The sequence below is a fragment of the Rhamphochromis sp. 'chilingali' genome (genome assembly GCF_963969265.1).
Source record: "Rhamphochromis sp. 'chilingali' genome assembly, chromosome: 4".
Classification (NCBI taxonomy): domain Eukaryota; kingdom Metazoa; phylum Chordata; class Actinopteri; order Cichliformes; family Cichlidae; genus Rhamphochromis; species Rhamphochromis sp. 'chilingali'.
Window position 1 is genome coordinate 31,197,361 of NC_137948.1, and position 107,456 is coordinate 31,304,816.

Genomic DNA, 107,456 nt, shown 5'->3' on the forward strand with positions numbered 1-107,456 from the left:
TGATGTCATTAGACCACACCCCTTCTCATTACAGAGATGCACATCACCTAATATGCTTAATTGGTAGTAGGCTTTCGAGCCTATACAGCTTGGAGTAAGACAACATGCATGAAGAGGATGATGTGGACAAAATACTCATTTGCCTAATAATTCTGCACTCCCTGTATGTGTTTCAACATCCACTGACCCTGCTCTTTGATGTCATGCTGTTCTACTCCTACCACTTAGTGGCTGAGTTGCTGTCGTCCACCACAATCGATACCACTTTGTTACACTACTACTAACAGTTGGCTTTGGAATATTTAGTAGTGAGGAAATTTCCTGACTGGACTTGCACAGGTGGCATCCTATTATGGTACCACAATGGAATTCACTGAGCTCCTGAGAGAAAACCATTCTTTCACAAATGTTTGTACAAGCAGCATCCCTAGGTGCTTGATTTTATACACCTGTGGCCATAAAAGTTATTAGAACACCTGAATTCAGTGATTTGGATGACTGAGTGACTTTTGGCAATATAGTTAGTTTCTGTTAAAATAATTGTCTAATTAGTCTCTTTGTGTCTAGTTTGCGTTTAGCAAACAGACCACTTCTTAGCCCGGAGTTCAAGAGGGATGTGGACAATCTGCCAAGTCACTACAATTCCTCCACCAGCTATCAGTATGATAAACTGATACATACCTATGGCACGCACTACATCCACAAGGTTAAAACACACAAACACACACATACACACGCACGCGCACACACACACACACACACACACACACACACAAACACATTTTTAAAATAACAATATTGTGTTAATTGCAGGTTTTCCTTGGGGGCCGACTAAGGAGAATCGCAGCCACACGAACCTGTTTGTCCACACTGAGCAGGCTCAACTCAGATGAGGTACTGTATATTGTTTTCAATGCACACTAAAAACAATACAAGTGTAATAATAATATATTTTAGTTCTACATATAAATGTTATTTGTCTTCAGTAACCTTATTTTAAAAAATTCTTATTCTAAATAAAGTATAAGTAGATCAATTAGACTTGCAGTTAGATCATCTTTCAAAACAAAATATATTGCATTCTGTCATATAACATGCTGAGTATGATGAAGGAAAAAACATCTTCTTGCACTATTTAACAAGATAAACTGGATCAGATCAAAACATCGATGTCTTCAGCTTTCTGACTGAAGAATTGTAAAAGGAATGTGTCTGTAGTTAAATATCTACTGTATTACCAAAAATCTTCTACTAGCAGTAAATGGTGTAGCACCACATGGAAACAAGGTGATGGTGGACTTTTTCAAACCATTATTTTAGGAAAAGCAGCAATAAAACACTATGAAAACACCAAACTGCCATTTAGTGTGTAGCTATTGAATATACACTGTTTCCCCTTTCTCTCTTCCAGGTTCACTCCTGTATATCACATGGATTTTCTCTCAGCTTGGGGAAGGAGATATCATCCAGTCTCCGACAATCTTGCATGAAGGTCCTACAAAACCAGGATTCCACCACTATGTACCGCGCTGGTCTCCATTATGGGCTCAAAATGTGGTCATAAATATTTTGTACTTGTAAAAAAGATTTGTATGTGTAAAAAAGATTTGTGTGTGCGTAAAAAAGATTTGTATGTGTAAAAAGAATTTTCGTGTGCGTAAAAAAGATTTGTATGTGTAAAAAGGATTTGTATGTGTAAAAAGGATTTGTATGTGTAAAAAAGATTTGTGTGTGCGTAAAAAAAGATTTGTATGTGTAAAAAAGATTTGTGTGTGGACTTAGAAAAAAAACCCCCTGCAAGTTACAAGTACGGATTTTTGACCCTATTTTTCTTCCCTTCATCTGATTGGTCAATGTCATGTCAATCACAAATGTAACAATCCAATCAGAGAACAGATGGGTTTGGCTGTCGGAGGGGCGCTTTTTTTGAACTGCAGGTCTTTGAAGGGAATAAATGCCCTTTTACATGCCAACCCAGCGTTTTCCTTCATCACCACGAAGGAAAACAGTCTGTGGTCGTCCGAGTTTGGTGATTTTTATGTCACAGGTCTACGTGTTTAATACAGGGACTTCCACAGCCTTTTCAACAGCGCTGCGGACCGCGGGGTGGGGGCGGGCAGTGTTTTGGAAATGACAGTCTTCATTACAAAGCTTTCTTCGTTATGAATTAGCATACATGTTTTTATTGAACATTTGAAGAACTAGCAAAAAAAACAAACTCTTGTAGAGGACATAAAGTCAGAGATAGAAAAGACAAGGAGCAGGTGCATCTAGTACAGGTAGAGCTGCTGCAAAAACCCATAGAGCCCAGCAGCCAGCGTAACAAATTCTGGATCCTTTGCTTTTAGTTAGCAGTTAGCATTAGCAGCGTATCCTGCATCCGATGTGAAAGGACTTTTATGCTGCGCACTGTGACTCACAGCAATGGTCCTGGGTCAGCCCTGACTTTGTGTTAAACTAATCCTAAAGTAATAATGTTATTTCTAACCACTGATATACCACAACTTTTTCCTTTCAACAGCTACTGAAAGTTAGGGGACCTAGCTGCTATCGGATATTTATATAGCGATCCTCCAGCTTCAAACTGTATCACCCTTCAAGGACCTGCAGTTCAAAAAAGCGCCCCTCCGACAGCCAAACCCATCTGTTCTCTGATTGGATTGTTACATTTGTGATTGACATGACATTGACCCAGATGAAGGGTAGAAAAATAGGGTCAAAAATCCGTACTTGTAACTTGCAGGGGTTTTTTTTCTAAGTCCACACACAAATCTTTTTTACACATACAAATCTTTTTTACGCACACACAAATCTTTTTTACACACACACAAATCTTTTTTACACACACAAATCTTTTTTACGCACACACAAATCTTTTTTACACATACAAATCTTTTTTAAGCACACACAAATTCTTTTTACACATACAAATCTTTTTTACGCACACACAAATCTTTTTTACACATACAAATCTTTTTTAAGCACACACAAATTCTTTTTACACATACAAATCTTTTTTACGCACACACAAATCTTTTTTACAAGTACAAAATATTTATGACCACATTTTGAGCCCATACCTCCATCAACACCACACTGAAGTGATAGGAGGCAATGATTGGTCAGGGGACTTTGCCCTCGATGTTGATGACTCTGTGGGCTTCAGAAATTGGCTGAACAGCTTGAAAGATTTCCCAGATACAGTTTCGTACTCCCTTCTGGCACTGTATGAGCTGATGCCAACTGAGGCAAAAAAGGAGGGGGTAAAGACAGCCATAGAGAAGTACTGATCTGATAACATCATAGGTTCCTCATACAAAGAGAAATTTTGTCAGCACCCCGATAACCTCGCTTCCAACTGCTGTCCTATACAAGCCAGGAGGGGGCTACTGAATGTGACCAAAATTCAAGCCTGGGATCTGTCAGGAGATACTTGGGGTCCGTCTGACAGGTGAGTAAGCTGAGGTCAGGACCTGCAAGTTGACAGTATGTTTTTAAATTCTCAGAATACCAGGACATCTTGAGTTGTTTCCTGAGTCCAAAAGTGATATAAGTCTTAAATCAATTGACACCAAAATGCAGATAGTTTGGTGAGGGTTAATCGAGCCCCAGCTTGTTTCGATGTGGTTCTACAACATGTACAGATCACAGCCTCTTTGAAACCAGGTTAATCAATTTCACCGTTTTTTTCCCCTCATATTTTTAAATCAGATATTATGTCTGTACATGTGACATTATGTTTTTTAATATTTGGAAACCTGCTGCAAAACAAACTGAGGTAGACTAACTGTGTTATTCACAGACTGCATGGAAACATTCTGCAGATTTATCCAGGATAAACAGGTTAGTTTGCTGTAGTGTGATGGGTTTAAGGTAAAGAACGGTGTGACTGCTGCACATTGGCTGGTCAGAGTTAAATTACATAAATTATATCATAAATGAATTTGAACTTAAGCTGATGATACTACGTTTCATTCACTGAGTTACAACTTTAGAGTGTCTAATATAAAGACAGTATAAAAAGTCTACTGTTAGTGCAGAGGATGGAAATCAGTCCGGACAAATCCTGAAACATATGCTGACATCTGGTTGAATTCAGTTGTGTAGATCCACAAAAAGCAGCAGGTCAGCTGATCACAGCCAGTAAACTAAGAAAATCTACTGAAGCTCTCAGTAGAAATCATTGTGAGTTATGATTCTTTTCCCTACTCTGAGCCACTACAATTGATTTTAGCTTTCCCCCACCTGCTGAATCCCACTTTAACACTTTTTTAACACACTGTGTGCACAAATCCAGCTAGATGCAGTTAATTTGATTGACATAAACAAAACATACAGCCAAAGCAACCCAGGAGTTTATTAAAGCAAAGAAGTGGAATATTATTGAATGGCCAAGTCAGTCACCTGATCTTAACCCGACTGAGCATTTCACTTGATGAAGACTAAACTTCAGACAGAACGGCCCACAGAAAAACAACAACTAAAACCTGCTGCAGTAAAGGCCTGGCAGAGCATTAAAAAGGAGGAAACCCAGCATCTAGTGATGTTCATGAGTTCACGGCTGCAAAGGATTTTCAATTAAATTTCAAATTTAATTCACTTAACCCCACTAAGTGCATGTCTTTAGACTGTGGGAGGAAGCCGGAGTATCTGGTATTTCCTTTCATTTTTATCCATGTAGCTTTGTACAAGGATTTTGAGAACTCCAAGAGTTAATACAAAAGCGTACACTGAGGAAAGACGGGCTCCTCAGCAGCGCAGCATCCGCAGGCCACAGCCAGGCTCCACCATCAGCCAGCAGGCCACAGCCAGGCTCCACCATCAGCCAGCAGGCCCAGCCAGCAGGCCCAGCCAGGCTCCACCATCAGCCAGCAGGTCCAGCCAGGCTCCACCATCAGCCAGCAGGCCCAGTCAGCAGGCCCAGCCAGGCTCCACCATCAGCCAGCAGGTCCAGCCAGGCTCCACCATCAGCCAGCAGGCCCAACACCAGCAGGCCACAGCCAGGTTCCACCATCAGCCAGCAGGCCCAGCCAGGCTCCACCATCAGCCAGCAAGCCCAGCCAGGCTCCACCATTAGCCAGCAGGTCCAGCCAGGCTCCACCATCAGCCAGCAGGCCCAGCCAGCAGGCCACAGCTTGGCTCCACCATCAGCCAGCAGGCCACAGCCAGGCTCCACCATCAGCCAGCAGGCCACAGCCAGGCTCCACCATCAGCCAGCAGGCCACAGCCAGGCTCTACCATCAGCCAGCAGGCCCAGCCAGGCTCCACCATCAGCCAGCAGGCCCAGCCAGGCTCCACCATCAGCCAGCAGGCCACAGCCAGGCTCCACCATCAGCCAGCAGGCCCAGCCAGCAGGCCACAGCCAGGCTCCTCCATCAGCCAGCAGGCCCAACCAGCAGGCCACAGCCAGGCTCCACCATCAGCCAGCAGGCCCAGCCAGCAGGCCACAGCCAGGCTCCACCATCAGCCAGCAGGCCCAGCCAGCAGGCCACAGCCAGGCTCCACCATCAGCCAGCAGGCCCAGCCAGCAGGCCACAGCCAGGCTCCTCCATCAGCCAGCAGGCCACAGCCAGGTGCCATCATCAGAAATTCCGCTTCCGGGTCCCTCGTGGTGGCCGCCTCGTGCTCTCACTTCAGTATGCCACCCAAGAAAGGCCCAACACCAGAGGAGGTTGAGGACATTAAAACCTCCCTCGAAGCGCTGTGCAGAGACATGGCAGCAGTCAGGGCGCAGCAGGAGCTGCTTCTGGGGCTACTGGAGGAGGTAAAACAGCTACGCCTCCAAAATGCCGAAAAGGACAGACGGATCATGGATCTCGAGCGGCGGGTGGATGAGCTGGAGCAGTACACCCGTACGAACGACGTGGTCATCAGCGGTATTAAAATCAAGCCGTGCTCGTACGCGCACGCAGTGGCCGGGAACGTCGGGGAGCCCAGCGACGAGGAGACCCGCTCAGTGGAGCAACAGGTGGCGTCCTTCCTCCAAAGCAAGGGGATAGAGATGGACCTGGAGCACATAGAAGCATGTCACTCACTGCCCAGGAGGAGTGACAGACCGCCGGCCGTCGTTATGAGATTTGTCAATCGGAAGAACAAGGTCGCACTGCTGAAACAAGGACGCAAACTGAAAGGCACGGATGTTTTCATTAATGAGCATCTGACACGAAAAAACGCAGACATCGCGAGGAAGGCAAGGCAACTGAAGAAGAACGGTAAAATACAACATACATGGGTAACAAACTGTAAGATTTTCATTAAGCTAAACGGGACACCAGAAGAGGCAAAAGTACTGATAGTGAGGAACATGGAGGATCTGGACAAGTACAACTGACACTAATGTGTCGAGGTAATATATAACTCTAATGACAATCAAATGATAAATACACCAACATCTCTAATTACACCAGGAAATGACATGGACATGTTGAAATTAATTCTTCAACAGAAAGTAATTGATTTAGATTGTGAATATAAGGAGCATAATATAATAGATCCAGAAATAGATTCTGGAAGTAACTTTCTCTCTACTTTTGTTAAAAATTGTAATTATTTCACTCAGGAACAATATGAAAAAGAAATTAACCTAGACGGGAAGCTCTCATTAATTCACTTTAACAGCAGAAGTATGTACTCTAATTTTGATTTCATTAAGGACTATTTGCAACAATTTTCTCGCCCCTTTAGTATTATAGCCATCACTGAAACTTGGTTCAATGTCGATAAAGGAATAGATTTTTGTTTGAATGGATATGATTTAAAATACATGAATAGATTAAATAAGGCGGGCGGCGGGGTTGCTATATATGTTCATAACTCTATAAAATATAATGTTGTAACAACTATGTCTATGGCTATTGATGGAATTTTGGAATGTTTGACTATTGAGATCATGAATGAAAAAAAGAGAAATGTTATAATAAGTTGCATATATCAGACACCCAGTTCAAGTATTGACACTTTTAATGAATGGATAGAAAAAACGTTTGCTTCGGTGAACCAAAAATTACTATTTATCTGTGGTGACTTTAATATTGATTTGCTAAACCCAACAAGGTTAAAAGCCATTGATGACTTTACTGACACGATGTACAGCTTATCACTATATCCAACAATAACAAAGCCAAGCAGAATAACATCACATAGCGCCACTATTATTGACAATATTTTTACTAATGTCATGGATTTCCAAATTAATAGTGGCCTGCTTGTCTGTGATATAACTGACCACTTACCAGTTTTTACTTTGTGTGACTGTGATTTTAAAAAAATAGATACCAAGATCATGATAGCAAAGCGAACAATAAATGAAGAAGCAATTCATGCCTTCAATTTCGATTTAGCACAACAAGATTGGAGTTCGGTGTATGAAGAGTCAGATGTGGACAAGGCTTATGACAATTTCCTAGATATTTTTACTATGTGGTACAATAAACATTGTCCTGTAAACGAACACATGACAAAGAAAAAAAAGATAAAAAGTCCTTGGCTCACAAAAGGAATTATTAATGCTTGCAAAAAGAAAAACAATCTGTATAAACAGTTTATCAAAGTAAAAACAAAAGAAGTGGAACAAAGATATAAAGCATATAGAAATAAATTGACTGATATTATAAGAACGAGCAAACAACTTTATTATAGAAGAAGATTATATGAAAATAAAAACAATATAAAAGGAACTTGGGATGTGTTATGACGCACGCCACGCCGCGAGTCTGCACGTGCCTGTTGTGACCAATCCTATTCGCGAGGCACTATTATATGCCTTCCGGGTTGTCGCCTCGAAACGACGCGGGGGAGAGGCGTTAGCGGATGGAAGCAACAGGTACGTGGGGTGAGCGCTTTTCGCTGTTTACTATCTTGACTTGTTTTTGAATTAATTGTGGATTGCGTTCAACAGTATTTTGATACCGCCGCGGGTAGATGCGTGGGGCTCGTATGTGACATCGCACGTAGTGAATGGTGAGTTGAGCCTGAATGTTTGTTTGTATTTGTAACCTGTATCAGTATGCCAGTGCTATTAGCTGATGGGATAGCTAAGGGTGAGGCCTACTACATTACTACTACTCTCACTTTACGTGGCTGTAGTTTTGTTATTAGAGATTGTTATTTATTTTAATTTATTACAATGGTTGGATATGTATTTGTTGTATATTGGTATTTTCTCATGAACTTTATTGTGTACACTGGAACTAAAGCTAGCTTGGGAAATTTAGATGAATTTTGCTAATAGAGGTCCTGTGATTATAGTGCAGGCTAGTGGTGCCCTGGAGAGACCACAGCGACACCACTACTTTGGATGGCGAGCTAGGCCCAACGAGCCAGAACCCCAGCTACAACTTCCTGCGGTCTGGTAGGAGGCTGCTGCGGCCTACACTCTCCCCCCCTGGTTTTCAGTCCCCCAAATCTCACTTTCGAGATCTCAGTCTTGGAATCTCAGTTCTGATCATCACACTTCCAATTTCAACCTGTTACAGACTGTCATACGCGTTGGATTTATATCAATCATGAAATAGCAACTTTATGGACATTGTCTGCCGGGGGTTGGAGGAGGTTGCTGCACCACTGTGCAGCGGATACTTTACAAGCTTGAATTATGTTTTATCTTTTCCTGTCTGCAGATTTGTAAATATTGGTATTTGGTAATTGCACTTTATTTTCACTATAAATAATAACTGTAATCACAATATCTGTGGTTGTATGTTTATTGTACTTCACTCACCTCCTAGAGCCGAATCTGATATCTTCTGAATTAGCCCAACTACTCATAACCAACTTAAATTTTTTTAGCTTATGTACTTGCTACATAAGACAAATTAGTGGCGAACCAGCCAGGAGGTTGTGTCAAGTATAATATTGTTGTGTACATTCAGTCTCACTATCTCACCATATTACTATGAACATGGACTTGTTGGAGTCATTAGGTGTTAAAATACCAAACGCGGTATTGGTCAGTGGCGTCCCCGCATATGAGGTTGAGGAGGTTGAAGATTTTCTTCTCCAGTATGGTGCTATTGAACGCTCCGTGCCAATAAACTCACCCGGTTCTGAGTTTAATAATATGCTCGTCGTTGAGTTTAAAACAGGGTCTGCTTTTGATTTATTGGGTCCGATTCCGCCATATACATTTAAGCCCTTAAATAATGAATATCATATAAAAAGCTTGTCTAAAATCTATGCGGCTACTGTCGGGTGCACAAAGACTAAGACTTATTTAGCTGACTTAAAACAAGTAGCAAAATTGTCTGGTCAGGATTTTGCTGAAGTTCTTCAAGAACTAATGACCCAAATAAATGGAGCTGTTTCAGAACTGCACCCAGGAAAACCAGAAGGGCTCAAGCAGGAATGCACTGCCGCATCTGAACACAAAACGGCTGCCACTCCGGATCAACAAACCCACAACATGGCTATTCCTGTCACTTCTTCAGCTGCCCTACATCCTACAACAACAGAAGGACATTCTATCAGTATGTCTGCAGCTGAGTTAAATCCACCTGAAGTACAGAAGTATGTTGTGGAGCATATAGTAAAGAGCGAAGATGTAAACATACGTTCATCCCATAGGCTGCGCAGGTTTTCTGGGAGACTGCCACACCCACAGCATGAGGTGGACTATGATACATGGCGCTCTGGGGTGGATCTCATCTTAAAGGATCCAGCCATTTCAGAACTGCGAAGATCCAGACACATCCTTGATAGTCTTTTACCACCTGCAGCGGACATAATCAAGCACCTTAACCCCGACCTACCAGCAGAGACTTATATTCAACATCTTGATTCTGCTTATGGAATTGTACAGGACGGGGAAGAACTTTATGCGAAGTTCATGGACACACTGCAAGACTCGGGTGAGAAACCATCCGGCTACCTACAGCGACTTCAGGTGGCCCTGAGTTTAGCTGTCAAGCGGAGAGGAGTCAAGCAGGGTGAAGTGAACAGGCACCTGCTCAGCCAATTCTGTTGGGGATGTTGGGATAGTAACCTTATCTCTGAGCTCCAGCTGAAGCAGAGAAAATCCAACCCACCTTCTTTTGCAGAACTGTTACTCCTATTAAGAACTGAAGAAGACAGAGAAGCTAGCAAAACTCTGAGGATGAAGCAACATCTGGGAACACCAAGACACAGAGTTGCAGCTCAAGCTCAGTTCGCAGTAGAAGAAGAAAGGGGGGTCTGTGCTGCATTGTCCACTCTCACCCAGCAGATGGCGGAGATACAAAAGCAACTTGCCGCCTTAACTGCCTCCCAGTCTCACCAGTCCTGTACTCCTGTTCCAAAGCAGCACCAGAAGCAAAGAACGGATACACAGGGGACTATATCACCTAACCCCAAGCCTGGTTTCTGTTTCAGGTGTGGGGAAGATGGACACATTAGACCACAGTGCGAGAACAGACCCATTTCTGCATTGGTCAATGCAAAACGCAAACAGTTCAGTGAAAGGAAACCAAAATGGCAGAAGCGGAATTCATCAACTGGACATTTAAACTAGATACAGTTCCTGTAATGGGACGTACAGGAACTGTGCAGGACCCACATTGTCCCGCAAAGGAGGAAAGGAACAAGGAGGAAATTGTTCACTGTGTAGACCTACACACTTGTCCGAAGGCAACCACAATGTTACCTCATGGGTTAGTTGGGTCAAGATGCACAACAGAGGTGACCCTAGCAGGCCATCCACAGAAATGCCTGCTTGATACAGGATCACAGGTTACTACAATACCTGTATCCTTTTACAACAATCATCTTCATGAACAACAAATTCAACCACTCCATGATCTTTTCCAGGTGGAAGGTGGAAACCATTCCATATCTTGGATACATTGAGATTTCCGTCAAGTTCCCCAGAGATCTTGTTGGTGAAGAATATGAAGTAACAACATTGGCTCTAGTTGTTCCGGACGTACACCCTGACGTCCCCGCCACTGTGCTAATTGGGATGAACACCCTGGAACCCCTGTATGAACAGCATCTTAACCAGCATCCGAGCTATCAGCCTAGCACTCATGGGTACAGAGCGGTGTTGAAAACACCCCACTGTTTAGCCAGAGTGTTCTCCTACAGCATCCTGCTTCCACCTTACCTGGGGGTTTGTGCGTCAGCAGTTGTCTCATCAACTTCCCTGTTCTTTCTCCATACAAGGTTCCCGTGGTTATTATAAATGAGTCGGAGCAAGATACCTTCATTCCACCTCACAGTGTCATTGCGGATTTGGAAACCTACCACTCCATCTTGTCTGAACATCGCGTGACCCATCTTCCAGTCAGGAACACTATCACCAGCCTGAATTTTGATTTTGGTGATTCCCCACTGTCACCTGAATGGAGGACGCGAGTCATAGGCAAGCTGAATGACATCTCGGAGGTCTTTTCGCATCATGACTTGGATTTTGGATGTACATCACCTGTCAAACATCATATTCCACTCCATGACAATACACCGTTCAAGCAACGTGCCCGGCCAATCCATCCACAAGATTTTGAAGCTGTCCGCCGTCACCTGCGTGAGCTTCTGGAAGCCGGCATTATAAGGGAATCATCGTCTCCTTTTGCTTCGCCTATCGTGGTGGTCAGGAAGAAGAACGGTGAGGTCCGGCTGTGCATAGACTACCGGAAACTAAACCTTCAAACCATCAAGGATGCATACCCCTTACCTAATTTGGAGGAATCCTTTTCAGCACTCACTGGTTCTAAGTGGTTTTCAGTACTCGACCTGAAGTCCGGTTACTACCAGATCCAGATGGAGGAGGAAGACAAGGCAAAGACTGCTTTTGTGACTCCTCTTGGGTTCTGGGAGTTTAACCAAATGCCTCAAGTTGTCACCAACGCCCCAAGCACATTTCAGCGCTTGATGGAGCGATGCATGGGGCACCTCCACCTAAAGGAAGTGCTCGTTTTCCTTGATGACTTAATCATCTATTCAGACACTCTTGAGGAACACGAACGAAGGCTGCTGAGAGTCCTGAACCGGTTGAAGGAATATGGGCTGAAACTGGCACTGGAGAAATGTCGATTCTTCAAAAAGTCTGTAAAGTACTTGGGTCATATTGTCTCTGAGGAAGGAGTTCAAACAGACCCCGAGAAGATAGAGACCATCAAGACATGGCCGGTTCCACAGACTTTGAAACAATTGAGGTCTTTTCTGGGCTTTGCTGGCTATTACCGCGGTTTATAAAAGACTATTCCGTCATTGCCAAACCACTCAATGACCTGACTCGTGGATATCCTCCGGTTCAAAGATCAAAGACCCTGAAAGCTCGCAAGACATCCACCTACGGGCCAAATCAACCCTTTGGTGAGAGGTGGAATACCAACTGTCAAGTTGCATTTGAGACCCTGATTGAGAAGCTTACAACTGCCCCGGTCCTTGGGTTTGCAGACCCGTCTCGTTCATACATTCTGCACACCGATGCGAGTGTGACCGGACTTGGAGCTGTGTTGTATCAAGAGCAAGAGGAGAAACTCCTGGTCATAGCTTATGCTAGCCGCGGATTGTCGCAGAGTGAGAGCCGTTATGCAGCCCACAAGTTGGAATTCCTCGCCCTTAAGTGGAGTGTGACAGAGAAATTCCAAGATTACCTGTACGGGGCAGATTTTACAGTGGTGACGGACAGTAATCCACTGACCTACGTTTTGACAACAGCTAAACTGGACGCTACTGGACACCGTTGGTTGGCTGCATTGTCAACGTACTCCTTTAAACTTCTGTACAGAGCTGGCAAACAGAATTGTGACGCTGATGCGCTCTCGCGACGACCTTACTCCTGCTCCAATGATGAAGTTTCTAATGACCATGAACTCATTCGTCAGTTCATTTCTCAACACACAGCTGATTCTGATGTCCTCTCAGAAGAGACTGTGAGAGCAATCTGCCAAAGTCATTTGGTCAGAGCCACACGGCCGGGTGACTGCGGTGAGGTTGGCTTCACACTTGTCGAGTCTTTGTCAGTTCAAATGGATACTATCCCTGACAGTTACTGTTCCGAGGACTGTCATCAGCTGCCTGTCGTTTCTACTCTTAACATCAAAGAGAAACAACACTCAGATCCCTGCATTCGGGAGCTTATTCACCAGCTTGAGACGGGGGAGAGGGTTCCACCACGAGCTAGAGCTGAGCTCCCTGAACTTCCGTCCCTGCTCAGAGAATGGTCCAGGTTGGAGCTGGTGGATGGAGTCCTGTACAGGAGGAGACGGGACAATGGAGACCTTTCATACCAGCTTGTCCTTCCAGGGGAGTTGCGACCATCAGTCCTGAAAATTCTCCATGAGGATATGGGCCATATGGGGATTGAACGTACACTTGACCTTGTCCGTACGAGATTCTACTGGCCCAAAATGGCAAAGGATGTTGAGCAGAAGATTAAGACTTGTGGCCGCTGTGTGCGCCGAAAAGCCCTGCCGGAAAAAGCTGCTCCACTTGTCAGCATAAAAACATCTCGACCCCTTGAGCTTTTGTGTATGGATTTTCTTGCTCTTGAGCCTGACACTAGTGGCACTCGTGATATCTTAGTCCTGACTGACCATTTCACTAAATTCGCTGTTGCCATTCCAACACCCAATCAAAATGCAAGAACTGTGGCCACTAATTTGTCTTATGTAGCAAGTACATAAGCTAAAAAAATTTAAGTTGGTTATGAGTAGTTGGGCTAATTCAGAAGATATCAGATTCGGCTCTAGGAGGTGAGTGAAGTGCAATAAACATACAACCACAGATATTGTGATTACAGTTATTATTTATAGTGAAAATAAAGTGCAATTACCAAATACCAATATTTACAAATCTGCAGACAGGAAAAGATAAAACATAATTCAAGCTTGTAAAGTATCCGCTGCACAGTGGTGCAGCAACCTCCTCCAACCCCCGGCAGACAATGTCCATAAAGTTGCTATTTCATGATTGATATAAATCCAACGCGTATGACAGTCTGTAACAGGTTGAAATTGGAAGTGTGATGATCAGAACTGAGATTCCAAGACTGAGATCTCGAAAGTGAGATTTGGGGGACTGAAAACCAGGGGGGGAGAGTGTAGGCCGCAGCAGCCTCCTACCAGACCGCAGGAAGTTGTAGCTGGGGTTCTGGCTCGTTGGGCCTAGCTCGCCATCCAAAGTAGTGGTGTCGCTGTGGTCTCTCCAGGGCACCACTAGCCTGCACATTCACTACGTGCGATGTCACATACGAGCCCCACGCATCTACCCGCGGCGGTATCAAAATACTGTTGCTTCCATCCGCTAACGCCTCTCCCCCGCGTCGTTTCGAGGCGACAACCCGGAAGGCATATAATAGTGCCTCGCGAATAGGATTGGTCACAACAGGCACGTGCAGACTCGCGGCGTGGCGTGCGTCGGGCTCGTATGTGACATCGCACGTAGTGAATGTGCAGGCTAGTGGGCCTGCACATTCGCAAGACCAAACAGATTTTTCTGTTTTTTACTGAAAAAAAAAAAGAAAGAACTTTGCAAAGGGATCAATTCAGCATGATGACAACATCTCCCTTTATAACCGTCATGTGGATAAAATCTTTGTCTATTTAGTCCCTTGAGCAAAGCATTCAGCTGTTTTTCTGTCTGTTACATATCAAAAGTACACAGAGGTTAGATGAGGTGAAGCACAAATTTTCCATCACAACATGTACCATGTTCTTTGTGTTCAGTTTAGTTAGTATTTATAAGCAGGGGTGCACATAAGTGGTCCACAGGTGCGCAGGTGTTGTCAAAATAAAAGACGCGCGTTTGCGTACACAAGATTTTCTGCAGGAGGACAGACATTTGTTTAGAACTCTTAAAGATGTCGAAGAAGCAAGCTCCTTTAAGCAATTACTTTGGTGTTCCTCCACCTCCAAAGAAATGTCAGAAGGAGTCCGAACCACAAAAGAAGTGCGTATTCCCGGAAAAGTGGTTGCAGGAGGTGAGCTTGTCATGGTCCTGGGTCAAGCGACCCAGTGTTTGAGTTTATGTATTTTTTTGTACTTCTGTTGTGCCTTAGCTTAGTGCACCTAGTTAATTTCTAGATTGCTGTTTAGTCTTGTTCCTTAGTTGTTTATGTCATCTTCCCCTGTACTAAGTCTCCCTGGTTCATGTGTCACGTCTGCGTGGTTATGTTTAGTTCATGTCATGTCTAATCTCCATGTTTCCTGTTTTACTTTGAAAGTCTGTATTCAATGTCAGTGTATTCAGTTTCACCTCTCCTGTCCTGTCGTTATGGTTCATGTGTCAGCTGTGCTCCCATGTGTGACCACTTCCCCTGATCATCCCTCATGTGTATTTAGTCTCTGTGTTTCATGTAGTCTGTGTCGCGTCATCTGTGTTCCCACCCCCTGTGTTCCGTATCTCCAGCCATAGCCTTTCCATAGTTTATGTCCAGTTTAGGTTTCTGTTGAGTTATACTCTTATGCTGTCCTCACTCTGGTTTGTTCCTTTTCATCAGCCATAATAAAAGGCTCGCTTTTGTTTAATCCACTCCTGTATCTTTGCTTGTGTTCGCACCTGGGTCCACCACACACATTTCCGCACGGTCTGCCTCCGCAGATCATGACAGAGCTGGCTTCAAATAAATGATGAACGCACAGAGATGTAGTGCAGAATATGCCGTGAAAATCCCACTCTAGCGGACAAAAACAGTGCCTTTTATATGTACGCAAACGCGCGTTGCAACTTCTTATCTGGTGCGCGTCTTTTATTTTGACAGCGAATGCGCACCTGCGGACCACTTATGTGCACCCCTGTTTATGATGTCATTAGTGTGCGCCACTGCCCTCTCTGTGAATTATGGGAACAAAGTGTGAGACAAAGACAAAGGCACGCAGGCTTGACACTGTGATGGGGGAGAAAGAGACATGGGGACATAATGGACTGGGGAGACAGAGAAGGAACACGGATCACGGAGACAAGAGTAACTAAATGTGGATCGCAGGGAAGGCACAGTAACAGAAAACTAAAGACTAGAAACTGAAAATAATATATGCAGAAAACAACTAAAAGAACCAAAACTATGAATAATGTGAGCATGTAAGAGTTGTGGAAGGTCTTTCATCTGTGTGTGTATAAAAGAGATCAGGGCGACGGCCATTGTTAGAGACCACTCCATATTGCAACATGTTATTAACCCCACTACGAAAAGACGCTCACCAGGTGTTTGCAGTTCATTTAAAATTTCCATGACACCCTACAATTGCCCTGGGATACTGTATGTGAAAAAATAACATTCATTGTTTAAAAACATTTAAATAGTAGTGTTAGTTACTTGGATACTACAGCTACTGAATCTCTGTCCTTGTTGTTAATTGCTGACTTTGTATAACTGAGTGCTCTAATCATTTCTGTTCTTGGATCACTATACCTCTTATAGGAATAGCTACATTATGAGACCCTTACTGATAGTACCAAATGTTTTTGCAGGTGTTGTCACATTATTTTTCACTTTTGAATGTAACTAAAGTTTAGCAGGACACAAGTTGCTGTTAAACTTGGACTTTTGGTTTAAAGCAAGAAGTTTTGTCTATGTTATTACTTGAGAAAATAACTAAAAAGGGGGATAATGTGATATTCACAAGAGTTGTTGTATCTTGTGTGAAAAACTACCCTACCTAGTGGACACAATAGGAACAGAAGAATAGAAAAGAATCTACAGAGAGGCACTGTAATGATCACATGTACAGTATCTGTGCTGCAGTCAGCAATAAAGTTTGTTATGTTGTCACCATGGTCGTCTTCTGATAAACACCAGAAACACTACAACTGTTAAAGACAGCAATCTGTGACTGTAGGCATCGATATGATGAGTATCAGCAAAATTCTGTTGTGTTAACATTTGTGTTTCTCACAATGAGTTTTTAAAGTAAAACATACAGAGAAAAGAATGCAGTGTTTACTGTAATAACCACACAGGTTAAGAGCTGTTTTACAGCCCAGTCAGATTTGTATTTTGCTAACAGCCCTGACACTTCCTATGTGTTTGGTTGACTTTTAAGTTTTCTGGCAGTTTGTGTCAGGAGATTTGTTCCACACACTGTTAAGCAAAGCTAAAAACTGGCATAGCGTTAAAAATATATATTTAAATGAAAAGACTACATGTGTTTTCCTTCTTTATTAAAAGTTAACATTAATCACATTTTCATGGGGTAATTTTGACCAATTGTAACAGTTCATTTCTGGCATATCTTTAAATCATCCTCTACTGAACCATGAAAAAACTTTTCCTGAACTTTATCTTGTAACACTGGAATAATGTTTTACTCTAACTGTACAGATTGGTGTACATCAGTTCAACGCTGGGCTGTGCTACAATAGTCAGAAGGTCAGAAGGAGAGACTGACATCCAGGGAGAAGATTGTAAGAGACGTGGTTTATAAGATAAGATAAGATAACCTTTATTAGTCCCACACGTGGGAAATTTGTTTTGTCACAGCAGGAAGTGGACAGTGCAAAAGTTATGAGGCAAAAATTAGAATACAATAAGAATAAATACAGTACACAACTGTACAGAATAGAATAAAATAAAATACTATATACAGTAGAATAAAATAAAATAAATATACAATAAGATAAAAATAGAACACAAATACTATATACAACTGAGTAAAAATACAACGATGACAGAAAGGATTATTGCACTTAGTATTATTGCATATGTATGGATGTGTGTGCTTGATCAGTTAAAGTCTTTATTATGGAGTCTGACAGCAGTGGGGAGGAAAGACCTGCGAAATCTCTCCGTCCCACACCGTGGGTGCCGCAGTCTCCGACTGAAGGAGCTGCTCAGTGCTGTCACAGTCTGCTGCATGGGGTGGGAGATGTTGTCCAACAGGGATGACAGCTTAGCCGCCGTTCTCCTGTCACTCACCACCTCCACTGGGTCCAGAGGGCATCCTAGAACAGAGCTGGCCCTTCGGATCACCCTGTTCAGTCTCTTCCTGTCCCCAGCAGAGATGCTGCCGCCCCAGCAGACCACACCATAAAAGATAGCAGAAGCCACAACAGAGTCATAGAAGGTCTTCAGGAGTGGGCCCTCCACTCCAAACGACCTGAGTCTCCGCAGCAGGTACAGCCTGCTCTGCCCTTTCCTGTAGAGGGCGTCTGAGTTATGAGTCCAGTCCAGTCTATTGTTCAGATGAACACCAAGGTACCTGTAGCTGTCCACAGCCTCAATGTCCATACCTTGGATGTTCAGTGGTTGCAGTGGAGAATGCTTGTGCCTGCGGAAGTCTACCACCAGTTCCTTGGTTTTACTGGCGTTGATCTGGAGGTAGTTCAGCTGGCACCAGTCCACAAAGTCTTGGGTCAGACCTCTGTACTCCTTGTCGTCCCCATCAGTGATGAGGCCGACTATTGCAGAGTCATCAGAGAACTTCTGCAGGAAGCACTGGGTGGAATTGTGGGAGAAGTCTGCAGTGTAGATGGTGAAGAGGAACGGAGCCAGAACCGTTCCCTGTGGGGCCCCCGTACTGCAGACGACCCTGTCCGACACACAGCCCTGAGTCCTCACATACTGTGGTCGGTCGATGAGGTAGTCCAGGATCCAGGTAGTGAGGTGATGGTCCACTCCAGAGTTCACCAGCTTGTCCTTTAGAACCGAGGGAAGAATGGTGTTGAAGGCACTGGAGAAATCAAAGAACATGATTCTCACAGTGCTTCCAGCGGTCTCCAGGTGAGCGAGGGAACGATGTAGGAGGTGAATGACGGCATCATCCGCTCCAATGCCAGGCTGGTAGGCAAACTGAAGTGGGTCCAGTGATGAGCTTATTAGGCGCCGAAGCTGAGCCAGGACCAACCGCTCCAGGGTCTTCATCAGGTGGGATGTCAGAGCCACCGGCCTGTAGCTGTTGAGGTCCTTGGGGCGTGAAGTCTTTGGCACTGGTACAACACAGGAGGTTTTCCAGAGCTGTGGGACTCTTCCCAACCTCAGGCTCAGGTTGAAGAGGTGCTCCATCACCCCACACAGTTGGTCCGCGCAGGACCTGACGACCCTCGAGCTGATGCCATCTGGACCCGCTGCCTTCTTGCCATTAATCCTCCTCAGTTCCCTCCTAACCTGGGTGGTTGAGAGAGACAGGCTGGAGCCTTGTGTTGAGTGTGTATTGGATGCTGCAGTTGGGGGTGGGGGGGAGTGAGCAGGGTGAATAGAGGAGGTGTACATGTACATTCAGAATGATGTACAAGCAGGTATGGCATAGTGTAGGAGGATGTGATCTGGTGTTGTTTCTGTGATCAAGAACAGCAAACACATTACAACTTGAATACAGATTAAGGGGTAATATAGCTGACATTAAATTCCTTCACTACAAACCTGCTAAGGCAGTGGTTCCCAAACTTTTTTTTACTAGGCCCCCCTTGGTTGTACACAAAAATCTTGGCGCACCAACACATCCTCCAACCACACACATCCATATTTTGTTTTCAAACTCAATTGCAGTTTATTTCACACCTCTAACCTTTTGTAAACAAATAAACAAAAGTAAACTGCAATAAATTACAGGTTACAATAATATAAACTACTAACTCTTTTAAATAACCAAAAAAAAAGCATCTTTATGGTGTAATTATTTTAAGTGTAGTTGTTTTTTTTTTTACTGTGTAATAATATTCAATTATTACCCACCCTATTTAGACGGGTGGGTAATAATTAAGCAAATAATGCACAAAACATTTTATCATGGTGGAAGGAAAACAGCAAAAGTAAGAGGGAATTAATGACGATGTAGTTTTGATCTTCTTTTGCTGCTGTTAGGTGAGGGCTGTGTGCGGACAGGGATAGGACCCAAGGTGCAGACTCCAGAGACAGATGTGAACTCAAAACCGCTTTAATGTTAAACTCAAAACAAAACCAAACAAGGAGCCAGAAACAAAAAAAAGAACAAACAATGGAGCCCGGAAAGCAACAGAACAAAACACAGGAACAAAGTCCAAAACAACAGCACCAAGGCCCAGGCATAGTCCAAAAGCAAACAAACAAAAGAGCTCACGAAAGGCGCAGAGGCCCCGGCAACAGTCTCGAAAAAGTTCAGGGGGCCGGCCCGGAGGCTGACGGCACAACAGTCCAAACCCGGGCAGGTCAGGGGGGCGGCCCGGAGGCTGATGGTCCAAGAGCCCAGAAAACAGGTCAGGAGGCCGGCCGGGCGGGAGGCACCGGCGGCGACGTAGTTCAGGGGGCCGTCCATGACGGCGGCGTCGGTCAAGGAGCCGGCCATGACGGCAACGACGTCCAGTCATCGGCTGGACCGGACGTGCAGGACGAGCAGGCCGGACAGGACGTGCAGGACGAGCAGGCCGGACAGGACGTGCAGGCCCAGACGGCATGGGGACCCCAGGCGCAGACGAAGCTGAACACTCCAGCAGAACCAGTTTGCAGAACAGATGAAGTGGGTATGATGTCCGAATGTCCAGAGTCAGAATGCTCAACAGTTCTGTTGTGGCGGCGGCCAGAACGCCGTTTCCTTCGGGATGAGGAAACAGGAACCGGTGGAGAAAAAGAGACCCCCTCCTCATCCTCTGACCACATAGCTGCCAGAAAAAAGGCAGGTGAATGAGAACCCAGCTGGTGTGGGGAGGGAGAGGAAGTCCGTGGCAATGTTGAGACAGAAGGAGAGTATGTGTTGTCCTGGGGTAACGGTGGGGAAGATGTAGAGAGTGAGAGAGCAAGCTCACCAGCCTTTACTTGCTCTCTCCAGGCAGTAATGGTGTCGTCCAACTTAGTGTCCTTAGCAAACTGAGACAGCTGAGGGTTATGGCGAATGATGGTATCCACTGCATTCAGCCCGACTGCCATAGTCCGTAGATCCCGTGACTGGGCAATGCGGTCGAGCAGACTCACCATCTGCCTCATCTCGCCGTTGAACTCCGAGGAAAAGGAGTCTGCAGGGTCCATGTTCTGGTCGCGATCTTCTGTTAGGTGAGGGCTGTGTGCGGACAGGGATAGGACCCAAGGTGCAGACTCCAGAGAACTCAAAACCGCTTTAATGTTAAACTCAAATATAACATAACTGGAAACAATCAAAATAAACTAACACCAGAGGACTGACAGAACACACAGCTTGGTAAACGGTAGATCGCGACACAAACACAGAGAAACACAGGGCTTAAATACACAGAAGGAGCAATCAGGGAATGAATAACAGGAGGAAAACACAGCTGGGACAAATCAGAACTGACGAGACCAAAGAAGCGTAACCTGAACACACTTGAATAAGACAGAGACCTTCGATGTAAAACAGGAAACACATAACACAGACTCACATGCAGGCACTACAGAGGGAACAGAGACGTGGGACCAGGGCAGACACAAACACTGACTGAACACGGGGATATAGGAACTAAGGATACACAGAGACGCAAACTAGACAAGGGGATACAGGTGATAGGGGAGACAGAGCAACTAAAGAAGATAGAGACATAAACCATAAGACAGAACTCAAAGAAACCAAAGACTAGAAAGTATAAATAATATAATAAACTCAAAAACCCTGGGTCAACGACCCAGGCATCCTAACAGCTGCTGGTTCAGTGAATTTTGGTCGCAGTGACAAAACCTGCTGCTTCAGAGTCTGTGAGCCGTCGGCTTTCAGCACCTGCGAGAAAGCCCACATCTCGCAGATTCTGATGCTCCCCACTTTAGGAACCACTGAGTTAGGATGTGTACAGGGCCTCTCTATCTTAAAAAAGTTATTTTATCTTAAAATAAAGCATTATGCAGAGCAGTGGTTTCTTTGTATCTATAAAGTGCTTTAAGGAGTGGAATCCGTTTACCTGCTCTCATTTACTATTTTGGCTCTTTGGTGGTTTTGAAATAGTTTTGTGAGCTTCAACCTGAGATCCTGGCGTTTCTGGCAAAATACATGTATATTTATAAAATCGATCAGGATGGGAGTTGCGTGATGGAGCGTTTGGGACTGGCTCCGCCATAGAGAGTCTCTGACCCCCGTCAACCTTACATTAGTTTTAAAAAAGTTAGATGTTCCCAAATAATGCATTTCCAGACTGTGGTGGCTAGATCAGCATCCTTGAATTTATTGAGAGACATGGCCACAGAAACGAAGAAGAGCGTGCAAACTCGAATCTCCACAATGGCGGTGGGGGGAAATAATGCTAGCAGTACTAATTTTAGCCCTGCTAGCCAAGAAGAAGGACCAAAGATGGATATAAGCGGCTTGTTTGCCGAAATGACTAAGCTTGGAGCTATCCTAACCGGTGTTGCAGCCGATATATCTCACATCAAGTCTGACATGGTAAAATTTAAAAACGCTATAAGTGGAATCCAAATACGGATGACTGAAGCTGAGGGCCACAATTAAGATGTGGAAAACAAAATGAGGAGCATAACAGAAGATAATGGCAAAAATATCAAAAAAGCTTGAACAACTATGGGCCCGAGTAGATGACCAGGAAAACAGAAACCGCAGAAAGAATATTTGGCTTATTGGTCTGGAAGAGGGTCTGAAGGTGGCAACACAAATGATTATGTGATGAAGATACTTGCTGATGGCCTGGGTCTACGAGGGGAGGAATATGAGCTGGAAAGATGCCACAGAGGTACAAGACCACGCCCGGGACCTGGTCAACCACCTTGAACCATGCTAGTGAGATTTCTGTGTTACACTGCATGACAAAAAGTTCTCATAAGCGCTATGCAGAAGAAAGGCATAATGTGGGAGAACTGCCGCTTGTCATTCTATGAAGATATGACCGCAGAGCGAGTGGCGCAGAGGCAGCTTTTGTACCCAGTGATGAAGAAGCTATGGCAGCATCAGATAAAGCACACCCTGGCACATACAGCAAAACTTAAATTAACATGGAAAGCAAGGGCATAGATTTGGTTTTGGCATTGGTGGGGACGAATTACTCAACCACCGAACCCTGTCGTTTCTTTTTTTTTTTCCTTTTTGTCTTTGCTTCTTGATAAAAAAAAAAAGGAGAAATATACTTGCCTACATATGCTATTCTACATGTTTTTAAACCATTTAAAATTACAATTCATAGTTTTATATGTGAATTATATAATGTTAAATTACAAAAAACATGTAGTCACACATGTGCACCACCAAGTCATCATCCAATTTCACCTGTGATCTTGTATCTCCATTTTTCTCTGAACTTTGTGTTGGTTCTTCTGTCACCTGACAAATAGGACATACATGACAATAAGAATAAAATGTGTAGCTGCTTCAGTGTTTCTGTCAATTTGTGCAGATCTTGACTCATCAGTAATGTTTGTGTGAGTGCATTTTTAAAACAATTTGTGCAAACTGCACTACAAGGTGGAATATTTGCAAAATCATGACTACCTCATGATATTTTGTCTCAAAAATTAACCCTATGAATATGTCAGTGCCATTAGGATGAAATTATTGTGTCACCAACATTTTAACATTAAACATATAATTTTAACAGCCTCTGTAAACTAATATCCTGGCTTGCTCAAAGCTGCCGTTTTCTCTGACCGTTTCAATCAAAATTAGAAATGCTACTCTGGGAGACTGAGATAACTAGTAGTGCTGCCTGTTGTGCAGTTAGTTTCTAAAACACGTTATTCATGGTTACATACAATTTTAGATTGATGTGGGCCAAAGCCATAGCCTGTAACGTTATTATGACGGACACATTTTATGAGTGAACTTGACTTTATGTGACTTACAGGTTTCTTTAAAAAATACTTTCTTATATCCAGTTGTCAGAACCATACTGAATTTCGCCAGAGACACACACACACATATGAAGAGAGAGAGAGTATGCATTGTATGCAAATGGCTACCAAACAGCCATCATAATTGGTCATACAATGAGAACAGGACAAATCAACAATTGACAATGACTAATTAATATTAAAATCTGTAACATAATGTATTGTTTGGAGTTTAGTCGTTTACTGTTACTATTTTTACCATTTCTTCTTGGAGCAACTGTTACTCACATTATTTCCTTAGGGATTAATAAAGTATTCTGATTCTGATTGTTTCAGGATGACCTGCCATTGTCCAATGACACATCTGCTTACCTGTATCTTTTGCTCGTTTCTCCTCCTCTTCTTTTCTCTTTTTTGTAAACTGAGCACCTGATGGCTTTGAACTTTTCTTGTCCATCTTCCATTGGTTTTAATTTTGGACTCCAGTATGAACACCCCTCGCCCAACTCGAGGATCACCACAACATAACCTAATAGACCTACACCTTCACAGATTCACTTTGTCGAAGGTGTATTTCTGGGATTTCACACAACCCAGGATTCAAATCTTCAAATCAGTAATACATAATGGGCTTGGATTTACATAATTATGAATGAAATGTGCTCTATTTGGAAGCAGCCACCCACCCCATGTATATATATATATGTGTATATATATGTATATATATGTGTGTGTGTGTATATATATATATATATATGTATATGTATATATGTATATATATATATATACATATAGCACTTTCAGCTGGATAGCGTAGAGGTTAGACTACACGCCTTTGGAACAGAGGATCGCAAGTTCGATTCCTGCCTGGGGCGTCTGTATCCAGTAAGGGTCCTAAGGCTAGACCCCCTATGCTAAGCAAGCCTACCGCAGACATGAGCGCGACAGATAAATATGAAGGCATGCCGGCTCGGACGTCGCCCGGATCAACAAGGTCCGCGTCAGGTGTTGAGGAACCAGGGCACCCTGACGAAAAGTGGGCTACTGGAACAAGAAGGCATCGGTGGGCAAGAGACAAAAACAGGGCGTTGTTGGAATGCTACTACGCAAGTAACCCCGGCGGAAGGGGCTACATGAATAGGATGAGGGACCTATGGATTCTTCGATACCCAACATCCACAATGACGGCGAAACAACTAGTAGCTCAGTGTTCCAACATTCGAAAGAAGGGACTGCTCTCACAGCTAGAGATTGACGAGGTACAACACAAATGCTACGGCAAGGAGGAGTCAGGAGGTCAGGGGGGAGATATCATCACCCCCACCCGAGATTGGGTACATAGCCCCAAGTGCAATAGGAGAAGGATCGTTGAGTGCGAGAGGAACTGACCTGAAAAATAGGATCATGGCCAAGCTTGAACCCTGGATCCCCCGTAGCCGGTTACCAAGATTACGTGAAGTACCCTCAGAAGGTCTGCTAGATGATGTTAATGCAGCACTACGGGCAATACCTACAACCACGATTACCGACACTAACAAGCTGATCTACAATACGGCAACAGTGATCAGTGAGATGCTTGGCTACAAGTTGAACAGCCACAAGGGGCAGTACCCTCCATGGAGAAGGAGGCTAGAGGGCAAGATCAAAGTAGCACGGAGGGAGGTTAGCCAACTAACGGAGTTGCAGAAAGGTGCGACAAATAAGGTGCCTAAGAAATACAGCAAGCTGTCCATACCTGGGGCCTTGGAAACTGCCAAGCAAAGACTCACAGCCTTGGCCAGCCGCTTGAGGAGGTACACCAGAGAGATAGAAGGCAGGAGAATAAACCAGCTGTTCTCCACAGAACCAGCAAAGGTGTACTCTCAGTGGCAAGGGAACAATAAGAGAACAGCACCACCAAGGCTGGAGACGGAGCAATACTGGAAGAGCATATGGGAGAAGGATGCAACCCATAACGGCAATGCTCAGTGGCTAGAGGATCTGAGGGCTGACCACAGCGACCTCCCTGAACAGGGTCCAGTAACCATCACAGTAGCAGATATCCAAGAAAGAGTCTCCAGTATGAAGAGTTGGACAGCACCAGGGCCCGACATGGTTCACGCCTACTGGCTGAAGAAGCTGACTGCACTCCACGAGCGTCTGGCAGCACAAATGAACCAGCTGCTAGTTAACGAGAGACACCCGGAATGGCTAACCGAAGGCCGGACGGTCCTGATCCCCAAGGACCCCAAGAAGGGACCGGTCCCCTCCAACTACCGACCAATAACCTGCCTCAGTACTACATGGAAGCTCCTGTCAGGCATCATATCGGCTAAGATGAACAGGCACATGGGTCAATACATGAGCGGGACACAGAAAGGAATTGGCAAGAATACCAGAGGCACAAAACACCAGCTACTGGTAGACAGAACAGTCAGCCGAGACTGCAAGACCAGACTGACCAACCTGTGCACTGCCTGGATTGATTACAAGAAGGCCTATGACTCAATGCCCCACAGCTGGATACTGGAATGCCTAGAATTGTACAAGATCAATGGGACCCTAAGAGCCTTCATCAGGAACTCAATGGGGATGTGGCGTACAACACTAGAGGCCAACTCCAAGCCCATAGCACAAGTCACCATCAAGGGCGGGATCTACCAAGGAGATGCTCTGTCCCCACTGCTGTTCTGCATAGGCCTGAACCCCCTCAGTGAGATCATTAACAAGACTGGCTACGGATACCGACTACGGAACGGAGCAGTTGTCAGCCACCTCCTGTACATGGATGACATCAAGCTGTATGCCAAGAGTGAACGAGACATCGATTCACTGATCCACACTACCAGGCTATACAGCAATGACATTGGAATGTCGTTCGGACTGGAGAAGTGTAGTCGGATGGTAACAAAGAGAGGGAAGGTAGTCAGAACTGAGGGGATTGAACTACCAGAAGGCAACATTGCAGACATAGAGGACAGTTACAAGTACCTGGGGATCCCACAGGCGAATGGGAACCATGAAGAGGCCGCTAGAAAAGCTGCAACCACCAAGTACCTGCAGAGGGTCAGGCAAGTCCTGAGGAGTCAGCTGAATGGTAAGAATAAGATCCGGGCCATCAACACGTATGCCCTGCCCGTGATCAGGTACCCTGCTGGGGTAATAGGCTGGCCAAAGGAGGAGATAGAAGCCACTGACATAAAGACAAGAAAGCTCCTTACCATGCATGGAGGGTTTCACCCCAAATCCAGCACCCTGAGGCTGTACGCTAAGCGGAAAGAAGGGGGCCGGGGACTGGTGAGTGTCAGCACCACAGTCCAGGATGAGACAACGAACATCCAAGAATACATTGGGAAGATGGCCCCAACTGACCGAGTGCTCAGTGAATACCTCAGGCAGCAGAAACCCAAGAAAGAGGAGGGAGACGAGGAACCATCATGGAAGGACAGGCCCCTGCACGGTATGTACCACCGGCAGATAGAGGAGGTGGCTGATATCCAGAAATCCTACCAGTGGCTGGACAAAGCTGGACTGAAAGACAGCACAGAGGCACTAATCATGGCAGCACAAGAACAAGCTCTGAGCACAAGATCCATAGAGGCTGGGGTCTATCACACCAGGCAAGACCCCAGGTGCAGGCTGTGTAAAGATGCCCCAGAGACAATCCAGCACATAACAGCAGGGTGCAAGATGCTAGCAGGCAAGGCATACATGGAACACCATAACCGAGTGGCCGGCATAGTGTACAGGAACATCTGTGCCAAGTATAACCTGGAAGTCCCGAGGTCAAAATGGGAGATGCCCCCAAGGGTGGTGGAGAATGACCGAGCTAAGATCCTGTGGGACTTCCAGATACAGACGGACAAAATGGTGGTGTCTAACCAACCGGACATAGTGGTGGTAGACAAACAGAAGAAGACGGCCGTAGTGATCGATGTAGCGGTTCCGAATGACAGCAATATCAGGAAGAAGGAACACGAGAAGCTGGAGAAATACCAAGGGCTCAGAGAAGAGCTCGAGAGGATGTGGAGGGTGAAGTTAACAGTGGTCCCCGTGGTAATCGGAGCACTAGGTGCGGTGACTCCCAAGCTAGGCGAGTGGCTCCAGCAGATCCCGGGAACAACATCGGAGATCTCTGTCCAGAAGAGCGCAGTCCTGGGAACAGCTAAGATACTGCGCAGGACCCTCAAGCTCCCAGGCCTCTGGTAGAGGACCCGAGCTTGAAGGATAAACCGCCCGCAGGGGCGTGCTGGGTGTTAGTTTATATATATATATGTATATATATATATGTATATATGTATATACATATATATATATATACACACACACACATATATATACATATATATACAGATATATTAGGGGTGCAACAATACACAAAATTCACGGTTCGGTTCGGTTCGATACTTTGGTGTCACGGTTCGATATTTTTTCGATACAAAAAAAATGTTCATGCCTTTTTAATTTGTCATTTATTAAATTTTCACGGCACATTCCGCACCACATCTCTGTGCGTTCATCATTTGTTTGAAGCCAGCTCACCTCCTGCAACTACTTTTCCGAGAATACGTGCTTCTTTTGTGGTTCGGACTCCTTCTGACATTTCTTTGGAGGTGGAGGAACATCACAGTAATTGCTTAAAGGAGCTTGCTTCTTCGACATCTTTAAGAGTTCTAAACAAATGTCTGTCCTCCTCCTGAAAATCTTATGTATGCAAACACGCGTTGCAACTTCTTATCTTGTGCCCGTTTTTTATTTTGACAGCGAATGCGCACCTGCGGACCACTTATGTGCAGCCCTGGTTATTTCGCTTGTCATATTGCAGCCACAGAAATTCTTTTGTCCATGAAGCCATAAAGCTGCACTTTCTTTTTGCCTTATAGTCTGATTTGTCATAACTTTTCCGTTTTGTGGTAAGTTTTTCTTTGGCTGTCACTTCTTCACCCTGACCTGTCTTATTTGGCTCAGCAGAACTAAAATATTGTGGCGAGCTCAGACAAGGAGGAGACGGAGGTATCGTTTGGTCTTGCTTCCCGTGAGCTAGCCAGGGAGCACAGCCGTTTATTGACATCTGCAGAAGAACACTGCCGCTAGCTAACTGCTCAGCGCGGCAACAGCACAGCAACAACAACAACAACAACAACAACAACACCACCACACAGGGCGCCCTCTGACCTCGGAAGGACACACCGTCGCAGCGAGAGGGCGTCACCCGTCACTATGGCAACATAAACAAAACATAACTGTACAAACAGAACCCTGAACAGCCCTGACCCGCTACATAGCCCCCACCTAAGGGGTCAGTCGTCCCCGACGACCCCATTACCCCACACAAAGTCCTGCAAATGTCCAGGTGCCTTCTTTTGGCGCACCGGCCGGTCACGACCGGCGGGGTAAAAGTCACTCGGGTCAGAACATGGGGTGCCACCATCATCCCGCTTCTGACACCAATGTGGCGAGCTCAGACAAGGAGGAGACGGAGGTATCTTTTGGTCTTGCTTCCCGTGAGCTAGCCAGAGAGCACAGCCGTTTATTGACATCTGCAGAAGAACACTGCCGCTAGCTAACTGCTCAGCGCGGTAACAGCACAGCAACAACAACACCACCACACAGGGCGCCCTCTGACCCCGGAAGGACACACCGTCGCAGCGAGAGGGCATCACCCGTCACTATGGCAACATAAACAAAACATAACTGTACAAACAGAACCCCGAACAGCCCTGGGGCCCGTTCTTCGTACGTCGCTCACTACATCCAAGATCAAATGACACATCCAAGACCAAACCATCGCGCTAACCGTGAGCTCGCTAATCTGGTTCCCCGAACACACCTGCTGTTGACGATTAGTACAGCTGGACGCAGTAATGTGACATCACTGGGTGTCGTAAAAGGGGCTACGCATCGATAGTGGAAACATTGATCGGCAACCCTCTGATTGGTCGGCGAAAATGTCGACGGAGTGCGCTCGGTATTTTTCGGCAGCAGAGCAAGAACTCTTGAGTGAGGGATTTCAGGAGTTTCAGAGTTTAATCAGAACGCAAGGGAACACTGCAAAGGCTGCAAAAGCAAGGAGAGAGGGCTGGCAGAAAGTTGCTGACAAATTAAACTCGTAAGTAATTTAATAATAATAATAATAATAATAATAATAATAATGGATTGGATTGATATAGCGCTTTTCAAGGCACCCAAAGCGCTTTACAATGCCACTATTCAGTCACTCTCACATTCACACACTGGTGGAGGCAGCTACAGTTGTAGCCACAGCTGCCCTGGGGCAGACTGACAGAAGCCAGGCTGCCATATCGCGCCATCGGCCCCTCTGGCCAACACCAGTAGGCGGTAGGGTAGATTTATTATATTACACTATATTATCCAATATTATATTACATTATATTATAATATGTTATATTATATCCCCTTTCACATTAGAGCCACAACAGGACCCACTAGAACATGGGAACAGGTAAAAGTGAAATACAAGAATATTCTACAGAATGGTAATATTTATCACTTATATTGCTTTTCGTCTCTTGGAAAGAGACCCTGAAATAATCTGTTTGTTTATAACAGCAACCAAGAAAAGGGCAGAGCAAAAAAAAGACAGGTGGTGGTCCTGCACCCCCTCGTCAACAAGTTGGTTAAGTAAATAATATCCTCACGGGAAAATCGATATCTCTCTATGAGCACACTGTCGCGCTGAGCTAAAGGATCCTGTCTGTCCCGCAATATACGCTGAATTCTGAAAACTCTCCTTATCAATCTTGCACCTTCCGCAATGGGTGTCTCGCGTATACGGACAGGACATGGCTGCGACAGGCTTCCCAAATCCACCTTCGCTTTTATAGCCGTGGTCTCTCATCTTGATTACACAAAGTAATTTGCAATTGCTACTCTGAAATATGAATTACATCAGTAATAATCACATACATGTAATAGAATGTTAATAGTAGATTTCCCTTTTTTAGGAAATGACCTGTATGTATCTGTGTGAAATCAATAAATGGATCAGGTGCTGCATTGTCTTTAGTTACATTGATGTTATTTGTTTATGGTGAAACAGTGGTGGAATATCGCTGTTGCTTTCGTATAAATGAAGCGGACATACCTGCGTGGCCGCGATCTAATCCTGTTTACATAAAGTAAACCTGCTCCCGAGCAGGTTTACGCTTACGGCTCTGTTGCTATGACAGCAAGTCCCGGATGAGCTTCGGGGAACCGAACGATCCAAGATCACGCGAAATCGTCAACAATCAAATCCAGCTAACCTACTTAGCGAGGTACGAAGAACGGGCCCCTGATCCGCTACAATATATATCCTGCTGCTTTTACACACGCACTCACATAATGCTCAGCGATTCTCTGCACGATCAACCTCACATGTTTAAGCTTGCTGCGGGAGTTTTTACTTGTCATGTTTGCATAGTAAGCTAACGATTGATAAGACAACGTCAGAGGAATTGGTGCGCAAATTATCATCACTCACCAATCAGTGCTGTTGCTCTCTATACACAGTTCGCGCGATTGCAAAGTGAAAGCAAAAAAACAAGCGCAAATTCAAACGCGATTTCAATATGTCACATATTAGCAGTGGCTCACCGATGTCAATGACATAATTACCCAGCTACATTTCCGAAAGAATGCAAAAGCATTGACATAGATTTTTCCTTCCTACAATAGCCCGACGGGCAGGGTAGCCCGTCTGAAAAAAATCGCTAGCCCCAGGACGTCGGGCTAGCGATTTTGCAAGCCCTGTATCTGATTGAGGAATCACTCATCTTTGGAAAAGAGAGTTTATTACAGAGAAATGCCTCTTTCCAAAATAAAAGCTATACTATCCGCTTCTTCTGGGCTATATTCTCAGCAGCATAAGGAGAATCATGTGCTAACAGCTGTCTAAATGACTCGGCTAAAGTTAGTAGCATGCTTGTTGTTTTTGTCTTTGCACTAGGATGATGTAAATGTGCAGTCATATTCGTTGTGTTCCCACTAGTGCTTTCAGGTTAATCTCGTTGAAATGACCTTAACGCCACAACACGGCAAATCTCCGTTAACGAGCTACCGCCGATCGCCCTGTGCATGGGGCTAGACGGCCAACACGTTAACAAGCTAACTGCGCTAACACACTAGTTCCCACCTATGTAATTGAGCATTGCATGGCACATCCAACATACTGTTTTACTTTAGTCCATGACTCGCTTACCTTCAGGGTCATACGTCACATGAAAACCAAAATAATTCCAAACGCCAGATCTGAATGAGGGGGGGGGAGGGGGGGGGGTCCATGTTGCAAGGAGAGCTTAACTTCTGTCTTGCTAGCTTGCCCTGCGCTCTTCCTTCTGACTATGCTGTCTGTGTTGAGCGCTCAGTGGATCTGCGCTCGACAGTGCAGCCTAGGCGGAGTAGTCGAACGCAGATTCACTGAGCGCTCAACACAGACAGCATAGTCAGAAGGAAAGTTGATAAAAAAAATTACAAATGTTGTATTGTTCGATACATATGCGTACCGAACCGAAAGCACTGTATCGAACGGTTCAATATCGATACGAATATCGTTGCACCCCTAACATATATATATACATGGGGTGGGTGGCTGCTTCCAAATAGAGCACATTTCATTCATAATTATGTAAATCCAAGCCCATTATGTATATATGGTATATAGATGGCCAAGCTTGAAACCTGGATCCCCCGTAGCCGGTTACCAAGATTACGTGAAGTACCCTCAGAAGGTCTGCTAGATGATGTTAATGCAGCACTACGGGCAATACCTACAGCCACGATTACCGACACTAACAAGCTGATCTACAATACGGCAACAGTGATCAGTGAGATGCTTGGCTACAAGTTGAACAGCCACAAGGGGCAGTACCCTCCATGGAGAAGGAGGCTAGAGGGCAAGATCAAAGTAGCACGGAGGGAGGTTAGCCAACTAACGGAGTTGCAGAAAGGTGCGACAAATAAGGTGCCTAACGGTGTGTTCACACCGAACGCGATGGACGCGAATAAAACGCCCCAAACGCCCCTAATTTGACGCGTGTACATTCGCGTCTCAACGCGTGTCCAAGAAAAATCCATCGCGCGTCAAAATATGATATTTTGACGCGCGTGAACCGGAAATGTGGGAGGAATGTGGGAGGGAGTTGTGCCAGACCTGGTTTTGCAAGATGGCAGCTATCGAGCTAGCGCTTGAAGAGAGAGTCTCCCTTCTCTATGTACTGTGGAGAGCAGAGCAGCAGCGTAAAAGACGTTCTCGCCATACCTGGGTCCATCAGGTCCTCCAGAGGCATGAGCAGTTTGGTGAGTTTCACCACTTGCTCCAGGAGCTGCGCCTGGATGACGGCCGATTCCAGCGCTATCACCGTCGGCCAGTTTGAGGACCTGCTTTCCCTCGTCGGTCCCAGCATTGCCCGCCTAGACACCAACTACAGACGCTCAATCCCACCTGCAGAGCGCCTGTCCGTCTGCCTGAGGTTAGTAAAACTATTTAATACGGTAGTCCTTTATTGATATCTGTGCTAATATGCTAATCCATCCAGTTATACACTGCTAACATGGATGTGCTATGCTAACAGTGAATGCTGTCGGTGTTTACTGAAAGCAAACTGTGGTACAGAGACGACTCTTTATAATATTTCTAGTGATACTCAGAAGCTCTCATCAAGTCCCGATTTAATTCGATTTATGCTGTTATCAGTGTTTGCAATGATAGCATGGCTGTGGTGTCACATCAATGTATGCGCTCGGTGTTTGCTGATATCAAACTGTAGCATTAGGACCACTGAGTTAACCTTTGTAGTGATACTCACTCCTTTTTATTTAGACCTGGTTTAATTCTGGGATAGTTGAATATTTGTATATAATCCCTGCAGCTGTCAGACTCTATAGCAGGGGTCACAGCCTTTATTAAAACAGAGTTAGATAAAACTGTGAACAGTTTGGTTCATCTCTAGTTACATGGTTCTATCTTGATAAGCTGTCTTATCACAGATTAATTTTTCAAAAATATGAATGATTTAAGCAAGGAAAGGGCTACATGTCAACACACAACTCTTTATTTCTATTAATGTCTTACTTCATTCCTACCTGATTGACATGTTTAGGAATTGTGAGTGATTGGCTCACTGTAGTTGTGAAAGTTGCTACCAATCAAATTATGATATGTTAAAGTTAAAACAAAACACAACTGTTTTAGATATTATCTAATATACATTTTGTAATTATCCTTATAATTACAAAAGGTTTTATGTAAGATTCATGTTTTGTGATTTAAATCTGACATCACAAAAGTATTTTGGAATTTGAATAATGTATTTTGTAACTGCAGCACACATAATACTAATTTTGAACAATTTTGTCCAGGTTCCTTGTCACCGGGGACTCCTTCAGGACCATCGCGTTCAGTTTCAGAGTCGGTGTGTCCACGGTGAGCCAGATCACCCCCCAGGCAGCGACGTCCATCTGGGACTGTCTAGTGGACGACTTCATGGCTGTGCCTTCACCTGGAGACTGGCGGTCCATCACAGAGGGATTCCAGGAGCGCTGGAACTTTCCTCTGTGCTGTGCAGCTCTGGATGGGAAGCACATCCAGACAAAGGCACCCCATATATCATATAGGAGACACACACATTGATATACACTAAATATTCATTTCATTTCTTTTTTGTGGTGCCCAAATTGATGCACCTGCTTGATTTTGTTTAAACAATTATTGCACACTTTCTGTAAATCCAGTGAACTTCTTTTCACTTCTCAAATATCACTGTGTGTGTCTCCTGTATGATATTTAACTGACATTTTTTATTGTAACAACCAACGATTTATACAGGAAAATAATGGCTATTAACAAGGTTGCCCAAACTTTTGCATCCCACTGTATCAGTATATTTTGTCATTAGTATAATATGAAATAAAGTCTACATGTGTCAAGTCGTGTGCCAACATTTGCTGTGTAGTAGAACTGAGACATTAGTCATTATAAACATTTATTTAAAATAATATTAAAAGTCTCAAACAGAAAAACATTAAACATAAATATATAAAATATAAGAATTTACAGAGAGACAGGAATAAAAAGGACCAGCTGCTCTCCAGAGCAGGAACAAGGCTGAGGAGGAAATGCTCCATTGGAGACTGGTGTGGCCTCTTCAGGGACTCCAGGATGGCCAGCTCCACCGCCGATGGACCGTCCTGGGACCCGTCCCTCATCTGCCTCGGAGCCGTCCTCCTCTGTGGGCCTGTAAAACAGCACAAAACACAAAGAAATGAGAAGGCTGCTACTAGATTTTAATTTCAACATTGAAAAAAAAAAAAACAATAACAGGATATAATCAGATTGGTTGTAGATATTTAGTAAAGGTGATCACAAGGGAATCCCACCGACTAAAAAGGTATCAGTGCTTGCTGTACATATCTGTGGGTGCAGCAGCAGGAGCTCAGGGACTGGGGATGCTCTGCTGCAGAATCAGTTGGTTCTATCAATACAGTATTAAATGTTAACAGGTTGGATATAATAATCGTAGAGTAGACAGTGGTCCCTCATTTATTGCAGCAGGGGTTCTCAGAATAACTAGCCCCTGGTCACAGTTCTCACAATTGATTCTCAAAGTGCAAACCTTTGTAGATTGCAAAACGTAAAAGTATTATTATGCCGCGGTTTGTCTTCATCTGCCCGCCACTTTCGTGCGCCTTTTTCCCTCACGGTGCAGGTGTCTATTTCCGAATGAGGCTCATAGTTATGGGTGTTTTTGTGCTGTTTTTTCTATTGGACGCGATGGTTATCAAAACCAAACGTGATAAATTTGGCAAGCGCAGGAGATTTGTCAATCAGGCTGCAGAATGCAATGCTGTACTGTGCAATAAAAAATCAGCGAAAAAGCAAAGCAGTGACGGATGAACAGCGGGACCACTGTGTGCTGTTTATTAATAAACAATAAAATATATTCCTAAATGATAACATGCATAAAAGCAGAACGGTATTTGTACGTCAGTGGGAAAATAGCGGTGGCTTGCTAGCTTTTGTGCGGCTTCCCCGGGTCAGTGAAAACTTTCAAAAGAGAAATGAATGAACTTACCAGGTTGCCCGATCTCTTCACATATCTTCCTCCAAGCTCGGTCCTTTTTATTCCTGTCTCGGTACTGAAAGCAGCTGGTGTCGTACAGCTCCGAGTTGTTTGCTACCGCATTGATTAGCCTTCCCCTCCATTGAAGTATGAAAGGCTTTGGCTGGATCTGCCCCTTTGACCTAGGTAACAGCCACGTCACCAGGCTCCTGATTGGTTGTCGCGGCGCGATTTGACGCTGGAGTTCAGATTTTTCCAACTCGAGCGGTAGACGCGAAACGCGCGTATGCACAAAGTGCAACACAAAAACTCACGCGCGTGGTTTTATTCGCGCGTCAAACGCGCCAGACGCGCTACACTGACGCGCGTTTCACGCGTTTTGGCGTTTTCGCGACGCAAATCTGCTTCCGAATTTTCGCGGGACCCGCAATCGCGCGTCATCGCGCCTTTCCATTGACTTTACATGTAAACCTGACGCTCTATTCGCGTCCATCGCGTTCGGTGTGAACACACCGTAAGAAATACAGCAAGCTGTCCATACCTGAGGCCTTGGAAACTGCCAAGCAAAGACTCACAGCCTTGGCCAGCCGCTTGAGGAGGTACACCAGAGAGATCGAAGGCAGGAGAATAAACCAGCTGTTCTCCACAGAACCAGCAAAGGTGTACTCTCAGTGGCAAGGGAACAATAATAATAAGAGAACAGCACCACCAAGGCTGGAGACGGAGCAATACTGGAAGAGCATATGGGAGAAGGACGCAACCCATAACGGCAATGCTCAGTGGCTAGTGGATCTGAGGGAAGACCACAGCGACCTCCCTGAACAGGGTCCAGTAACCATCACAGTGGCAGATATCCAAGAAAGGGTCTCCAGTATGAAGAGTTGGACAGCACCAGGGCCCGACATGGTTCACGCCTACTGGCTAAAGAAGCTGACTGCACTCCACGAGCGTCTGGCAGCACAAATGAACCAGCTGCTAGTTAACGAGGGACACCCGGAATGGCTAACCGAAGGTCGGACGGTCCTGATCCCCAAGGACCCCAAGAAGGTACCGGTCCCCTCCAACTACCGACCAATAACTTGCCTCAGTACTACATGGAAGCTCCTGTCAGGCATCATATCGGCTAAGATGAACAGGCACATGGGTCAATACATGAGCGGGACACAGAAAGGAATTGGCAAGAATACCAGAGGCGCAAAACACCAGCTACTGGTAGACAGAACAGTCAGCCGAGACTGCAAGACCAGACTGACCAACCTGTGCACTGCCTGGATTGATTACAAGAAGGCCTATGACTCAATGCCCCACAGCTGGATACTGGAATGCCTAGAATTGTACAAGATCAATGGGACCCTAAGAGCCTTCATCAGGAACTCAATGGGGATGTGGCGCACAACACTAGAGGCCAACTCCAAGCCCATAGCACAAGTCACCATCAAGGGCGGGATCTACCAAGGAGATGCTCTGTCCCCACTGCTGTTCTGCATAGGCCTGAACCCCCTCAGTGAGATCATTAACAAGACTGGCTACGGATACCGACTACGGAACGGAGCAGTTGTCAGCCACCTCCTGTACATGGATGACATCAAGCTGTATGCCAAGAGTGAACGAGACATCGATTCACTGATCCACACTACCAGGCTATACAGCAATGACATTGGAATGTCGTTCGGACTGGAGAAGTGTAGTCGGATGGTAACAAAGAGAGGGAAGGTAGTCAGAACTGAGGGGATTGAACTACCAGAAGGCAACATTGCAGACATAGAGGACAGTTACAAGTACCTGGGGATCCCGCAGGCGAATGGGAACCATGAAGAGGCCGCTAGAAAAGCTGCAACCACCAAGTACCTGCAGAGGGTCAGGCAAGTCCTGAGGAGTCAGCTGAATGGTAAGAACAAGATCCGGGCCATCAACACGTACGCCCTGCCCGTGATCAGGTACCCTGCTGGGGTAATAGGCTGGCCAAAGGAGGAGATAGAAGCCACTGACATAAAGACAAGAAAGCTCCTTACCATGCATGGAGGGTTTCACCCCAAGTCCAGCACCCTGAGGCTGTACGCTAAGCGGAAGGAAGGGGGCCGGGGACTGGTGAGTGTCAGCACCACAGTCCAGGATGAGACAACGAACATCCAAGAATACATTGGGAAGATGGCCCCAACTGACCAAGTGCTCAGTGAATACCTCAGGCAGCAGAAACCCAAGAAAGAGGAGGGAGACGAGGAACCATCATGGAAGGACAGGCCCCTGCACGGTATGTACCACCGGCAGATAGAGGAGGTGGCTGATATCCAGAAATCCTACCAGTGGCTGGACAAAGCTGGACTGAAAGACAGCACAGAGGCACTAATCATGGCAGCACAAGAACAAGCTCTGAGTACAAGATCCATAGAGGCTGGGGTCTATCACACCAGGCAAGACCCCAGGTGCAGGCTGTGTAAAGATGCTCCAGAAACAATCCAGCACATAACAGCAGGGTGCAAGATGCTAGCAGGCAAGGCATACATGGAACGCCATAACCAAGTGGCCGGCATAGTGTACAGGAACATCTGTGCCGAGTATAACCTGGAAGTCCCGAGGTCAAAATGGGAGATGCCCCCAAGGGTGGTGGAGAATGACCGAGCTAAGATCCTGTGGGACTTCCAGATACAGACGGACAAAATGGTGGTGTCTAACCAACCGGACATAGTGGTGGTAGACAAACAGAAGAAGACGGCCGTAGTGATCGATGTAGCGGTTCCGAATGACAGCAACATCAGGAAGAAGGAACACGAGAAGCTGGAGAAATACCAAGGGCTCAGAGAAGAGCTCGAGAGGATGTGGAGGGTGAAGGTAACGGTGGTCCCCGTGGTAATCGGAGCACTAGGTGCGGTGACTCCCAAGCTAGGTGAGTGGCTCCAGCAGATCCCGGGAACAACATCGGAGATCTCTGTCCAGAAGAGCGCAGTCCTGGGAACAGCTAAGATACTGCGCAGGACCCTCAAGCTCCCAGGCCTCTGGTAGAGGACCCGAGCTTGAAGGATAAAACCGCCCGCAGGGGCGTGCTGGGTGTTTTTTTTTTTTATATATATAATGTATGTATGTATGTGTATCTTTTTACACCATTTATTTTAATTCTTTTTTTGACTGCATTTTCCCTCTGTTCAGCACTTAAGCCGACACTTGATGTCTTGTAAGTGTGGTGTACAAATAAAGCTGACTTAAGTGTCCAAATATATATGGACCTAACTGTATCTTTGGCCCTCATATTGAGAGTTCCTGTGGAAAACTGCAGAATACATATGCAACACTTGGAGTCAATTAAAAATGGTTTACATTCTTAATTGTAATTGCTGTTAATCATAGAATGATGATGATGAACCAGGTCTTATGTAGTAATAGAAGGTCTTGAAATTGTTTCTCAATCAATAGCCCAATTATATTTGTATCTCTGAACTAATGGACTATAAACAAAAGTGGCTGTAATTCCAAAAGCAATTTATGCAATTCTTTTGTTAGAGTTTGGGCCTGCATTCACCCTGTGGTGTTGGGGAATTATGAACACATAAAATGATCATCATTGATTCAGGAGTCATGGAATAGCATCTGGAAAGTGTCTGATAAGCCATTGCTTTATTTTTTAGAATGAGAATTAAAATATCCTCAGGTACCCCGAAACCCCAGAAACAGCCCAAACCTAAATATGCAATCTGTTTCAGTCTTATATACTATATTTTTATGTATGTTTGCACATTTCAGTAAATTACTTCATTTATATGAAAAAAAATATTATATAAATGATGGATGGTTTCTTTTCTAGATATGTGTGTTCACAGACCTATATTTAAAATTAACATGTTGAAATTTAGAAAGTGCTTTTTTTATTTCAACTATATGTAATGCTAGTCAGTGAATGACTATAATCATGATTTATTTGATCAATGAATAACTAAGTGATAAAAATATACATTACATGAAGTAAACCTGAATCATATCATATCCCAGTGCTAAGAGATCAAGTACATACACTCATCTGTAAATAAACTCATGTGATCCTTTACGTTGTAAGTTCAACAGATCTGATACAGATATTAGTTACAGCATTTGTAACTATGGTGAAGGTTTATAGCGCTCACACTTCTCTCCTGTCAGATGAGGGTCGCAGATCAGAGTATAATGAAGCGCAAAGCGACCTCCACTGGATGGGCATCTAAATGTGTTGCTCCCCGCCCACAGGTCTTTCTGACATGATACTAAAAGATCATCATAGGATGGGTCCTCGTCCCAAATCTGGACCTCCAAAAGTGACTCTGTGTTTACCTTGATAAGAAAAAAAAATTAAAACAAGATGTGATTTACTCATACTTTAAATATTCAGCTGAGATTTGGGGGTTATAGAAATGGTGAGAAGAGCAGACCTAAAGGGCAAAATATTTAATCACACTGATTCTTGAAAGCATACTCTTTGCACAATTACACATGAATGCTCTCATACACACCCCAAATTAGAAGGTCTGTTTGATGAATTGTGATACCAAAATATAGCTGTCCCATTGTAAAGTAAAACCTTGTGCAGTACAGCAAACAAATAGGTAATACAGATACAGAGACAAAGCTGCTCTGAGCACAGAATTGCATTGTACCATATTATCTGTGGATCTGTCTATGGTGCTGGATGCAGTGGATCATTAATTGCTGCTGAATAAACGTATTAATGCTTGTGTTCATTCTAAGGCTGCTATTTGGTTCAGAATTTTCCCTATGAATACAATTCAGTGTGCCGATGTCATAAAAAAGACCATTTATCTGATTTCTTAAGCTCCCACGGGATTGCACAGTGCATGCTTGGAAATAAACAAATATGGCAAATCATTTTAAACTGATTTTGTTCTTTATGTTTATAAATTATTTGGGTATGGGCATCCCCAAAAAACTAGTCTATGATGACAATACTGCTGTTTTTACACTTGATTCCTCAGTGGTGCAGGAAGTGCAAGAACTTCAGACTGTATTTCACACCCTGCTCTCCTGTATTTAAAGCCATTTTTGTAATGTTCCCAAAACAGTTTACAGTTTTTTCTGAATGCTTAAACCCTAACTGTGATTCCTGTAGCACAATCTCTAAAACTATTCAGACTTATAGCAAAACCACTCACTGAGTTTGCAAAACTAAAAGCACAAAAACTGCTTTGCACTCAGTTTGCAATTTTGTAACACACACTTTGCAAAACTGTAGGCACAATCCACTGCACAACACTCAATTACCAAATTTCCAGCACACTCCTAGCAAAAGTATACACATGTATGGCTATCATTAACACTAATTTGCCAACTGTCTGGCACACTTTCACATGTGAAAACTTTTTTAGATAATTAGTTCACTTTGCAATCAGCCTAAGCACTATAATACAGGTAAGCTGTGTGTGCGGAGTACAATGGAGGGAGCAGAAAGAGTGAGAAGTAGAGGAGGCCGAGGAAGAGGACGTGGAGGTGAAGAAGTAGGATGAAGAGGACGACAAGGACAAGGAGGAGCAAGAGGAAGATGAGGAGGGGGGAGAGGAAGGGTAGGAAGAGTAAGAAATAGAATTGCTGATGACATCAGAGCTACAATAGTGGACCATGTAATCAACCGTGGAATGACCCTGAGGGTAGCTGGCCAACGGGTCCAGCCTAACTCGAGCCGCTACACTGTAGCAAGCACCATAAGGACATCTTGAAATGAGAATCGGTTAGTACAGTCACTTCGCACAAAGATTTGTAGCACTGCCATATGCCAATGAGAAACACACCAATACCATTGATGTAAAAATACTGAAATTGTTACTTTACAGAATTGCTAGATGACCAGATGCTGGGGGCAGAGGAAGCATGTTCACTGCAGACCAAGTAACCCATATAGTCATTATGGCTGTTTGATACGGAAACACCATTTTTACGAAGGTGTGAAGAGTTAATCTAGCTGTGTTTGCTTTTGCAAGAGAACTACAATGTTTTGATTATTGGGTGACAGGTTTTCTTACTTGTGTGAAGAGTTTTGCAAAATTAGCCAATAGTTACAAAAAATGTGCTTAAGCAATCAGAAAAAACTGTAAGACTCAAAAGCTCACTTCACACTGAACACAGGAAGAGTGACTGTCAAAAAAAAACAGGAGTCTGTTGGTTGAGAAAAAGACATTTCACAGATTCTGATGTGTCGCGTCCAAGCTTTGTGTTTACATCTTTGTGCAGAATCCGTTTACCTGGGCCCTATTTCAGGAAGCCGGTTTAGAAAACAGAGTGAAAAACGATACTCAGGGTTGAATAACCCCGAACTGTCCAACTCGGAATATTCGGTTTCAGAAAGGCTGATAACAATTAGTTCAATCAACGCGGAGTTGCTTTAACCCCAAGTTAAGCGCACGCACGAGGATACATAAAGCCCTGATTAGTGGAGCACAGATTAAGCGAGTCACCATGGAGACGGAGGGAAAGAAGGCGCGGTCAATGTATTTTACAGCGCTTGAGGCCGAAATTCTGATGGCAGTATAGGGCTTTGGAGCGTGATGTCACGGGGGTGGGCGATAACATGCAAATTTTGCGGAAAAAAAGTAACACAGCCTCAGCTGCAAAAGAAAGGGAGCATGCATGGCAAAACATGGCCGACAGAGTCAATGCATGAGTGTTAATTTAAACATTGATCTAGGGATTTCCACCCATTTAACACGTTATTTTATTATATTTTATTTTATTTTTTATTTCATACATTTTATTTTGTGATGTGATGTGAGCGCAGGTGCAACCCAACAGGCCCCAAACGTTCCTGGCAGCAAGTAAAAATGAAATATAAAAATATAGTCCAAACAGGTAAGGTGTAATTGTATTATGAGCCATAGTGCTTGGTCTGTTTGTCCTATATAAATCAATTGCAGTTAGAGGCTACATTAATTTTCTTTCTGTAAGCACTTATTGAAATTATCTGAGCACATTACAAGTACATATTTGCTTACTCTGTATGCTCAAATGTGACCCGTTATAGCCAACAGAAAAAAAGTGGAGGCCTGAAAAACAGGTGGGGGTCCTCCACCACCACCACTCACAGAGGCTGAGCAGTTGGCTTCCACATTTGTGATAATGTTGGCAGCATCACATATGATCTTCACAGTGCAGAGAACACAAATTAGCATCCATTACTATAATGAAATAATTTGTTAGTTTGAAATGCTACAGGGAACTATGTACCTGTACATTAATGCTGTGGAAAGACTTCCTGTTCACATAGTCTCCTTCATTTACTGAAGGAGCAATGATTGGAATGTGAGTGCCATCTATACAGCCAATCACGCCTGGGAACCGTGAGAATAAATGTAAAATTTAAGTAGTAGTTCAAGTATCACCACATCATGAATTAAGTTTTGTTCATCCTGATACCTGCAATTTTGTGGCATCCCTCTTTGATAAATCTTGTGGGTCTATGACCGGGGAACACCACAAACGAGTACAGGAGACGTTTCAGTGCAACTGTAACATTCCTGACTGCCCGACAGACGGTAGCCTTGGAAACGTGCTCAGCGTCACCAATATTATACAGAAAGCTCCCGTTTGCAAAATACCGAAGTGCAATACAAATAATATGTACAGAACTGAGACAATGTCCGCGATGTGTCACATGAGCAATATTAGGCCTGAGGATGTTATCCAAATAAATTATAGATTGTGCTGAAAAACGGTAACGTTCACACAGGAAATCATCAGGAAATGATAAAATGTCCAAACGCGCTCTAATCACTCTCTCCCGGCGGAGAGCTCTGCGGAGAATTTGGGCTTCAACATCTACTGGCTCTTCAAGGAAGAGACACGCCATGTCTGACACTTCCTACAGTCAGGTTTCCGACAAAGAGGCGGAGAAAGTTAGGGTTAGTTGAAGTAAACCTGCTAGGGGGCAGGTTAGCTTCACGGAGTGTGTTGTCATAGTAACTCGCTCAGAATTAATCTAAACTCGCTTTGTGAAACCGAAAACCCAGAGTTTTCGTTAACTCAGGGTATACTTACTCAGATTTTGCTCTAAACCGGCTTCCTGAAATAGGGCCCTGCTCTCACTGTTTTAGCTGTTTGGTGGTTGTTGAAATAGTTTTGTGAGTTTTAACCTGAGATTCTGGCATTTCTGGCAAAATACATTTAGATTTAAAAATTGATTCAGGATTTAATGAATATTGTGTTATTTAAGCTAAAAATTGATTTTAATTGGAAAATCCCAAACTGAGAGTGAGAAAGTGAGAGACCTGAACACACACACAGAGGAAGACGTAAAGACAGATGACATGACAGACTCTCATGAGAGACAAAGACACAAAAGGGGCCTAGTTGACAAGAACAAAATAAACCAGAATATGAATATAAACTTGGAGACACAACAAGAAGTAAACTCAAGACTAAAATGTATAAAACTTAAATCATTAAAACCCAAAGAACGAATCAAATAGAAAATAAGCTAAAATATCTGGGTCATAGACCCAGACATCTGACAATAAGATATTTTTGACAATTAAATATACAGAAAGAAATAATTATAGGATAAAAAGACACAAATATGAAAAACAGCTTTAATCTTCCTTAAAAAAGTTTACTGACCGTGCCGAGCAAATAGTCACCAGTCCAAGTAGGGTAGTTTGACTCGATCATTTCAGTCCTGCCTCTGACGGAATCAATCTTTAATACAACATAGCTGTGAAGAAGTAAAGAAACAAAGAGGACAAGTTGATTAAATATTACTGCTTGAAGGAAATGCTTTTAGCATTGTGAAGCATCCTGTGCAAGAAGTTCACAGGCATGAAGAGGGCAGAGTAGAACAGGCGATAAAGAAAAGAGAAAGCTAACAAACCATTTGGGTTAAAAAAAATTTAAATCTGCCAAAGCAATCAAGAAGCAGCTAAGCAGCAAGGTAACAAGGTACAGTTAGATCCATAAATATTTAGAAAAAGACAGCTTTTTTCCATTTTTGGTTACCACGTTACCACAATAAACTTTAAATGAAACAACTGAGATGCAGTATCTGAATAAAAAGATTGCAGAAAATGTGAGAAACTAAAGCATGTTGTTAACACAATCCCTTCATTTCAGGGGCTCAAAAGTAAGTGGACAAATTAAATAACTCAAGATAAAATATTTGTTTCTAATACTTGGTTGACATCACCAGATACAGGATTTCCTTCTTTTTAATGCTCTTCCAGGCCTTTACAGCAGCAGATTTCAGTTGCTGTTTGTTTGTGGGTCTTTGTGTCCAAAGTTTAGTCTGTCTGAAGTGAAATGCTCACTTAGGTTGAGATTACTTGACCGACTTAGCCGTTCAAGAATATTCCACTTTTTCGCTTTAATAAACTGCTGGGTTGCTTTGGCTGTAGGGTTTGAGCCATTATTCATCTGCATTATGACACGTAGAATAGGGTGAACAAGTGGGTCTTTAACTTAGCTTTGAAAAAAGAAAAAGCATGGTCCCAACAGTTTTTCTCCTGGCTTTAGGAAACTTTAGAAGGCCAGAGTATTGAGATTGGAGAGCATGGGAAGGAACATAGAGGTGCCAAGTTCAGAGAGATATGAGGGTGCCAAACCATTTAAACCCTTGTAGGTGAGCAACAGCACCTTAAAATCTTCTTAAACCTGACAAGGCACCCAGTAAGAGATTTCAGTACCGGAGTAATGTGCTCATATTTCCCAGTTTTGGTTAAAATGTGAGCAGCTGCATTTTGTACCATCTGTAAACGTCAAAAACTTTTCTTTGGTAGCCCAGAAAGGACAGCGTTACAATAATTAATGCGTGAAGACACAAATGCACGGACAAGAACCTCTGGAGTGTCAAGTTATGAAACTCGTATGATTTTAGCGATGCTTCTTAGGTGATAAAAGGCAGTCCTTGAATACCCGTCCATCTGAAACATGTTTTGGACACCACTGTAAAAATGGTTAACTTTGTGAAAGCCAGGCTCCAATGCAACAAATAAGCAGGGAACATGAGACTTTATTACTGCACAGAGAGGTTCACTGGCTATCAAGAAAGTGCTGACCCATTTCTTTGAGCTGAGGGATGAACTTAAAGTTTTCTTCTGTAACTATCCCTCTGAGCTGCCTGAACATTTGCATAATGAAGAGTACCTTACGTGCCTGGCTTATCTGTGGCTTACACATTTTCTTGTCTGAACAAGCTCTGTCTCGGATTACAAGGTGTTTCTGCAACCATATTCAATGTTCAGAATAAAGTTGAGGCCCTGATAAAGGAGTTAAACCTTTGGAAGAACTCCATGGACACAAACAACACAGAAGTCTTTCCCGTGCTGCATGATTTTCTGTGCTTAAATTATCTCACACTCACACAGTGTGAAGCACAACTGTAACATGCACCTTGAGGAGCTGGTGGCACAGTTATGCCAATACTTTCCAGAAACGGAAGGGTCAAATGACTGGATGTGTCACGTATTCAAGGCCATGCCTACTTTATTATCAGTGGCTGACCAGGATAGCCTGATTGAGATCGCCTGAGATAGGTTTCTAAAAGTTGAATGTGCTCAAAAGACCCTGGCAGATTTCTGGATAGTACTGTGCACTGAAAACCCTGCGTTGGCTAAGCGTGCTGTCAAGACTGATGCCTTTGGCCACCACATACTTATGCAAAAGTGGGTTTTCTGCTTTAACAAACATGAAAACAAAATACAGAAGAAGACTTTCTGTGGAAAACAATTTAAGACCTTTCCCAAATTGAGCCAAACATTTAAGAGCTGTGTGCCTGTGCTCAAGAACATCCATCACATTAAATAAAGTTCTGTATAATGAAAGTTCACATCTTGTCTGTATGCTCTCGATTCTAATAAATCTTTTGATACACAGCTAGTATTAAGTAGGAAAGTCATTATCTTTAGGTGGGCGATAGAACACTGTAATTAGAATCACATCATATAAGGCTTATGTGATTTACTCATGAAAGTGGCCACTTTCATATATTGTTCTAGTAAGTATACAAGTTTCATTTATATGATTTTTTTAAGGGATCTTATGTCTGTTTTCACTCTTGTATGCTTTTCATACAAGTTTCACACAAGACAGATATAAACTTTAGAAGATTTATATACATCTTTTCCATTTGGGTTTGCATGTGGCGATAGAAGCTTTGGTGCAGACAATGATGAGTGGGTAAGATGACCAAATCAATACCTAAGACTGAATCACCTTGAATGGGGAACCTCAACATCACTGGGTAAAATGCCATTTTGATACACCAACAGAAAACGTATAGTTCAGGTAACCTGCATGCCTTTGCACTTTAAAGACACTGGCGTACTTGAAGGACACATGAACACATACAGCGATCCACAGCTAAGACTTGTGCACAGAAATCTGCAGTGACTGTACATGTAAACATTTTTAATTGCTTCATTCAACAACCTGACTTTACATGAACGGCTGACAAAATGAAAGTTATCTCTTTCCAGACTGGAAGAGGAAAGTGGTAGCACACAGTGTGCATTGACTTTCCTTGTGCAGGTACATGACAAACAGCAACAGTCACCTACTTTCTTAAATCCACTCACTCTCACAAGCTCAGTCATAGTGGCTCTGTTGCTTACTAATCACTGTCTAACCACTGTAAATTCACTGTAACTGCCATCTCCTCATAAAATGTTTGTTAAACTGACCAAGCTTACATAGACTGGATATAACTACCAATTCAAGCTGTGTAGATCATTTATCTATTTTAGCCCCAAATGTTCCTAACAAACAGTACAGGATTGTCCCTGGTGACTATAGTTACACAAATGTAATCTACAATCTCAGTACATATATATATTACAGATGATTTTAACAATGATTCAAGTAGCTGAATTCTTGAAACTGAACCAAAATGATGCTCCTTGTACTTTCCTATATTTATTAGGGCATATTATTAGGGCAAAGCATCGTGCCAAAGCAGTGGGTAGCACATGAGATGTGAGCCCACTGAGGTGGGATACAGGCCAGTCCTTCTGCAGGGACACAAACTGTGAATTTAATTATCCTGGTTTTGGATAAGGAAACAACTCAAGATGTCCTGGTATTCTGAGAATTTAAAAACATTCTATCAACTTTCAGGTCCTGACCTCAGCTTACTCACCTGTCAGACGTACCCCAAGTGTCTCCCGACAGATCCCAGGCTTGAATTTTGTTCACAACCAGTACTCCCCTCTTATGCTTTATAGGACAGCACTTTGTATCCAGGTTATCAAGGTCCTGACAAGTTGGGTTTTTTTCTAAGGAAAGCGCGATGTTATCAAATAAGTACTCATTCAAGGCAGTCTTTACCCCTTCCTTTTTTGCCTCAGTTGGCATCAGCTCATACAGTGCCAGAAGGGAGTACGAAAGAGTATCTGGGAGATTCTTCAAGCTGTTCAGCCAGTTTCTGAAGCCCACGGAGTCATCAACATTGAGGGCAAAATCCCCTGACCAATCATTGCCTCCTATCACCTCAGTGTGGTGTTGATGGAGACCAGCACCATACCTAGTAGTGTAATCCTGGTTTTGTAGGACCTTCATACAAGACTGTTCAACACTATATACTTTTTCCTTCCCCAAGCCAACCGAAAATCCCTTCGATAAACAGGCGTGAACCTGAAAGAGAGAAACACAAATGCCATGTATTTAATAGCTATATTTCGGTATTTTATTGCTGCTTTTCCTAAAATAATGGTTTTCTCCACCACTTATCATTGGCAGCTAGAAGAAGATTTTTGGTAAAATAGTAGATATTTAACTATAGACATAATAAAATTTTACAATTCTTCAGTCAGGAAGCAATGCAGAAAATTAAAGACATTTATGTTTTGATCTGATCCAGTTTATCTTGTTTTATAGCAGAAGATGTTTTTTCCTTCATCATACTCAGCATGTTATATGACAGAATACATTAGATTTTGTCTGGAAAAGATCATCTAACTGAAGGTCTAACTGATCTGCGTATACTTTATTTAGAATAAGATTTTTTAATAAGGTTACTGAGGGCAAAGAACAATTACATACAGAACTAAAATCATTATTGAGCTTGCATTGTTTTCAATGTGCACCACTATTCATAGTTGGATTTGTTGGATGTGAAATTCCACAATGATTGAATGTAATTTAAACAATTTAGTTTAATCATCGACTAGACACAGACTAGACACAGACGACTGCCATCACTGTAAATCTGTGCGCACCGGGTCTTTCATGGCAGTGGTAACGTAATGTGTGTAAATGAAGTGTGTGCAGTCTGTGGGCAGGCACATCTGCTTCATGTACATGTACCTCATGTGAGTTGAACTTGTTCAGGGTGGACAAACAGGTTCGTGCAGCTGTGATTCTTCTTAGTTGGCCCCCAAGGAAAACCTGCAATTTGGTATATTGTTATCTTTTTAAAAAAGTGTGTGTGTGTGTGTGTGCGTGCGTGCGTGCGTGCGTGCGTGCGTGCGTGCGTGCGTGCGCACGTGCGTGTGTGTCTTAACCTTGTGGATGTAGTGCGTGCCATAGGTTTTTATCAGTCTGTCATACTGATCACTGGTGGAGGAATTGTAGTGACTTGGCAGATTGTCCACATCCCTCTTGAACTCTGGGCTTAAAGGTGGTCTGCTTGCTACACGGAAACTAGACACAAAGAGACTAATTAGGTAATTATCTTAACTGAAACAAACTAACTGACAGGAACTTATTTTCAGAGCCTACCTATAATATTTGCAGGTGATGCCATGTACACTGAAGGTGTACCGATCCTCTTCAGCCCTGGCTACAGCAAATTTAAATGCTTCGGAACGTGTTCCTCCCACAAACAAGCGATCACCCAGAACTATATTCAAATTTAGGCCATCGTGATCAAGCACAGCCTGCATTACATACATTATAAGTTACATCAATTAGGGGAACGTAACATAATCACTTCTTTTTTTTCTAGGTTCCTTTGTTCAGATGCTGTATCTCATTTGTCATGGATTCCTGATCACATTATTAAAAGAAAATTATATTTTTCATTTAACAACAGATACGTTTTAGCATTGGGTGAAATTAAATATGTTGAGATATGAAATATTTAAGATTTCATGTTTTCTTTAGTGCCATGCTGGAGATTAAAAAAAATCAGCAAGCAGTGTTTTATTATTTAATTGACTAAAGTATTAATTGTATGTCAATAATAGGTGTAATATGTTTCATACCGTCATCAGTGAGCTGTGGATACAATGCAAAGGAAGGGATCTCTGTTAAATTTCACTACTGATTTCTTCAAACAGTTTATCAAATTTTCTGTTCATAAATCAACAGAGGATGTTAATGGGACATTTAGCTTTTACACTTTATTAAAGATATTAAAGACAAATTAGGATCCAGAAGAATATTGTTACATTATTTTATTTGTCCATGGCAAATTTGATGCTAGCTTTTATGGTGAGGCACAAGTCTGTGTTACATAAAAGACATGAAGGCTGTTAGTCTTTTAGTAATTATAACATGTTATAATACTATACCCAACATTGTCGTGTACACTGCTGTCAACCGGAGTGCTGCACTGGCTGAATGCACGCCAGTCCACTACAGAGACTGGCACCTGAAAATAGAAGACAGAATACCATGATTAATAAGTACAAGCTATGTGTAAGCCATGTTTAACTCACTGCACAGAATTATTTATTTTACTTTCTGCAGCCTGTTGCCTTGAAGGGGGTTGGTACAGAGAGTACAGTGGCCGTTTGGAGTCATGTAGGTCCTCACATCAACCACATAGGCTGATGTTCGCCTCAGGGTGACCAAGTCGAATCCCTCCCCCACCAGGTTGTGACCTGGTACAAAGGGAGCAGACTCGCACTCGCTGTTGTTCCCAGTTTGACAGGAGAGAACAGGGGAGATGTATGACAGAAGGAGGATCAGGCAGAGAGGAGGTGGGGTTGAAAAGAAGAGCATGGCTTCAGTCACAGACTGAAAGGTGGGAGAGAGAAGGATTTTCATTTAGCTCCATATTTTCTTTTAGACAGCAACACATATTTCGTAACTTTAGTTTTGTACCCAAAAATGCATATCTATGAAATATACTAAAGTTGAAATTTGTGGGATTATTTTTCTGATAAAACATCTTTGGGTTGAATTAGAGCAGATACTGCAAGTCAGTGTCTGACAAATGCATTTCCGGAAGATTGGATATAAATTACCATAAAAGCATTCCGAACCTGGTGGAAAGTCTTCCTAGAAGAGTTGAAGCTGTTATAGATGAAAAAGGGTGTGCTGAAACCAAACTAAGCTTAAGCTCAATTTAAACATATTATCCTGTATATGAAAAAATCTTTTAATCTTTTCACTGTATTTGTAACAATAGTTCAAATTCATTTCCAAAACAGCTGGGAAGCTGTGTACAATTTAATGAAAGCAGAGTGAATACCATTTAAACTCTATGCTTAACTGAAAATAGTAAATGTACCATATTTAAAAGACTGAGACATGTTTTATGTAAAAAAATATAAAATTTACTTTCATGCCAGAAACACGTGTTAAAAAATTATGGACAGCACATGCAGCATGTGTTGCATCACCTCATCTTTCAATAGCACTCTTTGTTTTTGGGTTTTGAAATCCAAATATTTTTTGTTCACTAGTTGGTTTTGTCATATTTTCTGAAAGGGTTTCTGCTGCCAGATAGTTTGGCATCTCCTCAGTCATTTTTTGCATTGCTTTGGGTGATAAGTCTGGACTCCTGGCAGGTCCATTTGAAACCCTGAGTCTTTCACTAAGAGTCACGCTGTTGTAATCGGTTCAGACTGTTCTCAGCTAAAGCTACAGATAACAAAATTTTATCTGTTGTGAGCCTAACATTGCATGCCAGAACAAAAACACTTGGCCCAAAGACATGGAGCCAGGTCAGGCCAAGTTGGCTTATGATTGGCTGAGAGGTAAATTTGCAATTTGCAGTGCTGGCCGACAGATCAAGTGTAGTAGACTCGGCTGAGTGTGGAGCGAAGGATTTGCCTGAGGAGTGATCCACTGGACTACTGGCAGTGGATCCAACAACCCACCACCAAACCTGAAACGCACCCAAATTCCAGATCCAGCTCGTTAGCAGTTCTACTGGAAGGCAAAATCCCTTTATTTTGTTAATATCCTTCCACTTGCCAGAGAACCACTCAGAATGAGGTTATGTGTGCTAATAGATAACTTAAATAAATGTAATTAGTACTCACGTTCTCATGAACTGGCAAGCTGTTATGAAAAACGCATCCAAATGCAAAGTGAAATTCTGTTCGTGAACTGCAGCAGCGGCAGAATTTAAAGTCTGCCACAGGTGTTAAAGTCCAACAGCAGCATTCAAATTAACGCTTGCGTCACTCAGGATATTTACATTCATTGAATTTTTTTAAAGTGATTTTTGCTGTCTCAAAGTTGTTTCCTCTCAGATACTTCAATTTAAAGAAAAAGTGAATTGCAGGTCAATGAACACTGAACATCTTAAGACTAAAAAAGTCCTTGCAGTGTGTGTGTGTGTGTGTGTGTGTGTGTGTGTGTGTGTGTGTGTGTGTGTGTGTGTGTGTGTGTGTGTGTGTGCGCGCGTGTCACACTGGCTCTTTCATTTGCACTAGTTAATTGGTCTTTCATTTAAGTTTTCTTTTCAAAATGGCCACCAGTAATCATAATAATGATTTTTTTTAATGTGAATAAACTTGTAATGTGAAAAAACATATTAATTAACTAAAATAAAAATAAGAACTAGACTAGACTTTTGACATTTCTGAAAATGTAATTAACTGAAACAATTTTGTAAGATTGGAGAACTAAAAAAGCAAAATAAAATAAAAAATAAATATAGGGAATATTCTTAGTTTTACCATCTGTTAGTTTGGTAAGGATTTAATCACAACTTGCCTAATGAGGCTTTAAATGTGTTCATTGAGACTTTAGCTAAAAGACTGCAGTCAACTGTTTTCAAGACGTAATGGCTGTACTGAACTCTTCATCCAATAATAAAACTAATAATAAATAATAAATGATAAAGAACAAAATAAACACAGAAACTAATAAAGTAAAACAAAAACATTTCAAACAATAAAAACTAAACTGAAACAAGAAAATCCACTTTGGAAACAACCTAAAACTAAACTGACTTAAAGCAGAGTTAAGTCAGAATGACGTTTTACACAATCTAATTAGTAAATACAAAACTTTTTAACTCTGTATTTAACATTTCCAAGGAATTCCGTTACAATAGTTGATACAATATTTTGCATTATTGATACAATTTATAATCCTATTTACCTTTTAATACCCACCCAGTCTCTGACAACATATTTAGGGTAGAGTGACCGTATTGTATCAATTTATTATCACGCATGAACCATTGTGTGATCCAGTTTATATTACAGTGCTATGAATCAAAAGTAAGGAGAAATGACTCAACTTTCATCAGCTGTGATGTAACAGTTGATAGTTGCTAAACTGAGATGCTTGTGACTTTTTCAGTGTAAAAACCAGGATGAGTTTCACAGCACTGGTTTATTTATTGACCTGTTTCCCTAACATCACTGTGATGATGGTACTGGAGAAAATAGTCTCAGCCTGCTGAAGACCACAGGTGAAACATCTGTGCAATTCACAGACATGCCAAATCTGAAAGTGGATGACTGGACCATTTACATGCATTTACATCCCCCTCTATTTATATTTATATTCTAACTCTGTAACATGGAACTTCTCTCGATATTCTGCAACTGGAAACTGAATTTCCTGGAGGAACCCATCCGAGGGATTAATAAAGTTCTATAGAATCTAATCTAATCTAATCTAATCTAATCTAATCTAATCTAATCTAGAGGCCTTAATTCCCCCTTGATAGCAATACCTACACATTAAGGATCACTTTCTTTGATTTCTCAAGTGTATTTAACACAATTCAATTCAATTCAATTTTATTTATATAGCGCCAAATCACAACAGCAGTCACCTCAAAACGCTTTATATTGTGCAGTAGATCGTACAATAATAGATACAGAGAAAAACCCAACGATCATGTGACCCCCTATGAGCAAGCAATTCAGCTTCTGCTTGTCAGAGAGAAGCTACAGAAAATGTGTAGGAAAAATGTAAACCCTCCACCTACATGCAGAGGACAAAAACAAAAAAATGCAGATTTAGGACATTTTCAGTGGTTTCATGTTTCAGACCTGAAATCCATGTCCATCTTTTATATACAGTCTGATAAAACAAACCAAATCAGCCTCTAAACTGTTTCGCCTGTATAGAATAGTTTTTGATGGCCAAATTAGTTAGAAAAATACTATCTTTGGACCTTACCTTGGATTTTATGCTATGCTAATTAAAAGTAGTAAAGAAGATAACACTTTGTAATGCATACTTAACCCTGGAGAACCCATGGGGTCAAATTTGACCCCATGGTTTCCCTAGTAAACCAGTGGGGTCGGCTCTGACCCCATGGGTTCTCCAGGGTTAAACATGTAAAAGAAACAGTTATATTTTGTTATTTTCACTGCAGGAAACAGCTCGTGAAAGAGGTCAGGCCTGTTCACAAACAGCTGATTCTGAGAATGGGAAACATATAAAGGCAACTGGGAGGAATCCAAGTACACTGCGTACGAGAAGTGACAGGAGATGGGGTGAAACAAGGGGAAACAAACAGGGCAAAGATAGCAATGGTAAAAACATCTGCCTTTGGAGAACACAGACTTTAGATTAAATATTTACAAACTGCCGAACCAACAGTAAATATTTGTGGGTAAATAAACACACACACACACATTTGAAGAGTCAACCCACAGGTAACATTTAAATCTTTCTGGAGTTTGAGTAGAGAATACTATGAGACCTAACATGACAGACAAAATATAAAAAACAAACATTATATTGTACTGAAGGAGACTTTAAACTAGTAATTGAGACACATCAACAATAAGGTTCCTTACCGTGGTCACTATTCTAAGTCACTATACTAGGTCACTAGGTCACTATACTAAGTGCAATAATCCTTTCTGTCATCGTTGTATTTTTACTCAGTTGTATATAGTATTTGTATTTGTATTCTATTTTTATCTTATTGTATATTTATTTTATTTTATTCTACTGTATATAGTATTTTATTTTATTCTATTCTGTACAGTTGTGTACTGTATTTATTCTTATTGTATTCTAATTTTTGCCTCATAACTTTTGCACTGTCCACTTCCTGCTGTGACAAAACAAATTTCCCACGTGTGGGACTAATAAAGGTTATCTTATCTTATCTTATCTTATCTTATCTTATTCAAGTGGTCATTTTCTCATAGATTTCCATAAAGTCAGGATTCATATTTAATCTAGAGCATCCTCTTTATAGCACGAGGCTGTGACCACTGAAAGCCTTTCATCTGTCCTTTACCATCCATTTCATTTTGTACAATCCACTCTTCCAAGTTTGTGTGGTTTATCCATCTGACCAGGTGAATCTTCGTGCACAATCTTTTTAATTTATCACCACACTGTGTTTATGTGCTGAAAGAGAAATTATTTCCTTATTAAAACCGATTCTGAAATACGATTTCACTAATAACTGTGGCAGTTTGTCTTGAAAGAACAAGTGTAATCTCCACATTTTGACTTTTATGTCAAAATTTTGAGTCTATTTTCAAAATGGTCAATAATATTTTTTTTCTTAAATTGTACCCTGAGCTGAATTTGTGGTTATATTAACAAAATTTCTGGGTGGTGTAGAGGTTTGTGCTTTATTTTGGGGAAATACTTATATTGTTATACATCTTAGTGTCATATTAGTCTAATCTTTAGCACTAAATAGCTTTTATGTGTGCCTGTTGCACTGACACCGTTTATGAAGACAGCTTGTGAATCAAGGTAACTAGAATGAGCTGCTAAATTAGCACTCCATCATGTTGTCCAAGTATGTAAACTTCTGGCTCCAAAACACTAACATGACCAAAACGACACAAGCTTATGCTTCAAACTGCATAGCATGAATCAAATTAGTGTTTTGTTGGAACTGATTTCTTTTACTCTATTTGTGCATTGTGCAGGGTGTGCAGCAGAATACACACTCGTGTGCAGACTGGAGTCAGGATGCCCTGGAAAAGTACTGGAGGCTGTAAATTCTGGTGTGTGTGTGTAGGGAGGAGTTTTCTCTCCATCTCTCCACAGGGAGATGCCCACTGCTGGAGATGTATGATGAGCGAGAGCCAGACCAAATCCCAAATAAGGGAAAAGCCAAGTATAAACCACAGCTACACCCCAACTTTTTAACCAATCATATTAATATTCTGTTTGTGTGACTCATGATAAAAGTGTTTACTGCTTGGATGCAGTGACCTTTGTCCGTTCGGCTCACTAAACAGAGGAAGAGGCACAGCAGCCATCTTAATTTGAACCTTTACCCGCCTAATAAAACTTATACTTTGACTTTACTCATCTTCTCTCAAAATAAAAGGACCCCACAGTTTTCTCTGTGGTTACTTACATATATTCTTTTATAACGTGATCTACAGGAGTTTTTCTCTGCTGGCCTTTAGAAAGAACACGGCAGTCGATAGTATCAATACCAATGCAGGTATTGGTATCGGATCAATAATAGCAACGTACGATCAATACTTTATTTCTATCCTCCAAGTTCAGTCTGTAGCCCACTGAATGAAAACACACTATGAAAACTGTCTGAACCTTTTTGTGTTGACTGTCACATGTTAATAGTCTTTTGCACATTTAAACAACAGAAATGGGTCAATTTCTGACTTTCAGGCATATTTACACGCCAGATCTCCAAAAAGCTGTGTTTTATGTCGTGTTAACTAATTTAAGTGCAATGTAAAAATCCCAGTGAGTTAGGGATCATTAAAATATGTTCAGAATAATGATGATTAATAAGTCATGACACACTCCATAATCTCCCCAACAAAGCTGCCCTTCTTATGTTAAAAGTATGTGTATATGTGCACATGTGTATTGGCATCAGCAGTCCTGGGACTGTATTTGATATCAGATCAATACCAAAACTTGCTGTATCTCACAGCACTATAATGCATATGGTTTGAGGAACTTCCACACAGCCTTTATAACATTTTCTATAAGAGAAACGTTTTTTGTCCAGATGTGATGGTGTCAAATGGCCCAATCATGATTAGCATGATTATTTATAAAAATTCAGATTAAAGATTTAGACGTTAATTTTATGTACATGCCTCGTAGTGAAGTTGACACGCATGCTTAAGCAATAATTGACCAATAAAAACTTGTGATTTGTTATTTTCACTGCAGAAAACAGCTTGTGAAAGAGGTCAGGTGTGTTTACAAACAGAGCTGATTCTGAGAATGGGAAACACATAAAAGCATTGGGAGGAATCCAAAACAACTTACGTATGAAAAGTGAAAGGAGATAGTGGTGAAATGTTGAAAACATTTGCCAAGGGAGAACCAGGGCTTTACAGTCAAGACGTCTAGAGACTACAGAACCACCAGTACATGTCTGTGGGTACATTAAAAAGATACATTTAAAGATATGACTAAATTGCAACACTAAGGTTTATGTAGAACAGACTTGGGCACTGAACGAGGTCAAACATATGTGTGGTGTTAACCACTACACCAATCAATGGTTGACACCAAACAGTTTTTCATTTCTATAAATCAACTTGAAAACAAACCTAACATCCCAGAAATTAATGTCTATTATTGTGCTTTATGACAGCCTAAATATGAGTATTTGACAGCAGCTTTTACAGATTTTAATTACATCAGTTTTATGCGGTTTGTTTCCATTTGTCCTTTAATATTTTTCATTTGGAACCTTTTTTCCCCTATAGATGTCCTTTGTTGGGATGAGAAGCAAGAAGTAGTTTTCCTTTAATGCGCTGCATTGCTCACATGTTTGAAAGGTCTTTATTTTTATAGGCTATGAAAAAGAAAAGCCTCGCATACAAAAACTAAGGATCTATACACACCTGTTTTGAAGACCCAACACATAACACCAGATCAGAGGTTTAAAACCGATATACAATCTACACTTTAGTCACTTCCTGTCTCTTCCTAAAGAGTTTCTAAACTGGAAACGCTTGAAGGTGGTTAAATCATGGAAATAACAAAAACCAGACTTACAAAAGGAGATTTTATTTTTGCCTCAATGACACAACAGTGTTAACAGTTCATCTGAACATTGATGGTTTTAAAAGCTGTGGAGATTATTGTTAAAACCTGCAAGCTTTCAGCGGTGCCATCAAGGCATATCCAAAGGCCAGAAATCATGCGTTTTCAGAGTGGATTGTGTAAAGAAATAATTCCATTTTTTGAATAATGGAAAACACAAAGATTAACTCTAGTAAACTCAGAACAACAGTGCTTTCTCCATCTGCAGGGATGCTGCTAATATTAGAAAGTATTTGAACCTATTTTCCAAAACAGTTAAGGAACTGCTTTGGCACACATACAGTGGAAATGGGAAATCTTATAGGGAAACATACAGTAAGTGGTCCTTTAGAAGTCATGCACATACTAAGTAGACTTTAAATAATCCTCACTCATATGAAAGTTTCCATAGGGCGGTCACTTCAACAGGCACTGTCATCGTTAATAAAAGATCTTAAAGAATAATAGTTTAATGGTGCTTGGAACAAACGGATCCTGCCTCAAATGATGCGATGCAGGCTTTAAGCTTTGTTTACTGGGGTGCTATGTGCCATTAAAATAATCTGCAGGATTGACTGGGTTAGACTTTGTATGTGTGCTTGATGATGGAAGAGGAAAGTACAACGTGTGGAGTCTTCTTGTCAACCAGTGCGTAAGATGATGTGGACTCCAGAGTCAGTAAAAACAGGGCCGCTCATGTCTCCCACTTTGAGAGCAAAGGAGGCGTCTTCAAAAGGCTTCTGCATCTGACCTAAAGCAGAAACACACACTGAGCCATTATCCAAATAAAAACTCATACAACATGATGCACATCAGCACGTGCATCTATAGGTAATCATTCATTTGTATGACTATTTCATATTAATGACATATTAGCTAATTTACAAGATTAATTACATTAATTTCTTTTATTCAGTTCTACAGAGTTTGTGCAGCTAGATAACAGGCTTGTACAGGCTAAGCCTACACTTGAAGCCACTTAGGTGTTCGATAGCGGGGGTGACGCGGTGCCACTCTTATGAATGAAACTTGAGAAAATCCAATAAATCCAGCTGTGCTTATCTTGCCCATTTAACACCTTTAATGCTTTCAATTGGTTGCATTTGTTGTTCAACAGTTCTCTTAGTTTCCAGCGTGTCACAAACCGTTTGCTCCTTCCGAACAACAACACCCTCTGATAATTACCTGTGCATACCTTAAGTAAGACACCATAAACATTCAAAAAGTGACCCCTAGTGGCACACATAGGTAACAACACAAAAACAGCTCCTACAAGCCTAACGTACAGTTTCAGGTCAAACAAATACTAATAAATGCCAATAATCTTTTTCACTTCGCTGTGGACAAATTTGGGCCAACTCTTCTTTGCAAAAGGTTTTAATTCAGCCACATTGGAGGGTTTTCATGAACCAATGGCCAGATCAGCTCAACACAAAGCTACATTCAGAGGTGGACTTGCTGGTGTTTCAGATGATCATAATAAATGAGGTCATCACTTAAAATAACTGGCAGTCACCAGTGCTACCCCTAAAGCCTTAAAGCCTCGTGGCTGATGCTCCTATGGTATAAATTTGAAAATTGAGACTTCCTTCTTTATCGCATTCACAAGATTTTTCAGAAAACTTCACCTCTAATATTGACATTTAGGTAGGGCTGCTCAATTAATCGAATTTTAATCACGATTACGATCTGGGCTTTCAACGATCATTAAAAATGACTGAGCCGATTATTAGCCCCTCCCTCGTGCTTTACTCTCGCGCTGCTCCGTGTGGCAAATCGAGCGCACCTCTCTGCATTTCGAACTCGCGTCACAACAATTAAGAGGACCCGAGGGAAGCTCGGAAAGCTAAGCAGAAGTTATTTGGAGAGGAGAGTGACTGCCGCTGGTTGAAAAGAGAGGTTAAAAACAAAACAAAACAAAACAAAAAACCATTATGGGTTCGCAGAGTCAGATGTGGATCAAGTAGACATAGTGTGTAAACTCTGCTACAGTGTGGTAGCTGCACCACAGGCCAACACTGCAAAGTTCACTAAACATAGATGTTTACATTTTTCATTTATTTTTTATATTGCAAACATTTGCACTGTTATCAGTATTTGCACACTATTTTATATTATTTTTTAAAGTCATTATTCAATACATTGTTATTGTTAAATAAATATCGTCAAATAATCGAGATCTTGATTTCAGTGAAAATAATCGTGATTATCATTTTTGCCATAATCGAGCAGCCCTACATTTAGGTTGAGGTTAATGAAATTTGAACTTGCCCAAGATTCTTAGGAGATACACCTATAGTGTGAACTTTGCTTTGAGTTATCGCATTCACAAACTTGTGCATTCATGCCACCCATGCATCAGGCGGAGTGACGACAATACCACATCGGCTTTTTACGGCCGAGGGGTAAAAACTGCAACTTCTGTATTTACTCTGGTTATCCTTGTCTCATATTGAAAATCAGAATCAGAATACTTTATTAATCCCGAGGGAAATTAGGGATTGATGTTTGAAACGTGTGACAAATATGGAATTAAACTGTGCTCACAAACTGCTGGTTTAACTTGTCACTACTATCAGTTATTCATGCACTGAATGTTTGATCACTTGATGGAGAGCTATGTGCAGGATTTCGTTTTATTCAGAAAGACAGATGAAGGAGATGCTGAATGAGAGACTGCACTGAACAGAGAATGACATCACGCCGTGCATACCTCTACCAAACAGTCCCAGATCTCCACCATTCTTAGCGGAGCTGCAGTCGCTAAACTGAGATGCCAGGGACTCAAACTTCTCCTGTCCAGACTTGATCTGTTCTATGTACTCTGCACAGAAGACAGAAGATATTAAATGCATTCATCAGACTTCGTAAAATCTCCTCTCCATGCTGCCTTACTTACTCTGAATCAAATCCAAGGCCTCATCTTTAGATCGTATAATGTTTTGTTCCCTCCAGGAAGATGGACGACGCGACTGATTATGCTTCACCAAGAGATGAGAGCAGCGTACCTGAATTTTAAAAAATATATACATATACAAATATATCAGTATTTGTGTGTTAACACTCCAGATGTTGGAGTATCAGAACCACTTTACAATTTGGATGGCAGAATTTCAACTTTACAGCAAGTCATGCAGCCCTACAACTACATTTGACTGGTTCTTCCTTTGACCTTCCACCAGATGTCATGAACATACAAGAACACCAATCAACATTACATAAGTCGCAAGTGTAAAAGAAAAAAAAAAAAAACAACTAAATTGCTTAGTCCTAGAATAATAAAATTAATTACTGTTTCAGTCCACCAGGTGGTGCTGTTGATGGTTTTTTCCCCCCGTCTGCTTCATAACTAAGTATTGTGATAAGATAAGATACATACTGATCAGCAATGACGATAACCATTAGCTAAGTAAAAGCACACAGTTGTCCATCAGTCTTTATTAATAATCATGTGAAATATTAAATACTGTTAATGACTGGATTCCATTTCTCTGCACCGTTCCTCCTATCACTATTTAAATGCATACGTGTCATATTGCAGGCAGCTCCCTGATGTCTTACAGGAACATTTCAAATGTTATCCTGGAGAACGCTATCCCCCGGCCAAAATGATTTTTCACAATAGTTGTCGAATCATAAATAATTTGCAGGCATTACCAGTACCCTAGCTGGAATCTGAACATGCCGTGTAAAACGTGTTTCAGTACCTCTTTAGGGAAAGTAGCACTGACTCATCACGTGCATAAAAAAACAAACAAAAAAAACTAAACTAAACATTACACACAACCTTATCTGGCTCGCCACGTCCGTCTCCCACTGGACGTTCCCACTGGCTGGCATTAGTGATGTGGTTGAAGTAGTACACTTTGCCTGTTGAAGTAATGACAGAGAACCAGTAAATTCATTAAGCTTTATTAAGATCTTTTTAAACACATGTAAACACAACACGGACTCTGCAGCTACCCATTCACCCAGTACAGGATACTGTGCTACAGCAACTGGCCTCACTTCACACGAAAATGTCTAAGACTTGAGTTTTACACAGGGATGGCCGACGCTGAACCTAACAAGTTATCCTGGAGTACACCTGAGAGTTAGGCTACGTTCACACTGCAGGTCTTAATGCTCAATTCCGATTTTTTGATCAAATCCAATTTTTTTGTCTGCGTGTTCACACTACAAATAAAATGCGACAGCAAACGCGCTCTAGTGTGAACGCTCAAAGCGGCCCGCATGCGCAAAAGAAGACGTCACACACAACGCGCTCTGTTTAGACCCAGAGCAACAGTATTGTTTGACTGATGGCCCTTAATATAAAGACTTCGGACTTTATTTTGTTATTTACATAATAATGTAGATAACTTAATAATGATCCTTATTGCTGTTTTAGAGAGGAGCGGTGCTTCAAAGGATAGCTGCAGATTTCTGTCAGAATCTGCAGATTATACAGTACAAATAAAATAATCACATTTCTCCAACGTTGTCTTCCCAACAGTTTCACTGACATCTACACGGGATGGCCAGGAAGCGTTCGCGATGTCTTATTGGGCGCTTCTCCGGCGCTGATAATTGGCGTCTGTCTTGTGTCGGTGACGTAAAAGACGGATTTAATGCGACATGACCATTCAAACAGCAGTCGCTTTCTAAAACATCAGATATGTATCAGATTCAGTACCACATACGAAAGTGACCCAGATCGGATTTGCGCCGTTCACACTGTCATAGCATGATCGGATATGGGTCGCACAGGGTCAGAAAAATCGGATTTGATGCACTTTCGCCTGCAGTGTGAACGTAGCCTTAGAGCCATCATTTAAGCTGCTAAATGTCCACCTTTCTTTGACAGCTGATCACTGATGATGTGTGTAAGCCACTGTTGTGAGCTGCTAAAAAGAAAAAAACAAAAAACAAAAAAAAACAACCAAACTGCTTCCTGCCATGACTGTAAATAAAGGTAATGAGAGAAAAGCATCAGAGATGCTATCAAAAAGCCACAATAACCAAACTGACTAAAAAAAGCTTATTGTGTGAGTTTACAACTATGAGCAAAGCCTTTTATATTAGACATTAAAGGCCATCTGCACAGGAGAAAATAAATATCGCAGGATGTCTTCATAGAAGAACCACCTTTGAATCCTTCACGGCCTTTCAGCAAAAAGGTGTAAAAGGAAAAAAAATGCTGCTGAGGCCGTACACTTTTAAAAGAAGCACCTTTCTCTAGTTTAGGATTCGATTGTACTTAAACACTGAGTCAACTATACAGTTTCTTCTGTTTTAAAAGTAATTCTTATTTTAAGACTGTTTTCACGGACCACTGATTCATTTATTAGGCCAAATGTGACCTTAAAGCTGCAGTCCAACATCATGAAACCCGACTGTTTTTATCTTTGCAAATAAAGACTTCCAGGTAAACTGCTAAATGGTATACGCTCTGACACACAACCCTGCTACCGCTAATGTTCACTGATCGGCTCTTTTGCAGTGCTAACATTTTCATGTGTGGTTTCATAAGACCAAGATGGTGAAAGCCCAACTGCCACACTGCAAGTTTCAAAGCTGGTGCCCACAAACCACGGGGTGACATTAAAGTGGCTCTGCCCAGCTTTTATATGCTTTGGGTGCTTTCCATGACTCAAGCATGCCTCCTTTCTTCCTCTGGTCAGGCTCCATCTTCATATAAAGCAATTAGCTTGTTGTCCAGTACTAGTTGGCAACTAGTTGCTAGCACTGTCACTAGGAGACGGCTCTTCCTAGCCATCTCAGAGAGTGTCGATGGAGGAGCTGCTGTTGCTAAATGAGAACTTTGTGGTTTTATCGTCAGTGTAGAGTGAGTCACGGTGCACAGCTGGGCCACCTGTCCAACTCACAGACTCCCACACAAGCCCTCACTTAAGAACGATTTCAAAGCTTAAAGCAGCTTCTCCTTCACAGTCTGAAAGTCATTCAAATCTCTAACAGGCCAATTTAAAAAAAAAAAAAAAAAAAAATCTCTCGAGCCATCTTTAGATATGCTAAAAAAAACAAAAACAAAATATTAGTATTTTTTATTTTATATCTTCCAAATATTTACCTTTGATTTATTTACTTGCGTTATTGCTACTTCCTTACTTATCTTTATTAGTCGTTGATATAACAGGCTACAAGGTAACAAGACAGGCAGCACTGTAACATATCACTGTACTAATTTCAGCAACTGCATTACATCATTTCACTATTTGCATTGAAAAGGTTCTTCAATTATCTCAGCAATGGGCAGATTGAACGAAAAGAGAGGAAAAAAAATCAAACCAGCAGTTTTCTTCCTGTGCTGCTGTCAGCTGAGTTCAGATTTTTGCAGGGAGGAGGAAAATGGTGGAGCAGTTTACAACATTTGAGAAGTGGTGATGTTGCCATTTCATTGAATGAAAGGATGAGATCACGAAGCGCAAACTGCATCCAGAGCAGAAACTGCTGCAGTATACTGTTAATGCAACATCTTTTTACAAACATCTTCACGGTGAAGAACCCAGAGTCGGTGTATCCTGACCCTTAGTCAGCAGCCAGAGCCCAACAGGTAATAAAGGAAGTGATGAGCCATCAGGCTCAGCCTCCATTTCTACCTGTACATGTTTCAACAGTAGAATCAGTGTGTGTCTGAAGGCTCCTTGAGTTGGTTTTCAACTTTGCCACGTGTTATCACTACAAAAAAAAAAAAAAAAAAAAAAAAATCTTACAGCCTCCGTTATGATAGGGGTTTGTGTCACTGTGTGGGATGTAGCCTAAGGCTTATAATGCATCACAACATGCTGTCAGTCATGTTGCGGTGGAGTAGCGCAAAGTATAACGAGAAATTACTTTCTCCAAGGAGTAACTAGGTAATGCAAAATTAAACAAAAACAAATTAAATAAAAGTGTTTTAAGACTTTGAGCAACGACCCCAGCAATTTTCACCTCACAGTAACTGTTTTGTTTTTCTTTCTTTTTTAAGTAATTAGCTTCCTTGAGGGATGCTAAAATATTTAGGTTAACTGTATATTAAATATTACAGTGTTTCTCCGTGTAACTGTGCTGTATTAGAATTTACTGGTCCTTACAAAACACCACGGCACGAGAGCTATGACGATAAACTGTGTCACGTGAGGAGGGAGGAGAGAGGATGCATAAGTTTAGCATTCTGAAAAGCGTCCTACTGCTGGGACTCGTTCAGTCTGCAGGTGAGGTGCTGGGGCGGGCTGACGTCATGCAGGGCCCTGCCGCAGCCAGGTTGAATGAATCAGCTTTGGCGCGATAATGAAGCTAAAGTGCCTAAAACAAGCTGAGAAAACGCCACAATTAAATAAAGACAATGACAGCAGCGACTAACCCCTCGCTGCTTTTAGACTGCAATGATTAAACACGTCACTCCAACCTCGTTTCAGCACTAATGCACGATGCTGAGGTTGCTAGCTACTGAGCTAAGTTCACTATACACTGCAGTTTAGCTCACTATTTAGGACACTTAGCTTCTTTTGGCTCGTGTTTTATCACCTGAACTGCGGCTCATTCTTTTCTCCCATCCGGGCGGTAGGTTCTCCTCGTCTGCCATGTTGCTTTCTGCAGCAGCGTTTTCAAATTTGATTTCAATCTAGAAGCCGTGTGACGAACCAAGCTGCAGCTAGGCAGATTACGACAGTTGGCCTGACGTTTATGGTAAAAGTTGTTTCCAGTATTAGGTCCGCCATTGGTGGGGGTTTTTGTTCTCTGATAGGTCTAGTGAGAGCGCCAATCATCGTAGTCCTCATTTGATTGGTAGGAAGGCGAATTCGCAACTAAACCAGCTTTACGGTAAGCAGGACCGAGAGGTTTCCAGAAAATATCAGCGAAGGAAATAATTGTTTTTTCTGCTGCACGTTTCAAGGTAAGGATGACAGCTTCAACGTGCGGTTTTTATACGGTATCATAATGTTTCGAATTTTGAACACATAAAGCTGCCCATGAGTGTATTTAAATATAAGTCCCGTTTGTTACATTAACGTGGTGTTGTGAGCAACAGCTAACGTTAGCTAAACAAAACAACCTGGATGATTTCAGTAGATTTCTGTGCCTGTGACTTCCAGCGCGTCTTCTATAAAACAAACTCACTATGGTTATCACCTACTTTATCATCTAATACCTTCATTTGTCTAACGTTGTCTCATCTCTTCCTTTTTTCTGCAGACGTAAAGATGATCGAAGTGGTTTGCAACGACCGTCTAGGCAAGAAAGTCCGGGTCAAGTGCAAGTATCCTTTGCTGAAACTCTGAAAATGATGCTGAATATTGTCTCTCAACATACACGTCAAAATAATGTTTTAGGTGCAGACATCTGGGATGTCTTGAGATGAGTTAACATAAGTCAGGATTTTTAACAGTACAGCATTCATCTGCATCTGCTTTCAACGCACCCCTGCTCTGAAAGTATGGACTTACTTTTAAGACGCAAGCAAAGCTCATTTATATTATAGAATGGTGTGGAGAATAGTTTTACAATGAATCTATTAACATATGAGTTTCTAGAGTATGTTATAAGACTAAAATTCAGTGTCACTGTTTATCTTGGCATTTCTTATGACTTATTTCATTCCGTTAATACAGAATCCCACAATTGCAAGTCTGTGGGTGATTATAATAGTCATATTTGAGATTTCAGCTTGTAAGTGAACTTTATTTAAAACGTCAGTGTCTTACATTTTGGTCTTTCATGTTCTTTTACCTTTTAATATATGACGCTATTTATGTTTATTATCATCAAATGATGCTTAAAAATGGTGCTTGCCCCCACTTGCCAACTCTTGACAGCAGATATAATACCACTTGAATGAACGCCACTTGACAATCAGCTAAAAGTCTGATGATTTTCAGTAACTTCTAGGTGTCGCAGCTTGAAGGGATCTTGTTTGATCAAGTGTTAGATGTGTTTTGCCTATAATGGGTTCAGGAGCAGTCTGTCACGGGGCTACAGAGAGAGTTGGACCAGTTTAGCTAGAACACTTTAGCCATCCTGCGTGTGTTTTGATTGAGGAAAGCAGAGCGTCCAAAGCTGCTGCGCCGTCCATCTGCAGATCAAAAGAAACAAAATGATATTAGCAGACAACGCTCAGATTTTTTTAACCACGCATTTGTTAACACTCTGGATGTTTTCCAAGCTGTTACACTGCCCTTCCTTAACTTTGGTGTTTCAGCTCTGAGGATACCATCGGAGATCTGAAGAAGCTCATAGCTGCCCAGACAGGAACACGGCATGATAAGATCGTGTTAAAGAAATGGTGAGCTGCTCAAATGGGATTTGATGTGCTTGATGACAAAAGCTCATCTATTTGGACCTAAATGTTGTCCTTTGTTTTCCACAGGTACACCATATTCAAGGACCACGTGTCTCTGGGTGACTGTATCCTTTAAAGGTTTTTTTTCCTGTAGTTATACTTATGTGGTTTTAGTTAGATTACCTTTAATTTAATAATGATAATGACCATGACATTATTACACCCTCACAGAACAACTGCAGTTCTTTTTATTGCACTCACAATGATCCATAACATAAATGTATCCATAAATTGTTTAAATCGGTTAAAAAATATATTTTTTTTTCTTGATTTAAAGATCAAGATTATTTTTGTTGTACTTAACCAAAAACTCTCCAGATGAAATCCACGATGGGATGAACCTTGAGCTGTACTACCAGTAAGCAAGAGGGGAACTACGAGTCAGATGTACAGATGTAAAGATGTTTCTTGCTACAAACACAAACACACATGCGCCGCTGGAATTGAAGGTCTCACACAACATGATGGAGCGAGAGCGACTCTCACACAGCAACAAGTTTTAATTTTTCCTCTCAAATTACTTTGTGAAAGAGACGTTGAGGTTTTTTTTGTTTTGTTTTTTGATATTTTGGAAATAAAACTGATATTTACCTGACTGTGAGAGTGAGTGCTGGTCTTTGTTGTCCATTAATTATTTTCTCATACTGGGTGAGACTGGGAAACCTTATGTATCGCTAACTCTTCTCCAAATTACTCTTTGCTTTCCAGCTTGCTGGATGAAGGTAAAGTGTTGGGCAAAAGCATGTAAAAAAACATGGAGTTAGTTGCTTTTGATGTTGGTGGTAGAAAGTAGAAGGGATTAATTGGTGCCAATGGGACTTACAAACTTCTCAGTGGATCTTGGCAATGATATTTGCCTATGGCTGTGCATCCAACACCATTCACGTGGGGATGTATATGAATAATTTCAGTGGAGGCAAATAGAGACCATCAGGTTTTCTAGGGGCCTTCTGCTCCAACTCCTCCACAAACTTTTAATTAGTCGTAGCTTTACCTCTGTACATAAGACCAGTATAGCTAATGAGTTTATCGCATATATGCGTTGCAGAAGCTCGATTTACACAAATGCTGTTTTCAACAACAAAAAAAGTCCTTTGACTTAAAAAAGTGATACTAACTGATTAATCAGCTTTGGCAGCAGTTCTCAGACTGTGAGCTGGGGTTGGCAACCAGGGGGAATTGGTATGAGCGCTAAAACTCCCTGTACACTATATGTTTAACCTCGATATGTTAAACCATTCTTTACCACATTACTCTGGTACTGGACCACATTTCAGAGGAAATTATAAGACCTTTGTGCATCTAACATGTACTTTTATTTTAGAAACCTTTCTGTAGTGTACTGATCAGATAAGACAGCTATAGTACAAAAACCACCTGCTTGTATTCACTGCATCAGCGTGAATTCATAAAAGGTCTATTGTGTAAACTATTTTTGCAGTTCTACATGTCAGGAAGCCCGTGGCATTGATACTTTGACCTTTGTTGCAGCTAAATAAATGCTGCTACTACAAAGAAGTGCCATGGCCTGCAACTCTGTTTTAGATTTTAGATTTAGCATTACAACACAGATGTGGGCACAAAACCAGGCCCATAATCAAACATTTTCCTAGTTTGGTGTGTAAGAACATGTCTGCACTGAACAAAGCCATCCAACATGTTTGAAGTGGAAGCAGCACTTTTGGCAAAGTGAGAGCGAAGTCCTGCTGCCATGGAGACCTAAATCACTTACTTATAGACTCAGTCTTATTGGACATGGATAATATTGTCTGTCCCAACACTTCAGAGCTTTAGCCAACAGTCATTCTAGGTTAACTGACATTTCTGGCAATTGATGTAAACCTTTTACTAAAACTGCATCAAAGAAGGAAAAGAATGAGAGGACAGTCGTGCACAGCTGTGGAAAGACAAACAACAACTGCTGAATAAGGGAAGACGTCAAATGTGATAATTAGAATCCCTATATACTAGTATCATTTCCAAATTGTTGCCAATACAAGAATTTGAATCATTTTTAAAAATAAAAGGCAAGTTTTACCTTATTTGACATTGAAGAAGAGATCCAAGTAACGTCCAAAGTAATGTGATAATTAGAATCCCCATTTATCATTCTCCATATGCTGTCAATACAAACAATAGCAGTAAGAAGGTTTACAATAGCTCTTCATAGTATTATTATCACTTTGACCTTCACATGTATCTATTGAAGTTGAGGGAGAGGTCAGACGTGACACAATATTCTAAATCTTTATGCATTACTTTCTAACAATACACACTATATACAGCAAACCAAGCCTAAAATACTCTGTTGTAATACTATTACTACTAATACTACTACTAATAATTAATAATAACACAGCAGTTAGTTACATGCATGCACTGTAAAGAAAGAGTAAGGGCACTTGTTCACACATACTGTTCTTCACCTTTTCCCTACAATGGCAGAAACAAATCATCATGTACTTGTTTCTCTTGTAGTGGTTTTAGTGTCAGTCCTCCACACTGGCTAAACCTTTTAACCACTAAACACCTACTTTGCAACCCCCAACCTCCCACTATGTTTCTCTGTGTTTGGTGGTCTACTGATGTTCTTGGTCTCCTGGTTTCTTACGGGTTGCAGACTGCAGTCCAAATAAAGAAAACTGTCTTGTTCACGGCCTCTTTTTAAAACCTTTTTATTTGTTGTTGTTGCTCCCTGAGCCTGGTTCTGCTGGAGGTTTCTTCCTGTTAAAAATGAGTTTTGCCTTCTCACTGTCTCACTGTTATTTTTGGGTCTTTGCTTTGCATTATACAGCGCCTCGAGGCAAATGTTGGAACTTTATAAATAAAATCGAGCTGAACTGAATTGTCAGTTAGCTTTAGGTTTAGCTTTAACTTTAAGACTGCACCACATGAAGTCACATTTGCTGCTTTGGTAATCGGAAATCCGCTGCATACACGATGTACATTAAACACCCTTTTTTCAGTTTTTAATTTAATTTCACATGAGATCACACAAACACTTAAACGTGAGCTTAAAAACAACACAGAGGTGGTGTTGTAAACTGTAAATTTCGAGTAGATATAATGATATGGTTAAAATCCATACATGAACCAGACATCATCAAGCTGGCTGAACAGAGATTTTATTCACATCACTAGACACTCATCACATAATCACAAGTAGCTACTGGCATTCTCGTTCATACACACAGCCACACTCCTGCATGTTGGTTAATGCAGTCCCTCACACAGACCCCTACACATCGAGAACGAGTCTACATATCACATCCATAGGAACATCAGCAGTAGTCAGAGTAATCCTCCTCCACATAGTTGGCTGGAAAGAACCCCACCTGGAAACACAGGAGCAGTGCAGGTCAGACAAGAAAACAGCAAATAAAAAATAAATTTTTTTTTTACATTTTTTCCGTGCTCTCACCCGGCCGTACACCTCTCCTTTCCACCAGCCACTGTGACCCTTCTTGGAAAGGATCTTGATGGTGTCTCCTTCCCGCAGCGAGAGCTCGGAGCGGTCCCTGGCCGAGAAGTCATACCTGGCCCTTGCGACGCCAAAGCTCCTCATGCTGCCCCCTGTGAGACAGAGCCCACATTGCAGCATGGAACAGCTTAAAGGAATAGTTTTGGGGAAACAGTCTTACCCCATTCCTCGCAGAGGAGTTTTCATGAGCGTTATCATCACCACTCATGTTAAACAGAGTTAAAGCAGATTTTAACTTACAATAAAGACTGGAGATGGCAAAAAGAACTCATGCGGCTATCATAAAGTCATTTCTATACTCTTGCTTTTGTTCAAAATAAAGAAACGTGATAAAAATGAATATGAGAGCTCCATGATCTGTAGTGATCTGCACTTCCAAAACTAGGAGGTGGGTTGCTCTGTCATTTTGCACAGACATTTGCAAGTCACAGAGGACGACTTTGGTGATCACAGTGAGGACTGTAGGAGGTGATGGAGATCTTCTGTACCTGGTGTGAAATTGGGCATGTTGTCAGACAGGTTGCTTTGCTCCGGTTGTTTGAAAGGTATACAAAGTGTGGTGTCCAGGTCCTTAAAGTACTCCTTCAATGAGGTCTGCTGGTAATACTGAATCATCTCCTAATATGGGAGGGGGGCGGGAGGAGAAAAGAAGCGTGAGAAACGTAAGAGAGATGTTAGTTGTGGTTAGAGAGGACGAGCTGAGGTCAGCAATCCAGCACTAAAGATAATGTTCAGCGGTAGGTTTGGTTTCTCTTGCTCTGAGGCAGTGCTTCAGCTTTATGACTGTGTATGACTTACTACTAGCTCCTTGAAGGCCTTCTTGTCGTTGATGCGGTAGAGGCCTTCACTAGAGGTGATCTTAATGTGTCTGATGTCCATGTTGAACCTGAGGGAGGAGAGAGGTGAATATTAAAAGCCACAGTCTGGGAACTCAGTCCACGTGGAGGCTGAACGGCAAACATAGCGATGGCTCTCCAACGACAGAATCGAGAATTTTTCACTTCTGCAAAGATGAATGGATTTTGTTGGCTCATGAATTATAAACAGATCATGCATTAAATGCTTTGTCAGTCTGGATTGTTTCCCTTGGTTTTGAGAGGAAGTGATACTTCGTTTACTGCACATTTACGCATTACACGTGTTTGGTGAAACATCTCCAAATTTCCAAACCGTTTTTTGGATGGGGAACTTTTTAAAGAGGAGGTTTATTTTACAAGAGGATGACAATGCAGTATATTTCCTGATGACGTTTTGTATGATTTTATTAAGTTAAATGCTCCTTTGATGCAAAAAGATGTTCATCCTTCCATCCATTTTCTTCCGCTTATCCGGGGGCCAGGTCGCGAGGGCAGCAGCCAAAGCAGAGTAGCCCAGACCTCCCTCTCCCCAGCCACCTCCTCTAGCTTGGCCAGTCGAGATATATAATCTCTCCAGCGTGTGCAAAAAAAAAGTGCTCTTTCTTATTGTTTTAGGGCAGATATGCAGCTTATCCTTTAACAATTAAGGTTTGAAATGCAATCGGACCAATAATAGAATATTTAAAAAAATTGCTTGTAATTTGGCCATCTTCAAATCAACAGATAGATAATCAAACAGTACTTTAACTGATATATGTCTTACTTAATGCTGATAGCATACTCTCCTCCATCTTTCTGCCGCACGAGGAAGGTACCATCAGAGCGGGACATTAATAGGTTTTTGGCGGCCGTGCGGTCCATGTTTCCCGCAAACCTTCAATCACACAGAGAGAACGAGAGCGTCAGTTTATTTTGAGTGAATACTGTAGCCTCTGCAACATTAATTCACACAGTTATTTTTTGACAACAGTCACAAGACCAATCAAGTTACACTGCTATCAAACACACACTTTGTCACTACAGCATTACTTGGCCTTCTTTGACAGTTATAGACGTGAGAGCAGACAATGATTCAAATATGAGTGTCATTACAAAGAAACAATCATTTCACAAACAGCACCAAAGTGTTAAAAATTTAGGATCCAGACAAATGTGAAAAATGGTCAGTATGGCAAGCTTTGAGCCAAATTTGAAGAAATCCCCTGAAGACATTTGTGAGATATTTCATTAAAGTGGGTAGCCCTAAAACAAAACCCCTCTGGCTTCGCTCTTCGCTGACAGCTAGTGAAAGAAGCTTTGCCTTTAGGGGTTTTTACCAGAAAGACTGTATAAAGAAAAATAGTAGGCTACACTTAGTCCAATGCTTTAGTTGAAAGCCCATCAGTTCACACCTTAACCACATCTTAAAAAGCTATCAAATTAAATGTATCGGTTGCATTTCCCTGCACAAGCGTACATAATTCTGAAAAATACTTTCAAACGAGCTTTAAGCTGATGTTGTTCTCTACAAACTCTGATCCATTATTTTGATAATGGAAAGCTCTGTTTATAAGAAAAATTATGTTGTCTGACTGTACATGATCAGTCGTGTTCACTTTCCTGTCCTTAATGTCATACTTTTCATTACCACCAGGTGTCGCCAAACTGACACATTTTCTAACACGCTGTCCTTCAGGAGGGCAATGGTGTGATTAAAAAGCTGTTTATAATCACTACTTTGAGGGCTCAGAATGCCGTCGTCATCGTCATCAACACGAGCCTGGGGGCGAATCACATATCACCACAGTGTACGGTACATCCCATCAGTTTGAGCGTTACAGAGTGTTCCAAACGCTGCCATTAAAACGCCTGTAATTTTCAGTATCGGGTTCTGCTTTTGCGTCTGTTAACTAGTACTACTCTATGTGTTGGCTCTGTGGTGTTTCCCACTGAGTTTTGCAAACACTGCAGCACTGTAAAAAAAAATCAGACCATGGTTAACCAAGGTAAGCAGAAGCTCGGCGAGCGAGCAATTCTGCCCCGTTCCTGTCAATACTCACCAGTTGAAGCCAGATAGGTCTTGGGGTGGCCTCTGGAAAGTAGTGAGATCACAGAAAAGTCACATATAAAAAGGCTGATAACAAGTTTTCATTTCCTTCTGCTTAATGTTTGTTTTCTTTACAGGAATATGCAAGCTGACAAAAACCACTTGGCTGTGCTAAATTTAGTCAGTTATTTGTTTGCTGTTCTGAGCTTATGCCTTTCTGGGAAATTAAATCTATTTGAAAATGTTGTTTTGTTTTCAAAATGGAAAAAGGTAGGGTGCTTACTGGCTGCTGGATTGTACTCACAGTGAGGTAGGGCTGAACCTTTTGGCAAGGGAACCATCCCATTAGACCACTGGTTAGATTTCTTCCCTATGTCACATAATAGAAAATAACATGATCAGACTGAGTCAACCGATCAGTCACTGAAGGGTAAATCAAGCAATCGACCCCAATTGTAAAAATATTTACTCATATACAAAAGATAGCAATCTGAGGTAAGTCACACATCAAAAATCTGTAAGCAGAGGTTTAATGAGGAAGTACTGTGAAGCATGAAAGAGCTGGCTGACACCTGATTTGTGAATCAATTTTTTTTGGTTAACTATTAACAAAATGTTAAAAACTATTTCACTACGACATGTTTTAAAGTCCTGATGGATAAAATCACAGACACTGTGTTGAGCCCATTTATGCAGCGCTGACAGTGAGACGGTTCAAACGCATGAAGGTTTTTCACTCTTCTCAGCGCATGCTTTCTTTCTCATGAATGAAACTTTCAGTAAACTGTGCCACAGTGAGCCAGCGGGAACAAAAAGCACGGCCGCGAAACCTGAGCGGCTCTGTGGATTTCTGCCGTCAGATTACGCTTATTTTCCAAATCAAAACTGTCACACAGCATCGCGACTGCATGCAGATACAAGTGCAGGTTTGGCACGAGGGAGGAAGTGGAAGACTGAGACGCAGAGAGGAAAATGTCAAAAGAGACTGAAAAAAGACAAAAGCCTCTCACACCTACACGGTAACCACAGGAAACGAGCCTTGAAAAGTCTAAAAAATAATGCATGACCCCCCCTCACCCCTCCCCTTCTTCAGTTTACTGAATGCAGAATGGAGTGCATGTATATGGCTATGTTTTTTAGGCCTACCTCCCACCAGGGCAGCTCTGCGTCAGCGCGGGTCAGCTCAATGACGTCCCCTCTGGAGAGATGAAGCGCTTGGCCGAAGCCCACAGGAGGCGGCGGCATGCCATAATACTCCTGATTTACCTCCATCTTAGGATATCCTGACAGCAGAAAGAGGAAAAAGGAGAGGTTGTGATATTTGGAAGAGCTGCAATAAGGCAAGTACTCCTGGAAAAACGAATCAAACTGGATCAAACTATTCTCTGCATATTTTTAAAAACTTTTAATTTCAGATAGACAAAGTTTACCAAAAACATCCCCTATCCCCGCCTACCATGATGCTCCGTTTAGATAAATTAAACTGGGCTACCATTAACCACACACGAGTGGGGTTCCCATCAACATGCATAAATTGGTTGAAAATAGTCCACAAACTAGTTAATGGTTGTCGCTCTGATATTTTCTACCTTAAAAGAGGGCTCAGAAAAGAAGACTGTGAGAACATCTCATTCGCTGCAAGTACTGAACTCACGGCTCAATCGGTAAGAATAAAAAAACGAAGGGAATGAGGGGAAAGCACTTTCATTCAGACGTAAGCGAACCATCCTCATTTATTTACCAGCCCTGTTATGCAACTTGAATAAATCGGGTTGGGGGTATAGTACACTGATATGTTTGACAGGTGAAGCTAAATCACTTGCTGTGATGTTTCTGGGCAGAACTGGAGGGAGATAAACCAAGATATTGACCTCAGGACTCTGATTGACAAAACAAAAAGAGTAAGAATGAAAATATTTACAAGAGTGTTGCTTTTATTCCAGTCATTACAACCAGTGAGTCACAGTTCAGTCATGACTTTTGAAATATTACATAAAATGAAACCTAAAAATCCGTTGGTCACTCCGTGGGCTTTCGTAAATTCCTAAAGTTGAGACATCGCATTACAAACATAAATCTCTTTGAGGTTGCGTCAGAAAGAAAAAATCTTCAGAATCAAAAAGGTGGAGCTATCTGCCATGCTTATGCCTTCTTAGTAAGGGAAATAATCTTCTTCTGGTCAAGAGGCAAAAAGATAAGGTATTAAAACGTGCATCTAGCGATAAGATTATCAGCGTCAAAGAAAATGAATCAGACAGGCTGCAAAGTTTAGTTCCGTCGCATTTCCAGAAGACCAGCTGATTTCTATGCCAGCTCACAACAACAGATGACTCAGCAGGCAAACCTCATAAAGTGGGGTTATTTAATCCTGCAGCTGCAGCAAGCCACTCTGCAACCCACCTCCACCCCACTCTTTTTCATTCTGTGTCTGACGATCTCTACTCTGTTCTGTGCTGAGCTTTTGTTGCTGTTCTTCCTGCTTTATGCTTTACTCTTATGCACATGTAAGAACAGAGACAGCCATACCCTCTAATATAAATCAGTGCTGATGTAAACAATAAGACCCCGTGCACACAGACACACTACAGTAAAAAAATACCTTCTTTTGATGAGGAAAAAAATCAGGTTGCTCGGTCAACAGCCGCAAGCAGTTGGGGTGACCAGAGATTAAGTGTGCAACACTCTCAACCTTAACTGAATTAACCAGCCACCTGATGGCTCTCAAAAAAGTCACAGTCAAACTTATACTGACTGCAATCAGTCAGACAGATTAGTTACAGATTGTTAACACGCTGCGATCTATTTTAGTCAGCATGGTTGCCAAGCGCCTATGTCACTTTGCACTTAGTGTCTTATAGAAAATAGATCACCGTTAAACACATCACAATAAAATACAACCATACAGGCAGGAAAAGCAGACTGGGAATACTTGCTGATAATGTGATATATAACTATCTGAATTATTTATGGTGAACTCTGCTGCTAATAGAGGAGAAAATGATAATTGCCCTGCTGAAGTTCTAGCTGTCCGACATAATAGGGTATGGGTCTTTATCAGAGAAGATCACAGAGAGATTAAAGCTGATGGCAGAGAGGCTTTTAAAAATGGTCACTATATATAGATTTGGTTATAACTTTACAAACAAAGAAAGCACTTTTATGATAACACAACTCACAAGATATATGAATTGTATGTAGGTTATAACTAGGGAAGACACATCGCTACAGCTTTATATTTGAGTGTTGAACAAAAACATAACCTCAGAACCTGAAAGTCTTGTGCTGTATGCTTTCAACATGCTGGTAGAAGTAGGCTTTATAAGCTGATATATCATGAATTGCTTACCAATGCTGGAATGACCAGAGGACCTTTGAGCTTTATTCTGCAGGAGCAAAAGAAAGAAACGGTGAAGCAAAGTTTTGCGCAAGTCCCAAAGAACATCCATCCATTAAAACTGGCACGTACAATAGTGGGAATAAAAAGCCCAAAGAGGCTTTATCCACCAGCTGAGCTGGAAGTTTACAGTATGAAATATATGTAGACATACCTTTTTTGCAGAAACAGAATGATCTGTAATTTTAAAAGCAGAATTGATCATTAGACTAATTAGTAGCGGTGTTTAAACACATACATATGCATGTGTGCACGTATACAGACCTGAGTTTCGTCCACAGGCGGGTACTCTGCCTAAACATTCTTTATGTGCTGCCATCTTACAGCGAGTGCAGCGATAGCCCTGAAAAAATATCCCCCTGCAGACACATTGAGAAATTTTACCTTTAGAGGAGATTCCTTTTCTTTTTTTTGTTAACTTGTTAATACAGTTCCACAGGAGCTAACTTGTTAACTAGTTGGAGGAATAATAGAATAACAGAAGTACCTTAACAACATTGAGCAAGCTTTACAGGAGGTGGTTTCCTCAAAGCAGTGCATCTGGAAGTCATGGTTATTTGCTGTGGAGTTCTCAGGACTCATATTTGACCTGTAAGCATAAAGCGAAACTGTTTTGACCTCAGCTGGGGGGAAGTAGGCATTCAAACAGCTGCTTTTCAGTGCCAGATACTTTGGTACTTTCACTCTGGTAAAAGTACAAATCATAAGGTATCCGTTTAGAGAGACTGGCGATGAAAAAGCAGTCAAAGCCAGTGCAGTGAGACTGCAAATAATGTAACAAATAGCAGGTTGATGCGTTAAATCAACAACAGAAATCCATAAAACTAAACGTTTCCATGTCCAACCTTTTTCAGATCCGCTTCTTATTTTGTATGTTCGACAACACAAAAGTCCGTCATTACATAAATGTAATATTTTGGAGGAAAAAACAATTAACAACCTAAAACCTGCAGTAACTTATCCCAGCTCTGGTTTGCTGACATATTGAGGTGTTTTGAAAGAGCTCACTGTTTTTTTTTAGTCTATAAGTCTGAGTATAGTTTCTGGAACTTTAGCTGCTAAATATTCTTCATAGTTCTCCGATTGCTGTTTTTAGTGCTCAGCTGTACGTCCACATTTAATACTCACAGAGCCATCTCAAACTGTTCCAGCCATTTTTTCTTCAGTTCTCTGGTTTTGAAGAATAAATCATAGCCAGACCTTCCGTAGCAATCCAGCAAGAGGAACAAATAGGACCACTGTTCACATACAAAAACACACACACACAGTCAGTCCTATTGAGATGCCTTATGCCGATCTTGTTTTGTGTGTAACAGGTGTCTCAGTGCAGATTTGGAGACCTTTTTATTGTCCTTCTCTCCTGTGGTTTCATCTCGTATCTGGTAGCTGTGTAGTTCAATGATCTCTTTCAGCTCAAAAGTTTCTCCACTCTTTTTCTTACAAATAAACACGGCTTTATCAAAGAGGAACGCGTACCTGACAAACAGCAGAGCGCACACAAACGCAACGTCAAAAAACAGCTTGTAACATATCAGATGAGACGTGCGTCAGCCACACACGCACCTGTCCTGTTTCGATCTTTTCTCTGAGCTGCAAATCTTTAGTTCTCCATCGATTTTGGGACGACCGTAGAGAGCTAGAGACTGAGTCTGAGGAAGGAGGACGAGAGGGAGGATGAGCAGAAAGGAAATACAAACAACAACCAAAGAGAGACTCATTAAAAATGAAATAGTGTAACCGCACCATGTTTTCTATGGAAAGCTGAAATGTGGTGATTTGCTTGATGATCTCATTGTCTCGTTTCACCTCATTAACACTCTGCGCCAGATCCTGGAAACACACACACATGCATGCACGAGGATTAAGTATCATACTTTCAGGTTACATACAAGTAGAAATACACAAATACACACACTTACTCTCATGGCATCTAGAGCTGTTCGCAGGTTCTCCTTCTCTGTTGAGTCAGTGGTGTGTTTTACCAGCTCCTGCAGACACAAGCAAGCCACGGCAAATTAAAGCTGCTGGATAAAACCAACTGGAAACTGAAGATACAGTAAGTACCATGTATGAAGTATAAACACATGCCTGTAATAGCAGGTGGTATTTGAGGACTCTCTGCATGGGGACCATGAGTAAATCTCGTAGAGAAAAACGTCCACTGTTTGCTCTCTTTGAACACTCCTGAGAGAGAGACAGACAGAGCGAACTAGTATTAAACAACAAGAAATGATGATCAAATAAATTTGCATGAAGTTATTTAAATATGTCTAAAATGGAGCGTGTGTTTCCTCCTCACCTCCAGTTTCATCCTGATATCCTCCCTCGCATTTGAAAGCTTGTCAAGGTGTTTTGTTGCCGCCTCCACCTGACTGCAGTAACGACCGTACAGTAACAGCCTGGCGAGAGATGGGATACATAAACATATTTTTCATACATTTGTTTGTAAGATAAACAAGTGGATCTGTGTGTGTGTCTCTGCACGAGCGATATACCTCTCCTTGTAGTTCACAAACACCTGGAACAGATTCCTGGCTCCATTATTTAGGATAGAGTTCTGAACTTCTTCTAGCAATTCAGAATGGGTCTTATTCAAATCCTACACACACACACACACACACACACACACACACACACACACACACACACACACACTATGTAAACAAAGGTTTTCCATGAAGTGGGTATATCATGCAGGTGTAGAGGTAAACACCTTCTTTACCTGTACGTTGATGAAGATACTTTCAATGTCTTGTGGCTGGAGAAACCTTTGAAGAGGCTTCATAAAGTGCTGCACAGAAGAGCGAGTATGAGTGTTATTTTTAATTTTTTTTGTGCATGAGTTCTCTATACTTGTGTGCTTGTGATGTATGATGAAGGATTGAAAGAGGTGTGGAACAGGTGTATAAAAAGTGATGTTGTTACTTACGTAAAAATGTTTTTTGCAAATTTGTGATTTTAATTTCACAGAAATTCAGATTTCTTTTTTTTTTTTTTTAATGTGTGAGCTTTGAATTTCAGAAATATTAAAACATTTTTGTGTTAAGTTTAAAAGATCTCAGAAATTCACATTTTTTCTCCCCCAGCTCCTTTATGTTTTTTAAGATGGGCTCTGTCATCGTCATTATGAGTCGTTTTTTTTATTGCCATATGAATGCACCGATCTTCTTTGATCAGACTGTGGGTGTGTGCACACCTGTAGTATAGATTGCAGTGTTTCTGAGTATTTCTCTTCCGTCTGTCTGATCTCCTGCAGGCAGCACTCTCTCTTGTCCACACCAGTTTTCTGCTGCTAAAGGGCACAAAAAAAAGTCAAATGAGGGTTTTTTTGCTTTTGTTTGTACTTGCCTTATACAAAAGAAATGGGTTATGGTGTTTAAGTAGCAGTAGTTATTTAAACATTAACAGAGAAGTTTAAACAACCCCTATCAAAGTCAAACAGAAAACTTTGGCACATAGGCTCTGAGGCACTGCGGTTCCTTGACCCACAAAGACTTTCAAAAACCAAAGGAGGTTTTAAGAACATTAATAAGATTGGAAAGACAAAGAAAAATTATTATTCCTGCTACACAAAATTGTATTTAATATTTCAAACTGTCCTTCTTGCTCTTTTCTTACTGAATAATTCTGACTAAAAGGTTTCTAAAAAATCTAAAATAACATGCTTCGGGTGAAGGTGTATATATTAGACATCTGCAAGTAAAACTCTAATCTGATTAAGAGTCTTTGATATGCGGACTACTCTGCCTACCGAGTCATAGCCTCACATGAGGTGATAAGAAACACAGTGAAACCCAGATTTTAGTGCAGAAGTACTTTGTTGGAAGACCTGCAAAGTTTGCAGGTTGCAAGTGAAGGCTACACCCTCCTTTTTGTTGCAGGTTACAGGTCACATGGGAACCACTCACAGTTTCAGGCGGTTCATCTGTCCTCATCAAGTCTTCATAGATCTCATCTCCTTCGTTCTCCTCATCCTCCACAAAGTCGTACAAGTCATCATCTTCATCCACTGTATCACTAATACACAAAACACATGCAAAGTACTTACTGTTATCACCTTTGGCTTTTTTTCTTAAATATATCTGTGCTGTATACGGAGCGTCACTAACCTGTACACCACCTGTACACCACCTGTATAGCTGGTGGAATATAACATTTCTCCACTTGCAATAAACCATCACATCTCCCAGTTTGATTCAATTAAAATTCAAAATGTCCTGACAAGACTCTTAAATTTAATTCTTAAAAGTAAAATAATGCAGAATTTTTGCTGGTAGTTTTCTGTTTGAGTATTTTGAACTTTTCTACAGGTCAAAATGTGGCATTATGAAAGCATTTCCTTGTGAAGATGTTAAAGTTTTATAGGAAAATCCTCAAATCATACAGCCACACAACAAAACGAGAGAGAGAAAAATTGGCAGCTATTTAAAACAATCTCTCTCCCTCCATTTAGACATTATAGAGAAAAAGGCTTACTCTATCTGGTCAGACAGGCCGCTGTAGATCTCCTCATCAAGAGTGCATCCCTCTAAAGGAAAAGGCCTGTTGAAGGGAAGGTGAGTGTGTTAAAGCAACAAAAAAAGAGAGTGAAAATTACAACTGAATAAAGGTTAATATAATATTAGTAATTAAGCATGAATTTAGGTTCCAGGCTGAAGGACAAAACCCCATTACTGTGGTGCTGACTTCCTGATGAGCCGGCGTATTTAATGGTAATGGAAAGGATTTAAATTTTTAAGTGCCCAGAAATCTAACAAAAACCTGTTGTGCTCAAAATATAAAGATTAAATGCCACTTAAATTAATGAGTTACAAAACTTGAAACTTTCGGGAACGTTCTGTCAAGTTAAGAAACAACAGTCTTATCTGGCACTGAGGAAGTGCTGTTATCTGCTACACCAACTTTCAGCCTAAGAAAAAAAACAGCCACAAGTCTCTGGTCCATATAACCAATTTCAGTTGTATAAAAATTATATTCTCGCTTTTAGGGTGGCATGGCCACAGACCAACAAAAAAGTAATCCCAAGTAAGCACTTTCACATCCACGTGGTAGGATAAGGGTATAATTTCATGTTGTGCAATAAACCATTTGAGACTAGTTATTTAAAACTCCATAATTTCCACATTTCTACAGAAAACAGTTATGATTAGGACATTTATTATAAAAAAAAAAGTTGACCATCTTAAACAAGTTACTTCTCCCTTCTCTGCCAACGCATCTGTTTTCTTTCTGCCAGCAACGAAATCGTCTGTGTGATTTCTATAAACCCCAAATATTTCAAGGAAGCAAACAGACAAATAATAAATGCTTCACACTAACAGATAACACACACATCAGATAATTAATAAAATACTACAAATTTAAAAATGCAGATAAAGCTTTTTACAATTGCATTTAAAGGCATTTGTTGCTACGTTTGGCTCTGGATGATGTCAGTGAGATCGCATTAAAGGTAGGTCGATCCAAATATCGGCACCAACAATAGTAGTGGTATCAAATCGATAGTAGCATGATAGAGCATAGAAACAATGTATCGATTCTAAGTCCAGTATGTAATCGACTGCTTTAAATTAATTCTTTTTTTGGGAAATGAGAGAATATACCTCAGACGTGCACCATGAAAAATGTCTGAAACTTTTTGTGTTGACTGTCACATCTATTTTATTTATAGCTTATAGCCCATTTACACAACAGAAGATGACCCAAAGTGCTTTGGAGACTGGCACATTTAAATACCCCAAAAGCTGAAAGTTGTGTTTTGTTGTGTTAACCCATTATTGTGGAAAGTAAAACTCACGGTGATTTGGTGGTCATTAAAATGTGTTCAGAATTTGCGAACTGATGATGATTCATCTAAAAATTCATGACACACTGCTCTCCCATACATGAGCTGCCTTTATAAGTTACGGGTATTGCTACTGGTATTGGCAGTACTGGCCCTGTATTTATTTGGCATGAGATCAAGACCAAAATTTCCAGTATTGCACAACACTGGATCAGATATCCTGAATATGATTAGAATATGAGGGCTTATCATAAGAAAGTCGCCTTAAAAGGAGAGCTGGATGGAAGGTGATAGTCTAAGAATACAAGCATGGACTTAGCAGTTAGCACAAGTGGTCCCTTTAAACTTCAATTTTAGTTACAGGCAGGAATGTACTTACTGAAATCCTCTTTGGACAGCAATGGACGAATGAGACAGGGTGGACAACGTATCTATGACCTTACACAGACAGAAACACACAAAGAAGTATAGTACACAATTAACAATCTTGTACAGAGTGTGGGAACACACACTGGCAGAGAAACTGTAAAACTGTTTAACACTTTAAATGTGAACACTAAATAATGGCCTAGTTTCACTCTCGCTCTGTTTGACAGTTCAATTAAAAAGAGCATAATCACGGTGGGTGTTGAAATTTCATGTGAAATGTGATCAGAAACATACAAAAACAGTGGTTAAAATGAAAGTGAACGCTCTTTGTTTAAAGGAAAGCATGTATTAGCGAGTTTAAATGTTGGTTTATAACTTACTAACCAAGTAAGTAAGGGGCAGTTTGTTGTTGTCACACATTTTGAGCTTCTTTGACACGCTTTTTCACTTTTCAGCATGTTTTCTTTCTGTGTGATGCCACTTGACTTGTTTCAGCTGAAACTTGTCTTCCAACACTTCTGGTTAAGTAAAAAAAAAAAAAGGACTAAGGAATACATTTCTCAGTCAGCATTTTTCGGTCTAATTTCTGCTTTCATTCAAGACAGAAAAAAAGAGTAAAGATGCAACAAGAAGTGAAAATCTGTGGTTCTGAGAAGTCCTGTGGAAAAGAAATCAGTGAACTAATTCAAACTGCTATCTTAGTAGCAGAGAATTCAATAGAAAACACTAATTAGCTTTCTGATGAAGTGGTGGTTAAAAAAGATCCAAACAGCTGTGTGAGAGAACAGATGTTTCCCATACTAAAATGTTTTATGCTTAGCTAAGCCCATCGTCTGCTGTCTGCTTGCTTTCTGTTTAAATGCATCAACCCCTTCTTTCATCCTTATATCCACCATAGGTTATCAGAAGTTCCACTTAAGAGAAATGTCTATGTTAAATCTTGAGATGATGGCTAGAAACCACTGAACTAAGCTGTATCAAAAGCAATTTGTGATGCAAGCTCTGCTATAACAGCAAAGTAGAGCTCACACACCGACGGGTAAGCGTTAGCAGTTTAATAAAGCAATAGATTATAATAAGATATCTCTCGGAGCAGGTTTTGTGCCGATGGACTTTATTTACTTGTGTACAGGATCTACCACACCCATGTTTTCTACATTAAATTGTTATGGGTGACTGAGTGGAAGCTGCAAAGTGAAACGAGAAGCTTAGTGACAGTAACACACTGTAAAGTTGATGAAATGACCCCCCCCCCCCCCCCCCCCTCCAAAAATAAAATGTCCTGATGACTCATTTTGAGGACATGGCTTCATCTTAGCTTGCACAGACAAAAAAAAGTGCTCATTTCAAATCCACTCTTGGTTGCTTTAAATCGCTGCACTGCATAGAAAGTGAAAGAGAACTGTTGAGTACTGCATTCATGCCTTTGCTCTGACACTTCACATTAGAAAATCACCAAGCTACTTCCTGTTAGGGCTTTGTGGGTGTCTGCAAGCTGCAGTAAGGCGTTAGGACTTCATGCTTCACTTTAGACGTCTGCCGTAATGACTGAGCTACGAGTGCATCATGAGTTCCCCTTTCAGGTACAATTTTGGGTTCTTCAGATCTTTAAATTTTTATTCATCGTGTAACCATCAGGAAGAGATTTCATCCGTGCAAGATACAGCAAATAAACGACCGTAAAAAGACGATGACACAAAGTAATAAACACTTATCCTCTGGGACAAGAGAAGCAAGGAGTGCCACAAATGATGGCCTGGACCTGATCTCAAACTCAGTCAAACAGAGTCAGCCTGAGGCAGCATGATGGGACACTGAGGCAAGCTAAATCTACAGGAGAACTGTAGTGCGATTCTCCAAAGTGCAAGAGTGCCTGGAGAATTTGTTTCAAAAGCAAACGTAAAATGTGGTCACAACATGAATGTAGTTTTTCCTGTTTACTACATTTAGTGTAAAGCTAAAAGCTTTGGAGCTTTTAGCGTTCATCGTGATAGCGCAGTGGAGAGAAGAAAGGAAGGGTGAGGAGAGAGAAGACACGTGCTGGATGGTTCGGGGCAGATTCAAACCCAACTTTGTTTAAAGTTAATCAGTAATTAAAATTAACTCAGGGAATATGTCCGAAAGATAGATTTTTGCATGGTCATACCTTTCCAAAGTCCCGAACATCAAACAGATCAAAGGCTTCAAATAGTTCATTCTTCTTCAGATGAAACTTGTCTTGACAAACTCCCAGGAATGTCCGGATATTCTTTAAACACAGGAACTAAAAAAAACCAGAAACACAATCATCACTTTTTTTATAAGTTATATTATTCAATTCAGTTCAGCTGATCTATAAACCAAATAACCATAAATATACATGTGCAATTTTTACATGATAACAAATATGGGCATTGGGCCATACCTCTTGTATCTAGGCTTTAATATGTAGTAGTGCAATATTTAAACTCATACTTAGTTGTTTTTGTTTTAGATGCATTCTGCTTGTGCAGTGTGGATCAGAGTGAAGCTGCATTTCGATCGCGTGGATGTCCCGCACATATTGCACAACTGACAATAAAGTTGACTTTGACTTGAACATTTATGAAAGCATGGGTTGTTCTAAAGAGCTCGCTGAATGTGTTGGTATCGTAATAATTTGTGAGTTTTCTTCCCTCCTACATGCTGCAACTCGGCTACAAAGATTCGGTGCACATAAGCGAGGTCACAGAGTGCTGAGAGACACACGGATACATGGTGCACTAAAATTTCCAACACTCTGCTGACTCAATAACTGCAGCGCTCCAAACCACCTCTGGCATTAACATCAACACAAAAACTGTACGCTGGGAGCTTCATGTAATGGGTTTAAATGGCCGAGCAGCTCCTGTGGTCCAGTACATTTGTCCATACAGTGTATTCTAGCCTTACTCTGGATCCTGAGTAATCTGTTTTTCAATCAGTCAAGTTAAATAAATGTGTATAATTCAACAGACTTATTTCTCACTGATTTAAATATGTAGGTAAACACAGGTGTTGGTAATCACATTAATTAAGGCTCTGTACTTAATCTGAGAAGAACTCTTGATTAATATTATTAGTAAGATCTGAAAAGCTCCATACTTTGTGTCCGAATGGCAGCCATGAAACAGGTCTACTGGGTTTTTCCTGGTCTTCAGCGGTGTTGACTGTATTTCTTATCTTACTTATCAGAAATCTATATTTTCCTGTTTTATGTTTGACCAAACTTCCCCCAAAAACACTGTTATAGTGATTTTTCACTGGAAGGCCATCAAAACCTCCAATCTTTGCTAAACACAGATGGTTTAAGTTACAAAATGTCTCGTGTTTTTTAGAAGTGACAATCAAATGAAACGAGCAACTGATGATGCCACAATGGGCTCTGGGAACGTGTGATCAGCCTTTATGACTGTGCTCAAATACTTAGTATATATTTAGTGTAATATTTAGTAGTTCAAAATATTAACAGAAATGTTAATGAACAGATCCATGAAAACAGGAACTATATTAACAAGTTAAAAAAAAAAAAAAGATTTCTCTCAATAGTTAAAAATAATTTAGAAGCAAATCAAAAGCAGTCGAAAAGAAAACACGTCTTTTTTAGCTACAATTGTAACAAATCAATAAAAACTTGACAAGTTTAGAAAATTGAAAGATTACAAATTAATAATAAATATCTTCAAAGCCAACGAGCCTGTTTGAGAAGGAACAAGCTGCTGTCTTTCTTTCAACACTTAGATTCCACATACGCTTTGTTACAGCCCTGACCAGACTGTAAATACTCATCAGCAGCACGGACCACGTAACCATCAAGCACAATGAGCTAAAATGTGTGCCACTAAAAAGAAGCAGTTCGAAGGACATCTAAAATATGACTGCAGAAGAAACCACACGGAGCAGAGTGTGCAGTGCAACTGACATGGTGGTCAGACATATGCCGCTTTACATAACTTCCTGCTCTCTCTCTGTGTGTGTGTGTGTGTGTGTGTGTCTCTCTCTCTGTGTCTCTTCAGCAGTGGGAAATGCGGAACTCTAATTTGAGAAAAGGGGAAACGTTTAGTTCTGACTGATACTGCTGCACACATCATGTCGCCCTGCCAGGAGATCACATTAACATGCAATCAAGTATTTGTTTTTACACTACTAAAATAATCCTTATTGCAAGAGCACAGACAAGATTGTCTAATTGTGTAATTGTGTCAACAGGTGTGTGTGTGTGTGTGTGTGTGTGTGTGTGTATGCACATTTGTATACGCCTGTGAGTCTACGTCACAGTGTACACGTCCGGCCTTCTGTTAATCAGCGGATGTTTCTTAACCACTTTTGACCTCATAGGATTTCCCAGAGTTTCCCATGCATATGTCAAAGGCCATTAACTCCTGCACTGTTTGCAGATCTCCAGTAAGGAGGGCCTTCTTAAGATTTCAGCTTAAAAAGGCCCAACATGCTCTACTTTAGGTTATGATATTCTACCATCCTGTCTTTCAAATGTTTTTAACTCATATTTGCCACCCTTTTAATTATCTCATGCCGTTCAACCCTTTTGTTTTTTGTTTTGTTTTTTTAGCTAATGTGTTTTTTAGCTTGCATGCACTGTCAAAAACAATTTTTTGGACAAAGTTGAAAAGACGAGGAAATGTAGGCAGGAATCAACAGGACTTTTTGAGAGTTATATTTAAAAAATGCATAGCTTAAGTATGTATTAAAAATGAATATATTAGCAATATATAAGAAATCACGCCCTTATGTCTGTGTTGTAAATGTACTGGAGCTAACACCTGGCTAACGTAGTGTAGCAGAAAATGTAAGAAGATAGGAAAGTATTCTGCCTGCTACAATCCAGAAAAAAAAGGTTCACCTAACCACATGCCATACCTCAAAAACATTGCTTGTAGTTTGTGAAATCTCTGCAAAAACTGAAGTCAGCTGTTTCTGCTCCCATTTCACACAAACAGCCTGTTTCTTATCTTTATGCTAAGCTAAGCTAACCATAGAATGGTATCAGTTTTCTCATTTGACTGTCTATAACAAAGGTATACACAAAATATTAGGCATATTCAAAGTGAGGAGAAACGATAAGAGGTGAAAGTATTTTTATCATATCCCTTGTGGAGTATACTCTGTAGAAATATGATCAAATTAAAGCACTTTCCAGCTGCCAGTGCGATTACGGTGCTTCGAAGTCGTTCATATGAGTCCAAAAGTTTCTAATTGTCAAATAAGAAAATAGTTGACATATCACAAAGAGTCTTGCTTCGAGCACAAATCCTGAATTTTCCTGAGCTGTGACTATTCTGGATTACAATGCAGCAATTTGGTATCATCAAATCCTATAAAAGTGAAGAATAAATTTTTAAATTGGAAAATGTTGACAAAACCCCTGTGTATAAAGAGATAATTAAATAACAAAAATTTTAGAGTTTTTTTTAAACATTTATTTATTATTTCTCTTTGTCTTCTAGTTGTCTCCTTTTGTTCTCCTTCATTATCATTATCCTGATCACTACATGCTCCCGGATGTACCGATAATGACTGAAGCATTTTCCTATCATGCAGCATCAGGGCCTCAGTAAGCCATGGTGGTAACAATAGCAATGTCCTATGGAAATGCATCAGGAAAAAGTCTGGGTGTGTGCGTATGTGTGTGTCTCTGGCATTGTGTCTTACCTGCGACATCTGTGGGCGTAGGTTGATCTCTCTCAGGTTGACAGCCTGAGGCAGCAGGTTGTTGAGCAACTGGCAGAGCAGCACGCCATCTCTCAGAGCCTGAGCCAGGTCGCACACCTGTCATAGCGCACACACAGAATTAATTTGAGGAACTGAAACAAGTTTGTGTATTCACACACAGGTGAATATGAATGTGTCGCTGCTTATTTACCTGTGCACCCTCCAGAGTGACCCTGTGGTTCTCTGGAAGAACTCGGCAGTCGATCAACCACATCGCGCACTGCCGCCACAGCTCCATCTTGGTTTTCTGAATGAAAAATAGAAAAAAGGGCAAACACACAGACAGAACTTAGACATGCGGCGTTCAATCAAATGGAGAGCAAAATGAATGTTCAATCAGAAAGGCGCACAGCAGACACTCAGCAATGCCTATCACGCTGTCATTCAGTGAAACACCTTTGTTGAAACTCAATGCAACAAAAAAAAAAGTTGCCGCTGTCTCAGTAAACCTGATCGTACGAGTCCAAATCAACGCAGGACCATTTAACCATCGGTCCTTACCTTCACTGGTTCCTCCCGGCACTTCTATGTGTTCTTTCTGATGTTAACCTCCCTGTCTTCCTTTCATTATCTCATTTTCAGACTTCGGCGCTCTTGTTCTGTCGTTCTTCCGTGGTGGGTGTTCTGCAGAGCTGCACTGTGTTGAAGGCTTTTAACTTTTTTCCCGCAACTTCCTTTTTCCTCTGACGCACCCTCTCTCTCTCTCTCTCTCTCTCACTCACACACACACACACACACACACACACTCAAAAAGCTGCTGCTGCTGCTGTTGTGACAACTGGCACAAGCTGATAAAAAAAGAGTGAGACTTGATGAAAATGTATGTGAGACATGAGACAGAAAAGCAGCAAGTAAGCCGCTGGACTGTCAACAAAGAAACATTACTTGTCTAGTCATCTACGCACTGATATTTCGCCTCAATAAGGATTTTTTATCCACTTTTGTGGCAGTAAAACGCTGCAGGAACCAAACACACATCAATAAATCTGTGAAATTCAAAATTACACTGCAGAGTTCATATTTAATCTGTCCTAAAGCTCAACAGCAGAGAGACACACTGTCTATCAAAGGAAAATCCTCGAGCTGCCTAATGAATAATGAAACATCTCCTCAAACACTCTGACAGCACCCAGGGGTGATTTTACCCTCATGTTGGCACTTAAAAAAAAAAAAAATTCACAGCTGAGACGCCCCAAAATCAAAACTCATTCAGATGTAACATCTCAAACTAAATCTTTACGAATTTCTTTTTGTGCGACTAAAAACAGTGGAAGTACCGTCTAGTGATATCAGTAATTTAAGCCTTCACTCATTAACAATAAAGCAGGAGAGCAGTATTTAGTCAAGTACAATTTTGGGATATTGTTATCCATATAAGTACTTCCACTGGTACTTTGCATTTTTACTCCATCCAATATATGAGAAGGAAATGGAATGGCTTTTGCACATTTTACTTGCAAAACATACAACTGTTGATTTCAAATTTCAATGCCATCTATGTTTTTTTGACGGTTTGTCCAGTTCAGAGTGACAGGAAGCTGGTAAACCATGAAGAGCTTGCCAGTCTACAGGACGATTGACACAGAGAGTCAGACAACTGCTCACACTCGGCTTCACACTTACAGTGAATTTAGAATCACCACTTAACCTAACGTGCAAGCCCTTAAACTGTGGGAGGAAGTCAAAGTACCCAGACAGAGAGCCTATGCAGTCACAAGGATAATATGCAAAATCCACACATTGAATTTTCATGCAGTGTTGTGCACATGACTACAAATTTGTCACATAGTAAATAATAGATAGAGCCACATAAAAATGTAAACACTGTTGATTTTGGCAATTTGGGGGGCATTGTAGTTACTGTTACTTATCATAATAAAGATAAAATTAGATTACAATCCTTTCCTCAGAACTATAAAGTTGCAATATTAACAGGTCTATTCAAGTCCGGAACGCTTTCCACTGTGAGTTATCTGTATTTTTAAATATCAGATTTATCTTTCTAAATTTATGCTGGTGGTATGGCTTCTTGGAGACTGCTGAGCTTTTTTTCAAATATGCATTTATTTTTAAAATGGCCGATAACTTTTCACTCAAATCTCTGTTCTGAGGTGGCAGGAAATGTGTCAAAATGATCTGAGTGTCTAGGTTAGAGTTGGAAGGGGAAAAAAGAAAGAAGTATGGAAGAGCTGTTTTGCAAGAAAAGTCGGTTTAACTTATGGTGAACAGCAACCACTGTGGCCACAAGATGAAATTGCAGGATTACAGTAATAGCATTACTGATGATTGAGCAACATTAGGCGTTACACACATTTGACCCAAGCGTTCACAGAGGGAGGGTTTTATGGGTATTTCTTCTTATGGTGGCATAGTCTTGGTTTAAAATATATGGACGGGACAGTGAGCTGATTCATGTAGACCAGGAAACAGAAGAGAAGACGTGACTGATGAAGGGTATTGTGATGTAGCATAACTTAAGCAGCAAGGAAGGTGATAAGTAAATAGCATTAGCAGACAATTGAAGTTCTTTTTAAGCATACTTTATTGCTAGCATCTCCCTTTTACCATAAAACAATCAATCAGGCATGCAAAAATCCCACTGGCTTTATACAAGACTTTGCCCACACCTGACCTCGTTAGTCCCTACCATTGAAACAAAATAGGTCAAACCAAATAATACAATTCTAAACAAAGAACAGGAATAAAGTCATGCATGAAACTGACAAACTCATTTACTCAACTAAATGGTTTGTAAAGTAAAACACTGCATACAATATAACTCAAAAGGCTACTTTAAAGAAAACAAACAATACTATACAAAATGAAAACCCTCCATTTGGTTACACCCAGTGATCCAATCATTGACCTCATGACCCTATATAAACAGGAAGTAGTGGGCGGCCCTTCCCATACACCCGTCTCACATACAGGACCTGAATGCACAACATGGACACCATGGTAAGTATAACCAAAGCAACATAAAGAAACATAATTTACTAGACATGTGCCTGTAAACAGAAGAAAATTCAGATGATCTGATGGTTAGTAGTGTTTGCTTTAAAACACATGCATGGATGTAAAGAATGTAACTACTGCTACCACAAACAAAACCCGGGATATTGTGTGTTAAGAGAAGTTACACCAGCACTGTCTAAATTAAAGCATTATGGCTGACTGTAAAATAACAGAACACAGAATAACAATATACGCAAGTGACAAATGGCAAATGAATTCTGTCCTAGCCACTTTGTCACATTCCCCCCCCCCTTAAGTCCGTTACTCTTCATAGGAACGGGAAAGAAAGTCTGCCACAACATTCTTTTTCCCTGCCCTATATCGAATCTTAAAACAATATGGCTGCAATGAAAGATACCACCTCGTGATCCTTGCGTTGGTGTCTCTCATTCTGCTCATCCACTGTAAAGCTCGATGATCGGTTTCAAGCACAAATTCACCTCCCAGTAGATAGTATCTCAGAGTGTCCAAAGCCCATTTTATTGCCAAAGCTTCTTTTTCAATTGTGGAATACTTCATTTCTCTGGGGAAGAGCTTACGGCTTATGTACTGCACAGGTCTTTGGTCCTCTCCATCACCTTGCAGCAACACAGCTCCCAGCCCAACTCCTGAAGCATCAGTCTGTACAATAAACGGGCACGTAAAGTCTGGACACTGCAACACAGGCTCATTACACAAACAGTTTTTCAAATCCATGAATGCAGCCTCACACTCTGGAGTCCATTTAATTTTGTTGGGGCATGATTTACGAGTTAAATCACTAAGAATAGCTGATCTGGTAGAGAAATTAGGGATGAAACGACGATACCAGCCAGCTAAACCCAGGAAGGATCTCAACTTTTTCTTTGTAGTCGGAGGAGGACAAGAGGCAAGGTTCTCGACCTTACTCACCTGAGGGCGGATGACCCCACCCCCAATGACGTATCCCAGGTACTCCACCTCGGTCTGTGCAATGTGGCATTTCCCAGGGTTGATGACTAGTCCAGCTGTTCTGATGCGTTGCAGGACATCAGCCAGATGTTTCACATGGTCCTCCCATGTCTCGCTGAACACCACAATGTCGTCAATATACGCTGCTGCATAGCCATCAGCTCCTTTCAGAACCAAGTCCACCAGCCTCTGGAACGTGGCTGGAGCTCCATGTAGTCCGAAAGGCATAGTTCTGAAACGATAAAGTCCGCTGGGAACCCTGAATGTAGTTAAATCCCTTGAGGACTCTGTTAGGGGGACTTGCCAATAACCTTTACAAAGGTCGAGTGTTGTGAGGTACTTGGCATTACCCAAGCGCTCAATCAATTCATCCACTCTTGGCATAGGATATGCATCAAAAGCAGAGACAGCATTAAGTTTTGAGAAGTCAACACAAAATCTCTGTCTTGCATCATTTTTCTTGGGGACGAGTACCACAGGGCTACACCACTCACCTCTAGATGGCTCTATAATCCCTGTTGCAAGCATTTCTTCCACCTCCTGTTTCAATGCTGGCATTAGCTTTGCTGGAACTCTGGAGGTGGTATCCCTGATGGGTGGTTGATTCGAACAACGCAGGTGTATGTCATGCTGAATAAGATGGGTGTAGCCTGGCTTTGTGCTGAAAAGCTCCTGTGGCATTATGGCCGCGAGCTCCTCCTGCTGTTCTGGTGATAGATGGCTCAAATCCGGAAATAGCTTTTCTTCAGTACTGGTGGGAAAGAATTGCTCTTGAGGCTCTTCTTCCTGCAGTACAACACGAGCCCACAACTGAAGTGATTGCTCTGGCTTCTCAATCCACTCCCTCAACATGTTGACATGAAACACCTGTTGCTTTTTCCGACGATTCGGCATGTTGAGCTCATAAGTGACAGGACCTGCTTTCCTGTTTATCACAAATGGCCCCTGCCATTTGGCTAAGAGACTGCTTTCAGTGGTTGGCAAAAGGAGCAACACTTTTTGTCCTTCTTTAAAGGTCCTCCTGCGAGCTGTCTTATCATAGTTCTGTTTTTGACGTCGCTGGGCACTTACTAGGTGACAATGAGCCAGTTCCTGAAACTGTTCAAGCTTGTCCCTCATTTTCAACACATAAGAGAGGGAAGAGCACTGTTTTTCAGGGCTAGCTTCCTCCCAAGCTTCCCGAAGTACATCCAGTGGACCTCTGACATTATGGCCGTACAAGAGCTGAAACGGAGAAAATCCAGTTGATGCTTGTGGTACCTCTCTATAGGCGAAAAGCAAAAATGGAAGCCATTGGTCCCAGTCTTTTCCCGATTCTCTTACGAACCTCCTCAGCATTGATTTCAGGGTTTTATTAAACCCTGAAAGGTGGATGACAGATGCCCTCTCCTGCAGACGGTAAGTGACGGAAGTGATGTTGTAGGTGACGTCAGACGCCGGAGATTTTGGCGGAGAAAAAGCAAATGGTAGCATAGAGTTTAACAAAGGTTTTCCAAGCTTCAGTATTACCAAATATACTAATCAATTGTCATATAACTAACAACATCTGTTTTATCATCTCTAACACCCTGGAGGACAACGGGGAGAGTTTAGACGCTCTCCAAGATTACATCGACCGCTGTTTTCAAGATTTAGTAATGCATAAGGCCCAGAGTGCATCTTCCCCGGCCAAAATCGAGACACCGTCATCGAAGAGAAGTCGCCAGGCAGACTCCCCCGGTACAACATCGCCTGCCGGCAAAGACATCGCAGAAATCCTGGAGTCAATCGACAAGCGATTGTCCAGTTTCGATGCGAGGCTGTCCCTGGTGGAGATTTTACACCGGGAATTTAAATCTCTGAGAGAATCCCTGGAATTCAGCCAGCAGCAGGTGGAAACGCTTGCCGCTGAAAATGCCACGCTACGGGAGTCGGTTAAATCTCTCACCGATAACGTGACCCAGCTAAACATTGAAAATAAAAAAATAAAAGAGTCCGTTATCGATCTACAAGCCCGTAGCATGAGAGATAATCTTGTGTTTTCTGGTATTCCAGAAACTGCCGGAGAGGACGCAGAGGCAACGGTGAAAAGCTTCATTAAAATCCACCTGAAGCTGCCGGAGGACACCGTAAAGAACATCGACTTCGATAGAGTACATCGCTTGGGGGGCGCGCGGTCGCGGACCGGGAGACCACGGCCTATTGTGGCCAAATTCAGTCAATTCAAACAGAAGGAACAGGTGAAGAGTCGCGGCAGAGAGCTGAAAGGAACGGACTTCAGCGTGAACGACCAGTTCCCCAAAGAGATCCTGGAACGACGCAAGGTCCTGTTCCCAGTTCGACGTAGCTTCATCCAGAAAGGCTCCCGTGCTGTCATCGCCGTGGACCGGCTCTACGTGGACGGACAGCTTTACCGCGACCTCGGCACCACACCGTGGTTATATTAACTGCACTCCAGATAAGAACCCGCTACACTCTTTTCTTATTCATTCACACTCTCTCCTTTATGAGTTTAAGCTAGTAATATCAATATGATGTCATAGCAGATATAACACCGTCACCCTCCGTCATTGCTTTAATTGGAATGTTTCCGTTTCGTTTCCTTTTTTTTTTTTGTTGTCGCTCACAGTTCATGTGGTTTCTTTCTTTTGTCTTTCACTGCTGTGGTCACCTACTTCCCCACTCACCTACAAACAACACCCTCTATTTCTCCATATTTTCACAACACGATCACGCAAACACATCAGCTCAACGGCAGCACATTCACAACAGCCTCACAGCACGCACAGACTTGCAGGACACATAAGCAAGCCACGCTTGTTCATATTAGTGAATATTCACACACATAGTCAGACTTATGGAGTCTCTCACCACACTTCTTTTTATCTTTCTATTTACAAACAAGGGATGTTTCCATATTCTCTCCACCTGTCTAAACGAAACACCCAGCATACATCATTAGACATACACGCACAATTAAGGGCATGCTGAGGTTTGTCACATGGAATGTAAATGGAGCTGGCACCAGAGGAAAGAGGTTAAAAATATTTAACCAGCTTAAAAAACTACAGGCAGATGTTGTTTTATTACAAGAAACTCACAAACCTGTCACAGGTTTAAATGAACTTAAAACACCTGAGTTTCCTAACGTGTTTGCAGCCGGTTATAATTCTAGACAACGGGGAGTAGCAATTTTAATACATAAAAATGTTAATTTTACAGTACTCGATACAGTTATAGATCCAGAGGGTAGATTTCTAATTATTAAACTATCAATACTGAACAAAAAACTATGTATTGTTAGTATATATGGTCCAAATGTTGATGAACCCTCATTCTTCCACGGTTTTTTTAGTGCACTCTCTGAACACCTTGATTGCACACTCATTCTTGGCGGTGACCTCAACCTTGGACTAAATGAAGAAATGGATAGGCTCAACACAACAGGAACTCAGCGTAATTGGCAGTCCACAAATATAATCAAACAGTATATGAACGACTTTGGTCTTTGCGATGCATGGCGCTCTCTTCACCCCACCAGTAAGGAATATACTTTTTTCTCGCATGTTCATCACTCTTACTCTCGTCTGGATTATTTTTTGGTCAGCAGCTCACTGCTGTGTGACATTTCAGGCACTGAGATTCATCCTATAGCTGTCAGCGATCATGCTCCTGTATCTTTAACACTAATGCACAAGAATAATACTACACCAAGTAAAAACTGGAGATTTAATATATCACTACTTAAAGATGAAGACTTTATTAAATACTTTAAAAAGGAATGGACTTCATATTTAGACTTTAATGACACTCCCGGAATATCTGCTTCTGTTCTATGGGAAGCAGGGAAAGCTGTGATGAGAGGTAAAATAATTTCTTTCTCATCACACAAAAAGAAAGAAGAAAAAAATATTCAGGAATTAGAAAAAAACATCAAATCACTAGAAGAAGCCTACGCGTCCCACCAAGATCAGGAAACATTGAACAAAATATGCAAAACAAAACTAGAATTAAATGAAACTATTAATAAAAAAAACACAATTCCTTATACAAAGACTTCGCTTGCAGAATTTTGAACACAGTAACAAATCAGGTCGATTTCTAGCTAACCAGCTAAAAATAAATAAAGAAAAAATAACTATATGTGCTGCTAAAGATTTATCGGGGAACACAATATATGATCCTGGAAGAATAAACAACATTTTTAGGGATTTCTATGAAACTTTATACTCACCACAAATAAACCCATCTAAAAATGAAATTGATCTGTTTCTTGACAACGTAACTCTTCCAAAATTACTAGACAGTCAAGCAATGGAACTGGATTCGCCACTGACGCCAAGTGAACTCCAGGAAGCCCTGATAAGTATGCCCAATAATAAGGCTCCAGGTCCAGACGGCTTCCCTGCAGAATTCTACAAAGAATTCTGGACAATTTTGGCACCAGTATTCCACAGCATGTTGCAGGAAATCGAGGAAAAGGGCAGACTACCACCAAATATGAATTCTGCCAACATTAGTCTCCTGCTAAAACCAGGCAAAGACCCTTTATTTCCCTCAAGCTATCGTCCAATTTCTCTTTTAAATGTAGACCTTAAAATAATCTGCAAAGCTCTCTCAAAGAGATTAGAGAAAATGACCCCCCTCTTAATTCATCCTGACCAAACTGGTTTCATAAAAGGTCGGCACTCCTCAACAAACACTCGTAGATTACTTAATTTAATAGACTACTCATACGATAAAAACATCGAAACCATAATATTATCTCTAGATGCAGAAAAAGCATTTGACAGAGTTAATTGGAAATTTTTATTCGCAACTTTACACAAGTTTGGTTTTGGAAACTCTTTCATAAACTGGATAAGAATATTATACAATTCCCCAACGGCTCGTATCAGAACAAATGACCAGACATCCTCCAGCTTCTGTCTCCTGAGGGGCACCAGACAGGGATGCCCACTCTCCCCTTCACTTTTTGCAATTTTTATCGAACCTCTAGCAGCAGCATTTAGACAGGCTACAACAATTAAGGGCATAAAATGTAAGAACATAGAACATAAAATCAGTCTCTATGCGGATGATGTGTTGCTTTTTCTGCAAAACACACAAACCAACCTCTCTGAGGTAATTACTTTAATAAACTGGTTTTCAAGAGTTTCAGATTATTCAATTAACTGGCCAAAATCTACAGTTCTCCCCATTAACTGCTCCTTCCATAATTCTTCCTCTGCCCCACTGCAATCCGGAAATATTAAATATTTAGGTATTAATGTCTCTCCTAAGCTTTCAGACTTAACTAAACTAAACCACATCCCACTTCTAAAGAAAGTAGAAGGCGATCTGACTAGATGGAAATCTTTACCCATATCACTCATGGGAAGGGTCGCCACTATAAAAAATGATGATCTTGCCAAAAATAAATTACTTATTTTTGATGATCCCTAACAAACCATCACAAGATTGGTTCAGATCTCTGGATTCATATATTTCCAAATTCCTTTGGAAAGATAAACCCCCGCGTATTAGCTTAAAAACGCTACAAAGAACCAAGGATAGAGGAGGATTAGATCTGCCTAATTTTCACCAATACTTCTTAGCCAACAGGCTTCAGTTCATCTCAGAATGGTTAAAACATACCTTCTTAGTTGAGCCCTGGCTAGATGTTGAACAGGCACTATGCAAGGATCTAGAGATTTCAGACCTACCATTTATTAGCTCAAACATCAAAAGACATGAATGCTTTAAAAGTATCAACATCAGCTTTTCTCTAACAGCATGGTGGGAGTTTCTAAAAATAACGGAGTCTTCATTAATCCCATGCAAACGTACACCTATCTGGAATAACCCTGACATATTACAAAACAATAATATGATTAATTTCCCAGAATGGAGTTGTAAAGGAATTAAATACTTAGAACATATATTAGAGGGAACAGAATTTATTCCATTTGACAGACTAGTTGAACAATATGGGATCAACAAGACAAGGTTTTTAGAATATCAACAAATTAAATCCATAGTAAAAAAGAAATTTAACCTCAGTCAAGTTGAATTACAAACACCACTAAGTGCGGCACATTTTCTTACTCTTAAATCCCCCAAATTATTATCTAAAATATACAGAACACTTTCTAAATTAGATGAATCAATATCCCTTCCTACTGCAAAGTGGGAAGCAGATTTATCAGTCAACCTAGACCAAAACTTCTGGTCTCAGATTTGCTTAACTTTTAAATTAATTAAAAATCCCAGTCTGCAATTAATACAATACAAAATACTTCATAGAGTGCACTATACAGGTCATCGGATGTTCAAGATGGGCTTTACATCTTCCAACAACTGCTCACACTGTCAAGGCAATACACCAGACAATTACATCCACGCTCTTTGGTTCTGTCCACCAGTGCAAAAGTTTTGGCGCGAGATATGTGAAGACTTATCAAAGTGTCTGAAATGTAACATTCCAACTTCCCCCTTAGTGTGTCTACTGGGCAGCTTAGATAATGTCACTTCAGAAAAGAATATAGCCCATATGATCTTCACTGCCCTATGCATAGCCAAGAAAACAGTCCTCATGAACTGGAAAAATAAAAATAATCTTAATTCTAACCAATATAGAAATTATCTATTAGATTACATTAGTCTTGACACAGCCTCTGCCACCACATTAGATCAATTGCTCTGGGCCCCTTTTATCAGCTCCATCACCTAGTGGGGGTGGGGGGTCATAGTTTGGTCCCGCCTTCACTGTTGTGATTGGTGAGGGGGTAGGGACAGGCTTAGGGCGTCGGGGGGTTCCCCGGAGGCATCTTCCTTGGGGGGCTCAACCCGGGGTAGCGGTCACGTCCGGTTGGGGGCTCTGTTGGCTCTCAGGTGACTGTTTCCTCGCGGCTGCGTGCAGCGGGGCTAGGGGAGGGTCTGTGCTGACGGACGTGGGTTACTGACCTGGAAACCTGGCTGCCCCTGGGTGGGTCCGGGATGGGCGTGGGGTTCTGGGGGCGCTCCGTCTCTGGGCTGGGGCCCGGGCCGGGCCTCGGGGGCCTGGGTCCTGGTTGGTGTGTTGCCGGGGTTGTGGGCGGGTGGGTGCATGGGGGCCCGGCCCTGGAGCAGGGTGCCGCCGGTGCGTCGAGCCGCCTGGGGGGCTCTTCAACTGGTGGGGGGGATGGTCACATCTTGCAGGAGCTTTCTTCTCTTCAGGAACTCTCTGCAGGAGGGGGAGATACAGGAGAGGTGGAGGAAGATCTCAGCCTGGGCGTTTACCGTCTTATGTAGTCTGGAAGATGTGTGGATGGTGGGGTGGGTGCAGTTTTCTCTGTGGTGGGGTTGGGTGGACTGTCCAGGGCTCTGTGGAGCCGGGGGGCGCTACTGCACTGGGCCCCGGTCTGATGGGCCTGGGCCCCCCTTCCCTGGCGGGTCGCGGAGGGTGGGGGTGCCTACTGGGGTCAGCGGGGGAGCTGGCCCCAGGGAGGGGTTACCTGCCCCTCCCTTCCTTCCCTCCCCATCTCCAGCTGCCTCCCTCTTCCCGCTCCTCCACAACCACCCACACATGCAGGGCCTTGGAGTGGGGGTATGTCACCAGGGTGCAGAGGAGGCTACCCCCCCCCCGTCCCCTTCTGGCTGCCTCTGCCTCAATTTTATCCCACAACTTAGACATTCACATTATTCACACTCTCATTACACATACATATAGGATCTTGGGGGTGGGCACAATCACGGAGTCCAAATCACCATCAGGGTGTATACCTCACCCCTGACGTCGTTGCCCACCTCTCAATTTTAAATACACTTAGTCATTGAGGGCTAGCAGGAGGGACTATGCGCTTACCTGCTGCTCCTTGGCAGGTAGCTCCATGCCCTCCTGGGTTTTAATTACACCTTAGAACACATATGCATCAACACTACAATGAGCGGGTGGAGGGAGGTTTGGAGTCTTCTCCCACCCCCATTCTCTGCGGCCTGCTGGAGCGGGAGGGCTAGTAGGAGGAGTTGGCCGTCCGACTGCGGTCTGGGGTGTGGGGCCTCCCTGCTGCTGCGGAGTCGGGGTGGTCTGCCTCTCCCCACCGCAGGGAAAAGGGTAACACCACCTGGGTCTGGGTGCAATTCCCCCCTCCAGGGGCAAGGGTACCTAGACCCGGTTTGTAGAGTACGCTTGGGGAGTGTGATCGTGTGTACAGCGTCTCTTTATGTCTGTCTCCACGTTGGTTGAGTGTGGAGTGAGTGCATATGAGAGCATGAGGGTGGGAATGGATGTTTGTGTCTGTGTGTGCCTGTATGTCTGTGTCTATATGTCAGGTTGGGTATCAGACGCCACCTCTCTGGGGACACCTCAGGCCCTCCAAGGTTTGGAGGCCTATCTCCACCCACCACCACTTCCCCTGCCGGTGGCGGACTCCCTCAGGTGTCGGTGTGTTGGTGGTTCTTTGTGTCTGGGGGTGGGCGTCCGGGTACACACCGGCTCACTCCTTGGCGGCCGCTTGTCGGGGCCTGGGGCCTGGGGCTCGCTCGGGCCCCTTTGGAGGTGGGGTGCCCCCGGCCTCTCGGCCTGGGGCTCGGTTACTCAGGCACAGCTGGGGGCCGGCGGAGCTCACGGGCACGTCACTGCAACTCCCCCTGACTTCTGCTCCGCGGCTGCTGGGCGAGCCCTCATCTGGGACTCTCCTCAGCTCTTACTGGAACAGTGGCGCGGCTGCCCCTCTGTTGGTCTTCCATGGTCTCTTGTGTTCTGGGGGCCTCTGGATGTCTGGAGTTTTGATCTCCTCCATACCCACTTCACACCCTGGAGGACGGGGCTGTGGCCCCCCCACACTCCCTAGCAGATCATTACATGGAGAAACCTTTGGAATGCAAGCATGCTGATCCACACAGGTATGCACACATGGGTATTCACAGACGCGGACTAAAGCTTTCTTGGCTACTGCCTCAAAGCACACTGTGCGCTGTCTATCTTGCGTGCTGCACAATATCATTTATTATTTAGTAAATATTGATATCTATGACTAGCTAGTTTATTGTGATGGTGCTTTGTTTTCTCTATTATTATGTTGCTCTTTGTTGTTTGCTGTCTCCTCTGTTTGTTGTTTTTTTTTTTTTTTCTCCATACAGGTGACCCAGGAGTTTTTTTTTTTTCTCTCTCTTCCCCCCCCTTCTCACCGTCTCTTCTCCCCTTTGGTTTTCTTTCTTTCTCTCCCCCTCTTTCTCTCATTCATTCCCCCTGTCCTATTTATTAAAAAAAACAAAAAAACAAAAAAAAAAAAACAGAATATAAGATCATGTCTGTAACAGAGCAGGAAAAGTGAGCTTACAGTGCCACCATCTGGACAGACAGGCTCATTTCAGCTCTAACTGTAGCTGAGTGTTGATGTTCAAACTGCAGCATTTCTGTGAGATTCTTTGAATGTTACTTTGTACATTAGGTGAAGCTGTTGCTGCTGTGATGCTCCTCCTCTATAACACTCATAAATCAGCATATTACTGTGATATATACACTGTTTGTACCTGTTCTATTTATTTCCTGTATTTAACTTATTTAAATCTGTTCTGAGGTCAGATAACCGGTGGAAAACAGATGTGACGACAGAGCTCATATAAGATGCTAAAATACAACAGAAACATTCATGCCACTGTTTTACATCTCAGATGAGTAGACTAGGACATAGATGAGTCAGTAAAAATATAAAATACAAATAAAAGGTTCAGTTCTCTTACAAAGAAATGAACTGGAAGTGATTTTCAAAACTGATAAAGAAGTGCTGCCATGTTTCGCAACAATAACTAACGTTACCTGTCATAATGTTTTTAACCAGCTGTTGTTGTTGACTCAGCTGTCTGGAGACACCAGGGTCACATGTTTAATCTGCTTATTGCCACAATAAATAATTGTGATAATACTGAAACCTTTGTTAGAGAACTTACACTCACACATTTCTAAAAAAAGGAAAAAAAAAAAAATTAAACCTCTCAACAAGTCCATCAGTTTGTGGATGATAAGGGCTCGTTTTGATTCCGGTAATTCCCAGAAGTTTGTAGACTTCTTTCAACAGGTTGGAAGTGAAGTTTGAGCCTTGGTCTGTCAAGATTTCTTTGGGAATACCCACCCTTGAAAACATCTGTATCAGACAATTAGCTATTTGGCGGGCTTTGACCCTTCTCAATGGGAAAGCTTCAGGATACCTTGTTGCATAGTCACAAATCACTAGAATGTACCTATGCCCTGAACCACTTCTCTCCAATGGGCCGACAATATCCATGGCAACACGAGAAAAGGGGACGTCTATTACAGGCATAGGAATGAGTGGGGCTCTGTCTCCTTTCCTACTTGGGGCTGTCAACTGACACTGTGGACATGATTTGCAAAACTGGGCAGTGTCTGAAAATTGCTGTGGCCAAAAAAAACGAGTTACCATTCTGGAAAAGGTTTTAAGATGTCCTAAGTGGCCTGCCCAAGGAACTGAATGAGCCAACTGCAAGACTACAGGCCTTAAGCTTTTGGGAACAACCAACTGGTCACCAACTTTGCTACGACGATATAGTCGTTCATTCTTAACAATGAATACTTCCCGTACTCTGTCTGTAATCTGTGCTGATTCTTGGGTGCTCTTAGCAAACAGAGGTGCTAAAGAGGGGTCCTCCCTTTGAAGTTGGACAATATTGCTCGGGACAACCAGGAGCTCATCGATCTCTGGTTCAGGAAGTGACTCAGCAATTTCTGTCCCCCTCACTTTTTCCTGTCTTCTCTGCATTTTACTTTTCTTTATATGCGGCCTACTTGGTCTGTCAATATCTGGAATTTCACTGTCTGCATAGGGCAACTCACTCAAACCTGGCTCTGACTGAGAAGCTTTATTACCAGACCTAGTGACTACTAGCAGACCTTCACATGCAACATGCAGATTCTTCTCTTCTCTGTCCTTCTCTGTCTTTGCTAATAACTCCCCAAGAATTGGCATGTCCCGGCCCAACACAATCTGGTAGGGAAGTTTATCCATTACTCCAACTGTAAGTACGTACTCCTTTTCATTAACTTGAAGGCAAACCTTGGCAATAGGATAATCAACATTATCACCATGAACACACCAGACTTTAACTTTACCACAAAATGTGGTGTCGCTAGGGAGGCAATCTTGCCTGACAAGTGTGCGGCTACTGCCTGAATCCAAGAGGGCAACACACGGTTTTCCCTCAATGAAAACACAGATGGTGTGCTCCTGATCACTGGAGGGTACTAGAGACTCTGTTTCTTCCTCTAGCAAGTCAAAACACTGTGGTGAAAGACACATGTAAGTCTTACTGACTTGCTGACCTGGGCAATCTGCCTTAAAGTGACCTGCTTGACCACAGGCATGACACACCAACGGGCCTCTCTGCTTTACTTCTCTAGCGCGGCTACTGCTAGTGATTGGGGAACTTTGTTTAGGGCTTTTAGCTTTGTACCCATTCCCACCCCCTGACCTACCCACAAAAACATTGGCTGAACTGGGTTTTCCTACCATGTACCCTTTTTGTGGGCGTCGGGCTGCAAGAAAAGCCTCTGCCATCTCTGCAGCTTCTTTTGAAGTGGTGGGGTTGCGCTCTTTCACCCAGGTCCCCAGCTCTGGGTTAAGAACTCTGAGAAACTGTTCCATCACTATGACATCTCCTATTTGGTCCTTTGTCTTCTCCTTTGGAAGCATCCACTTTTCATATAGGTCTTTAAGGCGGGTTCGCAGCTCTTTGGGTGTCTCATCGTCCTTCACCGTCATGTTGCGAAATCTGGTTCGGTAAGTCTCAGCACTTATTTCAAATTTTTCAAGAACGGCGGTTTTTACCTTATCATAGTCCATTGTTTCTTCAGTGTCCATAGCAACATATGCCGCACGTGCTTTACCACTAAGAAGTGGAGCCAGATGCAGTGCCCATTCTTCTTGTGGCCACTGACATCCTGTTGCAATCCTCTCAAAAGTGGTTAAATAATGTTCAATATCTTCATCCTCACCATAGGGCTGCATCTTCGGGCCTTTCCAACCGCTTACTCTGCCCAGATTGGATGAATGTGGTGCTGCGGAAGATTCAGGGGGGTTTCCTCGCTGTTGAACAGGTTGCTGCACCTTTTGCCGCACTGAGGAACTCAGAGGCACTCCGGAATCAGCTACTGCACCTTCCCACAGCATCTGATGCTCCCGGCGCTCCGACTGGACCTCCTGCTGCAGTTGGCTGAACTGGTGTTGCATTCTATGCCACCGTTCATCCTGGCGTTGTCTGTCCTGCTCCCATTTTGCCTCACGGTCAGCCTGCTGTTGCATCAGGCCTTTTAATAAAGTTGAGAGCTCTGAGAGACTTTGTGCTTCCGTGCTGTGCTCACCCGTAGCTTCTGGCAGGTTGCCATCATCTTGGGCCTCCTCTGGGGGAAAATCTGTTGGCCCTTGAGGTTTCCTTGACTTGGCTGATTTCTGCATTGCTATAACCTATTGGCCTGGAGCCACTGCTGCCACCATTTGTGATGTAGCATAACTTAAGCAGCAAGGAAGGTGATAAGTAAATAGCATTAGCAGACAATTGAAGTTCTTTTTAAGCATACTTTATTGCTAGCATCTCCCTTTTACCATAAAACAATCAATCAGGCATGCAAAAATCCCACTGGCTTTATACAAGACTTTGCCCACACCTGACCTCGTTAGTCCCTACCATTGAACAAAATAGGTCAAACCAAATAATACAATTCTAAACAAAGAACAGGAATAAAGTCATGCATGAAACTGACAAACTCATTTACTCAACTAAATGGTTTGTAAAGTAAAACACTGCATACAATATAACTCAAAAGGCTACTTTAAAGAAAACAAACAATACTATACAAAATGAAAACCCTCCATTTGGTTACACCCAGTGATCCAATCATTGACCTCATGACCCTATATAAACAGGAAGTAGTGGGCGGCCCTTCCCATACACCCGTCTCACATACAGGACCTGAATGCACAACATGGACACCATGGTAAGTATAACCAAAGCAACATAAAGAAACATAATTTACTAGACATGTGCCTGTAAACAGAAGAAAATTCAGATGATCTGATGGTTAGTAGTGTTTGCTTTAAAACACATGCATGGATGTAAAGAATGTAACTACTGCTACCACAAACAAAACCCGGGATATTGTGTGTTAAGAGAAGTTACACCAGCACTGTCTAAATTAAAGCATTATGGCTGACTGTAAAATAACAGAACACAGAATAACAATATACACAAGTGACAAATGGCAAATGAATTCTGTCCTAGCCACTTTGTCACAGGTATGACGCACCTCCCTCATGTTTTAGTCAAGGCTATTACATATCTTAAATTTCAAACGGGTGCTAATGATGTGATTATGATGGAACCCTAAAGCCCTGGGTTGAGAGCTAGATAAAAAAAAAAAAGGCAGCAGATCTTCTGGAGGTTTGTAAGGCTGTTTCACAGCTCGTCCAAGAGGCTTCTTCAGCTCTAAAAAGCAATATGGAGAGTCCCAGGTATTTAACCCCTAGTGGGCGTTGTCCCCTTTGGAGGTGAACCAGGTCGTTGAGCCACTATTGATCATGTTAGTCATAACATGAGCTAAGGTGTGGAAAAAAAAGACATGGGCCATTACCATCACTAGTGGTTAAGGGCGAACCTACTGTGAGACCTTGTCCCCAAGCCATCATGAGACTTATTGAGGTCACCTGACACAAGGTGTGAGTGGGGGTGAAGCATCTGGGAAGACTGCATCATCGGGGGCTGATAGCTGGTGTCATAAATTACCACCTGTATTCAACGCTGGTTGTTCACAGTGGACATAGATCAGGGGTGTCAAACATAAGGCCCGATCCAGCCCACTGGATAGCTCTGGAAAATGTGAAGGACAGCATAAATTTTGGATTTTTAACTCTACTTTTTTAATGTTTTACAGTTTTTCCTACAGGTAAAGACTCTCCCATGGCCATTCATACTGCACCAAAGTAATCAAGTAACAGATAAACAGTTAAATTCAGAAATTTAAATGACAGAAAAGGTCTCGTTGTACAATAATTTTTGCTTGTTTTTTGTCAGTTAACAAAGACTTTCTCTTTTATAACTAAATGAATTGAGTGCATTGAGCTACCAGAGCTTTTTCTCTAGTTTTACACATTTATTTTATACAGCTGACAGATTTATTTCATTCACTGCAGCAGCATTTCTTTGTTGTGTAGAAAGACTGATGTGCATTCTTGAAATTGCTCTTCTTTATTTTTAATCTCACTGATTTAATGTATATTTAAAATTCTTTACACTGACAGAAAATAGACTACCACTGGTCCGGCTAACTTAAGTGGGCTGTATGTGGCATCCTCAAAAGTATCCTTTGTCCTTTAGGTGCGTTTGTACTGCGGAGTCCTCTCCTGTTGACGAGGCTATTCTATGTTGAACCTTGTGTTTATAGAGCAGGTGTTTCATCTGCATAGAGGTCCGAGCACTCCTCACTGCCCTGCACAGCAAACACTATGTTGTTTAGCTTGTGTTTTACCCTCGGGACAAACCAGTTTGTATCTGGTTGTGATGTCATTTTTGGAGAAAATACTTCATTCATTCAGGGCTTCTTCAGTCCTCAAAACAAAAAGTGGATTTCTCATCACCCACTGGAACTCAAAGTAGCTGTGATCAGGACCTCTACACCATGGGAGAAGAACATTATCTCTAAGGGAGGACAAAAAGAAGAGGAGTACACACATGTTGGCCTAAATCAAATCAGCAAAGATGCACAGGAAAAAATGTCAGAAACCAAAATGAATACCAAATGGAACAACTGTCGTCCTTTATGTAGCAAGTTTGTCAGAGAAACTACAGTTGCCTTTTTTTAAGCTCTCAAGAC

The 107,456-nt window shown here is 41.9% G+C and overlaps 5 protein-coding genes and 2 long non-coding RNA genes across 10 annotated transcripts; 3 read left to right on the forward strand and 4 right to left on the reverse strand.

Annotated features, from left to right (window-relative positions):
• Positions 1 to 7,717: 7,717 nt before the first annotated feature.
• On the forward strand, positions 7,718 to 8,377 carry LOC308396280. Its single transcript, XR_013971542.1, has 3 exons — positions 7,718 to 7,822; positions 7,898 to 7,959; positions 8,248 to 8,377. It is a non-coding gene; the product is annotated as an uncharacterized lncRNA (long non-coding RNA).
• Positions 8,378 to 32,548: 24,171 nt separating this feature from the next.
• LOC308396275 (uncharacterized protein) lies at positions 32,549 to 34,382 on the forward strand. The gene is made up of 2 exons (XM_080881465.1): positions 32,549 to 33,051; positions 33,941 to 34,382. The coding sequence occupies exons 1-2, from the start codon at positions 32,792 to 32,794 to the stop codon at positions 34,209 to 34,211; spliced, it is 531 nt and encodes a 176-aa protein (XP_080737591.1). The 5' UTR covers positions 32,549 to 32,791; the 3' UTR covers positions 34,212 to 34,382.
• A 168-nt stretch (positions 34,383 to 34,550) lies between these two features.
• LOC308396278 lies at positions 34,551 to 36,153 on the reverse strand. Its single transcript, XR_013971540.1, has 2 exons — positions 35,653 to 36,153; positions 34,551 to 34,815 (listed from the first exon to the last, which is right to left on the reverse strand). It is a non-coding gene; the product is annotated as an uncharacterized lncRNA (long non-coding RNA).
• A 3,335-nt stretch (positions 36,154 to 39,488) lies between these two features.
• Positions 39,489 to 50,538, reverse strand: LOC308396276 (perforin-1-like; the record flags this gene model as incomplete). The annotated part of the gene is made up of 9 exons (XM_080881466.1): positions 39,489 to 39,936; positions 44,224 to 44,317; positions 47,732 to 48,225; positions 48,898 to 48,978; positions 49,095 to 49,233; positions 49,312 to 49,469; positions 49,797 to 49,809; positions 50,106 to 50,185; positions 50,275 to 50,538. The coding sequence occupies 9 exons, from the start codon at positions 50,536 to 50,538 to the stop codon at positions 39,727 to 39,729; spliced, it is 1,533 nt and encodes a 510-aa protein (XP_080737592.1). The 3' UTR covers positions 39,489 to 39,726.
• A 7,163-nt stretch (positions 50,539 to 57,701) lies between these two features.
• pin1 (peptidylprolyl cis/trans isomerase, NIMA-interacting 1) lies at positions 57,702 to 65,397 on the reverse strand. The gene is made up of 5 exons (XM_080880903.1): positions 65,239 to 65,397; positions 61,520 to 61,602; positions 60,632 to 60,740; positions 60,446 to 60,556; positions 57,702 to 58,483 (listed from the first exon to the last, which is right to left on the reverse strand). Exons 1-5 carry the CDS (start codon positions 65,294 to 65,296, stop codon positions 58,374 to 58,376), a joined length of 471 nt encoding a protein of 156 aa, XP_080737029.1. The 5' UTR covers positions 65,297 to 65,397; the 3' UTR covers positions 57,702 to 58,373.
• A 72-nt stretch (positions 65,398 to 65,469) lies between these two features.
• On the forward strand, positions 65,470 to 67,646 carry ubl5 (ubiquitin like 5). Its single transcript, XM_080880904.1, has 5 exons — positions 65,470 to 65,608; positions 65,908 to 65,971; positions 66,911 to 66,994; positions 67,079 to 67,116; positions 67,370 to 67,646. The coding sequence occupies exons 2-5, from the start codon at positions 65,916 to 65,918 to the stop codon at positions 67,411 to 67,413; spliced, it is 222 nt and encodes a 73-aa protein (XP_080737030.1). The 5' UTR covers positions 65,470 to 65,608; positions 65,908 to 65,915; the 3' UTR covers positions 67,414 to 67,646.
• A 2,367-nt stretch (positions 67,647 to 70,013) lies between these two features.
• vav1 (vav guanine nucleotide exchange factor 1) lies at positions 70,014 to 89,322 on the reverse strand. 4 transcript variants are annotated; one of them, XM_080880403.1, is made up of 29 exons: positions 89,192 to 89,322; positions 88,842 to 88,937; positions 88,631 to 88,747; positions 85,110 to 85,226; positions 82,974 to 83,032; positions 81,286 to 81,351; positions 80,718 to 80,826; positions 80,006 to 80,098; positions 79,532 to 79,600; positions 79,305 to 79,408; positions 79,109 to 79,208; positions 78,898 to 78,993; positions 78,729 to 78,797; positions 78,553 to 78,639; positions 78,373 to 78,458; positions 78,150 to 78,285; positions 77,938 to 78,047; positions 77,297 to 77,398; positions 77,074 to 77,168; positions 76,964 to 76,986; positions 76,762 to 76,798; positions 74,562 to 74,698; positions 73,720 to 73,785; positions 73,429 to 73,460; positions 72,153 to 72,263; positions 71,331 to 71,418; positions 71,021 to 71,150; positions 70,473 to 70,624; positions 70,014 to 70,386 (listed from the first exon to the last, which is right to left on the reverse strand). In XM_080880403.1, the coding sequence occupies exons 2-29, from the start codon at positions 88,926 to 88,928 to the stop codon at positions 70,333 to 70,335; spliced, it is 2,532 nt and encodes an 843-aa protein (XP_080736529.1). In that variant the 5' UTR covers positions 88,929 to 88,937; positions 89,192 to 89,322; the 3' UTR covers positions 70,014 to 70,332. The 4 variants fall into 4 exon arrangements, with proteins under 4 accessions (XP_080736529.1, XP_080736527.1, XP_080736528.1 ...); XM_080880401.1 differs by having other exon boundaries at positions 73,699 to 73,785; XM_080880402.1 differs by having other exon boundaries at positions 80,006 to 80,101.
• Positions 89,323 to 107,456: the final 18,134 nt, after the last annotated feature.

What these genes read in the sequence shown, in the direction of transcription:
- LOC308396275 (XM_080881465.1), top strand. Translation starts at nt 32,792, where the DNA reads ATGTACTGTGGAGAGCAGAGCAGCAGCGTAAAAGACGTTCTCGCCATA. An exon ending in CGCCTGTCCGTCTGCCTGAG is followed by an intron (nt 33,052 to 33,940) that starts GTTAGTAAAACT and finishes AATTTTGTCCAG; the next exon opens with GTTCCTTGTCACCGGGGACT.
- pin1 (XM_080880903.1), bottom strand. Translation starts at nt 65,296, where the DNA reads ATGGCAGACGAGGAGAACCTACCGCCCGGATGGGAGAAAAGAATGAGC. An exon ending in GACGTGGCGAGCCAGATAAG is followed by an intron (nt 60,741 to 61,519) that starts GTTGTGTGTAAT and finishes TTTAAAATTCAG; the next exon opens with GTACGCTGCTCTCATCTCTT. An exon ending in TCTGGGACTGTTTGGTAGAG is followed by an intron (nt 58,484 to 60,445) that starts GTATGCACGGCG and finishes TTTCTGCTTTAG; the next exon opens with GTCAGATGCAGAAGCCTTTT.
- ubl5 (XM_080880904.1), top strand. Translation starts at nt 65,916, where the DNA reads ATGATCGAAGTGGTTTGCAACGACCGTCTAGGCAAGAAAGTCCGGGTC. An exon ending in AAAGTCCGGGTCAAGTGCAA is followed by an intron (nt 65,972 to 66,910) that starts GTATCCTTTGCT and finishes TTGGTGTTTCAG; the next exon opens with CTCTGAGGATACCATCGGAG. An exon ending in CCACGTGTCTCTGGGTGACT is followed by an intron (nt 67,117 to 67,369) that starts GTATCCTTTAAA and finishes AAAACTCTCCAG; the next exon opens with ATGAAATCCACGATGGGATG.
- vav1 (XM_080880400.1), bottom strand. Translation starts at nt 88,928, where the DNA reads ATGGAGCTGTGGCGGCAGTGCGCGATGTGGTTGATCGACTGCCGAGTT. An exon ending in ATGTTCGGGACTTTGGAAAG is followed by an intron (nt 83,033 to 85,109) that starts GTATGACCATGC and finishes TGTCTGTGTAAG; the next exon opens with GTCATAGATACGTTGTCCAC. An exon ending in CATGCCCAATTTCACACCAG is followed by an intron (nt 70,625 to 71,020) that starts GTACAGAAGATC and finishes TCTGTCTCACAG; the next exon opens with GGGGCAGCATGAGGAGCTTT.